Source organism: Lactuca saligna, chromosome 7 (assembly GCF_052625555.1).
Source record: "Lactuca saligna cultivar CGN05327 chromosome 7, ASM5262555v1, whole genome shotgun sequence".
NCBI classification, from domain to species: domain Eukaryota; kingdom Viridiplantae; phylum Streptophyta; class Magnoliopsida; order Asterales; family Asteraceae; genus Lactuca; species Lactuca saligna.
In genome coordinates, this window is record NC_136423.1 from 81,628,506 (window position 1) to 81,772,684 (window position 144,179).

The 144,179-nt window shown below is 40.3% G+C and overlaps 2 protein-coding genes and 1 pseudogene across 2 annotated transcripts; 1 reads left to right on the forward strand and 2 right to left on the reverse strand.

The window, feature by feature from the left end:
- Positions 1–34,163: 34,163 nt before the first annotated feature.
- Positions 34,164–91,969, reverse strand: LOC145007088 (uncharacterized; annotated as a pseudogene).
- Positions 91,970–92,634: 665 nt separating this feature from the next.
- LOC145004053 (uncharacterized) lies at positions 92,635–95,182 on the forward strand. The gene is made up of 6 exons (XM_078962953.1): positions 92,635–92,772; positions 93,446–93,551; positions 93,681–93,725; positions 94,014–94,122; positions 94,242–94,461; positions 94,809–95,182. Exons 1-6 carry the CDS (start codon positions 92,725–92,727, stop codon positions 94,980–94,982), a joined length of 702 nt encoding a protein of 233 aa, XP_078819079.1. The 5' UTR covers positions 92,635–92,724; the 3' UTR covers positions 94,983–95,182.
- A 4,969-nt stretch (positions 95,183–100,151) lies between these two features.
- On the reverse strand, positions 100,152–103,313 carry LOC145005145 (CDPK adapter, putative (DUF1423)). The gene is made up of 4 exons (XM_078964196.1): positions 102,322–103,313; positions 101,700–102,250; positions 101,140–101,203; positions 100,152–100,762 (listed from the first exon to the last, which is right to left on the reverse strand). The coding sequence occupies exons 1-4, from the start codon at positions 102,695–102,697 to the stop codon at positions 100,338–100,340; spliced, it is 1,416 nt and encodes a 471-aa protein (XP_078820322.1). The 5' UTR covers positions 102,698–103,313; the 3' UTR covers positions 100,152–100,337.
- Positions 103,314–144,179: the final 40,866 nt, after the last annotated feature.

The window sequence follows — 144,179 nt, forward strand, 5'->3', positions numbered from 1 at the left end:
CTTTAAACACCAAAGTAAGCTCAGAAAACAAAATTGATGTTGAAAATGCATCTGAGCTTGATGAGGATGACAATATGAGTGAAATTTCTGTAGAGGACACGGTTGATTGCTCAGAATTTATTAAAACCGAGCCAGAAAATCACAAGAATCTTATTTCTGAAAATTCGGTAGAGTTCGCTCGGTTGTCCCATCAAAAGTTCCCAAAATTAGTTGAGAAAGCTGTTGTGTATCAAAAGGTCAGGACTACTCCAAATCAAGTATACAAGGTAACAGGAGTAACTGAACATCAAACAGCCGAACTTGCAGCCATTGTAGACAAAGACAATGCTGATGGCTGTGATGAATACTTCTGGGAAGCTCCTATTGATAATGCAGACGAAACCATTGGTTTATCTGAACGAACTTCATGGAAGAGCAAAGGAAGATATATACCCGAACCTTTGAATAAGCCAAACAACTTCAGTGAGCCGAGCACTAGTGGTACAAAAGATACTCCTCAGAAGGATGTTCACTCACCAACAGAAACCATTCCTTCGGCTTCTTCAGCTCAAAGTAATTCCACCGCAGTTCAAATGGAACCGATCAAGGGGTCAGCAAAAACAAAAGCAAATGTTCATCATCAACCATCTCAGATGCGGAACAGGAAGATAGAAAGGAACATCAGATACCGGAAGAACCTTTCGGAAAGGAAACAATTTTGGCGTTCCCAGAATGCATACTTCACTCATCAAGACAAGAATCTAAAGTATGAAGACATTCCTGAAGAAAAGCTTGAAAGTCACAAAAACCGAAAGCCGAGGTTCGGTTCACAAAAGGACAAAAACCAAAAGCCGAGGTTCGGTTCACAAAAGGACAACAACCGAAAGCAGAAGTTCGGTTCTGAAAAGGATATCAACCAGAACCAAAGGTTCTGTTCCAAAAGTGGCTCGAACCAAACACAAAGGTTCGGTTCTGAAGACAAAAGAGTTCAAAACTCTAAGGTCGGTCCCTCTAATGATCAAAAACAAAAGGGTCACCTAAAGTCTCCTTCTAAGTCTGATTCTTTTCATTCTTCCAATTCTTCTTCATCCTCAGTTTCATATCAATCTCGTTCTAAATCTCATTCATCAACTGAGCAAAAGTGGAAGCAGAAAGTCGATAAATCCACTCCAAAGACCGAATCTAACACTACTAATCTTAACAAAATAAAAGTGTACACCATTAAAAGGAAAGATAAAACAACTCTCGTAAAAAGAACTTTTCTTGTTGATATCTCTCTCATTGCTCCTGTTTCCATGCAAAGCTCACGTGGACCCAAGAAACTTTGGGTTCCTAAATCTCTCTAAATTTTGCAGGTTATAAGTGACGAGCAGTTTGATGAAGAATGGTACATTGATAGTGGCTGCTCACGTCACATGACAGGGAGGAAAGAAGAGCTTAGGGAGTACAGATCGCTTGCAAATGGTGGCAACGTCAAGTTCGGAAACAATTCTTTCGGCACCATAAAGGGATACGGAATGATAACCAATGGGGATTTCTCAATAAGGAAGGTGGCATATGTGGAAGGACTCCAACACAACCTCATTAGTGTATCTCAACTGGTTGGAGGTACAGGTCTCAAAGTCTCATTCGATGATGAAGGTTCAGAGGTTATAGAGAAAAGGTCAAATAAAATAATTCTCAAGTCAGAGTGAAAGGGTGAAATGTTTCCCTTAAACATGAAACCCATCAAAGGAAACCCAGCTGTATGCTTATTGTCAAAAGCGCAATCCGATGAAAGCTGGTTGTGGCACCGAAGATTATCTCATCTTAACTTCAAAGATATCAATCGTCTTGTTACAGGAGGTCATGTAAGGGGCCTTCCATTACTCAAGTTCGACAGGGATCATCTATGTGCTGCATGCGAAATGGGAAAGCAGAGTCGTCAAAGTCATCCATCTATTATCAACACAAAAGTTGTTGAACCACTCGAATTAATTCATATTGATTTGTGTGGTCCTTCATCTATCGAAAGCATCGGTGGTAGCAAGTACATTCTTGTTATCGTTGATGACTTTTCTCGATTTACATGGGTGTTCTTTCTAAAGCTCAAATCTGAAGCGACTCAAAAGCTGAAAACGTTTATTACGCAAATTGAAGTACAACTCAAAAAGGTTGTTCGCAACATCCGAAGCGACAATGGTCTCGAATTCAAGAACAGGGAGTTTGAAGAGTTTCTTGCAGAGAAGGGAATTAGTCATAATTTCTCAGCTCCCTACACACCACAACAGAACGGAATAGTCGAAAGACGAAACCGATCCTTGTGTGAAGCTGCCCGAACTATGCTAAGTTTCGCTTCTTTACCTCTTTATTTTTGGGCTGATGCTATTTGTGCTGCTTGTTTTACACAGAACAGGTCATATCTCAACAAAAGGTTCGCACTCACCCCATATGAGATATTGAACAACAGGAAGCCAAATGTGAAATTTTTCCATGTGTTCGGCTCAAGGTGTTTCATCTTCAACTCCAAAGAACACCGCAACAAGTTTGATGTCAAAGCCGACGAAGGAATTTTCCTGGGTTACTCTCTCACATCCAAGGCATACAGGGTCCTAAACAAGCGTTCAAGAAAAATTGAAGAGACGTATTATGTGACCTTTGACGACAACTATGTCAAGAAGCTGCAGGCTAAAGAAAATATCACTGGGGAAATCTTTCCTCCAAATGGCATGGTTACAGTCTCGGTTGCTAATCTATTCGAGACATTTCTGGAGCTCTTTGACGAACCAGAGAATGCTTCACTTTCTGAAGCTGGTGCAGCAGATAACAAAGTTGATCACATGGAGCAGATTGTTGAAGATGCTGCAAGGAGAATGTATGAAGAAGAATCAATCTGTAACGACTCTCCTTCCAACGAAGCTCAAATCGAGGGGGAGCCAATTGCTCAAGTCGAGGGGGAGCCATGCACACAAGTCGAAGGGGAGCCATGCACACAAGTCGAGGGGGAGCCAAACGCTCAAGTCCAGGGGGAGTCAAATTCCACAACTTCAACCGAAGAGGTCTCAACACCAGCAAGCTCAGGTCCACTAGAATCACACGAACCTCATATCTTCCAAAGTACACCAACTGAGGTAGAACATGACGATGTGACACTCGGTTATGATAGCCAATCTGAACTAGAAGAAATAATCAATGCCGACTTAGACCCAACCGTTGATCCAAATTACCCTCCTCTTATCAAATGGACCAGAGATCATCCTGTCTCTCAGGTAGTTGGGGATGTATCTGAAAAGGTTCTGACCCGATCACAACTGAAGGCAAAACAGACTTCCTTATTTTCAAAGGTAGAGTTTTGCATGTTCAATTCATTCGTATCAAAAGTTGAACCAAAGACAGTTAACACTGCTCTCGACCACTCTAATTGGGTTCAAGCAATGCAAGACGAGTTGAACGAATTTGAAAGAAACAAAGTCTGGCGCCTAATTCCAACTCCTCCAGATGCTTCGGTTGTTGGTCTCAAATGGGTCTTTAGGAACAAAATGGACAAGGAAGGTAATCTTATACGGAACAAGGCTCGTCTGGTGGTCAAGGGATATTGTCAAGAGGAAGGTATGTCCAAACAAGAACCGAAGGGTAATGTAGCTTCGGGTTCTGGTAAACATGTCCTAGTTGAGAGCGAATCAGAATCAGATGAAACCATTACTGAAGCTCTTCAACGCAAGAAACGGGACAGAGAGCTTGATGAAACATTGAAGATAGCTCGTGAGGCAGAAGCCAGAGAAAGGAAAATCCGGGAGGATGAGGAGGCAATTCAAGCTAAAAAGACTCTGTTCCCAGATTGGGACAGAGACACACTCATCACTCAAGCAATTGAGTTTCCTTCTATTTATTGGTTGGAACCGATTGCATCTTTTGAGTGTGAAAACTCCAAAGACTCGCAGTTCGACATGCCCATTACGCGTAAAGCCTTCACTTTTCACTGCTTTGATGTCACTGCAAACGTCCCTCATCCGAACCCGAAGGTTGACAGGGAGCTTATCGATTTCTATCTGAAATTCGGTCAACCTCAGTACTTGACTTGGAGCGCCCAGAAAATTATAAGAGTCAAGGTACTGAAACCAACCCAGGCTGGGAAATTTGTAAACGTCAATTTCAAAATCAACAGAGGAACTGCCAACACCGAACATCTTATTTCTCTGGCAGATCTTCCCAGTCTGAACCCCCACGATTGGATCTTGCTATACAACATTCTTCTCTCCAACCAGAGAGAATATGAACCAATTCTTTCTCATCTTAAAAGAATGTTGGCTTCCTATGTCCATGAGCTAGCCACTATGGATCAGGAAATAGCAAAGGTGATGAATAAGAAACCGACTGTCAAGCCCACTTCCAAAACCGGAGATGTCCATAAAATAAAGTTGGGGCAGATTGATTCTTCCAATCTGACAGTTATGTTCATAAGGGGGGATAAGCACAAGTTTCTGTTTGCGTTGGTAGACAAGCATCTGTTCTCTACAGAGTGTCTGGAGCACATCATCAATATCATTCACCGATGCAAACAGAATACAACAGCAGATAAGAAGAACTTTACAGATATGCTTCGTTGGTATATTACCTTCAGGCATCATATTCTAGCTTTGATACCGAAAATTTTTCAAACGGTAAAGAAGCCATCTGCTTTGAAGACAGAGTGAAGATCTCTCCCCAAATTGACGCAAAGGGGGAGATTGTTGGGCTTAGAAGATTGCGTCTTTTGGGCTCGTTTGTTTATAATTCTTTGTATTACGGTTTGGGCCTGTCCAACCGTATTTCTTTTATGCTTTGTATATAAGCTTATGCTTGCATGCATATTAGGTTAAGGTTTTAGAGATCTGAAAATAGCGATACATCTAGACGACAACAGGTTTCTTTGATCATACTTGTAACCTTCCAATCCTCTACAGTTGATGTTCTTAATCGAGCTCTTCTGAGGATTTTGTTTAATCATTCGACACGTTTGATTCAATCTTGTCTTGTTCTTTTATTGTGTTCATATCGTCATTGTTTAGTTACTTGTTCAAGATCTTTTCGATCTTCATAGATTAAAAAGAAACTTTAATCTCATCACTTCCATTATAAGTATAATGAAATACAAAAGTAACTAAATGTTTTTAAAAATTCTCAATCTTAGTTACTTAGGCAAAGTGAATTGATGCAATTCCATGAAATTACACTTTGTGCCCTTGCAAAGACGTTAGTGGAGCGTGTATGGTTTACCAGCACACTAAATGGTTCTAAGCAAAGGTAGCAAAGGGTGACTCAATGTTTGTCATAGTTCGGTGGAGCGTGTGTGGTTTACCAGCACATCGAATAGGTGACTGTAACATGTGAGGGCACCATGTAAATTTGCATGGTTATTCACACCCGCTTTATGATCCTCGGCATCCCAGTCACAAACAAGAGGGGCATATCGAGATTTAAACATGCCATTGAAATGTTCAATGAATCTCAAAGGATCTAGGAGTTTTCATAGATTTAAAACTTAAATTTCTTTTTCGTTTTTTCATGGTGGAAATTAGTGAATCGTCATTCACTTACCTTCAAATGTTCTGCAATTTGGGTTACGGCATCCCTCTCCCGAGTTGTAGAATATTGTGTTGGGTCCTAGCCTTAGTATCTCATTTGGGTGATTTACTAAGGACTTAATCAATCAACTAACTTGAATTCGTTTTCTCCCGTGTTGTAGATGTCAAAGTTCGACAACTATGGTCTTCCCAAATCCCATGGAACAAGCATTCCACATGAAGATGGTATTCCACGATTCGATAGAGGAATAAGAAATCATGCTTCACTTCCTCCTCCTCCTCCAGTTGTTCTCCCTAACCCACAAGATCGAAGAATTGAAAGGTTCAATATCACTAAGGCCCTATTGGAAATGAAACATGAAGATGGTAAATTTGTGTGTGCCCACATTCTAGGAATGAAATCACACATTGATAGGTTGATTATGTTGGGTGTGTCATTTCCCGATGAGCTGGCTGTGAACTGGGTTTTGCAGTCACTCCCTGAATCATATAATGAGTTGAGTTCAAAAGAAAGTATTATATGATGGATCATGATGATAACCTCATTGACCTAACTTACATGCTCATTGCTGCTGAATCAGAAATGATTTGGCGAAGCAATGGAGCGTATTTGTTGGGAGAGTCAACCGACCATGCTTCCGAGGACATTCTAAGAGAAGCGACCTGCGTTTGCTGCCAAGAGAAAGGGCGTTGGATAGAAGTCTGCCCCAAGAGCCTGAAGATTCCAAAGATGGGAGAGTCAAAGAGTATGGTTGTGCTTCAGGTGAAAAATCCACTATCTAACTCCATTAAGTTCCTATTCATTAATTCTTAATACATGATGTGATAAGATTGCATTTGAATGTTTTGTAGGATCGGTGAAAAGAAAGGAAGCTTGATGAAAGAGCAAGATGAGTCTAATCACAAAGAAATGGATCTCGATCGCATGAACTTGAAGATTAGATTTTGAGCTTAGATAGTTATGATAGAGTTGTTAGAAATTTTCTTTTTGAAATACCTAGTTTTCAATGGATTTTGCATTGTAAGGACAAATGTTTTCCGCTGCTTTTATAAATAAAATAAATTTTCGTTTGACTTATTTATTTATTTGTTTATTCCCTTGCAATGAAATCGTTATGAAAATTGATGCTTGCATATTTCTACAACGAATGGATATGATTCTTGTTTATGTTATTTATGGAAATGTCAAGAATTTACCAAATAGGGAGAGTTTCTGATCGCCCAAATTTCAATTGGACAGAAATTTGGAATCACGCAACTTGGTTGCATGATGAATGAGAAATTTCATATTTGGAAATTAGACTAATTCGTTGACAAAGTGTCAAGTGAAAGGACTAGGAGATCAATCACACAAAGTTGTGTGTTGATCAAAGTCCACCACAAGAGTAACAAAGATATTCATCATGATTTACTAAAGGTTTAGTAAATATGATTATACTTATAAGATTAAGTGTAAGTATGAATTGATTAAAAAAGTTTAAATCAATAGCAGCACCAATAAGAAGAATCAAGTAGGTAGAAACATAAAAGTTTCTCCATTCTAAGAAGAAGGGAGAGTACCTTTTATGCTTTATGATATGTCTTAATGATTAAGAACCATATCTCAATTGATCCTCTAAGTGAGTCTTAGTACAATTGTATGTTTAAGAAGAGGAATCAAGAATTGAAGAAACGGTTAAATCAAAAGGTCAACCATACTTCGTTCCGATAACAAGTCTTAAAGTTAAGATTGTGACAATGAGTGAAAAGTATTAAGAAGGTTTATAACATTCATCAAATGTGGAAAGTTGTGATGTCTTGGATAAGACAAAGTCCAACTAGGACCAATTTATGAAGTGTTTTGATAAAAGCTACACTAACTCTTGAATATTTGTTTTGTCAAGAAATGGTTATTGACAAGAGAATCTTATATGTCAAGGAGTTAGTGGGAGTCTTAATGGTCTTGAAAGGTTTCAAGAACAAATCAAATAAACCTTATCGATCACTAGCACACGAGTTGAGGTTTACAACCTATCGTGTTGACATTATTTTGTTTCTGTGCTGTTTCCAATTGAGTTAATTATGTATGTGAGTTCTATGAGTTCTCATTTTGAACGCATAAAAGGAAAGGCACCTTGATCAATGAAAGGTACATTGATAGGAAAAGGTGAGCTGCTTAACTACTTGGAAGACGTGGTGGGCAATTGTGCTACCATAAGGCAAGAAATCAAGATTAAGAAAGTTCGGTCCATATGAGTTTGAATTTGTCGTAAACTTTGGTTTTCACAAATTCACATGGATAGGAACACATACACCGTTTAAATCTAAGTGTAATAAGATTTCCTCCTTCATGAAAATGATTATGAGGAAATGCTTTCACTAAGAAAGATTTTAAGAAGATAGTGATTGTAAAATTGCATTCTCGAATTCGATTATGGTTACGGTATCCCTTTCCATGATTTGAATTGTGAGGTTTAGCAACTACTCTTAATTGTTTAGACACACATATGAGCTATCTAAGGAAAAGGTGTATAAGTTTAAGAGGCCTTGATAAAAGATTATCAAAGCATTAAGTATTAGAAACATGAACTTAAGAAATTCAATAGGTATTGTTTTTCTGAAAGTTAAGATGTTTATGAATACATGCCGAAGCTAGTGGGAGCATAAGTGTTATGTTTTATAATAATCATCATGATAGTGGGAGCATAAATGTTATGATTGTATGATTATTAAGGCACGTATTGCAAGTTGGCAATATTAATTATAGAAAACAAGAGTTATACCTTGCAAAGTGGTAAGGGTTTTAAAGTTGTTTTGCTATAATTAAGGGAGAGAATATTATGCTTCATTTCAAATCTAAAGGCTCAGGTTGAGAAATGTTAATAAATTTAGTCAAAGGTACATAGTGTGTTCTTAAAATTTCGATTATGATTACAGCATTCCTCTTCACAATTCGAATTTTGAGAACATAGCAAATAAAACATTATGTGTCGTGTCCCATACACTTCAGGTATAGGATCGATTGCAAATGCTTTAATGTTTGACCATTCTAAAAAAAAATTCAAAATGTCTAGCGCATTTAGAGGGAAAAGGGACTAGAATCAGTTTTGACTAAAATAATTAAACAACTATCAAAGGACAATCCAAAGTTCGATGAGGATTGGTTGCTTATGAGTAGTTGGAAGCATGGTATTGAATGGACCATATCGACATTATTATGAATAGAAAAGATTCTATTAAGAATGAGTTGTCATATGGAAATTACGGAAATGTTTCCATATTGGATGGACCATATCGACATCATTACGAATAGATAAGATTCTATTAAAGAATGAGTTGTTATATGGAAAATATGGAAGTGTGTCCATATAGGGAATTGAATATTGAAAATCTATGTCTAGATTAGAAACTTTTATGCAAAAGGATGTTCAAAGGAATGTACTTTGAGTGAGAGACATCATATGTAAGGAATTGTCTTGTAACAATCTCCGATAGAGGACTTTGTAATATCATTGGCAATAGTCTTTGTGACTTTGGAGCAATGACATTACGAAAGGATCATTGCATAAAATGTTAGAATGTAGCATATTCTATAAGTAGCAATAATTTGATATTCTTTCACTTATGAAAAAGGATTTGGAGTTGTGAAATGAGAATGATTGGAAATATATTCAATTTGATCTGTTTCACAAAGTAAGAACCATAGGTAAACATTGTGTGCATGCTAGGAGCATGGGACAAGTGTAATAATTCAAGTAAGAAGTTGATTACCCGAAACGACAAATAATGAGTAATCGATATGGTGATAAATAAAAGGAGTTTTATTTATACTCAAAGGTTTGAGGCCATATGGGATTAGTATTATTCTTGTGTTTCACTTTGCATGTTTTGACTTCCTGAATAATTTAATTGGTTAAGAACAATCATATTATTCGAACGGGCCACAGTCGTTCATATGTTGGAAGTAGGTATGAATGAAGACTGTCGTGAATTGGTGTGTGGATTGTCTAAAAGAGTATTAGACATAAGCAAATGTTTGCTGCAACGTTCATGAGTGCTTATGAATATGAATTTGAGCATTGGATTAAACCCACGCTCACTTGGATCACTCCATGAATTGTATCACGAGTGATTGGTGATACGATAACATCTTATATTCTTGAAACCGAGATGTGTGAGTTGTATCTTGCTAATCGGTTGCACATTGATAATATGTAAACGCACTAGTAACTTGGTGTTATAAAACATATTGTTGTGTGTGATTCGGTGAGTGAGTGCAAGCAAGCATAGTATCAAAGTTTATCCGTTCCTTTTATCCAAAGAAGGATAAAAGTGATATCTTTGGGCCCCTTGATGATTTAGTGATGACAAACGTAAATGCTCGGCCGGGCTAGGGCTAATTTGATTTGTTCAATTAGTTAGTCTTCATAAATCGGAGATCGAGAAATAGTACAAAGAGAATGATTTGAAATCATGTCTCATAAGATATCTAGAATGGAGGAATATACGATCTCTTGTCTAAAGGACACGTGTATCTGATAGGATCAGAGTTGACAACGGCTTTGGAAAGCTACGATTGCAAATCAAGATCTGAAGTCATACGCAAAATAGTTATTAGACTTATCCAAGTGGGAGACTGTTGGATTAGTGTCTAAGTCCATAACTATTTTGGAATGTACTTGACCCGATGGTGCATGGTCCTTTTGGGTTGCCTTCACCAAAGCAACTTGATAGGATGAATTATGGAGAGAAAGGATTAAATATGATTTATTAATATATTATGAGAATAATATATTAAAGGAGAAATCATATTGTTTAATTAATATTAGTCAATAATTAATTGGTAATTAGTTTTGTGACTAAAAGAAATTAATTAAACTTAAGGGACTGGAATTGTAATTATAAGATAATTGCAATTTGGGCCATGGATTGGGTGGACGAATTCTATGGGGAAACCCATGAGAAATCGTCCAAGGCTTAAGGAAAGGGGTCCATGGGTTGCTTAGGGCTTAAGCATCCAAATTAGGGTTTCCTTGTTAGATAACCCTAATAGCCTCACTATATATAGACCCTTTAAGGACCAAAAACGTGTCTAAGCTTTGTTCTAGGGTTTCACACGTTTTTGGGCAGCCTCCATCCTCTCTCTTCTTCATCCTCTTGCTTATGGTGTTTGTGAACCATTAGAGGAGTGACATTTATGACTCTAAGCTTTCTAAAGTCAATACAAAGAGGAATTGGGATTGTTATTGCTACATAACAATCAAGGTAATATCTTAAACCTAATTATATGTTAATATCGATTTCCATATGTTAGAATTATGGTTTATAGTCTTGGATAACTTGCATGTACAATAGAGAAACCTAGATCCAAGCATTAGGGTTTATATGAGCACATAGGATGTTCTTATGACCAAAACCCATCAGTTTGAAGTGTAATAACCTAGATATCTTCCATGCAAAGATGAGGTGTCATGCAAAAGTCAACTTCTTCTTCTCCTTTTGGGCTTGGACCGAGAATTAGAGAGGAAGAGAAAAAGAATTTGGGCCTTGTATGCTTAAACCTTTTTCATGGTTATGTTAAGTGATGTTTGGTCCAAATAATCATAAATGTGAATCTTATGACCTATTAGGGCTAAATTAGGTTAATTATGGCCCAAAATGGTTCATATAATTAATTTATTTCATTCTAGGCCCAATATGGTCCAAAATATTGAAATAAATAGAAGTGGGTCCAATTAGAGCCCATTTAAGAGTTCTAAGCCCAAGGTGGTCAAATTAGAAGCTTATTGGTCCATTGGGCCCAATAAGGAAGTCCTAGTCCAAAATGGACTTAAACAAGAACTTATAGGGTTTCCAATTGCTTATTGACTACTTGAAATGCTTGCATGGTGTGTTTGATTGAAATTTTGTTGTCATAGAGTATGCATCATACATGCTCTTATGTCTTTGATTCATAATTTGACTTAAGTGTTGTAGTTACAAGGCACAAAAATTTCTAGTTATGACATCATCCCCCCGTTAGAGGGAATTTCGTCCCGAATAGGTGAGGGTACTTTTGCTTCATTTGGTCTTCGCGTTCCCACGTGAATTTTGGCCCACGCTTCGCGTTCCACCGTACTTTCACGATTGGGATGCGACTTTGTTTAGTACGCTTCACCTCCCTGTCCATGATTTCGACTGGTTCTTCAACGAACAGGAGATTCTCGTTGATTTCAATCTCGTCAAGGGGAATGACGAGAGTTTCATCTCATAGGCACTTCTTTAGATTGGAAACATGGAACACGGGGTGTACGCTGCTTAGCTCAGCGGGTAGCTGCAGTTTGTACGCCACTGGACCTATTTGGGCAACGATCTCGAAAGGTCCAATGTATCGTAGGTTCAGTTTTCCCCGTTTTCCGAAACGAATGACCCCTTTCCAAGGTGAAACTTTTAACAGCACACGATTCCCAACCTGAAATTCTAAGGGCTTTCGTCGTTTATCAACGTAGCACTTTTGTCGGTCGCGCGATGCTTGTAGTCGAGCTCTGATTTGAACTATCTTTTCTGTGGTTTCACGTATGATCTCCGGTCCTGTTAACGCCTTGTCCGATGCCAGTTTCTTTGCTAGCTGGGTGTCGCCCACCTCAGCCCAACACAATGGTGATCCACACTTACGTCCATATAGTGCTTCGAAAGGAGCGACTTTGATTCTCGAATGGTAACTGTTGTTATATGAGAATTCGACTAAGGGTAAGTGGGTATCCCAAGACTTCCAAAAGTCTATCACACATGCGCGAAGCATGTCTTCGAGCGTCGAGATGGTTCATTTGCTTTGGCCGTTCGTTTGTGGGTGATAATCGGCGCTCATGTCAAGATGGGTTCCAAGTGCTTTCTAAAGTGATTGCCAAAAACGTGAAGTGAATCTACTGTCTCTATCTGAGATGATAGACACTGGTACTCCGTGAAGTCTCACGATTTCTCGAATGTATAATCGTGTCAGTCTCTCCATCTTGTAGAATTCTTTTATTGGTAGGAAATGGGTGGATTTCATTCGTCGGTCAACTATTTCCCATGTAGTGTCTAATCTGTCCGACGTCTTGGGTAGCTTGGTCACAAAGTCCATGGAAATCCCTTCCCATTTCCACTCGAGGATCACCGGTTGCTGTAATAACCCCGAGGGCTTTTGGTACTCCACCTTTATTTTGGCGCAAGTAAGGCATTTGCTGACATAGGTGGCAATTTATGCCTTCATGTTAGGCCACCAATAATGTTGTTTAATATCCAAGTACATCTTGTCCGAACCTGGATGGATGGAGTATTGCATCTTGTGAGCTTCATTCATGACTACCTCCCTAAATCCTCCGAGTTTAGGGACCCAAATACGGTTCATGAAATAGTATACTCCGTCCTCTTTTACCTCTAGATTCTTCTCCATTCTGCGTAACGCTTCGCTTGCTCTGTTTTCTGTCTTCATGGCATCTGACTGGGCTACCCTGATCTTAGTGGTTAGGTGAGATTGGATGGTTATTGAGAGAGTTTTCGCACGACGATTATAGTACTCCTTCCGGCTCAAGGCATCAGCTACCACGTTGGCCTTGCCTGGGTGGTACTTGATTTCACACTCGTAATCATTTAATAATTCAACCCATCTTCGTTGCCTCATATTCAGCTCTTTCTGATTCAAGATGTGCTGGAGACTCTTGTGGTCTGTGAAGATGGTGCACTTCGTACCATAAAGGTAATGCCTCCAAATCTTCAGAGCAAAGACCACTGCTCCTAATTCTAGGTCATGGGTTGTATAATTCACTTCGTGTGTCTTTAGTTGGCGGGATGCGTAAGCTATCACTCTTCCACGCTGCATGAGAACGCAACCTAAACCCTGATTTGACGTGTCACAGTTGACCACGAAATCTTCCGTTCCCTCTGGTAGAGATAGTATCGGGGCACTACAGAGCGCTTGCTTCAGGGTTCGGAATGCAACTTCTTATTTGTCCGTCCATTTGAATGGTACGCCCTTTTGTGTAAGCTAGGTAAGTGGCTTGGCGATCTTAGAGAGGTTTGACCTCCTATAGTAGCCTGCTAGGCCTAAGAATTGGCGAATTTCTGTGGATGTCGTCGGGACTGCCCATCCTTCAACGGCTTTGACCTTAGAAGGATCCACATGAATTCCTTCCCGACAAACAACATGACCTAGGAAGTTCACGCTACGGAGCCAGAACTCACACTTGGAGAGTTTTGCGTATAGCTTTTCCATTCGTAGGGTTTCAAGGATTTGTCAGGGATGTTGGCCATGCTCTTCTTCGCTTCGGGAATAGACTAGAATGTCGTAAATGAAGACGATAACAAAGTTGTTGAGGAATGGTCAACAGATTCGGTTCATCAGGTCCATAAATGCGGCAGGGGCATTTGTTAGACCGAAGGGCATTACGACAAATTCATAATGTCCGTAACGAGTTCGGAAAGCGGTTTTGGGAATATCCTCTTCTCGGACCTTGAGCTGATGGTACCCGGACCGTAGATCTATCTTAGAGAAGTAACTAGCTCCTTGGAGCTGGTCAAATAGATCGTCGATTCGTGGGAGTGGATAGCGATTTTTAACAGTGAGTTTGTTTAGCTCTCTGTAATCGATGCAAATTCTAAAATATCCATCCTTCTTTTTGACAAAGAGGACCGGAGCTCCCCATGGCGAGTAGCTGGGTCGGATGAATCCCTTACCCAGGAGTTCGCTGAGTTGGCCGGACAATTCCTGCATTTCAGCAGGAGCTAGCCGGTAAGGCGATTTAGCAAGAGGGGTTGCTCCTGGAACGAGATCAATTCGGAACTCAACTTTTCTCTCTGGGGGTACTCCAGGAAGATCATCAGGAAATACGTCTGGGAATTGACGTGCTACTGGAATGTCTTGAATGTTAACCTCTTCCTTGGTTTTATCCACTATGTGAGCCAGGAACGTCAAATCGTTCTTTCGTAGATGCTTTTGTGCCTGGATGCACGAGATGAGGCGAAGGTTTGTTCTAGGTTTGTCTCCGTAAATAACTAGGGTTTCGTGATTGGGAAGGTGAAGGTGAACGGCCTTCTCGTGACACATAATTTCAGCATGGTGGGGGCTTAACCAGTCCATGCCAATAATCACATTGAAATTCCTAATGGAAACAGACATTAAGTCTATTCGAAAGACGTGTTGATTCAGGGTTAGGGTACATCCGATGTAGATTTCCCCAGTGGATTCGGTTTTCCCATTGGCCATTTCCACCTTAAAGGTTTCATTGAGCTTCTAGGGTTGTTGTTTTAACAAATGTTTAAACTTATTTCTCACAAAGCTTCGCTCTGCTCCGGTGTCAAATAAGATGCATGCATAAGTGTGGTTTAGGGAAAGGTACCGGTAACAACAGTGGGATCCTGAATCGCCTCCCCCTGACCCATGGTCAGCACCCTTCCTGTTCCTCCATTTCCGGGATTGTTGTTGTTAGGGCAATCTCGACGGAAATGCCCAGTCCTTCCACAACCATAGCAGGTGTGGCTAGGTCCTGCATTGTTGTCGCCGGTGTTGGTGTTGTTGTTATTGCGGTTGTTGTTGTTGTTGCTTCCCTGTTGTTGATTATGAGGAGGGTAAGGCCTGCAGTACCTTGCCGTGTGCCCCTTCCGATTGCAACTGGTGCACTTCATCTCCGTGCATTCTCCATTGTGATGGAGACCGCACTTGTTTCACTTGGGAAGATTACCGAAATAAGGTCTAGGAGCACTTGGAGCAGCTAAGGCTGGAGCATGTGGTGTGGATGGAACTTGCACGGTTGCAGCATTAACCACCACTATCTGCTGCTTCTTGGAAGTTTCGGAGCCTTGACGCCCCTTTCTCTTGTTGTTCTTCCCCTTCTTGCTATCATTTTCCTTCTTGGCTTCGGTCTCCACTGGCTTCTCACCCTTCTTGTTGTTGTGGTCATACAGCTTCTTGGCCAATCTCTTAGCACTGTTGAAAGTTTTGGGATTTGCAGCTATCACGTTTCCTTGGATCGGGGAGGTTAGTCCCCAGATGAATCGCTCGATATTCTTTCCTTCTGAGGTGATCATGCCAGGACATAATAGAGACAGTTCGCTAAACCTTGATATGTAGGCATCTATATCAGCATTCCGGACAGTGAGGTTCCACAACTCTTGCTCCATTTTCTGAATTTCACCACGAGGGCAGTATTCGGCCATCAGCATTTCTTTCATTTCTGTCCATGGCATGGAATTGGCTACGGGGCGTGTCATGGCTTCCACGTGTCCGTTCCACCAAGTGATCACTTGGTCAACAAAAGTGCATGCAGCAAACTTCACCTTCATCTCTTCAGGGCAATCACATATCTCGAACACCGATTCCACCTTCTCAATCCATCGTTTCAGGGTGATCACTCCTCCAGTGCCGTTAAAGGTTCGTGGTATGGCGTTTGTGAAGTCCTTGTAGGAACATGTTTTGGTGGGTCCTTGATTCATTCCATTGTTCGAACTCCCAGCCCCTTGTCCGTTGACTCCTCTGTTGTTCCCTTGGTGAATTTGTGCCATTGCTGCGGTGACCGCAGCAGATACAGCTGACTGGAATGCAGTTGAGTCAACTTCGGGTCGGGTTGGTCCAGGGTTTTCGCGAGTGGGTCGTCGAGGCATCTTTCTGCCAAGGAACAGAAAGATGTTGAGTATCTGTGCTTTTTGTGTGAGCGTGATCCTATGAGCCAGGTGTGTGGCACTAACTTAGGTACTTTCACAATTTGGCACACAATCATGGATTCGTACACATAGCAGGTTACAACATCAAAGTAAAACACATAAAAGTTTACTAATATTATCCGCATTTGATACATGAAATTTTTTTGCTCGAAAGAGCATACATAGGTGATATTAGTTCGACAGCATAACGGCTCTATGAGTAGTGTAGTCACTTAAACATAGAGTCGGGGTACATAGAATAGATCCTAATGACCTAGTAAAATAAGTCCATCCCTAATCGCGATGAGTTGTGCCCGGGGGTGGTGCTGAGGAAGTGGATGCTCCCTGAAGATGAGCCACCTGTCGTTGTGCATCCCAGAGTCGAGACTCCCACCTCACCTACCTCATATGGAACTCTCGAAGAACGTCCCGTGTCTCCTGCTCTGCACGCTCGACCCTAGTCCACAGCTGGCGTACCTGGTCGGCGGTGCTCTGAGCGAGGTCGCTGGTGTTCCATAACCATCTCACCATGACCGGAAGAGCTCGATCAGCCGGTCCTCCATCCCTCAGGCCAAAGAACTCGCGTGACATGAAGAACGGGGGTCGCTTTCCCTACTGTCTGCTCCATCTCCAAAGATCAATACCCCATGGGATGTAGGACCAGTGGGGCCCACCCGGTAAGCGGGCACCCTAATCAGGTAAGGGGGTTTGATGAATTCGGACTCCGCGTCCGAATCACCCCCTTCACTATCGTTGGGTTCCTCCTCAAAGCTTCCTTCATCTTCTTCCTCCTCCTGTTCTTCTTCTAGTTCGGCAGGCTCGCCCTCGACTCCTGCCTCCGGTTCCCCGTCAGATTCCTCCTCGGGGTCTTCCTCAGGCTCTTCTTCAGGCTCTTCGTCTAACCATCCATTATTTCCCTGGTTAGGGAAGTAAGGATCTCCGGGGTGATGGAAACCAGCCATGCCGTCTGCGAGAGTGTGTAAATATGCTAACATTATCCCTAGGATGCAACAACTATTATACAGACTAAACGGATGTTCTCTTTTTGGTGATAAAGGGGTATGTTTTTAGGTTCCCTAGCTATCACGATCTCCTCAGAACGTGTGATAGTTATACATTGGAGGGAATGTATTTGATCAGGCTACATCCACTCCTTGATATGACTAGAACAACTCTGGCTTAACCGAGATACTAGCATTATCTTGTTTGGTTCGGTATTATGTTCTTGTTCCTAATGCAATCAAGGGTGTTTTATTGTTATGTTTTACTTTTTTTGTTCAGAGTTGCGTTAGTCCCTCTTTAGGTTTATAGTTGCATATCAATGTGTGGTTAGATATGCTAGTTCACTATAAATAGAGCTCTGATACCAACCTGTCACACCGCCGAACCAGACGGCGGAAACGTCCGAGGGCTATTGTGACTTAATTGAATACCATCACAATGATTATACATGAATCATAATACCATTCATCACCATGCATTGAAATATTACAACTGATACTGTTTACATTAGGTACATTGTTTTAAACATTACAAATCCATAACATAAACCGTTCGATAATAAATTTAAGCAAAACACCACGACATCACTTCGTACTTATTCTTTGGTTTACATGTTGCCTGAGAATACAAGTATTTTGGAAAAACGTCAACATATGAAATGTTGGTGAGTTCATAAGTAATGTTGTGAAAAATGATTTCTGTGAAGTTTTAAAAACACAGAAAATTCGATATTTTCTGAAAAGAGTATTGTCTATAAAAAAAAGTGTGAAGATCCGTAAGTATGCTTGTCAATTTTTGTAAACATGTATAGTTGTTGAACTTTGTATACATCACATAAGTAAAAGTGTTGAACTCCCCGGGAAAACCCGATGTTTTCCCAATACATAAAATTACGTGTCATATTTATTGTTATACCGATACGATGATTGTTTTTTATTACCCAGGTGACATTGGATTAATTATGGGTTGTGAATTATTATAATCACGCATTAATGAAAATGACTAGTTTATAACTACCAATTACAAACGATCCTTTAGGCGTCGTCCGTACTACTCACTTAATCCAACCACCCTGACTTCTCATAGCCCCACAACCGAGGAGAAAGGAGGGTATGAAGCCCCCTTTATTTCCATAAGTTGTTCAAGGCTATCGGGAATGCGAAAGGCGCTTGGCCCGACTCGCATTCGACTTCTCGACTTCATTAGCAGTACCAATGGACCGTTGGGGCCCAATAGCACAATAGAGCTATTGAAAGTCCTTGTACATGGAATTAGGTCATAGAAGGCCCAATAACATGCAAGCGCGTTCCCTTCGGGACTAAAGATCATGTTATTGGGCTAGCAAGGCCCAACAAGCACGATTTAAAACTTTCGAGCCCAACGATTGAATCTTGACTCCTCGTAGATTTCGCGTGTTTATTGAAGTACTATTGTTTATTGATTTTTGATTTGTTATTGATTCGAGACCGAATCAATTCGTTTGTTAACGATATTGGTGTTGAAAGTGTATTTGTTATTACGTTTCGCTGGTAGTCGTGGATCTCGTATTTTGTCTTAAGGGGTTTATTTGTTTAAAAGTAAGATTTTACTTTTTCAGGACCGTTCTTTGATAAAATTTGCAGTTTTAATTCTTTATATAAAAGAATTTCCATTTTAGTCCTCAAACCATTTTTTTTTCTTGACACTTTAGTACCATAACTTATTGAAAAGACATTTTCAGCCCAAATTTACTTTGTAAACAGCTTAAGTCCTTCAAAAATGAAGTTTTCTCGGTTGGAACCCCCATTTTCGCAACTTTTACAGTTTTGGCTCAAAATGGAAAAGTTTTGCATTTTTGATCCCTTTTGAATTTGAAAAACATTTTTGACCTTTGAAATGGTTTTAATACACTTTAAATCCCATGTTTTACAGAAAGTTACATTTCCAGCCCCTCAAATTTAATAATTTTGCAAATTGGAGCTTATTGGGCCAAAAAGCCCATTTTAGCCCATTAGGTTCAAATTTTACATTTTAAGCCCCTCAAAAATGTTGATATTTAGAAAAATTGTATTAGAAACTGTTGGACCCTTTTCAACCTCCAGAAATTATAATTTGTCGTTTTGGGCCCTTAGTTTTGTATTTTTTACAATTTAAGCCCAAAAATGGGTTTTATGTCCAAATATGTTCATCCTAACCAAATGAACTATTTTTCTTGACTTGATTAGTGCAAAATGGTGTAAGTTATGTTTATTTCATCCCTCATGTTATATATCTTGGTTTTTAGGTAGTTTTTGGGTAACATATTCATCACAACACATCATATTACACACAAACATGCATCAAATCACACAAAGCATACATTTACTCATAGATCTACACATTTGCTTGTATTCTCCCCCATAACAACTCATAAAAACCGATAGAAATGGGGTATGAAGCTCACCTTGAGTTGTAGTTTTGGTTTTGAAGAAGATTGGAAGGACCTTGATGTTGTTTTCGGGCCTAACAAGCCTTCCTTTGATGATTTCGAACTTAGAGGGTTTCTAAGAGAGTGATCATGATTTTGCATGGATTAGAAAGAGATTTTTGATAAAACAAAGAACCTAGATCATAGATCCAAGCATGATCTTACCTTAGATGAAGAATTTGTGGAAATATCTTCTTGAAAAACCTTCTAAAATTCGAGAACTTGATGAAGAGTGGAGGGAGTTTCCTTGAGAGTTTTGTGAGAGAAATGTGTGTGTATGTGAGTTTGGAATCGGCCGAGAGAAAGAGAGAGAGAGAGAAGAGAGAAGAGTGATTTTTGAAGTGAGTTGCATGAAAACATTAGATGGCATGGATGTTTGAAGTGTAATAACCTAGATATCTTCCATGCAAAGATGAGGTGTCATGAAAAAGTCAACTTCTTCTTCTCCTTTTGGGCTTGGGCCGAGAATTAGAGAGGAAGAGAAAAGAATTTGGGCCTTGTATGCTTAAGCGTTTTTCATGGTTATTTTAAGTGATGTTTGGTCCAAATAATCATAAATGTGAATCTTATGACCTATTAGGGCTAAATTAGGTTAATTATGGCCCTAAATGGTTCATATAATTAATTTATTTCATTCTAGGCCTAATATGACCCAAAATACTGAAATAAATGGAAGTGGGTCCAATTAGAACCCATTTAAGAGTTCTAAGCCCAAGGTGGTCAAATTGGAAGCTTATTGGTCCATTGGGCCCAATAAGGAAGTCCTAGTCCAAAATGGACTTAAACAAGAACTTCTAGGGTTTCCAATTGCTTATTGACTACTGGAAATGCTTGCATGGTGTGTTTGATTGAAATTTTGTTGTCATAGAGTATGCATCATACATGCTCTTATGTCTTTGATTTATAATTTGACTTAAGTGTTGTAGTTACAAGGCACAAAAATTTCTAGTTGACAGCTACATTACATCTCGCATTGGAGCACGTCATAACGTACCTTTTAGAACCATGTTGCTAATAGCCTAGTAGTCATATGTAACATTACAAGTGTATAATAATTATATTTGTTATATCATATAAGGAAAATATATACTAAACTTATTCATATAAATGAAACTTTTAATAAAAATAACTATTTTTTCCGAAATTTGCAAAATAACTACATTGTCCGGAATGCATAATTTTGGAGTAGTAAAGTCTGTTCCAAAATAGCCAGCGGTTGGCAAGATATGACATATGGACCGTAAAAAGTGTATTCTAGAATGTAGGAACGTTCCATACATAGGTAGAGCTACATAGGAGCCCGAGGTATCCTGGGTCACCCCTCAGGTTTCGTCCAATAATATATACCTTTTTTTTAATTCTTTTTTTAGTTACGGTGCTACCCCTTAAAAAATTATGGGCTACCCTAAAATAATTGGACTACTCCTAACTTATAAATTCAAACACACTATAACCCAAATGTATGTTAATAGTCCAAAAATTTATGCTCATATTTAATGTCAAATTAATTAAATAAAAAATGCCCAATCCATATTTTTTTTGTTTGCTAATATTGGATGAAGGAATCAAAGAAACAGACACAACGCACATTAGAGGAATAAAAGTGTGTGCGTCGGTCTTGCTGCCTAGCCCCACCCCATTATCGACCCTAACTTTTTATTGTCGATGACTTTCTTTACTGACAATCTCCTTTCCGGAAACATTCTCTTCAACGACCCCCCCTCCCTCCTCCCTTAATATAATGAAACAAGTAAGTCTCAACTCTCAGTCCTATTATTAATTTAGGTTGTTCCAAATTTCCATTGTTTGTCTATTGTAAAAGACCTGAAATTAGCAATTATTTATCTGGTATGGCTCTAGGTTCCATGCCTTCAAGCAGGATTTGTGGTGGTCATTGAGTTACTCGATTGGCCCTATCTTATGAGATTGACACTAGCGGGATGGTTCCTATTCCTATTAGATACATGGGTACTACCACTCTAGGGAAGATGTGGGTATTGGTTCGAGAAGTTGGGTGGCAGTGGAGGGTTTCAGATGATGATATGGAGCCGATTAGACAGGTGGAGCCAGAGCATATCCCTAAGCCTGTGTTTGAGAGGCATCATAGACCTAGGCATGTCAATCTTGATCAACCGCAACTAACTCTACGCGATGTAATGTCCCATTTGAATGCAATACAGGAGGATCATTGCTAGATTATGGCTTCAATTGCTAGGGTGAGGCAGCACCTTGGGTTGGACCATCCACATTTTCCTCATGCATCTCCTGTTGTTCCACCTCCTGCTCACCTGAGGGGTGTTGGTAATGATGGTGTTGGCACCTCAGGAACATATCCTAGGGATACTGATGACGATAACGAGGAGAGCTCGAAAGACAAGGAGGACGAGTTTGAGAGAAGTGAGTAGGTGGGAGGATTGATGCGTTTGGGTTGTATTTTGATACTTATTTCTTCTTATTTTGTGGGATATTTTGATACACTTATGTATGCTTTTGATTTGTGTTGTATGTGTATGATTTCTATTTTAACATTTATCGAGCCCAAATTTAGTTAATGTCTTGGTTCAGTCAAGACTCAAGACTAAACATAGGTGATCAGGCTATATTAGGAGTAACTCAACTTTTACATACAGAACCAGGTTAGATAATATATATATATATATATATATATATATATATATATATATATATATATTGCATTCTTGATTTGTATACTTATTCAGGATTGGTGACTACTATTGTTTCGTACTTTTAGACAATCAAATATGGATTGACCAGATGAGAAGTGAGGAGGGCATGATTATTTTAGCATATAGCCGTTCTGAAATCCAGCAACCCAGGTGACCGTTCAAACTATTCACCTCTCTCGTAAACAGTTTATTAGTTGGGTAATTAATAGTAATACTTTTATTTATAGGTTTGAGGGAAAACCTAATCGAAATATATGTCCTAAGCTAGAGTCGTAATTCCTAAAAAAAAATACTAATTCGCTATAGCAAGTAGCTCTGATACCATTGTGTCACACCTCCCCCAAACATTGGCGAAAATGTCGAGTGGTGACGGTGATTACATAAATTATCCAAATCAGAGAGCACAAACCATAACTACCTTTTTATAGATCTATCTTCAAGCTAACTATCCTTCCTTGCATTGATCCTTATTCAATCCTAGGAATACATGTGGATTTGAAAATGTCAACATGATGTTGGTGAATTCACTGGTTTTTAGATAAACATATAATAAACTCTTTTTGAAAACTTTTACAAATTTTACAATGATTATGATCATTTAATTATATTCCTTATTTCCTATATTTTACTATATTATCTCTTCCAAAATTTCTTGTATCTTGTAACTTATAAGTCTTCCAATTAGGATATTCTGCTAATCCTATCCTACTATTTTTATGGGATATTTTACAATTTCTATCTTACTATCTTTGTAGGATATTTTACCGATCCTATCTTATCATTTTTATAGGATATTTTACCATTCCTATCTTATTATATTTGTAGGATATTTTATCGATCCTATCTTATCATCTTTACCAATCCTATCTTATGAACTTTATATTTTAGGATATTCTATTAATCATGACATATTTTATTTACTATTTGAACGCGTCCCTCTAGGTAGTCCGATCTCTAAGGTGATTGTAATGTATTACCATAAACCCCTATAATCGACGTTGTAGGCTACTAATTTCCCTGCATGATGCTTCATCAGATGTCGAATAGTGCTTGAACAATAAATAAAGTTATCATGTCGGGATTGTAGCTAGAAATCGCAGGTGGATGTGTCAAAACTTGTATAAATCTATACATATCTTTCTGTCTCTTGCAAGATTAACAACTACAGGTTCGGGGTAGCCAAATTTTATCAGACTAAGGATGAAAAATAATAGCTCACTAACACGTTAAACTTAGGTATTTTATCTTTTATCTTTCTTTCTTAGTGATTTCCTATAACCATCACAATATAAATCTTTTACTTTATATTCGATAATTAAAACTTATAGATCTCATAATTATCTTGTGTGTGTGTATATGTATGTATATATATATATATATATATATATATATATATATATATATATATACCCTAACTTACTCTGATATGGTGTGATGATTCACCTCAGACAGTTGAAACCCACTGATACTCTCTAATTGTAGATCCGGTAACAAACCCACGCTAATCAATTACCCAAAATAACAGCAAATTAATAACTGGGTCACGACTCACACTAAAAGTCCAAACTAGGGTAAAAGTACTTTTTACCCTTCCCTATGCTTTGCCCAAGGCCCAAGCCTAAACCAGTAATCCAAAGGCCGAACTTCCATATAAACACCCAAGGCCCAAATATGGCCCAATTTTTCAAATTGGGCCCCAAAAATCCTTTATTGGCCTAAAATCCAAAGTAGCCCAAAAGGTAAGCCTAGAAGCCAGTCTATTGGCCCAAAAAGGCCCAAACTACAATAACCCAAGAATGACCCAAACCTCAGAATCCCAAAACAGCTCTCTAGGAAGTACGCCCAACGTACTAGAGACGTACGCCCCATGTACTCGACCACGAAGCACGACGTACAACAGCATGATACACAATCCTCGCATTACGTTGAGCATACCTCGTCGTACGCCCAACGTACTAGTCAGGAGTCCAAAACCCATATTTTTCTCTTAATGCGTTAAGTCAAGATGTCCAAAACATAGATCTGGACTCTATCCAAGGTCTTAACCAATAAAGTTTCCAACTTTACTCTCAAGCACGACTTAATGGGGCTTAACACTTACAGAAATAACTAAATAAGAGCTTAATACATATGTGAACCAAAGTCCTTCATAAAGTTTCCATTTTTATGAACAAAGGACCTTATTGAAGCTTAGATCTAACATCTACTACTTTTGGAGTAGATCAAAAGCTCACTTTTTCATCAAGGGACTTAACAATGCCAAAGAACTCCATAAAATATATCCAACCACAAAGATCATCAAGGTCAAGGATTTTTACCTTTGGAAGCTTGCAAATAGAAAGATACTCCTGTATCTAGAAGCTTAAGCCACACCTCCAAATAATTCTCTTCTTCTTCTTCTTCTTCTCAAGATACCCATCAAACACATACCAAGCTTAAAATCACCAAATTGCACTAAGGGTTCAGTTCTGAGTATAAAAATGAGTGGAGACTGAAGGTATTAAGGTTTTTTGAAGAGAAAATGATCGTAAATAGGGTGTGAAGCCCTAAAATAAGGTTTACATGAATCTGGAGTACTCCCAGCGTACTCCTAGTACGCTTAGAGTATTCCTCTCAAAGATCACGATCCATCTCCTTTGTAAGCCCAGTGTACACCGAGGTACACCCAACGTACTTACCTTTACATCAGTATGCCCCACGTACTCCCTATGTATGCCATGTGTACTAGGGTTTTGCCTTAAACCTTGAAACCTTCCAAAGGCCACAACTCCTTCGTTATAAGCCCGGTTCTGATGATTCTTATATCCATGAAAAGGTTACGGGATTCTCTAAAATTCTATCAACTCATACTTGCTTTAAGATTTCCCGAACAAAAATATAATTTCCATAAAGGCCCGAGTTGACACTTTACCAAAATACCCCTTGGCTCCAAAACACAAACCGAACACTCGGATCATCTAAGCTACGTCACCCACACCCAAATGGTAAATGATTTGGGACAGGGCGTTAAAATACATGCATTGTACATGCATGTCTATAAAGAATCTATTTTTAGGATGTTTTTGGAGTAAGAAGGCCCTTTGGAAAGTTGGAATGGATGGATTTAAGGATTGAGGGTTGAATGCATTAAGTGTCCCAATCTGTAGTAGTCAAGACGTGATCATATGGTGGTCATAATGTGATAATGAGATTTATCTCGGTTATTTTGGACTGGCTTAGTCACCATATGAGGGCATGGTCATCACGATGTGGCGATGGTTTTGGGTCGCAGTTGAGTTGTTGAATCCGAAGTTTTGGATCGGCGCTAAACTTGTTGGCCATGACGTGACCATTGGATGGTCACGACGTGAGAATCAATTTTTGGTATTGTGGTTGTCGGCTTTGACTTTGAATGTTTACTTTGACCATGGTTGACTTTTGGTCAACTTATGGGTTCTATCACACCCCAAACCGAGACGGCAGAAACGTTCAGCGATGGAGGATGTCACGTACAATTTCATCACAAATGAATAATAGTAATCAAAGAAACAACAACCATTATATTGATAATATAGTGTTTACATTATATTCGAAACATAGCTTGAATGACTTCAAATGTATATAGTAAAAACTAAGACTAGAAGCTATTATGCTCCGACTTCTTGAAAACCTGTGCATGTACCTGTGTACTGGTTTCCTGAGAGTACAAGTAATTTTGAAAGTGTATCAACATTTAAGTTGGTGAGTTCATAAGCATTTTTTTTATAAAAGAAGTTCCTTGTTCATTGAAAATGTTCGTATGTTCCTCTAGAAAATCCTATATTTTCTTTATAAGTAATGATAAGTAATGTGATCATACCAGTTCCTTCTACGATCACATAGTGAAAACAAGTTACGTATAATCCATATCGGATGGACAGTTGAATGTGTTGATCTGCCCTAAGCCCACAACCAAACAAGGAACAGGAAGTAAGGCAGAATTCACACATTCCACTGTCTATCGAACCCTTATTATATATGAACCTAACGTATTCATTAGGTAATCACAGAGTTAACAATAATGGTCCTTTTAGAAGTGTAACTTGTACTGTACTAGATAAGTAGTACGTTGTAGTTGTATTTGTATGCAACCCTTATGTATGTATGCTCTTGGAATAAATGCTCCTCCATAAATGTATGTTTCTATGTTATAAAATAGTGTACTCGTAGGAAGACCCGTATCTTCCTTCTATAATCCCCCAGTGTGTACAAGTTATATAAAATCAAGATCGAATGAACCATCAAATGTAATGGGTCTGCCCTAAGCCCACAACCAAACAGGGAACAGGATCTAAGGCGGACCCACCCATTTCCAAGTCGATCATGTCTAAATTTTATATAACTCTGACGTATACACGTAGTAATTATAGATGAAATCTAACAATCCTAGATGAAATGTAGTCTTAACTACCCTAAGACTGATATGTGTGAATGTTTGTTCTTGAAAATAGTATATTATAGTATTACATTCAAGAAAATTCAATATTTTCCTTATAAAATGAGTTGTAATCTTAAGACTCAAGACCGAAATGTACAAGTCTTTTCCATACTTATAATAATATATGCAATTTTAAATAAATAAAACCCTTTTGAATATAAGAATCCCCGTAAAGTATATGTGTCGTTGTTTCCCTATGTGAGTTATTATAACCATGCAATTGACATAATAGTCCTTTTACGACGTACTTCGGGCTTTGGAATGTTTTGACATTTGTCACCCTAGACCTGTCGGTCTAGCTATTGCAAGCAGCTTAGGTGCGGGATTATCAGTCCCAATATGGATCTATACACAAGTATCTTGCTCTCCCTACAAGAGACTATTGTTATAATACAGGACTTTAACCAGTACTCTAAAGAGTACAATGAAGTAATGTCTCACAAATTTGATTCAACGAGTTTATGTGTAGTGTGAACAAAAAACCCTTTTTGTAGTATGAATGAAACCTTCCTTAGTATGTTCGTAGTGTTAACGTACCATACACTATACCTATTATAGTTTATCATATGTGTTTATAATGATGAAAGACCCTTATGTGAATGACTATTTCTGTTTCATGGAAGTAAATTAACTTGAAATTCAATCAACACATAGCTATTTATTGCTATACACTTTACTCAACATGTTACAAAGTGTTAATGAATTTGTAAACCAATTTTCTAGTTTTAAACTTTTACATTCCTGTTTTTATAAATTTTATAGAAAAATCATCAAGAGTCATAATCTAAATCCATAAACTCTACTTTGTTCATAATTTTTATTATACTTTTTAGTGGTCTCTAACCAGTGTGAAAATGTCCATCTTCACAGACTGGTTCGAAATCATTTCTGAAATGATAGGCCGTTTTGTAAAAATCGCCATAAATTGTATAAAAATTGTAGAAATGCGTTCAAGTAATCATTAGAAAGGTATAAACCTGAACTACTCATATATTGAACAGTTTTGGAAAATGTTAAGTTTAAGATGGTCAAAACCATTCGTGAATAGCCATAACTTTTCTGTTGAAAGTTGATGTTTTGGTGTTGTAACTTGTATTCTCCCCCTTAAAACTTGAAGAAAACATGAAAATGTATGGGTATAACTCACCTTTTATAATTTCTTATGGAGGAAGGTTGGAGATAAGGAGTTTCAAGTCAAGAACACTTGAAGGATGTTTGAAGATTTGAAGATCCTAAGAACAAATATGTAGATATTTATGTAAATGATCCATGATTTGTATGAAGATGTGAAGACTGTGTAGAATGTAACACCCGGTTTAGAAGATGCTCGGTAGCGACTTCAGATGCCAAGGGTATAAGCATAATATGTCGGTTCGGCCTTTATGGATTAAGATGTTAAAGAGCACTTAGATCTGTAATTGTAGCTGTTGGAATGGAGTATTAAGAACCTAATGGAAAAGTAGCATAAAAGTGGAGTACATTGGGCATACATGCAGGTGTGCACAACGTACACCACCTTCGACCAATATGCTTAGCGTAAAAAAGAGTACGCCCCGTGTACTCATCAGTTATGGGCTTGAAGTGTTTTGGGCCTCGGGATAGGCCAGGCAGTGGACTTTGGGCCTTAGTGGACCATCAGAAGTCAGATGTTTTAGGCTAGGAATATGTTTGGACTTAAGGTAAGGCCCATTAGAGGTATTGGGACCAATTTAGGAAATTGGGCCATTAGTGGGCTTGGAAAGCCTACCAAGTGTTGGGATTTTGTTTTAGGATTGGGCCTAAGTTTGGATCATACTGGGCCAGGGGTAGAATGGTCATTTTACCCCCATGCATGGATTAAGGATTATGGTATTGGGGCCAACTTGCTAACTGGGTATATTGATCGGTATTGATAGCTTAGGAAGGAGATAGAGGAGCAGTTAAGGATTTCTTTCAGGAAGCTTCTACATTCGAGGTGACTTTTCTCACCATACCAATAGGTCTAAGGCTCTAAGGCTGACCCATTTTGTGATAGTTGGTATACTTGTTATGTAGGGGTGTGTGGTATATTTATATATTGATACGTGGTAGAGATAGCCTTTACAACTAACGGTAGAGGTAGCCTTGGTGGCTAATGGTAGAGATAGCCTTTACGACTAATAGTAGAGATAGCCTTTACGGCTAATGGTAGAGCTAGCCTTTACGGCTAACGGTAGAGATAGCCTTTATGGCTAAGGGTAGAGATAGCCTTTGTGGCTAATGGTAGAGATAACTTTATAGCTAATTGATATGTGATATGTGGTAGAGGTAGCTTTTATTGCTAATTGATATGTGATATGTGGTAAAGGTAACATTTATAGCTAATTGATCTATATTATGTGGTAGAGGTAGGTTTTGTAGCTAATTGATATGTGTTATATGGTAGAGGTAGCTTTTATAGCTAATATGATATGTGGATTGTGTGGGGTATGCTCTTGAGAACTCACTAAGCATTTGACTTATGTTTTGTTTAAGGTACTTCAGATCCCAATGGCAAGGGCAAGGTGTGATGGCACGTTGTGCACTTTCTCTTAGGCGCTTTCACAGGACACTCTGTTGTTGGAACAAAAGTTGTATTTGACTTATGTTTTATAACTGGATTTCTTAATGTATGGAAATATGTTTGATGATTCAAAAATGAAAATTTATTATGAAAAATTGGGTCGTTACAAGTTGGTATTAGATCCTTGGTTTAAGGGATTCGGGCACACTCTCAGGTGTGTCAGGAGTTAAACTAAGGAAGTGGTAAAATTGTTTTCAAAAAATAAAAGGAAAAGGATTTTTAAAGAAAGAAAAAGATGAGAGTGCAACACGCGTGATCAGCCGATCCAAGTAAGTAGTTCCCCAATATGTTAGCCATGTTATACTGATATTTGAGCTTTGATCATCGTATGGAAATTGCTATTTGTATGCTTTTAAAATTGTATACGGTTAGGAGCCTATAGCCTCAGAATGATTGCTTTAGCCTTATTTCCTGTTCCTCGTATGGTTTTGGTCCTGGGGTAGAATCTTTTATTCGAAAGTCTATATGATCCTTTTCTGTGTATAATTTGCATGCATAAAGGCAACCTGTTATGATTGGTGTGATTGATGTGAGTAGAGAAAATATTAGGACGACCTGGGATTTGATGTATACGGTAGTTTGTGGGATATGGTTTAGTTTTGGTAAGAATTGGAGTTATCAGGTAGAGCATTGGGTAAAGGTACAGGTAGGTGTGGAAGGTAGTAATTGGGCCCATACTACCGAAAGCACAGGACCTGTACCTAAACCAATGTTAGATCTGACGACTTCAAGGAGGACCGGTGTGGGAAGATCCCTTATATGTAAATCCTAATCATTGTAATTTATGACATTTCAATTCAGTATGGTGGTGACACGATTTGGAGCAGACCACCGAGACTGTGGCGGAGATCACCGCCAAGTTTCGTGGGCAAACTTTATTGATTCCTCAGTATGCTACTGACGAGGATATGCATAGGACGAGGTATCATTCCATGCTGAGGGATGATATCTGGGATTTTGTGAGCATTAGAGGGTGCAAAACCCTGAATGAGATGGTAGAGAAGGCCCAGGAACGGGAAATGGAGCTGGAATTCCGCACCAAGCGGAAGTCGGAGCAAGCGCAGGCAGCAGTGGGTCAGGTTAAGAAGCCTAAGACCTCAGACACTTCTAGCATGGGTCAGCAGGGTCAGGGTCGGTGTGCCAAGTGTAGTAGGGTGCACAATGGAGCTTGTCGTATCATAGGCTCGGGATGCTACGCATGTGGCTAGCAGGGCCACTTGAGCAGGGACTGCCCCACGAAGGGCTTGATTTGTTTTCACTGAAACTAAACCGGCCATAAGCGGGTCAACTGTTCGAGGTTGCAGGGAGGGGAATGAGCGGTGGCGGCGCCTGCACCTACCACGATGAGGATTACTAATGGCCACACTACCAAGGCAGATGCTCCAACGGTGAAGAGCCGCACATTCTAGTTGACCACGGAAAAGGCTCGGGCAGCACCAGACGTTGTGGCTGGTACGCATTTATTATTCTTTGCTCTTTATTATTCGTATGATTTATGTGTACATTATGTTTGTGTGAGGATCTTTTTGGTAAATGCTATGTCGGTGCATGTCTTGTTTGATTCGGGTGCTACCCGATCGTTCGTGTCACTTGCACTTCGCAAGAAGTTTCAGGATGCATCGGTAACTCTGGACTCTTGCTCGAGGTAGAGATTGCAGATGACTGCACGGTGAGTGTCGCAAGTGTGATATTAGTTTGAGCAGCTAGAGTCATTGGCATTGTTGGGATTCAAGAAGTGCTAGCTGGTTGTCAGGAATCATGTTATTTTTGAAGGGTCATTCATGGTGATCTAGCCTTGTAGGCACCAGCCGTCAACAGGTAAAAAATTGGGATGAGGGAGGGTTTGGGGAATCCTCTAATTCTCGTGTTTCGAGTGGACTTATTTGAATCTAGGTGGGGGAGAATCATTCAGATCTTCAGGACCGAAGCAAGTGTGAAACTAGGATGTGTTTCACATCCCCATTCGGAAAGGGAAGGCGGCTTTAGGGGATGACCGAATATTGAATATTGCGGGATGGAAGTCCGAGAAACTCCCCAACATATGGATCGTGTTTTTTTGACGTCATATAGCAGTTTTTGGGGGAGGGAACCAGGTATAGTTTCGGTAAGTATTTGAGTATAGTTAGGAGGATCGACCGCATGTTTGCTCGTTGTTGAGATGTATTCAGATCGATAGATGAGTGATAGGGCTATGGTCAGTGATCATGATAGTGTGGAAAGTGTTGTAAGACTACGGGGGAGCTGTAACATTCACTAGTAGTCGGATAGTGTGTAAAGTGTTGTAAGACCATGGGGGAGTCGTAGCATTCACTAGCAGTCAGATAGTGTGGAAAGTGTTGTAGGACAACGGGGGAGCCGTAGCATTCACTAGCAGTCAGATAGTATGGAAAGTGTTGTGAGACTACAGGGGAGCCGTAACATTCACTAGCAGACGAATAGGGTGGAAAGTGTTGTAAGACTACAAGGGAGCCATAATATTCACTATCGGTCAGATAGTGTGGGAGGTGTCGTAAGACTGCGGGGGTGTCGTAGCGTTCACACATTCTTTCAGGTGATTTGGATTAGGGTAGGCTAGTTCGCAAGGTTGTAGGGGGAGCCAAAACTTAGTTAGGATCAGGACCAGAGGTGATTGACCGCTTAGTTATCCGGGGGCGGGCCTAGATGGTTATGGGAATTTAGGATGGAACCGGTAGAGACTGCTGCGCCAAGGGTTGGATCATGAGATACAAGATCATGTGGATGAGTAGTGTATGACTCGGTAGGGCTACGACTAGGTAGCCCTAATATTGGACCTCATAAGAACCTGGTGCTTGGACCGGGTGCGTGACTGATAGTTTCAAGAGAATCAGCTAAGGGTAGATATTAATCGGTCGAGTGAAGGATGACGGGAAGTCGTGGTGCATTATGAAAATGTCGATTCAAGGATCTCTAGATAAAGCAGAGTGAAAATTCCGATTTGGATAGGAACCTGAATCGAAATTCGTGTAGGATTTTGTTTCAGTAAGATGGGATGTGGGGCATCTATATGCCAAGGGCATCGAGGGCAGATTTCCAGGGTGATGAACGGGTTGGTTTGATGGTATTTTAAGCCACTGTGATGTGTCTTGGGTGGCTCTATCCGTAATAGAGAAACGACATGTTGGAATCAGGAAACGGCTGGTTGAAGGAGGTTGAGTATGATGTAAGACTGCATTTGTTCTAGTAGTGTTCACTGTTGTGTCAGATTCAGTGGAGGCAAGTCGTCACCCTATCATGATCAGAAGGATCAAAGGATTGGAGGAGTCGTGAGTAGCGGTATAGATAGGGCAATTATTTCCAGACGAGGTGTCCTTCGGGGGTTCCGGCCGTTCTTCAGGAGAGCAGCTGTGTGGCAGCCGGATGAGTTGAAGTGGTTTCAGCAATTAGGGGTCCGCGGGTGAAATTTCCTGTCATTCGGGGCATTATACTAAGTTGTTTATAGTTGAATTAAATAATATCAGGAGCTGAATAGCCAGATGGGAGATAAGTGTCATGATCTCGGCAACGATTCGATGTGGGCGGTCTGTTAGGGAGACATGCCATCTCGAGACTTCAAGTTTCCGATTGAGTAAGCGGAATTATGTTGCAAGGAATTCGTTTCACCTTCGAGTCTTAGAACACTACAGGGTTGGTCTTAGTTTCCTTGGAAAGGTTGTGGTATTCTCGGGCTTGTGGCCGTGTTGCTCAGGTAGTTTGGTATGATGGGGATACAGATGCATGATTTTGAGGATGAAATCTAATTTAAGTCAGGGAGAGTTGTAACACCTAGTTTAAAAGATGCTCGGTAGCGACTTCGGAGGCCAAGGGTATAAGCAGAATCTGTCACTTCGGCCTTTAAGATGTCGAAGACGACTTGGATCTGTAATTGTAGCTACTAGAATGGAGTATTAAGCACTTAATGGAAAAGTAGCTTAACAGAGGAGTAAGTTGGGTGTACATGCAGGTACGTGCAGCATACACCACCTTCAGCTAGTACGCTTAGCGTACAAGGGAGTACGCCCCGCCTACTCATCAGTTATGGGCTTGAAGTGTTTTGGACCTCGGGTTGGTCCAGGTATTGTATTTTGGGCCTTTGGGCCTTAGTGGACCATCAAAAGTCAGATGTTTTGGGCCAGGAATATGTTTGGGCTTAAGGTAAGGCCCATTAGAGGGATTGGGCCCAATTTAGCAAATTGAGCCATTAGTAGGCCACTAGTAGGCTTGGAAAGCCTACCTAGTGTTGGGCTTTTGTTTTGGGATTAGGCCTATGTTTGGGTATATTGATTGGTATTGATAGCTCAGGAAAGAGACAGATGATGAGATCTCACCAAAAATTGAGGTTTGAACACATTTCGCCCGATTGTTCTTTTGGTTGTAGAATTGTAAAACAAAGGTGGAAACCGCGACCCGTTGTCTATAAAGAGACAAGAACCTTGGTATAAAACGACACAATCAACCCACCAAATTGATTGATAAGTTTGAACGCCACAAGCTATGAAAACCTAATAAGTTCTAAAGTTCTCAAAGAACGAAAAAAGTTAAAAACTCACAAATTGTATTCAAAACTTGATTGATTTCAAATGGATACATAGACCCCTTTTTATACCATGGGAAGAGTACCTAAAGAGCCATGAATTAAATAAGTGTCTTTAATTTAAGGCATTTAACCCCCAAGTTTAAAACTATGAACCTAGACATGGTTTATCACAAAGTTCATGTAACCTAAGACCCTTTTATCTTTCCAACACTTATTTAGGAGACATAAAAACGAAAATTACATATTAAAATATAGAAAAAACGAAATGGGATTGATAAAGCTCTTATTGGATCTTGTGAATCACTCTTGGACTTGAATTATTGTAATCCAAGTTTGATTAGGTCCAATGGGTCTCCATGCACTTTCTTGAGTACAAAATTCTCTAATCAACCCATTCAATGCCTCCTTGAATGCTTTAGCTCGTGCCCTTGTAACCGGTCCATCTGGCATTTAAATTGGATACCTTTTTGACAGCTGTGGGTTTGCATCATTCCCCTCCTCTTGAAAAGGATTTGTCCTCAAATCAGAACCTACATCAAAAGGAGCTAGATTAGTGACATTGAAAGTTGCACTAACATTATACTCACCCGACAGGTCCAATTTGTATGCATTGTCATTAATGTGCTCTAAAACTTGGAAAGGACCGTCCCCTCTTGGAAGCAATTTTGAACGTCGTTGGGCTGGAAATCGTTCTTTTCGTATATGTAACCAAACCCAATCACCAGGTTCAAAAGTCATCTTGCGTCGCCATTTATTCGCTTGTTTTGAATTTTGCTCTGTCCTTCTTTCTATATTTAGTCTTGCTTTCTCATGTAACTGTTTCACAAATTCAGCCTTTTGTTTCCATCTAAGTTAACCTGCTCATAGGATTAAAACCGTATATAATTTCAAATGGTGACATTTTTGTAGCAGAATGAGTGGCACGATTGTATGCAAACTCAACATGTGGCAAACAGTCCTCCCATGTTTTGATGTTCTTCTTTATTAAAGCCCTCAACAAAGTGGACAATGTCCTATTCACCACTTCTGTTTGACCATCAGTTTGTGGGTGACAAGTTGTTAAAAACAAGAGTTTTGCCCCTAATTTTGCCCACAAAGTTTTCCAAAAATAACTTAAAAACTTAGAATCCCGATCTTAGACAATGGTTTTTGGCATTCCGTGCAACCTGACAATTTCTCTAAAAAAACAAATCAGCAATGTGAGATGCATCATTAGTTTTATTCCACACAATAAAGTGAGCCATTTTAGAAAACCTATCAACAATCACAAAAATAGAGTCCTTTCCACTTTTGGATCTTGGTAGAACCAACATGAAGTCCATTGAAATATCTGTTGGATTAGTGTCTAAGTCCATAACTGTTTTGGTATGTACTTGACCCGATTATGAGCATGGTCCTTTTGGGTTGCCTTCACCATAGCAATATGTAGGATGATTTAAGGAGAGAAAGGTTTAAATATGATTTATTAATATATTATGAGAATAATATATTAAAGGAGAAATCATATTGTTTAATTAATATTGGTCAAGAATTAATTAAGAATTAATTTTGTGGTTAAAAGAGATTAATTAAACTTAGGGGACTGAAGTTGTAATAATAAGATAATTATAATTGGGCTATGGATCACCTAATAATATATAGGTTGAACGAATTCTATGGGAAGCCCATTAGAAATCATCCAAGGGATATCTTTAAGGAGTCCATGGGCTGCTTAGGGCCTAAGCAGTCAGATTAGGGTTTCCTAGTTGTGAACCCTAATAGCCTACATGTATAAAAGGGACCCTTAAGCCCCAAAAACGTGAACAACACTTCCATTAGGGTTTCCAGCCGTTTTTGGTGCCTCTTTTTCTTCTCCTCTTCATCCAAGTTGCATATGGTGTTTGTGACTCCATTAGAGGTACTACACTTGTGGTACTTGCTTTCAAGAGCTAAGGAAATTCAAGGAACTAGTTGTTATTGCTATATAACAACAAAAGGTATGTATTCTAGCTTTATATATGAATTTCGAAAATTATAGTAGCATGCCAGGTTTCTTTTAGTGTTCATAAAGTTGTATAACTAATAGTGAAAACATAGATCCAATACTAGGGTTGCATGCACACATAGGATTGTTTGTATAAGACCCATCAGTGGTATCAGAGACATTGGTTTTTGTTTTCAATTAGCTTTTATTCAAATTTGTGAACTTGACATATTAGGGTTTATGGCTAATAAACCCTAAAGGCTAGGTAATTTTCGCAATTAGGGTTGCAAAACCCTTGATGGCGATTTTTGCTAGGGTTTCCCAAATCCTTTCCTTAGCCTCCAAGATTTTGAAATCTAGGGTTATCCAACCCTTGGATTTCGAAATTACCTCCTTCCCCAAGGTTAGATCCTAAATTTTAGGGATTTGGATAATCCCATATCTTGTAATTATCTTTTAATTGTTAAATATGGTAATTAAAGATCTTGAATTATCCCATCCCTTATTTTCGAGATTTAGAGAGGGATTCAAGGGATTAGGATATCTTAGATGTATAATTGGTAATTATCCCCATGATCTAGATAATCCCTTGTGATTTAATAATTTAAATTAATTGTTTAATTTATGGTAATTATTAAATCAAGAGTTTTAATATTTAAAATTTTAATTTAAATGTCTTAAATTCGAAAATTTTAAGTGAGATTAAAACCTAATTGTTTTGAAGAGTTTCAAAACTTGCCCTCAAGTTTTGGAATTTAAATTGTTGATTAAAAGTTAATTTTGAAAGTCTAAATTCCAAAACCCTGATTTTGAAAAGTTCAAATTAAACCCTTATGGTTTTATTAAATTAATTAAGTGTATAATTAAAAGAGATTTAATAAATCCATAATGATTTTGGTTAGTTAAAAGTATAATTTAAACCACCTAGTATTTTAAAAGTGTAAAATACACCCTTATACTATATATAACATTAAAAGTTTAATATTATATATGTATAACTAAAAATTCAGTCTTACCATTAGTAGGCCTCATTCACGAAGCTACTCTATAAGGGGTGTTTAAGGAAATTGCCTATAAAATGGCGATTGAATGGGTATCCACTCTTACCCACCGCACTCTTGACTAGTGGAGGGTCGTTAGCCGAACGGGTAGGATAGGACAGAAACCTTCCATTATAAGTATAATGAAGTGCAAAGTAACTAAATGCTTTTTCAAATTCCCAAATCATAGTTACTTTAGGCAAAATGTGAAGTTGTATGCTAACCCATGGAATTACACTTCGTACCCTTGTCAAATGTTAGTGGAGCGTGTGTGGTTAACCGGCACACTAATTTGGGGATGACATTGGTGGCAAAGGGTGGCTCGATGCTAATCATAGATCAATGGAGTGTGTGTGGCTGACCGGAACATTGATTAGGTGATAGTAGCATTGGGTGCACCACGTGATTCGTATGGTTATTTACACCTTGTTTGTGATCCTCGGCATCCCAGTCACGAATAGTAGGGCATAATCGAGATTAAACATGCCATTGAAGAGTTCAATGAGTCTCAAAAGATCTAGGAGTTTCAATTCATTTAAAACTTAAACTTCTTTTTCGTTTTTCATGGTGGAAATTGGTAAATCGTCATTTACCTACCTTCAAATATTCTGCAACTAGATTACGACATCCCTCTTCTAGGTTGTAGAGTATTGTGTTGGATCCTAGCTTGATGTTTCATTTGGGTGTTGCATCAAGAATTCTAATCAACTTAACTTGAATTTTCTCCCGTTTTGTAGATGTCTGAATCTTACAATGGTCTTCCCAAATCCTTTGGAACAAGCTTTCCAAATGAAGATGACGTTCCGAGATACGATCAAGGAAATGAGAGTCATGCTTCACTTCCTCCACCTCCTCCAATTATTCTCCCTGACCCACAAGTTCAAAGGCTTGAAAAGTTCAAGCTCACTCAAGCCCTTTTGGCAAGTAAACACGAAGATGGGAAACCTGTGTGTGCGCACGTCTTAGAGATGAAGTCATACATTGATAGGTTAAACATGTTGGGTGTCGAGATTTCAAGTGAGTTGGCTGTTGACTGGGTTCTTCAGTCACTTCCTGAATCATATAGTGAGTTCGTTAGAGAGTACTATATGATGGACCACGACGTGACCCTAATTGATCTCACCTATTTGCTTATAACTGCTGAATCAGCAATGATTTGGCGTGCTGGTCAAGCAAATTTGTCTAGTGAATCAAACTCCCAAACTTCAATGGACACTGGCAACATTGGAAGTCCAGAAAGAACTAAGTCTGTGATTGTCCGATGTGTTGTGCCAAAGGAGTCTATTTTCTTTTATTGCCAAGAGAAGGGGCATTGGAGACGAAGCTGCCCTAATTACCTGAGAGATCTAAGAGATGGGAGAGTCAAGACATATGGCTCTGCTTCAGGTAAAATCCATTAACTAACTCTTTTAAGTTCCTATTCTAGATTCTTAATACATGATGTGATAAGATTACATTTTGATGTTTTGTAGGATCGAAGAAAAGAAAGGAAGCTTGAGAAAAGAAGTGAGCTGAATCTGATCATGAAGAAATGGATTTCGATCGCATTACTTGAAGAATGGATTCTTGAGCTACAACTTGGAGTTAGAATAGATTGTTAACATAGTTTTTTCAGTTGAATTGCATTGTAAGGACATGTTTTTTCCGCAATAAAATAAATTTTGATTTTGTCTTATTTATTTATCCTTACAATGAAATATATGAAAAATTGATGTTCATGTACTTCTATTATTAGCAAAATGGATTTGATTCTTAATTATGGAAATGTCAAAAGTGTACCAAATAGGGAGACCTTCTCATCGCCCAAGTTTCAATTGGATAGAAACTTGGAATCATGCAATGTGTATTGTATGATGAATGGAAAACTTTCACATTTGGGAAACTTAGACTAATTCTTTGGCAAAGTGTCAGTTGAAGGACTAGGAGATCAAGTACACTAGGTTGTGCGTTGATCAAGTCCACCACAAGAGTGACAAAGATATTCGTCATGATTTACTAAAGTTTAGTAAATGTGATTATACTTATACGATTAAGTGTAATTCTGAGATTGATTGAAAGAGTTTCAATGAATAGTAGAACGAATAAAGAAGAATCAAGTAGGCAGAAAGATAAAAGTTTCTCTCTTCTAGAAAGAAGGGAGAGTACCTTTTATTGTGTTTTATGATAAGTCTTAAAGATTAAGAACCATGTCTCAATAGATCCTCTAAGTGAGTCTTAGTGCAATTGCATGTCTAAGAAGAGGAATCAAGTATTGTAGAAATGGTTAAACCAAGAAGTCAATCATACTTCGTTCCAATATCAAGTCTTAAAGTCAAGATTGTGACATTGAGTGAAAAGTTTTAAGTAGGTTTATAACACTCACAAATATGGAACTTGGAAAAGTTTTCTTATTCTTGCACATTTGAGATTAGTAAGTTGTGATGTCTTGGATAAGACAAAGACCAACTAGGACCAATTGTGTGAAGTGTTTTGCCTTGATAAATCCTTCACTAACTCTTGAATATTTGTTTATCAAGAAATGTTTCTTGAAAAGAGAATCTTATATGTCAAGAAGTCAGTGGGAGTCTTAATGGTATTGAAAAGTTTCAAGAACAAATCAAGAATAAACCTTATCGATCATCACTAGCACACGACTTGAGGTTTACAACCTATCGTGCTGACATTGTTTTGTTTCTGTGCCATTCCAATTGAGTTAATTGTGTATATGAGTTCTATGAGTTCTCATTTGAAACACACTAAAGCCTTAGTCGATGGAAAGTAAATTGATATGTAAGGACAAGTTACTAAACTACTTGGAAGACATGGTGGGCACTCGTGTTACCATAGGGCAAGATATCAAGATTAAGAAAGTTCAGTCCATATGAGTTTGGATTTGTCGCAAACCTTGGTTTTGGCAAATTCACATGGATAGGAACTCATACACCATAAAATCTAAGTGTCATAAGATTCCCTCCTTCATGAAAATGACTGTGAGGAAATGCTTTCACTAAGAGAGATTTTAAGAAGATAGCAATTGTGAAAATTGTATTCTCAAATTCGATTATGGTTACGACATCCCTTTCCATAGTTCGAATTGTGAGATTTGGCAATTAGTTTCAACATTTGGAACTTAGTAACATAACTTATGAATTGTTTAAACACACATATGAGCTATCTAAGGCAAAGGTGTATAAGGTTAAGAAGCTTAGATAAAGGCTTATCGAAGCATCTGGTATTAGAAATATGAATTTCAGAAATTCAATAGGCATTGTTTTCTGGAAGTTCATTTGTTTTCTGAATACATGTCAAAGCTAGTGGGAGCATAAATGTTATGCTCATATGATAATCATCATGATAGTGGGAGCATAAGTGTTATGCTTGTATGATTGTTATGGCGAGTATTGCAAGTTAGCAATATTAATTATAGAAAAACAAAGATTCCATTTGCAAAGTTGCATGGGTTGAAAAGTTGTTTTGCTATAATTAAGGGAGAGAATATTATACTCCGTTTCAAAATCTAAAGCTTAGATTAAGAAATTTTAATATTTTCAGTCAAAGGATACATTGTGTGTTCTTAAAATTCGATTATGATTACGGAATCTGTGACAACCGTCAAATTCTGGTCAATTCAAAGTCAAATAAAGTCAACAAGTCAAACCGGTCAGCTCAACTAACCCTTGTGTACTTGGACTTACGTTCAGTATTTACTAAACAACTCTCTATTCTAATAAGAGAACATAAATCGAAAAGTACGTACAACTAGATCTCTTTAACCTAAAAACTGTAGTACATGGCGAGCCAAACCGATAAAACAATGATGCATACTCATCGGGAGTGTGTAAGATCCTTAAACAAGGCTTAACAGAGTTTACGAACCATGCATTGCGATGCCGGACACTTACAACTGTCCCACACGGAACCTCTCTCAACCGTTTTCACTCTATCTCTCTCTATGTCAAATCTCTCCCAAATCTCTCCAAGAATGTCAAATCTCTCCCAAATCTCTCCAAGTATGTGAAATCTCTCTCAAATATCTCTCGGTAATAGAAATCTCTCCAAGAATGTCAAATCTCTCTCAAATCTCTCCAAGTGTGAGAAATCTCTCCCAAATCTCTCTCAAAAGTTTCCCGTAACTTTTGGAATCATTCGGGTCATCTTAACCGGGTCAAAAACGGCTCAAAACGGGGCGAAAACGAGAAAAATGGACATTTGGAACCGAAGGTCCTCTTAGAGACCAAGTGCAAGGAGGAGCCGAACCCTCCTGAGCCGAAGGTCCTCTCAGGACCGAACCTCGCCCAGGAGGAACCGAGCCCGAGAACAAAGAACCGAACCCGAGAGCAAGAACCGAACCCGAGAGCAAGAACCGAACCCGAGAGCAAGGAACCGAAACCGAAGGTACTGTTCACCAAGCCGAACCGAAGGTACTGTTCATCAACCGAACCGAAAGTACTGTTCACTACAGTTCGTTCAGTTCTGACCTTCTCGCCTTCTATCTCCGAACCGAGCCTCTGTTGGCTATGGGCGCGAGGACCGAGCCTCGGTTCTCGGTCACCTTACCTATTCCGCCTCTCTGTTCTCTCCTTCCCCCTCTCGGCTCCTTCCTTCCTTCTTCTTCCCTCTCGGTTCTGCCTCCCTCTCTCTCTCGGTTCAGCACCAGAAGGCCGAGCCTCGGCCAGAATTCGCATTTTTGTCACTTTTAGCCCATTTTTGATATTTTTAACATTTTAAGCCCGTTTTTCGTGATTTTAAAGCGGGATTTTCTCCAGAAATTATATTTTAACATAATAAACTCTAAATATTCATAATTTAAACATATTTTGATGAAAATCATTATTTAAATAATAAAAATCAAATGGGTGAATTATTAAAGGTGGAGTGTTGACTTTGCCTTATCCAATGTCACAAGCAACCACCCCACACCCACTCTTTGACTAACCACACCTCTCCACCTTACCTAGGTCACATCAATGTCATTTCCACTCAATTTACACTCATCCCCACGTTTTTAGAGCTGGAACAAACATCCTCTCTCCTCATTTTCTCTCATTTGCCCTCATTTCTCTAAGTATCAAACACCACTTTCTCTCAAACTTTTCCCACTCCAAACTCGAGATTCAAGGCTGATCTTCACGTGTTCTTCCACTCTTAGTAAGTATAATTCATCCTCCTTATGATTATTTCACTTCATTCTACTCAAATCATGAATATCTTACACAAACTCCATCATATTAGCGTTAGAGCTTCGAATCTTCAAGTGATTCTTCAAGTGTTCTTGGGTTGAACACTTCTCTTCTTCAACACTTACCTACTGAAATCACTCAAGGTGAGTTCATACCCCTACATTTTCATGTTTTCTCAAGTTTTCAGGGGGGGAATACAAGTTAAAACACTAAGAACATAACTAAATTTTTCTAACAGCCTTCATCAGAAAAGTTCAACTCCATTCACGGACTGTTTTGGGCATCTTAAACATTTTTGTTTTCAAAACTGTAGAAGGTGCAAATAGTTCAAGTTTTTAGCTTTAAAATGACTACTTGCACATCTCCATACGATTTTTCTACAATTTATGGTGATTTTTACAAAACTGCCTATCATTTCAAACAACAATCCGGACCAGTCTGTGATTATGGACTTTTTCACCCAAGTAAGAGGTCATTATAAATTGTGATAAAAATTATGAGCAAACTAGACACATTTTTTGAACTCTCAGAATTTACGGATCTAGTTTTCGACTTCGTATGATTTTTCTATGATTTTTCCAAAACAGGGCAGAATTGCTAAATTTTGCCAACAGCATGTAAATATCATAACACTTTGTATTATGTTGAGCAAAGTGTATAATCATAAGTTCTAATATTTGAATGTGTTTCCTTGCTAGTTTATCATTATGAACTGAAACTAAGTCATTCATATTAATATTATTTCATTCATTTAGAACACGTAAATTTGTTAATCTATGGTTTGATAAATTCACAACACTAATACATTTCCATAAAAGAGTTCATACATATTACATACATTTTAGATAAACTATAATAGGTATAGTTTATGATACATCACTCTACGCACTCATACAAGAAGGGTACATTCATACAAGAAATATTTATATTCACACACATTTCACGTAAACTTGTTACCCTATATTGTGAGACTCTCTCTCTCTCTCTCTCCCCGTACGTCCGAGTGCGGGATATAATTCCTGGTAGTTATAATCAGAATCTCCTTGAGGGAGAACGTGATACTTGTATATAGATCTATATTGGGATTGACACCCCACACCTTGCTGCTAGCTACAGTTGGACCTGCAGGTCTACGGGTGACAAATGTCATTTCATTTTTCGCGACACTGAGAACGTCGTGGCAGGTTCACATAGTCATAGTATGATTATAACGACTCACATAGGGATATAACAATCCATAAGTTTACGGGATTTTATTTTAAAAACCTAAATGAGTTTTATGTCGATTTAAAATCACCTTTTTATCTCTATGAGTACAGATATTACTGTACACTTTTGGTTTTGGTAGTTACGACTACACATCATTTGAAACCACATTTATACTTTTAAGTATGGTCAATACTTGTTATTTCTCAGTCCTCTAATTTAGGACTACGTATATACAAAGTACCGGGTCTCTATACAAAAAGGGGTACAAATACAAAATGCCGTGTCTCTATACAAAGTTATTATGATATTAAAATTATACTTCCTCTAGAATGGTTAGACTTCAACTATAGTCGCTGAGCGTATGTGTTTGAGTCATATAAGAATTTAGTCTTGATTGGCCTAGAATTGGTGGTGCCCGCCTCATCTCCTGTTCCTCGTTGGGTTGTGGACCTAGGGCAGACCCACTATATTCAACGTTTTATCTAATTTAAACCTTATATAACTTTTATACGTTGGACGATTATAGAGGAACTCTACGGGTTACTCTAGGGTTCATTAATGCATCATGTAGGAATATTTCTATTCACACTTAACTAAGAAAATATTGGATTTTCTGGAAATCAAACTACTCTTCATCTAAAATTGTTAGACTTCAACTATAGTCGCTGAGCGTATATGTTTGAGTCATATAAGAATTTAGTCTTGATTGGCCTAGAATTGGTGGTGCCCGCCTCATCTCCTGTTCCTCGTTGGGTTGTGGACCTACGGCAGACCCACTATATTCAACGTTTTATCTAATTTAAATCTTATATAACTTATATACACTGGACGATTATAGAGGAACTCTACGGGTCATTCTAGGGTTCATTAATGCATCATATAGGAATATTTCTATTCATACTTAACTAAGAAAATATTGGATTTTCTGGAAATCAAACTATATCGATTTTACTAGGAAAAGCGGTTTCTACTTCAAATAAAACTCTTATGAACTCACCAACCTTTGTGTTGACACTTTTAAAACTACTTGTATTCTCAGGAAATCAGTGAAACAGGAAAACTTCATCGCTTTGAGGATGGGACGTTAAACCATCAACAATTTATTTTGTCATCATAATGTAATTGCTTTTGAAACATATAAACATATACTTTGGTGTAACTTTTGCAATTATATATATGGTGGTTGTTTCTACTTTGAGCACTATTATACACGTTGTTGTGATACTGTACATGAAGTCCTCCACCCCCAGACGTTTCCGCCATCCTTGGTTTGGGGGTGTGACAGATTGGTATCAGAGCATTGTTTATAGTGAGCTAAGTATATCAAACCACATAAGATATACAAACTATAAATGCATTGGGACTAAGGTCTCTGATTTTAAGGTTTCAAAACCACTATACCTTTAGGAATAAATAGCTTTTGTTAAAAGTATACATACATGCATACATACTAAGGTCAGCATCATTTTAGGACGAAACAAAAGTAATGATTGTTGGATATCACAGGTAAGCCTGGGGATGTATGGTCAGTCTTGGGAGTGGCATAGCCTGATCAACTATGCTGGTCCGAGGAGTGACTAGTATATGCCCAAGAATGGTTGTGATGTGGCAACAAGTCTAAAAACTTACCAACACTACCACAATGAAATACCATAGGGGTATTTTGGCATCATTATAATTACATATGTGAGAACTAAATAGATCTTTATCAATAGGTCAATAATTGCTTAGTGGATACATTAAAATTTTATGTATCCAGGACGTCATAGACTTAGAATCTGTGGATCTTTGCTCTACTTCCTGTTCTCGTTGGATTGGGGATTTAGAGTTAGGATCGCTTATTCGAAGGACTATCCTGTCCCGAATACATATAACTAGTATGCACTAAACAATATGTTGAAGTACCTGATAAAGATCATCATATAATTAGCCAATTAGTACTTTTGCTTAGTTATTTCTTATATCCCCATTTCTCGCGAAGATATCATGGCTGGATTCCACCCACACGACGACCCGTACTACCCTAACCACGACAATACCAAATGGCTCGGAGGGGAGCCAGAGAATGATTACCCAACCCCTGTGGATGGTCACCAAGCTGAAGGCTATGCTGATGGTTCTGACTCCGACCCTGAAGTGGAGAACTTAACCCCGATGACTCTTGTTCCGAATCCCAACCCTCGACCGGCTTTCAAGGCCCGACGCCTCCTTGGGTAGAGTGCTTGGAAACCTGGAGCAAAGAACAAGACCAACATATGTCGTTTAATAGAGAACAAAATTTCTACAACATAAACGAAGGAAGCTCAGCAGATAGAATTTTTCCAATCCTAGTCCATAGAGTTGCCCGAAACGAGATTCAGGGTAGAACAACTCTCCATAGTATCGCAGAGGTTGATGCAAATGCAAGAATACATACGATCCACACCAATCGCCTTGAACACACTCGTGAATTGTATAAGAGAGACCCTGAAACCTTGCTGCGAGCACAGGCTGAAACACGAACCGAAGTTATAGAACTCTGAGTACACCAGAGGGTATACAAAAGGCACCTGCCTGATATGGAGTGGCAACTAGTTGAACTGAGGGTTCACCAAAGGGATGATCGCCGCTAGTAGTAGATGCCTTACTTCCTTTCCCTATTAACAAGGAATTTTTCTTTTCCCTATCTATGTCCTATGTGGCATCCTATATGAAACCATCTTGTACTGTAAGTACTTTTAGTTAGGCCTTGAGGCGGCCAAAACTCTCCTGCTCCGGATGTGATGTAAGACCCTCTCCAAGGTCAATTTTTCCCCAATTTGCTACATCTTAGACATCAATGACGTTCTCAGTCAGAATAATTCCGTGACACTCTTTGTTCAAATACTTCCTGATGAGTCTATCTGAAGCCCACTTTAGTCAAGTTGTTGGACTAGAGTAATTTAGCTCCGGGATCGTTCCCAATTTCTTTCAAAGGTTGAATCATGTTATTCACCAACCAATGGAACCCGGTTTGAACGAAAAACGTCATTAGATCATTCTCTGATCTTACTTCTACTCTATAGGTGGACAATCAAAATACATCTAGGTTCAATGATAGCCCTTACTAGGAATTCTAGTTCATCAAGAGGGATTAATAAGAATGTTATTTGTTATGATTTCCTCACATATACATTCCCCAGTTATATACAACGAAGACTTGGTAGACAATAGAATGTGAGATTTCTAACCTAGTTTCTTTTCCTCGTTGGGATGTGAAACTAAAGGAGAATCACACATTTTACTATCCGCCTAGTCTTGGTTATATCATAATGTGTATATGTTAAGTTTTCATGTATAATAACTTATCTTTAGTCAGAACCAAAATAATACAGAGCCAACCTTAGTCACTCACAATTTCCTTGTCTTTCGTATTACAGAGTCATGTCATCATCCGGAAATAATCAGCCGAACAATGAAGCCCCTAACCTTCATATCGACGCCGCAACATTTCAAGCCGCGGTAACAGTTGCTGTGACAGCTGTCCTTACAAACCTCCACACTAACGACGCAACCACGAATGACAAGGGAATTGAAAATTTCGATTGTTGTATCGATCTTGGAAGCCAACAAAGGACAACAGTCTCGGACATACAAAGTCGTAAAACCGAGAAGAGGAAACGAAATCGTCGAGCTCAAAAGGAGCGTCAACGATCCCAAAGACTTGCCATGCAACAGCAACAAGTGGCAACTCCTGCCCCTTCAGCAGCAGCACGACCAATTCCTCAAATCCCTGGCATCGGGACAAACCCTGCACACAAGGTTGATGGGAAAACCGGACCCCATAAAAGGAAAGTTTCGAAGTGGATGAATGAGGAGGGCACCCGTGTCCATGTAACTCTAACTAAACACCTCACTTCCACCACCAATGCTAGTGCAAGCCAGATATGTCATCAATGCGGCGAGATTGGACACCTTAGAAAGGACTGTCCAATCATAAAGAACTCTGGTGCAGACGGGAGGATACTAAGGATCACTACCGCAGGAGAAACCACTTCGGAACCGCCCGCAAATATCCGTACGTCTTTCTAACATCGACATTTAAATCCCGAATTTCTTTATATGCTAAATCTAGCATCGATTAAAGCATGCATAGTAGTAATCATGTGACATCGGGCGAGTTATTCCTCACCATAATCAAATTCTTGTACTACGAAAAGTCATCCCCATCTTTCCCCTAAATCCCTGGATTCCCATTCGAAATGCAAATTTCGGGACGAAATTCCCTTTAACGGGGGGATGATGTGACAACCGTCAAATTCTGGTCAATTCAAAGTCAAATAAAGTCAACAAGTCAAACCGGTCAGCTCAACTAACCCTTGTGTACTTGGACTTACGTTCAGTATTTACTAAACAACTCTCTATTCTAATAAGAGAACATAAATCGAAAAGTACGTACAACTAGATCTCTTTAACCTAAAAACTGTAGTACATGGCGAGCCAAACCGATAAAACAATGATGCATACTCATCGGGAGTGTGTAAGATCCTTAAACAAGGCTTAACAGAGTTTACGAACCATGCATTGCGATGCCGGACACTTACAACTATCCCACACGGAACCTCTCTTAACCGTTTTCACTCTATCTCTCTCTATGTCAAATCTCTCCCAAATCTCTCCAAGAATGTCAAATCTCTCCCAAATCTCTCCAAGTATGTGAAATCTCTCTCAAATATCTCTCGGTAATAGAAATCTCTCCAAGAATGTCAAATCTCTCTCAAATCTCTCCAAGTGTGAGAAATCTCTCCCAAATCTCTCTCAAAAGTTTCCCGTAACTTTTGGAATCATTCGGGTCATCTTAACCGGGTCAAAAACGGCTCAAAACGGGGCGAAAACGAGAAAAATGGACATTTGGAACCGAAGGTCCTCTTAGAGACCAAGTGCAAGGAGGAGCCGAACCCTCCTGAGCCGAAGGTCCTCTCAGGACCGAACCTCGCCCAGGAGGAACCGAGCCCGAGAACAAAGAACCGAACCCGAGAGCAAGAACCGAACCCGAGAGCAAGAACCGAACCCGAGAGCAAGGAACCGAAACCGAAGGTACTGTTCACCAAGCCGAACCGAAGGTACTGTTCATCAACCGAACCGAAAGTACTGTTCACTACAGTTCGTTCGGTTCTGACCTTCTCGCCTTCTATCTCCGAACCGAGCCTCTGTTGGCTATGGGCGCGAGGACCGAGCCTCGGTTCTCGGTCACCTTACCTATTCCGCCTCTCTGTTCTCTCCTTCCCCCTCTCGGCTCCTTCCTTCCTTCTTCTTCCCTCTCGGTTCTGCCTCCCTCTCTCTCTCGGTTCAGCACCAGAAGGCCGAGCCTCGGCCAGAATTCGCATTTTTGTCACTTTTAGCCCATTTTTGATATTTTTAACATTTTAAGCCCGTTTTTCGTGATTTTAAAGCGGGATTTTCTCCAGAAATTATATTTTAACATAATAAACTCTAAATATTCATAATTTAAACATATTTTGATGAAAATCATTATTTAAATAATAAAAATCAAATGGGTGAATTATTAAAGGTGGAGTGTTGACTTTGCCTTATCCAATGTCACAAGCAACCACCCCACACCCACTCTTTGACTAACCACACCTCTCCACCTTACCTAGGTCACATCAATGTCATTTCCACTCAATTTACACTCATCCCCACGTTTTTAGAGCTGGAACAAACATCCTCTCTCCTCATTTTCTCTCATTTGCCCTCATTTCTCTAAGTATCAAACACCACTTTCTCTCAAACTTTTCCCACTCCAAACTCGAGATTCAAGGCTGATCTTCACGTGTTCTTCCACTCTTAGTAAGTATAATTCATCCTCCTTATGATTATTTCACTTCATTCTACTCAAATCATGAATATCTTACACAAACTCCATCATATTAGCGTTAGAGCTTCGAATCTTCAAGTGATTCTTCAAGTGTTCTTGGGTTGAACACTTCTCTTCTTCAACACTTACCTACTGAAATCACTCAAGGTGAGTTCATACCCCTACATTTTCATGTTTTCTCAAGTTTTCAGGGGGGGAATACAAGTTAAAACACTAAGAACATAACTAAATTTTTCTAACAGCCTTCATCAGAAAAGTTCAACTCCATTCACGGACTGTTTTGGGCATCTTAAACATTTTTGTTTTCAAAACTGTAGAAGGTGCAAATAGTTCAAGTTTTTAGCTTTAAAATGACTACTTGCACATCTCCATACGATTTTTCTACAATTTATGGTGATTTTTACAAAACTGCCTATCATTTCAAACAACAATCCGGACCAGTCTGTGATTATGGACTTTTTCACCCAAGTAAGAGGTCATTATAAATTGTGATAAAAATTATGAGCAAACTAGACACATTTTGTGAACTCTCAGAATTTACGGATCTAGTTTTCGACTTCGTATGATTTTTCTATGATTTTTCCAAAACAGGGCAGAATTGCTAAATTTTGCCAACAGCATGTAAATATCATAACACTTTGTATTATGTTGAGCAAAGTGTATAATCATAAGTTCTAATATTTGAATGTGTTTCCTTGCTAGTTTATCATTATGAACTGAAACTAAGTCATTCATATTAATATTATTTCATTCATTTAGAACACGTAAATTTGTTAATCTATGGTTTGATAAATTCACAACACTAATACATTTCCATAAAAGAGTTCATACATATTACATACATTTTAGATAAACTATAATAGGTATAGTTTATGATACATCACTCTACGCACTCATACAAGAAGGGTACATTCATACAAGAAATATTTATATTCACACACATTTCACGTAAACTTGTTACCCTATATTGTGAGACTCTCTCTCTCTCTCTCTCCCCGTACGTCCGAGTGCGGGATATAATTCCTGGTAGTTATAATCAGAATCTCCTTGAGGGAGAACGTGATACTTGTATATAGATCTATATTGGGATTGACACCCCACACCTTGCTGCTAGCTACAGTTGGACCTGCAGGTCTACGGGTGACAAATGTCATTTCATTTTTCGCGACACTGAGAACGTCGTGGCAGGTTCACATAGTCATAGTATGATTATAACGACTCACATAGGGATATAACAATCCATAAGTTTACGGGATTTTATTTTAAAAACCTAAATGAGTTTTATGTCGATTTAAAATCACCTTTTTATCTCTATGAGTACAGATATTACTGTACACTTTTGGTTTTGGTAGTTACGACTACACATCATTTGAAACCACATTTATACTTTTAAGTATGGTCAATACTTGTTATTTCTCAGTCCTCTAATTTAGGACTACGTATATACAAAGTACCGGGTCTCTATACAAAAAGGGGTACAAATACAAAATGCCGTGTCTCTATACAAAGTTATTATGATATTAAAATTATACTTCCTCTAGAATGGTTAGACTTCAACTATAGTCGCTGAGCGTATGTGTTTGAGTCATATAAGAATTTAGTCTTGATTGGCCTAGAATTGGTGGTGCCCGCCTCATCTCCTGTTCCTCGTTGGGTTGTGGACCTAGGGCAGACCCACTATATTCAACGTTTTATCTAATTTAAACCTTATATAACTTTTATACGTTGGACGATTATAGAGGAACTCTACGGGTTACTCTAGGGTTCATTAATGCATCATGTAGGAATATTTCTATTCACACTTAACTAAGAAAATATTGGATTTTCTGGAAATCAAACTACTCTTCATCTAAAATTGTTAGACTTCAACTATAGTCGCTGAGCGTATATGTTTGAGTCATATAAGAATTTAGTCTTGATTGGCCTAGAATTGGTGGTGCCCGCCTCATCTCCTGTTCCTCGTTGGGTTGTGGACCTACGGCAGACCCACTATATTCAACGTTTTATCTAATTTAAATCTTATATAACTTATATACACTGGACGATTATAGAGGAACTCTACGGGTCATTCTAGGGTTCATTAATGCATCATATAGGAATATTTCTATTCATACTTAACTAAGAAAATATTGGATTTTCTGGAAATCAAACTATATCGATTTTACAAGGAAAAGCGGTTTCTACTTCAAATAAAACTCTTATGAACTCACCAACCTTTGTGTTGACACTTTTAAAACTACTTGTATTCTCAGGAAATCAGTGAAACAGGAAAACTTCATCGCTTTGAGGATGGGACGTTAAACCATCAACAATTTATTTTGTCATCATAATGTAATTGCTTTTGAAACATATAAACATATACTTTGGTGTAACTTTTGCAATTATATATATGGTGGTTGTTTCTACTTTGAGCACTATTATACACGTTGTTGTGATACTGTACATGAAGTCCTCCACCCCCAGACGTTTCCGCCATCCTTGGTTTGGGGGTGTGACAGATTGGTATCAGAGCATTGTTTATAGTGAGCTAAGTATATCAAACCACATAAGATATACAAACTATAAATGCATTGGGACTAAGGTCTCTGATTTTAAGGTTTCAAAACCACTATACCTTTAGGAATACATAGCTTTTGTTAAAAGTATACATACATGCATACATACTAAGGTCAGCATCATTTTAGGACGAAACAAAAGTAATGATTGTTGGATATCACAGGTAAGCCTGGGGATGTATGGTCAGTCTTGGGAGTGGCATAGCCTGATCAACTATGCTGGTCCGAGGAGTGACTAGTATATGCCCAAGAATGGTTGTGATGTGGCAACAAGTCTAAAAACTTACCAACACTACCACAATGAAATACCATAGGGGTATTTTGGCATCATTATAATTACATATGTGAGAACTAAATAGATCTTTATCAATAGGTCAATAATTGCTTAGTGGATACATTAAAATTTTATGTATCCAGGACGTCATAGACTTAGAATCTGTGGATCTTTGCTCTACTTCCTGTTCTCGTTGGATTGGGGATTTAGAGTTAGGATCGCTTATTCGAAGGACTATCCTGTCCCGAATACATATAACTAGTATGCACTAAACAATATGTTGAAGTACCTGATAAAGATCATCATATAATTAGCCAATTAGTACTTTTGCTTAGTTATTTCTTATATCCCCATTTCTCGCGAAGATATCATGGCTGGATTCCACCCACACGACGACCCGTACTACCCTAACCACGACAATACCAAATGGCTCGGAGGGGAGCCAGAGAATGATTACCCAACCCCTGTGGATGGTCACCAAGCTGAAGGCTATGCTGATGGTTCTGACTCCGACCCTGAAGTGGAGAACTTAACCCCGATGACTCTTGTTCCGAATCCCAACCCTCGACCGGCTTTCAAGGCCCGACGCCTCCTTGGGTAGAGTGCTTGGAAACCTGGAGCAAAGAACAAGACCAACATATGTCGTTTAATAGAGAACAAAATTTCTACAACATAAACGAAGGAAGCTCAGCAGATAGAATTTTTCCAATCCTAGTCCATAGAGTTGCCCGAAACGAGATTCAGGGTAGAACAACTCTCCATAGTATCGCAGAGGTTGATGCAAATGCAAGAATACATACGATCCACACCAATCGCCTTGAACACACTCGTGAATTGTATAAGAGAGACCCTGAAACCTTGCTGCGAGCACAGGCTGAAACACGAACCGAAGTTATAGAACTCTGAGTACACCAGAGGGTATACAAAAGGCACCTGCCTGATATGGAGTGGCAACTAGTTGAACTGAGGGTTCACCAAAGGGATGATCGCCGCTAGTAGTAGATGCCTTACTTCCTTTCCCTATTAACAAGGAATTTTTCTTTTCCCTATCTATGTCCTATGTGGCATCCTATATGAAACCATCTTGTACTGTAAGTACTTTTAGTTAGGCCTTGAGGCGGCCAAAACTCTCCTGCTCCGGATGTGATGTAAGACCCTCTCCAAGGTCAATTTTTCCCCAATTTGCTACATCTTAGACATCAATGACGTTCTCAGTCAGAATAATTCCGTGACACTCTTTGTTCAAATACTTCCTGATGAGTCTATCTGAAGCCCACTTTAGTCAAGTTGTTGGACTAGAGTAATTTAGCTCCGGGATCGTTCCCAATTTCTTTCAAAGGTTGAATCATGTTATTCACCAACCAATGGAACCCGGTTTGAACGAAAAACGTCATTAGATCATTCTCTGATCTTACTTCTACTCTATAGGTGGACAATCAAAATACATCTAGGTTCAATGATAGCCCTTACTAGGAATTCTAGTTCATCAAGAGGGATTAATAAGAATGTTATTTGTTATGATTTCCTCACATATACATTCCCCAGTTATATACAACGAAGACTTGGTAGACAATAGAATGTGAGATTTCTAACCTAGTTTCTTTTCCTCGTTGGGATGTGAAACTAAAGGAGAATCACACATTTTACTATCCGCCTAGTCTTGGTTATATCATAATGTGTATATGTTAAGTTTTCATGTATAATAACTTATCTTTAGTCAGAACCAAAATAATACAGAGCCAACCTTAGTCACTCACAATTTCCTTGTCTTTCGTATTACAGAGTCATGTCATCATCCGGAAATAATCAGCCGAACAATGAAGCCCCTAACCTTCATATCGACGCCGCAACATTTCAAGCCGCGGTAACAGTTGCTGTGACAGCTGTCCTTACAAACCTCCACACTAACGACGCAACCACGAATGACAAGGGAATTGAAAATTTCGATTGTTGTATCGATCTTGGAAGCCAACAAAGGACAACAGTCTCGGACATACAAAGTCGTAAAACCGAGAAGAGGAAACGAAATCGTCGAGCTCAAAAGGAGCGTCAACGATCCCAAAGACTTGCCATGCAACAGCAACAAGTGGCAACTCCTGCCCCTTCAGCAGCAGCACGACCAATTCCTCAAATCCCTGGCATCGGGACAAACCCTGCACACAAGGTTGATGGGAAAACCGGACCCCATAAAAGGAAAGTTTCGAAGTGGATGAATGAGGAGGGCACCCGTGTCCATGTAACTCTAACTAAACACCTCACTTCCACCACCAATGCTAGTGCAAGCCAGATATGTCATCAATGCGGCGAGATTGGACACCTTAGAAAGGACTGTCCAATCATAAAGAACTCTGGTGCAGACGGGAGGATACTAAGGATCACTACCGCAGGAGAAACCACTTCGGAACCGCCCGCAAATATCCGTACGTCTTTCTAACATCGACATTTAAATCCCGAATTTCTTTATATGCTAAATCTAGCATCGATTAAAGCATGCATAGTAGTAATCATGTGACATCGGGCGAGTTATTCCTCACCATAATCAAATTCTTGTACTACGAAAAGTCATCCCCATCTTTCCCCTAAATCCCTGGATTCCCATTCGAAATGCAAATTTCGGGACGAAATTCCCTTTAACGGGGGGATGATGTGACAACCGTCAAATTCTGGTCAATTCAAAGTCAAATAAAGTCAACAAGTCAAACCGGTCAGCTCAACTAACCCTTGTGTACTTGGACTTACGTTCAGTATTTACTAAACAACTCTCTATTCTAATAAGAGAACATAAATCGAAAAGTACGTACAACTAGATCTCTTTAACCTAAAAATTGTAGTACATGGCGAGCCAAACCGATAAAACAATGATGCATACTCATCGGGAGTGTGTAAGATCCTTAAACAAGGCTTAACAGAGTTTACGAACCATGCATTGCGATGCCGGACACTTACAACTATCCCACACGGAACCTCTCTTAACCGTTTTCACTCTATCTCTCTCTATGTCAAATCTCTCCCAAATCTCTCCAAGAATGTCAAATCTCTCCCAAATCTCTCCAAGTATGTGAAATCTCTCTCAAATATCTCTCGGTAATAGAAATCTCTCAAAGAATGTCAAATCTCTCTCAAATCTCTCCAAGTGTGAGAAATCTCTCCCAAATCTCTCTCAAAAGTTTCCCGTAACTTTTGGAATCATTCGGGTCATCTTAACCGGGTCAAAAACGGCTCAAAACGGGGCGAAAACGAGAAAAATGGACATTTGGAACCGAAGGTCCTCTTAGAGACCAAGAGCAAGGAGGAGCCGAACCCTCCTGAGCCGAAGGTCCTCTCAGGACCGAACCTCGCCCAGGAGGAACCGAACCCGAGAACAAAGAACCGAACCTGAGAGCAAGAACCGAACCCGAGAGCAAGAACCGAACCCGAGAGCAAGGAACCGAAACCGAAGGTACTGTTCACCAAGCCGAACCGAAGGTACTGTTCATCAACCGAACCGAAAGTACTATTCACTACAGTTCGTTCGGTTCTGACCTTCTCGCCTTCTATCTCCGAACCGAGCCTCTGTTGGCTATGGGCGCGAGGACCGAGCCTCGGTTCTCGGTCACCTTACCTATTCCGCCTCTCTGTTCTCTCCTTCCCCCTCTCGGCTCCTTCCTTCCTTCTTCTTCCCTCTCGGTTCTGCCTCCCTCTCTCTCTCGGTTCAGCACCAGAAGGCCGAGCCTCGGCCAGAATTCACATTTTTGTCACTTTTAGCCCATTTTTGATATTTTTAACATTTTAAGCCCGTTTTTCGTGATTTTAAAGCGGGATTTTCTCCAGAAATTATATTTTAACATAATAAACTCTAAATATTCATAATTTAAACATATTTTGATGAAAATCATTATTTAAATAATAAAAATCAAATGGGTGAATTATTAAAGGTGGAGTGTTGACTTTGCCTTATCCAATGTCACAAGCAACCACCCCACACCCACTCTTTGACTAACCACACCTCTCCACCTTACCTAGGTCACATCAATGTCATTTCCACTCAATTTACACTCATCCCCACGTTTTTAGAGCTGGAACAAACATCCTCTCTCCTCATTTTCTCTCATTTGCCCTCATTTCTCTAAGTATCAAACACCACTTTCTCTCAAACTTTTCCCACTCCAAACTCGAGATTCAAGGCTGATCTTCACGTGTTCTTCCACTCTTAGTAAGTATAATTCATCCTCCTTATGATTATTTCACTTCATTCTACTCAAATCATGAATATCTTACACAAACTCCATCATATTAGCGTTAGAGCTTCGAATCTTCAAGTGATTCTTCAAGTGTTCTTGGGTTGAACACTTCTCTTCTTCAACACTTACCTACTGAAATCACTCAAGGTGAGTTCATACCCCTACATTTTCATGTTTTCTCAAGTTTTCAGGGGGGGAATACAAGTTAAAACACTAAGAACATAACTAAATTTTTCTAACAGCCTTCATCAGAAAAGTTCAACTCCATTCACGGACTGTTTTGGGCATCTTAAACATTTTTGTTTTCAAAACTGTACAAGGTGCAAATATTTAAAGTTTTTCGCTTTAAAATGACTACTTGCACATCTCCATACGATTTTTCTACAATTTATGGTGATTTTTACAAAACTGCCTATCATTTCAAACAACAATCCGGACCAGTCTGTGATTATGGACTTTTTCACCCAAGTAAGAGGTCATTATAAATTGTGATAAAAATTATGAGCAAACTAGACACATTTTGTGAACTCTCAGAATTTACGGATCTAGTTTTCGACTTCGTATGATTTTTCTATGATTTTTCCAAAACAGGGCAGAATTGCTAAATTTTGCCAACAGCATGTAAATATCATAACACTTTGTATTATGTTGAGCAAAGTGTATAATCATAAGTTCTAATATTTGAATGTGTTTCCTTGCTAGTTTATCATTATGAACTGAAACTAAGTCATTCATATTAATATTATTTCATTCATTTAGAACACGTAAATTTGTTAATCTATGGTTTGATAAATTCACAACACTAATACATTTCCATAAAAGAGTTCATACATATTACATACATTTTAGATAAACTATAATAGGTATAGTTTATGATACATCACTCTACGCACTCGTACAAGAAGGGTACATTCATACAAGAAATATTTATATTCACACACATTTCACGTAAACTTGTTACCCTATATTGTGAGACTCTCTCTCTCTCTCCCCCCCCGTACGTCCGAGTGCGGGATATAATTCCTGGTAGTTATAATCATAATCTCCTTGAGGGAGAACGTGATACTTGTATATAGATCTATATTGGGATTGACACCCCACACCTTGCTGCTAGCTACAGTTGGACCTGCAGGTCTACGGGTGACAAATGTCATTTCATTTTTCGCGACACTGAGAACGTCGTGGCAGGTTCACATAGTCATAGTATGATTATAACGACTCACATAGGGATATAACAATCCATAAGTTTACGGGATTTTATTTTAAAAACCTAAATGAGTTTTATGTCGATTTAAAATCACCTTTTTATCTCTATGAGTACAGATATTACTGTACACTTTTGGTTTTGGTAGTTACGACTACACATCATTTGAAACCACATTTATACTTTTAAGTATGGTCAATACTTGTTATTTCTCAGTCCTCTAATTTAGGACTACGTATATACAAAGTACCGGGTCTCTATACAAAAAGGGGTACAAATACAAAATGCCGTGTCTCTATACAAAGTTATTATGATATTAAAATTATACTTCCTCTAGAATGGTTAGACTTCAACTATAGTCGCTGAGCGTATGTGTTTGAGTCATATAAGAATTTAGTCTTGATTGGCCTAGAATTGGTGGTGCCCGCCTCATCTCCTATTCCTCGTTGGGTTGTGGACCTAGGGCAGACCCACTATATTCAACGTTTTATCTAATTTAAACCTTATATAACTTTTATACGCTGGACGATTATAGAGGAACTCTACGGGTTACTCTAGGGTTCATTAATGCATCATGTAGGAATATTTCTATTCACACTTAACTAAGAAAATATTGGATTTTCTGGAAATCAAACTACTCTTCATCTAAAATTGTTAGACTTCAACTATAGTCGTTGAGCGTATATGTTTGAGTCATATAAGAATTTAGTCTTGATTGGCCTAGAATTGGTGGTGCCCGCCTCATCTCCTGTTCCTCGTTGGGTTGTGGACCTAGGGCAGACCCACTATATTCAACGTTTTATCTAATTTAAATCTTATATAACTTATATACACTGGACGATTATAGTGGAACTCTACGGGTCATTCTAGGGTTCATTAATGCATCATATAGGAATATTTCTATTCATACTTAACTAAGAAAATATTGGATTTTCTGGAAATCAAACTATATCGATTTTACAAGGAAAAGTGGTTTCTACTTCAAATAAAACTCTTATGAACTCACCAACCTTTGTGTTGACACTTTTAAAACTACTTGTATTCTCAGGAAATCAGTGAAACAGGAAAACTTCATCGCTTTGAGGATGGGACGTTAAACCGTCAACAATTTATTTTGTCATCATAATGTAATTGCTTTTGAAACATATAAACATATACTTTGGTGTAACTTTTGCAATTATATATATGGTGGTTGTTTATACTTTTAGCACTATTATACACGTTGTTGTGATACTGTACATGAAGTCCTCCACCCCCAGACGTTTCCGCCATCCTTGGTTTGGGGGTGTGACAGCATCCCTCTTCATAGTTCGAATTGTGAGAACATGACACATAAAATATTATGGCAAAAGATTGGTAAAGTATCATATCTTTATGTAAGACATTATGCATCGTGTCCCATACGCTTCGGGTATAGGATCGATTGTAAATGCTATAGTATTTTACCATTCTAAAATTTTCCAAATGTCTAGCGCATTAAAAGCGAAAAAGGACTAGAATTGGTTTTGACTGAAAGAATTTAACAACTATCAAAGGACGATCCAAAGTTCGCTGAGGATTGATCGCTTGTAAGTAGTTGGAAGTATGGTATTGGATGGACCATATCGACATTATTATGAATAGATAAGATTCTATTAAGAATGAGTTGTCATATGGCAAATGTGGAAATGTTTCCATATTGGGAGTTGGATATTGAGAGTCTATGCCTAGATTAGAAACTTTTATGCAAGAAGGATGTTCAAAGGAATGTACTTTGAATGTGAGACTTCACATCTATGGAATTGTCTTGTAACAATTTCTAAGAAAGTACTTTGTAATTTCATTAGCTACGTCTTGGTGACTTTTGTGCTATGATTTTGCAAAGGGATCGTTGCATAAAATGTTAGAATCTAGCATATTCTAGTAGTGGCAAGAACCTTGTGTTCTTACACTAATAATTCGGATTAAGGAATTGTGAAATGAGCATCATTGGAAAAGTTTTCAGGTGATCTATTTCACAAAGCATGGACCATAGGAAACAAAGTGTGCATGTTTAGAGCATGGGACAATTGTTGGTATAATTCAAGTAATGAGTTGATTATCCAAAACATTAAATGATAAATAATGAGTAATCAATATGGTGGATAAATAGAAGGGTTTTATTTACTCTCACAAGTTTGGGGCCATATAGGATTAAGTATTGTTGTTATGTTTCACTTTGCATGTTTTGACTTCCAGAATAACTAGGTTATTCAAACATCCACAGTTGGTCATACGTTGGGAGTAGGTATGAATAAAGATTGTCATGAATCTGTCTGTAGATTGTCTGAAGTGTTTAGACATGGCACAAGTTTGCTGCAGAGTTCGTGAGTGCTTTGATAAGATTAAAGTATTGGATTAAACCCACGCTCACTTGGATCACTTCACGGTTTTATCACGAGTGATTAGTGAGACGATAATATTGTATATTCTTGAAACCGAGACGTGTGAGTTGTTATTTGTTGGTCAGTTACACATTGATAATAATTAAACGCACCAGTAACTTGGTGTTATAAAACTTATTGTTGTGTGTGATTCGATCAGTAAATGCAAGCGAGCATTTGAGTCGAAGTTTATCCATTCCTTTTACCCAAAGTGGGATAAAAGCGATATATGTGGGCCTCTCGATGATTTAGTGATGACACCTAAGCGCTTGGCCAAGCCTGGACTAAGTTGATGTGTTCAATTGTAGTCTGTTATCAGTCGTCATGAATCGGAAGTCGGGAAATAGTATAGAGAGAATGATTGAAATTCATGTCTTTTGTCTATACGATATCTTGAGAATGGAGGAATATATAATCCCTTATCTAGAGGACATGCTATCTGATAAGATCAGAGTTGATAGCGGCTTTTGAAAGCTACGATTGCTGATCAGGTTCTGAAGTCATACGGAAAATAGTTATTAGACTTATCCAAGTGGGAGACTGTTGGATTAGTGTCTAAGTCCATAACTGTTTTGGTATGTACTTGACCCGATTATGAGCATGGTCCTTTTGGGTTGCCTTCACCATAGCAATATGTAGGATGATTTAAGGAGAGAAAGGTTTAAATATGATTTATTAATATATTATGAGAATAATATATTAAAGGAGAAATCATATTGTTTAATTAATATTGGTCAAGAATTAATTAAGAATTAATTTTGTGGTTAAAAGAGATTAATTAAACTTAGGGGACTGAAGTTGTAATTATAAGATAATTGTAATTGGGCTATGGATCACCTAATAATATATAGGTTGAACGAATTCTATGGGAAGCCCATTAGAAATCGTCCAAGGGATATGTTTAAGGAGTCCATGGGCTGCTTAGGGCCTAAGCAGTCAGATTAGGGTTTCCTAGTTGTAAACCCTAATAGCCTACATGTATAAAAGGGACCCTTAAGCCCCAAAAACGTGAACAACACTTCCATTAGGGTTTCCAGCCGTTTTTGGTGCCTCTTTTTCTTCTCCTCTTCATCCAAGTTGCATATGGTGTTTGTGACTCCATTAGAGGTACTACACTTGTGGTACTTGCTTTCAAGAGCTAAGGAAATTCAAGGAACTAGTTGTTATTGCTATATAACAACAAAAGGTATGTATTCTAGCTTTATATATGAATTTCGAAAATTATAGTAGCATGCCAGGTTTCTTTTTGTGTTCATAAAGTTGTATAACTAATAGTGAAAACATAGATCCAATACTAGGGTTGCATGCACACATAGGATTGTTTGTATAAGACCCATCAATATCAACCCATGGTTCACTTGGTATCGGAAGTGGAGTATATAAACCATCACTTAGAAAACCTTCCAACACCCACCTTCATTTTTGGCCAAAAGAAATGTTCCTGCAAAGTAGATAATATTTTTGCGATCCCAAAATGTCCCATAAGGCTTCCACTATGTGCTTTTCTAACCAAAAGCTCACACAAAGAAGATTTAGGAATGCAAAGTCTTGATTCTTTGAACAAAAAACCATTATGTAAGAAAAACTTTTCAAAAGAGCATTGTTCACAAGCTTGGTAAATCTGCCCAAAATCAACGTCATTGTGGTATAATTTATTGATTTGTTCAAATCCTAGAATTTTGAAATCCAGAGAAGAAAGTAGAGAGTATCTACGTTTTAAAGCATCAACCACAACATTTTCCTTACCTTTCTTGTATCGGATGACATAAAGAAATTTCTCAATGAACTCCATCCACCTAGCATGTCTTTTGTTTAATCTGTGTTATCCTTTTAGAAACTTTTAGGACTCATGATCTGAATGAATGACAAATTCTTTAGCCTACAAATAATGTTGCCATGTTTTCAATGCTCGGACCAAAGAATAAAGTTCTTTGTCATAAGTTGGGTAATTTAAAGTTGCCCCACTTAGTTTTGCACTGAAATATGCCAACGGTTTACCCTCTTGCATCAAAATTACACCAATTCCAATTCCTGATGCATCACATTCAATTTCAAATGTTTTGTCAAAATTAGGCAAAGATAACAAAGGAGCATGAGTTAAGTGAAACTTGAGTTGTTGAAAAGCATGCTCTTGTTCTTTGCCCCATTTAAACCCAATATTCTTTTTGATGATTTCTGTAAGTGGTGATGCTTAAGTACTAAAATGTTTGGCAAACCTGTGATAAAAACTTGCAAGGCCATGAAAACTTCGAACTTCACTTATACTCTTTCGAGTTGGCCAATCTTGGATGACTTTTACCTTTTTTCATCAACAACCACTCCTTGGGAGCTCATCACATACCCAAGGAAAACAACTTGGTCAGTACAAAAGGTACACTTCTTCAAGTTAGCATATAGCCTTTTTCCTAAGCACACTCAAAACACATGTTAGATGCTCAAGGTGATCTTTTGGACACTTTAAATAAATCAATATCATCGAAGTAAACAACCACAAATTTGCCAATATATTCACGCAAAACATGGTTCATTAATCTCATGAAGGTACTAGGAGCATTAGTTAGGCGAAAAGGCATTACTAACCATTCATATAAACCATGTTTTGTTTTAAAAGTTATTTTCCACTCATCACCTTCTTTCATGCGAATTTGGTGATACCCGCTTGTTAAATCAATTTTGGAAAAAAGTTTTGCTCCATACAACTCGTCAAGCATATCATCGAGTCGAGGAATGGGATGACGATACTTTACCGTAATATTGTTGATGGCACGACAATCTATGCACATTCTCCAAGAACCATCCTTCTTTGGCACCAACAAGACTGTAACGACACACGGGCTCATACTTTCTTGAACCAATCCATTTGCAGGTAACTCTTCAACTTGCCTTTGTAGCTTCTTGGTTTATTCAGGGCTTGTTCTATAGGATGGTTTGTTGGGAATAGACGCCCTAGGCATAAAGTCAATTTGGTGTTTAGTCCCACGAATTGGTGGCAATCCATTTGGAACATCTTCAGCAAACAAGTCTTCAAATTCCTGCAAGAGAGAGGCAACATTGCTTGGAAGATTTCCGACCGAAATGTTAGTGGCTATTTGAGCTTCTTTGAATAAAAGAAGCACAAAATGCATTTCTGATTTAAAAGCTTCTTTTATGTCACTTTTTTTGCCAATGCAATATATTTATTTTTCTTTTTTTCTTTCCCTCTTTTTTTTCACGTTTTCTTTGTTTTTTCCACTCTCTTTTTTTTGTTCACTTTCTTTTTTAGTTCATCTTCTTCTTTTTTCTCACTCATTTTTTTTGTTCATCATCTTTTTTTTTCTCACTCTCTATTTTTCCTTCGCTCTCTTTTTTTTGCATCTTGTTGAATTTTTACTTGATCTTGGTAAACTTGAATTGGTGACATTGGTACAAGAGTTATCGGTTTTGTTTTGTAAACAAAAGTGTATTTGTTGGTGAAACTTTCGTGACTTACGTGCCTATCATATTGCCATGGTCTACCTAGCAGCAAATAAGTAGCTTGCATAAGAACAACATCACACAACACCTCATCTTCACATCTTCCAATCCAAAATGAAACCATCGTCTGTTTTGTAACTCGCACCTCACCACTATCATTGATCCATTTGAGTTTTTATTGTTTTTGATGCTTCATCGCGGGTAGACCTAACTTTTCAACCATGGAAGTACTTGCAACGTTAGTACAACTTCCACCATCAATTATAACACTACATACCTTGCCTTGAACATAGCAATGAGTATGAAATATATTCTCCCTTTGGGCATCGTCTCCCTCCTTGGATTGAATGTTTAGAGCTCGCCTTGCAACCAGCAAATCACCTTGAACAACCACCTCTTCATCATCACTAGAATCTTTCGATGAAACGATAGAATCTAATTCACCCGTTTCAATCTCGCCATTTTCTCTAATCACCATGGTAAGCTTATTTGGGCATTGACTCGCAATATGACCTCTTCCTTAACACTTGAAACACTTTATGTCACGATTCCTAAGAGTAGAAGAATTGGTTTTTCCTTTTGAAGTTTTTATTCTTTTAGGATCAGATTTGGAATTAAAAGAAGAAGTAGGTGTGTTTTCTGATTTTTTTGAAGTACTAGCCTTCCAAGTGGGATTTTGAGACCTCTCACCTCTTTTTAATCATTTTTCGATTTTAACAGCCATATGGACCATGTCTTCAATTCCAATGTAATGATGCATTTCAACACGATCATGAATTTCAAGATTTAGGCCGTTTAAGAATCTGACCATGGTTTCCTCGGGATTCTCCTCAACATTGGCACGAACCATCATAACCTCCATTTCTTTGAAATAATCGTCAACACACTTGCTGCCTTGTTTTATGTCACACCCCAAAACCAAGAATGGCGGAAACGTTCTGGGGCGGAGGACGTCATGTAAAGTATCACAACACAGTAAATGTAAATAAGCAAACAACATCATCCATTGCATTAAATATAAAATTTTAATACAGGCGTGTTCCGTACAGTTTTAGACACCAAAAATATGATGTAAATCAAAATAGTATGATGAGTCTTGAATGCGCTCCATCTTCTCAAAAGCTAGCATCGGTACCTGTCTACTGATGACCTGAGAATACAAGTTATTTTGAAAGAGTTTATCAGCATTAAGCTGGTGAATTCATAAATATTTTAGTGTCGAGATTTGTTATCAAAGCGTTTGAACCTGTTGCAAATATGAGTTGTAAATGTATGTAAGTGTTTGTAAAAGTTTGAATCTCTCAGAAAAACCTATATTTTCTGTTAAAGTAGCCCTCTACCAAGGCTTAACTGTTTTGTATGCTCGTTTGATATAAAAGTGTGTAATTTCCCAAGTGTAACTATCATTTAACAAAATATAGTTTGTACATTAAAGTTTAAGTGAGGTTATCACCAAAATGTAATGGGTAAATTATTGTAGTACGGTAGTTTTGTTTTATATGAACTACTGCTGTACTAACTACCTTAAACCGGGTTTATATTAAGGTATCGTGTGATAAATTGCACCATACTATCGACTGGTAACATCGACAACGTATAGTCGAAAAATAAGGTATGACGTTTGGCACCTGCAGACCTATCGGTCCCACTGTAGCTAGCAGCGAGGTGTAGGATAGTCAATCCAGTATAGATCTATACGCAAACTCACGCTCTCCCTCCAAGAGACTCTGGCTACAACTCGGGTCATGTCAATTAAGACATGCTCCCATACAGTGGATCACAATTGTTAACGTATTCGTGTATATGCAATATAATGTTACTTGTTCTAGTATCGTTGTATATGTTCTCTTAGTAATAAGTATTGACTCCTGAATGAACTGACTCGTTGATCTAGAAATTGTAGTAGTATGATCCCGTGTTACCCCGATGGTAACTTACTAACGAGGTGCTGATAAGTATGAATATGGGGGTACTTTTATGTCAATACATGTATATATGATATATAACTAATATTGAAACGACCCTCGGATAGTCACCCGAAATTCCACCAGACCACATCCAAATCGAGGAAAAGGAAATAGGACAGGTGGCTTTCCTAAGCCCTTTAAACATTATTTATACAACTATACATATATGGGCATGCAAATTTATAGGTAGTAAAACAAAGTTTACAATAAAGCATTTGATAAGTAAAAGAGTTTGTAAAACATTTTGAAGTAAAACAGTTTGAACAGTGATAAAATCATTGGTTTCCTAGTTATTAATCACATGTGATTAATGCAATCACATGTGATCGAAGCAATAACTATAAGTGTTTAACGTGTATTCCCCCCCCCCCCCATAAAGTATATAAAACATTTAAAAGCATTTCAAAGGTAAAATAAGGGGTATAAACTCACTTGGAAGTTTGAAGATAGCGAGATCGAAAACCGGGCAGAGTTTCGTCTCGGGAAACGGATTTTTCTCGGGATTCTCGGGAATCTCGGGAGTAAAATCGACCCTCGGGACTTGAGCAAAAAGACCAGAGCTTCGGGTTTGAACGGGCACGGAAATCGAAGCAAGATCGTGAGAGAAAGAGAGAAAATGAACAAATTTTTCGGAAAGGCTCGCATCCCTTTTATAGGGGTGCTGAACCGCCTCCGAACGCGGGGCGTACGGGCGTACGCAGCACGTACCCGTACGTCATCGCTTACGTATTTCGGATGGAGCGGGTCGGATGGGACGGCGGGTCGGGTAGCTTCGCATAGGGCGACGTGGACGATCCGAGGCCGTGCCCTCGAGTACGCGGGGCGTACGAGGGTACGCGGCGCGTACCTCGGCCCTAGGCTGACTCCTCTTCGGATAATACCGAATTTTTAATAAAAATTATATATAAATTATTTATCAAACTTCAAAAATTCATATCTCCTTCATACGAACTCCGTTTTCGACGTTCTTTATATCCCCGCGAAGGTGAGACTACGATCTACAACTTTCGTTTAGATTCCGTTGGCAAATTCCGAAATTATTTTTATTATTTATTTATTAAAATGACGTGATTAAGGAATCTCTTTAAAAATTCATAACTTCTTTATCTGACGTCGGTTTTTGCCAGACTTTTTACCGTTGAAATACCATTGTCGAGACCTTCGATTCTCGTTTAGGTCATTCCGGCTAAATGTCGCTCGATCTCCATTTCGAGTTTTTAGCTGTCTGTTGCTAAGCTGAACTTGGAAAAATCATAACTTCAATATACGAAGTCGGATTTGGGTGTTCTCTTTACGTACGATCATGGTTTAATGAGATTTAAACATAGAAGAATTTAAATAGAAACTTTTTGGACATTTTATTATCAAAGTTAATTTTATTAACTCAAAAATGTTTATAATACTTGACCTATTAGGCCATTACAAAGAGTTGAAATATCGGGTTGTCACATCATCCCCCCGTTAGAGGGAATTTCGTCCCGAAATTCAAAGTAAGAGAACACTCGTGGATTAGGGAAATAGATGTGGGTACTTGTGTTGCATCTGATCTTCGCGTTCCCATGTGAATTCAGGTCCCCGCTTAGCGTTCCAGCGAACCTTCACGATGGGTATGCGACTTTGTTTTGTTTGCTTGACCTCTCGATCCATGATTTCTACTAGTTCTTCCACAAAATTGAGGCTCTCGTTGATCTCGATCTCGTCGAGTGGGATTACGAGAGTCTCGTCGGATAGACACTTTTTCAAGTTAGATACGTGGAATGTAGAATGTACGTTACGAAGTGCGCCTGGTAGATCGAGTTTGTAAGCTACGGGGCCGACTCTTGCAAGAATTTCGAAAGGCCCTATGTACCTCGGATTAAGCTTCCCACGCTTGCCGAAGCGTATCAAGCCCTTCCAGGGTGAGACTTTGAGAAGGACTCGGTCTCCCACCTAAAATTCCAAAGGTTTCCTTCGTTTATTTGCGTAGCTCTTCTGTCGGTCTCTAGAGGCTTGCAATCGTTCACGGATCTGAACGATCTTCTCTGTCGTTTCCCGGATGATTTCCGGACCGGTAAGAGTAATGTCGGAAGCTTGCCCCCTTGCTAGTTGGGTATCACCCACCTCAGCCCAGCACAGAGGGGATCTGCACTTTCAGCCGTAGAGGGCTTCAAATGGAGCAGCCTTGATGCTCGTGTGATAACTGTTATTATAGGAAAACTCGACAAGGGGTAAATGAGTATCCCATGCCTTCCCAAAGTCAATCACGTAGGCTCGCAACATATCTTCCAGTGTTTGGATGGTCCTCTCACTCTGTCCGTCGGTCTGAGGATGGTAGGCTGTGCTCATGTCTAGCCTTGTTCATAGGGAATGTTGTAGTGATTGCCAAAATCTTGAGGTAAACCTACTATCTCTATCGGAGATAATGGACATAGGTACACCATGTAGCCGTACGATTTCCCTAATGTATGTTCTCGTAAGTTTCTCCATATTGTCGGTTTCTTTGATAGGTAGGAAGTGTGCAGACTTGGTCAATCTATCGACGATGACCCATATGGTATCAAGTCCACCCGTTGTCTTGGGCAACTTGGTTATGAAATCCATAGTGATCCGCTCCCACTTCCATTCTGGGATCTCTGGTTGTTGCAATAAACCAGAGGGCTTCTGGTACTCGACCTTAACCTTTGCGCAAGTAAGGCATTTACTCACGAAGGTAGCAATCTCTGCTTTCATATTAGGCCACCAGTATAGCTTTTTAAGATCCAGATACATCTTATCTGAACCCGGGTGGACGGAATACCGAGTGTTGTGCGCCTCGGTCATGACCAAGTCTCGGAAACCACCGTGTTTCGATGTCCAGATCCGATCCATGAAATATAAGGCTCCGTCACCCTTGGCTTCTAAATTCTTGTCCATTCCTCTGAGGGATTCACTCGTCACATTTTCAGGTTTCATGGCTTCAAGTTGGGCCGTCTGAATTTGATTAGACAAGTGTGAATGGATGGTTATTGACAATGACTTGATTTTTCGACCAGAATATTCCTTCCGACTTAGGGCGTTTGCTACTACGTTGGCTTTACCCGGATGATAACGAATATCGCATTCGTAATCACTGAGTAGCTTGACCCACCGTCGTTGTCTCATGTTGAGCTCCTTTTGATCGAAAATGTGTTGTAAACTCTTGTGGTCGGTAAAGATAGTGCTCCTCGTTCCATACAAGTAATGTCTCCAGATCTTCAGAGCAAACACCACTGCTCCTAGTTCAAGATCGTGGGTCGTGTAGTTAACCTCGTGTGTCTTCAACTGCCTCGAGGCGTAGGCGATTACCTTACCTCGCTGCATTAGGATACATCCGAGCCCTTGATTCGATGCATCGCAATAGACTACGAAGTCTTCTATTCCTTCGGGAAGGGATAGTATTGGTGCGGTGCACAAGGCTCGTTTGAGCGTTTGGAACGCTCTTTCTTGTTTCTCTTCCCAGTCAAAGGCCACACCTTTCTGGGTTAGGGTCGTAAGAGGTTTCGCTATTCTGGAGAAGTTCTGAATGAATCTGCGGTAGTAGCCAACAAGACCTAGAAATTGACGAATTTCTGTCGGCGTCTTAGGTGTTGACCAGTTCTCAATGGCTTTAATTTTGGATGGGTCCATGTGGATTCCCTCTTCGCTTACCACGTGTCCTAAGAATTCGACTCTCCGGATCCAAAATTCACATTTCTTGAACTTCGCATAAAGCTTCTCTTTTCGTAATGTCTCTAGAACTTGTCACAGGTGATCGCCATGCTCTTTCTTACTTCGGGAGTAGATCAGGATGTCGTCGATGAAAACGATGACGAACTGATCCAAATAAGGTCGGCATACTCTATTCATCAGATCCATGAAGACTGCGGGTGCATTGGTCAATCCGAATGGCATCACCACGAACTCGTAATGTCCGTAACGAGTTCGGAAGGCTGTCTTCAACACATCCTCCTCTAGCACTCGTAACTGGTGATATCCGGATCTCAGATCAATCTTAGAAAAATAGTTCGCCCCTTGCAGTTGGTCGAATAGATCATCTATGCGAGGCAGAGGGTAACGATTCTTGACCGTCAGTTTGTTGAGTTCTCTATAGTCAATACACATACAGAATGATCCGTCTTTCTTCTTAACGAACAAGACTGGTGCTCCCCAAGGTGAGAAACTTGGTCTTATAAAGCCATTGTTGAGCAGTTCGTTAAGTTGACCAGAGAGTTCCTGCATCTCAGCTGGTGCTAAGCGGTAGGGCGACTTGGCTACTGGGGTAGCTCCTGGGACTAAGTCGATTCTGAACTCGACCTGTCGTTGCGGAGGTAACCCGGGTAGTTCTTCTGGGAAGATGTCGGGGAAGTCGCTCACTACAGGGATGTTCTTTAGTCCTTTCGTTTCGAGGCTCGTGTCGACGACGTGAGCAAGGAATGCATGGTATTCCTTACGCAGATACTTCTGTGCTTGAATACTTGATATGATGCGAAGACTTGCACCGGGTTTGTCGCCGTAGACTATAAGAGTTTCGTTAGACGGAAGGTTTAAACGGACTGCTTTCTCGTAGCACATGATGTCGGTGCGGTGAAGGCTTAACCAATCCATGCCAACGATAACGTCGAAACTCTTTATTGAGACTGGCATGAGGTCGATTGGGAATGAATGGTTATCTAGAGTTAGGGTACAACCTAAATATATGCTACTCGTACCTTCAGTTTTTCCATTAGCCATTTCTACTGTGAATAGTTCTTTGAGTGCGTGTGGTGGTTGATTAAGCATGCGAGTAAATTTATGGTTTACGAAGCTTTGCTCCGCTCCACTATCGAATAGAATGCATGCATAGGAGTCATCGAGGAGGAACGTACCAGTCACCACTGTCGGGTCGGCAACTGCCTCTCCGTGGCCTATCGCTAGTACCCTCCCTGCTCCGCTAGCATTTTTCGCCTTGGGGCAGTCCCTCTTATAGTGGCCTGCTTCGCCACATCCATAGCAGGTCGGGCTCGCGCCAGAGCCGGGGACTTGGGCGATCGGTCTCGCCGGAGATTTACAGAAACGGACTGTGTGTCCTCTCTTGTGGCAGTTAGAGCACTGCATTTCATGGCAGGGGCCATTGTGGTGGTAGTTGCATTTGTTGCACTTGGGCGAACTTCCAGCATACCCACCCACCGGAGTAGTAGTAGCAGCAGCAGGGGTTATTGCGGCATGTATTGCCACAATTTGCTGCTTTTTGGCAGCCTGTTGCCTCTTCTTTTCATCCCAGAATTTCCGCTTAGTATCAGCGGGTTTGGAGAGTTCCGGGATGGCTAGGGTGGTTGTGGTTGCAGGGGTTTTGACTCCATGGTCAATGAGTCGTTGTGCCAACCGTTTGGCACTGTCGAAGGTAGCGGGGTTTGATGCTCGGAGGCACAAGCCCCCATATGTACCTTTCGATCTTTTTCCCTTCAGTGGGAACCATATTAGGGCAGAGGGCCACCAGTTCGCTGAATCTGGCGGTGTAAGCGACAATGTTGGTGCCCTTCATGGTCAGGCTCCAAAGCTCCTGCTCTAGTTTCTGGATCTCACCCCTCGGGCAGTATTCCTCAATCATGAGGTCTTTCATCGTTTCCCAGCCTATGTCGTTGGCTACGACGAGAGTTACAGATTTAACGTGGCCGTTCCACCACGCCAGGGCCTTTCCTTCAAAGGTGCCATGCGGCGTATTTCACTTTGCTCGCAGCAGGTCATGAACAAATTTCGAAGACCGCTTCAGTCTTCTCGAACCATTGCGAGAGAGAAATGACTCCGCCGGTCCCATGAAAGGACTTCGGCTTGCAGTTGGTGAAATCCTTGTAAGAGCACTCTCTCGAGCGCACAGGGGTTTCAACCGGGATTGATTCCACAGGGGTTCCACCTCTGCTGGCATCAGAAGAGTGATACTGAGCCATGGTAGTTGCCACTGCTGCAGCTACGGCAGCATTTAGGGCTGCAGTATCGATGACCGGAGGCGGAGGAGGTAGTGGTGCAGGATTATTCCTGGGAGATTTGCGAGGAGGCATCTTTCAGCTATAAGTTTATAAAGGTAAGAAAAATGGTAAGAATCATTTTGTAAGAAACGTGAGAGTGATATATGGACTAACTAACCATAGCCCAACAGTTGAATGAGTGTTTGAAATCACAACAAGAAATATTAGTAGGAAAACACAAGTGTATAGATTTTTCCCACAATTTAGATAGATTTCAATAATACTGGTATTACTGATGTAATAAGTTCAAGAAAAATCGACCTAACAGTAGGTCTTACATCATACCATATAGAAAAGTTTGACAGTTCTTAGATTCCTAATTAGAGTACTGAAAGTTAGGAATATTTTACAGACAAGTGCTACTTAGAGCACAGATGTTAAAGGCTAATCCTTAACCCTAAAGATAATGATGTACTAGACATCATTTAACGGCGATGAATATTCCTCGGGAGAACCCTAAGGTCTCTCATTTGACGGACCACCTTTTGAAGGTGTTGTTCATGAGCACTTTGACGAGCTCGGAGTTCCATGACTTCAGCTTGAGAGGCAACCAGATGTTGCTGTAGGGTTTCATTGGCTCTCCGGGTCCGTTCCATGTCTTCTTCAAGACGGCGGATGCGGACTGTGTTGACACCTGAGTTGGCATCAATCTCCATGACCCGGTCGATGACTGCTCTACCTTGCTCGACATTACGAGTTATTCTGCGGATAATGACAGGCAGGGCTCGGTCAGCAGAGCCACCATTGCTGACATTGTAAAAGCTTCGGTCCCTAAAGTATGGTAAGGGTTGACCCTGTTCATCACTCCAACGATTCAAGTTGTTTGCCCATAAGGGAGTAGGACCTGGAAAAGCTGGTCGAGGGTTGTTGTTCGGGGGTTGACCTACGAGCGGTAGGTTGTTGACTTTAGGCTCAGAGTCTGATCCATCTGAGAAGCCTTCAGCTTGATGATCATCCAACGGAATTTGGTGTTCATTGTCAGACTCTGCGTCGAGCATTCCTATGTTGCCTTCATTTGGAAAGTACGGGTCGTCATGATGGAATCCAGCCATTTAAATCTACGCGAGAAGAGAGGTATAAAGATATAGTATGTATGTAGTTAATAACACAAAATACACCTATAGTATTTTAAGTTTAAGTTCCACTGATCTTTTTGTGGCATTGTTGGTAAGTTTTTAGACTTGTTAACACATCACAACTATTCTAGGGCATATGCTAATCACTCCTCGGACCAGCATAGTTGATCAGGCTATGCCATTCCCAGGACTGACCATACATCCCCTAGCTTACCTATGATATTTAACAATCGTAATACTCCTGTTCTTGTCGTTGTGACACTGGTTTTAGTATGAATGCAGACTAGTATACTTAATTAACTATTTTAGTATTTAAAGTATAGACTCTTGGTCAGAGTGTTTTAATCCCAAATGGGTTTATAGTTTAGTATATCTTTTATGGGTTGATATACTTGCTTCACTATAAACAATGCTCTGATACCAATCTGTCACACCCCAAAACCAAGAATGGCGGAAAAGTTCTGGGGCGGAGGACATCATGTAAAGTATCACAACACAGTAAATGTAAATAAGCAAACAACATCATCCATTGCATTAAATATAAAATTTTAATACAGGCGTGTTCCGTACAGTTTTAGACACCAAAAATATGATGTAAATCAAAATAGTATGATGAGTCTTGAATGCGCTCCATCTTCTCAAAAGCTAGCATCGGTACCTGTCTACTGATGACCTGAGAATACAAGTTATTTTGAAAGAGTTTATCAGCATTAAGCTGGTGAATTCATAAATATTTTAGTGTCGAGGTTTGTTATCAAAGCGTTTGAACCTGTTGCAAATATGAGTTGTAAATGTATGTAAGTGTTTGTAAAAGTTTGAATCTCTCAGAAAAACCTATATTTTCTGTTAAAGTAGCCCTCTACCAAGGCTTAACTGTTTTGTATGCTCGTTTGATATAAAAGTGTGTAATTTCCCAAGTGTAACTATCATTTAACAAAATATAGTTTGTACATTAAAGTTTAAGTGAGGTTATCACCAAAATGTAATGGGTAAATTATTGTAGTACGGTAGTTTTGTTTTATATGAACTACTGCTGTACTAACTACCTTAAACCGGGTTTATATTAAGGTATCGTGTGATAAATTGCACCATACTATCGACTGGTAACATCGACAACGTATAGTCGAAAAATAAGGTATGACGTTTGGCACCTGCAGACCTATCGGTCCCACTGTAGCTAGCAGCGAGGTGTAGGATAGTCAATCCAGTATAGATCTATACGCAAACTCACGCTCTCCCTCCAAGAGACTCTGGCTACAACTCGGGTCATGTCAATTAAGACATGCTCCCATACAGTGGATCACAATTGTTAACGTATTCGTGTATATGCAATATAATGTTACTTGTTTTAGTATCGTTGTATATGTTCTCTTAGTAATAAGTATTGACTCCTGAATGAACTGACTCGTTGATCTAGAAATTGTAGTAGTATGATCCCGTGTTACCCCGATGGTAACTTACTAACGAGGTGCTGATAAGTATGAATATGGGGGTACTTTTATGTCAATACATGTATATATGATATATAACTAATATTGAAACGACCCTCGGATAGTCACCCAGAATTCCACCAGACCACATCCAAATCGAGGAAAAGGAAATAGGACAGGTGGCTTTCCTAAGCCCTTTAAACATTATTTATACAGCTATACATATATGGGCATGCAAATTTATAGGTAGTAAAACAAAGTTTACAATAAAGCATTTGATAAGTAAAAGAGTTTGTAAAACATTTTGTAGTAAAACAGTTTGAACAGTGATAAAATCATTGGTTTCCTAGTTATTAATCACATGTGATTAATGCAATCACATGTGATCGAAGCAATAACTATAAGTGTTTAACGTGTATTCCCCCCCCCCCCCCATAAAGTATTTAAAACATTTAAAAGCATTTCATAGGTAAAATAAGGGGTATGAACTCAGTTGGAAGTTTGAAGATAGCGAGATCGAAAACCGGGCAGAGTTTCGTCTCGGGAAACGGATTTTTCTCGGGATTCTCGGGAATCTCGGGAGTAAAATCGACCCTCGGGACTTGAGCAAAAAGACCAGAGCTTCGGGTTTGAACGGGCACGGAAATTGAGGCAAGATCGTGAGAGAAAGAGAGAAAATGAACAAATATTTCGGAAAGGCTCGCATCCCTTTTATAGGGGTGCTGAACCGCCTCCGAACGCGGGGCGTACGGGCGTACGCAGCGCGTACCCGTACGTCATCGCTTACGTATTTCGGAAGGAGCGGGTCGGATGGGACGGCGGGTCGGGTAGCTTCGCATAAGGCGACGTGGACGATCCGAGGCCGTGCCCTCGAGTACGCGGGGCGTACGAGGGTACGCGGCGCGTACCTCGGCCCTAGGTTGACTCCTCTTCGGAAAATACCGAATTTTTAATAAAAATTATATATAAATTATTTATCAAACTTCAAAAATTCATATCTCCTTCATACGAACTCCGTTTTCGACGTTCTTTATATCCCCGCGAAGGTGAGACTACGATCTACAACTTTCGTTTAGATTCCGTTGGCAAATTCCGAAATTATTTTTATTATTTATTTATTAAAATGACGTGATTAAGGAATCTCTTTAAAAATTCATAACTTCTTTATCTGACGTCGGTTTTTGCTAGACTTTTTACCGTTGAAATACCATTGTCGAGACCTTCGATTCTCGTTTAGGTCATTCCGGCCAAATGTCGCTCGATCTCCGTTTCGAGTTTTTAGCTATCTGTTGCTAAGCTGAACTTGAAAAAATCATAACTTCAATATACGAAGTCGGATTTGGGCGTTCTTTTTACGTATGATCATGGTTTAATGAGATTTAAACATAGAAGAATTTAAATAGAAACTTTTTGGACATTTTATTATCAAAGTTAATTTTATTAACTCAAAAATGTTTACAATACTTGACCTATTAGGCCATTACAAAGAGTTGAAATATCGGGTTGTCACATTTTAAGCTTTGAAGTTTATTGTAGAGATCACGAAAGTAATGACTTGGCACAAACCGTTTCCGCATGACACTCTTCATTTAATCCCATGTCTCAATAGGCCTTCCTTCATTTCTCTGTCTGTGATGATGCTCGAGATCAAGTTCTTTGTGCTTGTGCCTCCATTCGCTCCATTCTTTCATGTACTTGGTTAAATTCATTTGTCATCAAACTTTGCATCTCATCCATCATAGCTTGAACTTGAAGGTTTGGTGGGGGGGTTTTGATCACCCATCTTATATTTTTGCTAACAAAAAAAAGTAAGTTACTTCGTCCCAACACTCACGTATTTGTCTCAAAATTAGTTCACTCAACCCTCGTGTATTCCTCGAATGGCTTTTACCCTCTTTTAGTCTTACCACACAGCCTTTTACCACTCCTTTTAACTCTTAAAGTTCTAAACAAAATAAATAAACAATTATCAAATTTAAACTTTTGGCCTTGAGGAATTCAAACTTACCAAACAACTTAAAAAATGTATCCAAAATAAAGTAACCTCAATATACGAAAAGAAAGCCAAACAAACTTGGCTTTGCTAATGATGAAACAAACAATGGCTTTTTTTTAAAAAAAAATGACTACACTTGGAATTCAAATTGACTTTATAGAAAAAAAAGGCTTTACTTGTTCCTCCTCTTTTTTTATTCCTTTTTTCATTTTTTTTTCTCTTTTTTTCTTTGTAACTTCTTTTCGTTTTTTTTTTTTTTACCTTTGATGTTTTTGAGGAAGCTAATAGCCAAATGAAAATATAAAGGAAACAAAAAGAAATGTAGAATATAGAAGTTTGACAACTTAGAAATTCAAAAGTCGCTAGTAAGAACCTTGACAACTTGTGACAAGAATCGCTACCAATATGCGTCTTAGAACTCAAGTAATCAAGAAAAAAAAAGAAAAAAATAGATATGCAACACAAAGAACTGGCTCTAATACCAAATGGTGTGATCTAACCCAAAATTGAGGTTTGAACACGTTTTCCCCGATTGTTCTTTTGGTTGCAGAATTGTAAAATAAAGGTGGAAACCGCAACCCATTGTCTATAAAGATACAAGACCCTTGGTATAAAACGCCACAATTAACCCACCAGATTGATTGATAAGTTTGAACGCCACAATCTATGAAAACCTGATAAGTTCTAAAGTTCACAAAGAACGAAAAGAGTTAAAAACTCACAAATTGTATTCAAAACTTGATTAAATTCAAATGGATACATAGACCACGTTTTTATAGCGTGGTAAGAGTACCTAAAGAGCCATGAATTAAAGAAGTGTCTTTAATTTAAGGCATTTAACCCCCAAGTTTAAAACTATGAACCTAGACATGGTTTATCACAAAGTTCATGTAACCTAAGACCCTTTTATCTTCCCAACAGTTATTTAGGAGACATAAAAATGAAAACTACATATTAAACTATAGAAAAAACGAAATGGGCTTTATAAAGCTCTTATTGGATCTTGTAAATCACTCTTGGAGTTGAATTATTGTAATCCAACTTTGATTAGGTCCAATGGGTCTCCATTCACTTTCTTGAGTACAAACTTCTCTAATCAACCCATTTAAAGCCTCCTTGAATGCTTTAGCTCATGCTCTTGTAACTGGTCCATCTGGCATTTGAATTGGATCCCTTGTTGATAATTATGGATTTGCATCAACATAGCAGCAGCTATGGATTTCTTTCAGGAAGCTTCTGCATTCAAGGTGACTTTTCTCATCATATCAATGGGTCTAAGGCACCAAGGTCGGCCCATTTTGTGATAGTTGGTATACTTTTTGTGTAGGGGTGTGTGGCATATTTATACATTGCTATGTGGTAGAGATAGCTTTTACAACTAATGGTAGAGGTAGCCTTGGTGGCTAATGGTAGAGATAGCCTTTACGGCTAATGGTAGAGATAGCCTTTACGGCTAAGGGTAGAGATAGCCTTTACGTCTAAGGGTAGAGATAGCCTTTGTGGCTAATGGTAGAGATAGCTTTATAGCTAATTGTATGTGATATATGGTAGAGGTAGCTTTTATAGCTAATTGATATGTGATATATGGTAAAGGTAGCTTTTATAGCTAATTGATATGTATTATGTGGTAGAGGTAGCTTTTATAGCTAATTGATATGTGTTATGTGGTAGAGGTAGCCTTTATAGCTAATATGATATGTGGATTGTGTGGGTTATGCTCTGGGGAACTCACTAAGCATTAGCTTACAGGTTATGGATTTGTTTCAGGTACTTTAGATCCCAAGGGCAAGGGATAGGTGTGATGGTGCGGTGTGCACTCTCTCTCAGGCGCTTTCACGGGACACTCTGATGTTGGAATAAAAGTTGTATTTGACTTATGTTTTGAAAACAATTATAACTGGAATTCTTAATGTATGGAAATATGTTTGATGATTCAAAAATGAAATTTTTCTGTGAAAAATTGGGTCATTACATAGAAGTTAAAGGAAAATACTTACCAAAAATGGAGGAATCACTCAAAAACTACCTGGAGAATTCGTGTTTTAGAAGGAGAGAGAGAGAGAGAGAGAGAGAGAGAGAGAGAAAGAGAGTGTGTGTGAGTGAAAGTTTGCTTTTGGTGAGGAGTGGAATCTTGGATGAGAAGAATGAAGATTTCTTGGGTGGATTTGATTAAAGCAAATCTTGTGGAGTCTTAGAAAGGAGTTGAAAAATGACAATGATTTGACTAGGTAGAGTATGAATAGTGACATAAAGTAGGTGTAAGGACGGCTTGTGTCATAACTTTATGGAAAAGTCAACAAGTACCTTTATGTCCTTTAGATATTATCTTGAACAAAAATATGATTTATAATTAATAAATCCTCAAGATGGGAATACAATATAAGTTTAAAGAGTCTAATATGTCAAAAATATGAATTGGGTGAAAATCCCATGTCAAAATCATCAAAAACGGACTCAAAATGTGAAATTGGTAAAAAAATCGAACTTGAGAAGCGAGAGGGTTCGTTGCTGAGAAGGCTCGCATCCGGAGGTTTCGCATCCGAAGGTTTCGCATCAGGAGGTCTCACATCTGAGAGGTTTCGCATCCGAGAGGTTTCGCATCAGGAGGTTTCGCATCCGAGAGGTTTCGCATCAAGAGGTTTCCCATCAGGAGATCTCGCATCCGAAAGGTTTCGCATCTAAGAGGTTTCGCATCAGGAGGTTTTTCATCCTAGAGGTTTCGCTTCCTGAGTGGGTTTCGTTTCTTGAGAGGATTTTTGTCACACCCCAAAACCAAGAACGGCGGAAACGTTCTGGGGCGGAGGACATCATGTATAGTATCACAACACAATATAACACTAAACAAGCAAACAACATCATCCATTGCATTAAATATATAATTTTAATACAAGCGTGTTCCGTATAGTTATAGACACCAAAAATGTAAATCAAAATAATAAGATGAGTCTTGAATGCGCTCCATCTTCTCAAAAGCTGGCATCGGTACCTGTCTACTGATGACCTGAGAATACAAGTTATTTTGAAAGAGTTTATCAGCATTAAAGCTGGTGAGTTCATAAGTATTTTAGTGTCGGTGATTGTATCAAAATGTTTGAACGTAGTTATAAACACGAGTTTGTAAACATTGGTAATATAAGTACGTGAATGTTTGTAAGTATTTGTAAAAGTTTGAATCTCTTAGAAAAACCTATATTTTCTATTAAAAGTAGCCTTCTAACAAGGCGTAACTGTTTTGTATGTTCGTTTACTATAAAAGGGTGTAATTTTCCCAAGTGTAACTATCATTCCCAAAATATAGTTTATACATTAATGTTTAAGTGAAAAGATCACTAACTATGTAAAGGGTAAATTAATGTAGTACTGTAGTGTTGTATTATAGGAACTACTGATGTACTAACTACGTTAAACCGGATTTATATTAAGGTATCATGTGATTAATTGTACCATACTATCGACTGGATAAACAACGACAAATGTAGGTCGTAAAATGAAATGACGTTTGGCACCCGCAGACCTGCAGGTCCGGCTGTAGCTAGCAGCAAGGTGTAGGATAGTCAATCCAGTATAGATCTATACGCAAACTCACGCTCTCCCTTCAAGAGACTCTGGCTACAACACGGGCCATGGCATTGAAGTCATGCTCCGATACAGATCACAATGGTTAATGTATTCATGTATATGTAATGTAATGTTACTCGTACTAGTATCGTTGTATATGTTCTCTTTCTAGTATAGTTGTATATGTTCTCCTTCTAGTATAGTTGTATATGTTCTCCTTCTAGTATAGTTGTATATGTTCTCTTTCTAGTATAGTTGTATATGTTCTCTTTCTAGTATAATTGTATATGTTCTCATAGTAATAAGTATTGACTCATGAATGAACTGACTCATTAATCTAACAATAGTATATGTATGATCCTGTGTTACCCCGATGGTAACTTACAAATGATGTAACTAGTATGTATGAACATGGAAGAACTTTTATGACTATATATGTACACATGATATATAATTAATATTGAAACGACCTTCGGACGGCTACCCGATATCCCACCAGACCACATCCAAATCAAGGAAAAGGAAATAGGGTGTGCGGCCTTCCTAAGCCTTTTAAACATTGCTTATATAACTATACATATACGGGCATGCAACTTATAATAAGTATAACAAAGTTTAAGTAAAAGTATTTGATAAGTAAAATAGTTTGTTTTAGTTTGAAGTAAAACAGCTTTGATAAACAGTTTGAATAGTAGTAAAATCATTGGTTTTGTAGTTATTAATCACATGTGATTGATGTAATAACTATAAGTATTCACCTTGTATCCCCCCCATAAAAGCATTTAAAATATTTAAAAGTATTTCAAAGGTTAATTAAAGGGGTATGAACTCACTTGTAGTGAGTGGTTCTGATGATAATGTTGGATCTGTTGCTAAGTATCAAGTGGTGACTTGAGTACACACACGAATCCTATTTAGCACATATTGATACATATATGAATATAATTAGTGTTATGAACAACTAACTATTGAATTGGGACCACTTTAGGGACTAGTAAACACTTATATTGAAGTGTTACAACCATAAATGATTGTACGAAGGGTTAAAAGGCTATACAAGAGAGTGTATGGCCTGAATACACACTATATGTGTGTGTGCGGCCATGTGTGCGGCCAGGTGTGCTGCCAGAACCGCGTGCTGCCATAAAACATGGTGCTCTTGGTGTTCTTGGTGCAAGATGTTACCTTTCCGGATGATACTTGAGAGGATTTTCGAGTCCTAGCCTTGTAAGAGTGGAAGAAATGATCAAAATGACCAAGGATAGTATATATAAGAGGGTGTGTGCGGTTGGAGGTGTGTGTGGTTGTCCTGTGTGCGGCTGGATGACCGCACACACCTGATTTGGTGTGTTTGGCCCGTTTTTCCAATGCTACACCCAAACTAACCCATCCTACGACATGTATCTTAATTATTGTAAGCTTTAAGCACTCGTTTAGACCCAAAACTTCATTATAAAATAGCAAAACAAAGCTAACTTTGATAAAAATGAAGAATGTAAACTAGAAATTTTGGGTTGTCACATCATCCCCTCCTTAGAAGGAATTTCGTCCCGGATTTAGAATTTAAGCAAATAAGTATTTACACGTAATTACGTAAAAAGATGAGGGTATTTCAGTTTCACCTAATCCTCTCGTTCCCAAGTGAATTCGGGTCCTCGCTTGGCGTTCCAACGAACCTTCACTATTAGGATATGGCTTTGTTTCGTTTGCTTGACCTCTCGGTCCATGATCTCTACTGGTTCTTCCATGAAGTTGAGGCTCTCGTTGATCTCGATCTCGTCGAGTGGGATTACAAGAGTCTCGTCGGACAGACACTTTTTCATGTTCGATACGTGGAAGGTAGAATGTATGTTACTAATTTTGTTCGGTAGATTGAGTTTGTAAGCTACCAGGCCGATTCTGGCAAAAATCTCGAAAGGCTTTATGTACCTTGGATTTAGCTTTCCACGCTTTCCAAAGCGTATCAAGCCCTTCCAGGGTGAGACCTTCAATAGAACACGGTCGCCCACCTGGAATTCCAACGGTTTTCTACGTTTACCAGCGTAGCTTTTCTGTCGGTCTCTGGAGGCTTTCAATCGTTCATGGATCTGAACGATCTTCTTTGTCGTTTCCCGTATGATCTCTGGACCTATGAGAGTGCTTTTAGGAACTCGTTCTTTAGATAACTGGGTATCACCCACCTCAGCCCAACACAGAGGGGATCTGCACTTACAGCCATAGAGGGTCTCGAAGGGAGCAGCCTTTATGCTTGTGTGATAACTGTTGTTGTAGGAAAATTCAACAAGGGGTAAATGAGTATCCCATGCTTTCACAAATTCGATCACACAGGCTCGCAACATATCTTCCAAGGTTTGAATAGTCCTCTCACTTTGTCCGTCTTTCTGCGGATGGTAGGCTGTACTCATGTCCAGCCTAGTTCCTAGGGAATTCTGTAGCGACTGCCAGAACCTAGAAGTGAACCTACTATCTCTGTCCGAGACAATGGATATGGGAACACTGTGCAGTCGTACTATCTCCCTAATGTAAGTTCTTGTAAGTTTCTCCATCTTGTCTGTTTCTTTGATCAGAAGGAAGTGTGCAGACTTACTCAATCTGTCGACGATGACCCATAAGGTATCAAGTCCACCTGTTGTCTTGGGCAACTTGGTAATGAAATCCATAGTGATCCGCTCCCACTTCCATTCCGGGATCTCCGGCTGTTGTAGGAGACCGGAGGGTTTCTGGTATTCGACCTTGACCTTTGTGCAAGTAAGGCATTTACTCATAAAGGTAGCAATCTCTGCTTTCATGTTAGGCCACCAGTATAGCTTTTTGAGATCCAAATACATCTTATATGAACCTGGGTGGACGGAATACCGAGTGTTGTGCGCCTCGGTCATGACCAAGTCTCAGAAACCACCTTGTTTCGGTGTCCAGATCCGGTCCATGAAATAATAAGCTCCGCCACCCTTAACCTCTAAGTTCTTATCCATTCCTCTCAGGGATTCACTTGCCATGTTTTCAGGTTTCAAAGCATCGAGCTGCGCAACCTTAATTTGTATGGACAAGTGTGAATGGATAGTCATAGTCAAAGATTTGACTCTTTGACCAGAATATTCTTTCCGACTTAGGGCATCAACTACTACATTGGCTTTACCCGGATGATAACGAATTTCGCATTCGTAGTCACTGAGTAACTCGACCCACCATCGTTGTCTCATGTTGAGCTCCTTCAGATCGAATATGTGTTGTAAAATCTTGTGGTCAGTAAAGATAGTGCTTTTTGTTCCATAAAAGTAATATCTCCAGATCTTCAGAGCAAATACAACTGCTCCTAGTTCGAGATTGTGGGTCGTGTAGTTGACCTCATGTGTCTTCAGCTGTCTCGAGACATAGGCGATGACTTTACCTCGCTGCATCGGAACACACCCGAGCCCTTGGTTCGATGCATCGCAATAGACTACGAAGTCTTCTATCCCTTCGGGGAGGGATAGTACTGGTGCGGTGCACAAGGATCATTTGAGCATTTGGAACGCTCTCTCCTGTTTCTCTTCCCAGTCAAAGGCCACGCCTTTCTGGGTCAGCGTTGTAAGAGGTTTTGCAATTCGGGAGAAGTTCTGTATGAACCTACGGTAGTAGCCAGCGAGACCTAGAAATTGATGAATTTATGTAGGCGTCTTCGGTGCTGACAAGTTCTCAATGGCCTTAATTTTGGATGGGTCCACGTGGATTCCTTCTTTGCGTACCATGTGTCCTAAGCATTCGACTCTTCGGATCCAAAATTCACATTTAGAGAACTTCGCATAGAGCTTCTGCGTTCGTAAAGTTCCTAGAACCTGTCGCAGGTGATCGCCATGCTCTTCCTTACTTCGGGAGTAGATCAGGATGTCATCTATGAAGACAATGACGAACTGATCCAAGTAAGGTCGGCATACTCTATTCATCATATCCATGAAAACTGCGGGCGCATTGGTCAATCCGAACGGCATCACCACGAACTCGTAGTGTCCGTAACGAGTTCGGAAGGCTGTCTTTGGAACATCCTCCTCTAGTACTCGTAATTGGTGATATCCGGATCTTAGATCAATTTTGGAAAAGTAGTTCGCCCCTTGCAGTTGGTCAAATAGATCGTCTATGCGAGGCAGAGGGTAACGATTTTTGACCGTTAGTTTGTTGAGTTCTCTGTTGTCGATACACATACGGAATGATCCGTCTTTCTTCTTAACGAACAAGACCGGTGCTCCCCAAGGCGAGACTCTTGGTCTTATAAAGCCCTTGCTGAGCAGTTCGTTAAGTTGACCAGATAGTTCTTGTATCTCTGCTGGTGCTAATCGGTAGGGCGACTTGGCTACTGGGGTAGCTCCTGGGGCTAAGTCGATTATGAACTTGACCTATCGTAGCGGAGGTAATCCTGGTAGCTCTTTTGGGAAGATGTCGGGAAATTTGCTCACTACTGGAATGTTCTTTAGCTCTTTCGTTTCGAGGCTCGTATCGACAACGTGAGCAAGGAATGCATCGTATTCTTTACGTAGATACCTCTGTGCTTGAATACTTGATATAATACGAAGACTCGCACCGGATTTGTCGGCGTAGACGATAAGAGTTTCTTTATATGGGAGGTTTAGACGGACTGCATTCTCGTAGCACATGATGCCGATGCGACGAAGACTCAACCAATCCATGCCGATGATAATGTCGAAGCTTTTAATCAAGACCAGCATAAGGTCGATTGGAAATGAATGGTTATCTAGAGTTAGGGTACATCCTAAGTATATGCTATTTGTACTTTCGGTTTTTCCATTAGCCATTTCTACTGTGAATAGTTCTTTAAGTGTGTGTGGTTGTTGTTTAAGCATGCGAGAAAATTTATGGTTCACGAAGCTTCGCTCCGCTCCACTATCGAACATAATGCATGCATAGGATTTATCGAGGAGGAACGTACCAGTCACCACTGTCGGGTCAGCAACTGCTTCCCCATGGCCTATTGCTAGTACCCTCCCTGCTCCACCAGCATTCTTTGCTTTGGGGCAGTCCCTCTTATAGTGGCCCGCCTCGCCACATCCATAACAGGTCTGGCTCACGCAGGAGCCGGGGACTTGGGTGATCGGCCTCGCCGGAGATTTACAGAAACGGACTGTGTGTCCTTTCCTGTTGCAGTTAGTGCACTGCATTTCACGACATGGGCCGTTGTGGTGGTAATTGCATTTGCTGCACTTAGGCAAATTTCCAGCATACTGTCCCACCGGAGCAGTAGCAGTAGCAGGGGTTGTTGCGGCATGCACTGCCACAATTTGCTGCTTTTTGGCAGCTCGCTGTTTCTTCTTCTCCTCCCAGAACTTCCGCTTAGTGTCAGTGGGTTTGGAGGGTTCCGGGATGGCTAGGGTTGTTGTTGTTGCAGGGGTTTTGACTCCATGGTCAATGAGTCGTTGTGCTAGTCGCTTGGCACTATCGAAGGTAGCGGGGTTTGATGATAGGACATTCCCTTGATACGGAGGCACTAGCCCCCATATGTACCTTTCGATCTTTTACCCTTCAGTGGGAACCATATTGGGGCAGAAGGCCACCAGTTCGCTAAATCTGGCGGTATATGCGACTATGTTGGAGCCCTTCATGGTTAGGCTCCAAAGTTCCTGCTCCAATTTCTGGATCTCGCCCCTCGGGCAGTATTCCTCAATCATGAGGTCTTTCATGGTTTCCCATCCCATGTCATTCGCCACTACAAGAGTTAGCGCTTTAACGTGGCCGTTCCACCACGTCAGGGCTTTTCCTTCAAAGGTGCATGCGGCATATTTGACTTTGCTCGCAGTAGGGCATGAATAGATTTCGAAGACTGATTCAGTCTTTTCGAACCATTGCGAGAGGGCAACAGCTCTTCCGGTGCCCTAGAAGGACTTCGACTTGCAGTTGGTGAAATCCTTGTAGGAGCACTCTCTTGAGCGCACAGGGATTTCAACAGGAATAAAGTCAACAGGGGTTCCACCTCTGCTGGCATCAGTAGAGTGATACTATGTCATGGCAGTTGCCACTGCTGCAGCTACGATAGCATTCAGGGTTGCATTATCGATGACCGGAGGAGGAGGTGGTGGAGGTGCAGGGTTATTCCTGGGAGATTTGCGAGGAGGCATCTTTCAGCTATAAGTTTATAAAGATAAACAAAATGGTAAGAATCAATTGTAAGAGAGGTGTGAGTGACACATGGACTAGTAACCATAGCTCAACAGTTGAATAAGTGTTTGAGATCACAACAAGGAAGATTAGTTAGGGAAAACACAAAAGTACAGATTTTTCCCACATATTAGATAACTATCTACAATACTGGTATTATCGATGTAATAAGTTTTAGGGAAAATCGACCTAAGAGTAGGTCTTACATCATACCATACAGAAAGTTTGACAGTTCCTAGATTCCTAGTTAGAGTACTTGAAAGTTAGAAATATTTTACAGGCAAGTACTACTTAGAGCACAGATACTAAAGGCTAATCCTTAACCCAAAGATAAAGATGTACTAGACATCTTCTAACGGCGATGGGAATTCCTCGGGCAAACCCTAAGGTCTCCCACTTGACGGACCACCTCTTGAAGGTGTCGTTCATGATCCCTTTGACGAACTCGAAGTTCTATGACTTCGGCTTGGGAGGCAGCCAGCTGTTGCTGCAGGGTCTCATTGGTTCTCCTGGTCCTTTCCATTTCCTCTTCGAGACGGAGAATGTGGACTGTGTTGACACTAGAATTGGCATCAATCTCCATGACTCGGTCGATGGCTACTCGATTCAAGTTGAGATTGTAAAAACTGCGGTCCCCAAAGTAACATAAGGTTTGACCCTGTTCATCGCTCTAGCGATTCAAGTTGGTTGCCCACAAAGGTGTAGGCCCTAGGAAAACTGGTCGGGGGTTGTTGTTTGGGGCTTGACCTACTAGCGGTAGGTTGTTGACTTCAGGCTCAGAGTCAGATCCATTAGAAAAGCCTTCTGCTTGATGATCATCTAAAGGGATTTGATGCTCATCATCAGACTCTGCCTCAAGCCATCCAGCATTTCCGTTGGGTGGAAAGTACGGGTCTCCGGAAATGTGGAATCCATCCATTAAATCTACGCGAGATGAGAGGTATAAGAATCTAGTGTATGAATAGCGTGTAGTAGTACAAAATACTCCTATAGTATTTTAAGTTTAATGTTATGTTCTACTGTTCTCATTGTGGTATTGTTGGTAAGATTTTAGACTTGTTGCAACCACATAACTACACTTAGGCACATGCTAGTCAACACTCGGATAATATAGTTGATCAGGCTATATCTTCCCAGTTTTGTCTATATGTCTCTAAGTCCACCTGTGTTGTTCAACAATCGTCATTCTTTTGTATTGTCCTAGTGACACTGATTTTAGTATGAATGCAGACTTCTATACTTAATTAAATATTTTATTATTTATAAGTATAAACTCTTGGTCAGAGTATTTTAATCCCAGTGTATTTATAGCTAGTATATCTTTTATGGGTTGATATACTCGATTCACTATGAACAATGCTCTGATACCAATCTGGCACACCCCAAAACCAAGAACGGTGGAAACGTTCTGGGGCGGAGGACGTCATGTATAGTATCACAACACAATATAACAGTAAACAAGCAAACAACATCATCCATTTTATTAAATATATAATTTTAATACAAGCATGTTCCGTACAGTTGTAGACACCAAAAATGTAAATCAAAATAATAAGATGAGTCTTGAATGCCCTCCATCTTCTCAAAAGTTGGCCTGGGTACCTGTCTACTGATGACCTGAGAATACAAGTTATTTTGAAAGAGTTTATCAGCATTAAAGCTGGTGAGTTCATAAGTATTTTAGTGTCGGCGGTTGTATCAAAATGTTTGAACGCATTTATAAACACGAGTTTGTGAACATTGGTAATATAAGTACGTGAATGTTTGTAAGTATTTGTAAAAGTTTGAATGTCTTAGAAAAACCTATATTTTCTATTAAAAGTAGCCTTCTACCAAGGCGTAACTGTTTTGTATGTTCATTTACTGTAAAAGTGTGTAATTTTCCCAAGTGTAACTATCATTCTCAAAATATAGTTTGTACATTAATGTTTAAGTGAAAAGATCACTAAATATGTAAAGGGTAAATTAATGTAGTACTGTAGTGTTGTATTATAGGAACTACTGCTGTACTAACTACCTTAAACCGGATTTATATTAAGGTATCATGTGATTAATTGTACCATACTATCGACTGGATAAACAACGACAAATGTAGGTCGTAAAATGAAATGACGTTTGGCACCCGCAGACCTGCAGGTCCGGCTGTAGCTAGCAGCAAGGTGTAGGATAGTCAATCCAGTATAGATCTATATGCAAACTCACGCTCTCCCTTCAAGAGACTCTGGCTACAACACGGGCCATGGCATTGAAGTCATGCTCCGATACAGATCACAATGGTTAATGTATTCATGTATATGTAATGTAATGTTACTCGTACTAGTATCGTTGTATATGTTCTCTTTCTAATATAGTTGTATATGTTCTCCTTCTAGTATAGTTGTATATGTTCTCCTTCTAGTATAGTTGTATATGTTCTCTTTCTAGTATAGTTGTATATGTTCTCTTTCTAGTATAGTTGTATATGTTCTCATAGTAATAAGTATTGACTCATGAATGAACTGACTCATTAATCTAACAATAGTATATGTATGATCCTGTGTTACCCTGATGGTAACTTACAGATGATGTAACTAGTATATATGAACATGGAAGAACTTTTATGACTATATATGTACACATGATATATAATTAATATTGAAACGACCTTCGGACGGCTACCCGATATCCCACCAGACCACATCCAAATCGAGGAAAAGGAAATAGGGTGTGCGGCCTTCCTAAGCCTTTTAAACATTGCTTATATAACTATACATATATGGGCATGCAACTTATAATAAGTATAACAAAGTTTAAGTAAAAGTATTTGATAAGTAAAATAGTTTGAAGTAAAACAGCTTTGATAAACAGTGTGAATAGTAGTAAAATCATTGGTTTTGTAGTTATTAATCACATGTGATTGATGTAATAACTATAAGTATTCAACTTGTTTCCCTCCCCCCCCCCCCCATAAAAGCATTTAAAACATTTAAAAGTATTTCAAAGGTTAATTAAAGGGGTATGAACTCACTTGTAGTGAGTGGTTCTAATGACAATGTTGGATCTGTTGCTATGTATCAAGTAGTGACTTGAGTACACACGCGAATCCTATTTAGCACATATTGATACATATATGAATATAATTAGTGTTTTGAACAACTAGGTATTGAATTGGGACCACTTTAGGGACTAGTAAACACTTATATTGAAGTGTTACAACCATAAATGATTGTACGAAGGGTTAAAAGGCTATACAAGAGAGTGTATGGCCTGAATACACACTATATGTGTTGTGTGCGGCCATGTGTGCGGCCAGGTGTGCTGCCAGCACGTGTGTGCGGCTAGGTGTGCTGCCAGAATGTGTGTGCGGCCATGTGTGCTGCCAGAAAACATGGTATTTTTGGTGTTCTTGGTGTTTTTGGTGAAAGATGTTACCTTTCCGGATGATACTTGAGAGGATTTTCGAGTCCTAGCTTTGTAATAGTGTAAGAAATGATCAAAATGACCAAGGATAGTATATATAGGAGGGTGTGTGAGGTTGGAGGTGTGTGTGGTTGGCCTATGTGTGGATGGCTGGCCGCACAAACTAGTGTGCGGTCTCACACACCTGATTTGGTGTGTTTGGCCCATTTTTCCAATGCTACACCCAAACTAACCCATCCTACGACACGTATCTCAATTATTGTAAGCTTTAAGCACTCGTTTAGACCCAAAACTTCATTATAAAGTAGCAAAACGAAGCTAACTTTGATAAAAATGAAGAATGTAAACTAGAAATTTCGGGTTGTCACAATTTTACTTCTTGAGAGGGGTTTGCTTTCAAAGTGCTGTTTTTCGCAATAACTTCCTGTTTCGATTGATTTTCAACTAATTGAAGGGCCGGGATGGCCTGGGAGTATTTAAAAAGTTGAAATAGATTTTGATAGAGATTTGGGAGAGAGAATATGTGAGAGAGATTGAAAGACACTTTGTTTGTAGTTTTTGTTAGTGTTTTGTCCCGTGGTGCTAGGTTTGTAGACCCCATTATGCCTTGTTATGAGTGTTATACGCCCCCGAAGGGTACGTAATAGTGTTTTATAGAGTCTTTACATCACTCACCCTACTTAGGGTTTAGAATTTCTGAACATATGAAGCTTCTGAGCGACACTTTGTTATTAAGATGGAGAGTTGTACACTAGTAAACATAGAGTAAGTCCTATCATACAAGTACTAGTTGAGTTGACCGATTTGAATCGTTGACTTAGTTTGACTTTGACTTGGCCAGAAATTGACGGTTGTCACATTTTAGAGTGTAGACTGAGAGGGTACTTCTTTATTGTTGTTAGGTGTCTCATTGTACTTGTCTACCTAATGTGTAAGTTGTTGGGTGTTAGCTATTATTCACGAGGTGAGTCTTTTCACTATACTTACGTGTGTGGTAGTATACCTTGACCAGTTGGGTCTTAGCTATTGATTACTACTATATGTGAACTGAGTTGTTGATAAATCCTGGGCTGCTGTAAGTCCATGGAACTGCTGATAGTCCCCAGGGTTGCTGATAACCCGTGAGGTGTACTATTAATCCACAGAGAGTGTTGTTAGCCCACTTGGAATGTTGATAGTCCGCAGGGTTGTTGATAACCTATATTGTTTATATTGTGTGTTGTATGTGATATTCAAGACTGCTGATAGTCCTAGGGTTGTTGATAACCCATAGTTTATTAATATGTTGTGTTGTATGAGATATTTTGGGGAACTCACTAAGCTTTGTGTTGGTATTAAATATTTTGAAGGTGCTTATCGGATTGCGAAGGCAGGACTGTACACACACACATTAACAAATTTATGATTTGAGACTCCACATTGTCTTCTTATTAACTTTGATTTCTGAATAATGGTTTATGAACAAATGGTTTCCTTGCATGCATTTCTTTTTTTTTTTTTAAATGGATGCTTTTATTATTCTAAAAAAGAAAAATTTAGCATGAGATTTTGGGATGTTACTACAACTTTATGAGTAAATAGCTTGCATTTCAATTTTTCAAACTCTTGTCTAACAACCAAATATTATTGTTCCATATTCATCTTGCTTATGTTGATCTCGTTTTCCTATATAGAAACTTTCAGGGTTAAATTGTATAATTCTTTTTCACTTGTTTTTGTGGAACTGAAGTTATTTTCATGGGTTTCAGGATCCAACCATTCCTAGTACTTGCATTTTGGACCTTCGTTCTTGGAAAATATAAACAAATTGGTTAGAAGAAGAACATTAAACCAAAAAGTAAAAGCATTTGATTTACCATGGAGTTAGGGCAGAATTTGAATTTTTTCATGGATTATCTTTAGTTCGTGAAGTACGTACGCGAGATGGTAACCCACAATCACAGAGATATTGAGGTTAAAATTCAACATTTTGTTTAGAAGAAGAAGAAGCATCCATGTCGATCTAGGGCACAATTGATGAGAATGAAGCATACAATAGCTTAATATCGTAGGACTTTCATTTAATAAGCCACATAGATGCCATATAATGCCATGTAAGAGCCACATAAGCAGTAACATACAATAACAGGTCGCAATAGTTTAGGTGAGCATAAACAATTTTAATGATATATTAAGTATAAAAAAAAGACCAAATATAAACAAGACAAAACTTCAAGAATGGTCCCTGTGGTTTCACAAAATCTGAAGTTTGGTCCCTAATTTACAAAAACCTCACGGATCGTCCCTATGGTTTCAAAACTTCTAACATTTGGTCATTCCGGCTTACTCCGTTACCATTTAGTTGTTAAGTAAGGGGCATTTTTTTCATTTTACTACCCAGGTATCATTTATGAGGTTTTCTATTACTTTTTTTTAAATAAATATATAAATAAAATCTAATATGCAAGTCTCTCTCTCTCTCTCTCTCTCGATAAAAAAGAAAGCCAAATCCACACCTCCCTTCTCCATTCTCTCTGTTTTAGTTGATTAGCAGAGCATTCTTATTCTGCTTCTATAATTTGTTTCACTTCCAAAGGACTAGGCAACCGAGATAACAACCTCGAATTCTTCCATAAAGTAAGACGTTTTGACTCATCAATCGCTTCACAAATACAAGTAACACACTTTCTACCCTTGGGCATCGATCACATTGCTTTAAGAACACAATTACTACAATATTTTGGATCACAAACCAAACAAGATTCTTTCATTTCCCACCTCCCTTTTCCCACACTTGTAAGAAAGTCGTCTTTTTGTTGTCTTCATCTTCTTCAATTCTTTAGAATCTGCAACGTATTCGGAGTATCCGGGCCCCACGTCTTTCCTCTCGGATCTATCGATTGTGTTGAAAATGACTACAAGAGCTCGACCTCTTCTTACTTCGTTTCCATTAGCATCAACTTGTAGGTTTTGAGAAGAACTAGGAGACCCTGAAGGGGAAGCTGAAAATGAATCATCGTTATGCAAAACATAAACTATAGATTCAAAACTCGTTGATAATCTTAGACTTTGATTTGGGGGAATCTGTCACATGTGCTCTATAAGAAACTAGCAAAGGTATGGGTTCAATTACAAGGGGGCCTCACGAGTGATGGATCGTTTTGAATCTAAAAATAATTCGGCTACAGATGCAATAGGGATAGAACGAGAATTTACTTCTAATGGTTCAACCCTTGGAACATGATAAGAAACATTAGGACCCATGTATTCCATAAAAATTTCAACCCCGATTCTTCCCAGAAGATTCCTACATAAATACAGAGTGAGAAATAGAGAGTACTCTTCGCTTTTGTTTTAAGTTCACAGACCCAAAATTCACAGAAAAAGAAGTTTGTTGAATTCGTCGGTTGTCAATGACTCGAATTTACCGGAGCTGGAGATCTACGTAGTGGGACTTGGATTTTTTTGGATCTTGAATCTGGAAATGAAACACCTGTAATCATTGGAGAAACAAAACTCAGTGGAGTTGGAGAAGCAGAACTCAGTGGAGATGGAGAAAAAAGAAAAAAAAATAATTATTTTTAGTTTTTTTATTTAAAATAATATAAAACCTTCATAAATGGTCATTCGGTATTGAAATGACAAAAATTCCTCTTACTTAACGGTAGAAAGCTGATGAAGTTAGACGGAAGGACTAAACATTGAAAGTTTTGAAACCACAGAGATGATCCGTAAGATTTTTGTAAATTAGGGACCAAACTTCAGATTTTATAAAACTACATGAACCATTTTTGAAGTTTTATCTATAAACAAAACCAACAATTATTACCTTGTTAAATCATTTTCCATATTTTTTACATGAAATCATGAATACAAATGTTTTAGAAACGGGTCATATATTGAATCCGACCCGACTCCAAGTGCCACACTCCGTACCTTGCTTATCGGGCAATTCCGGTTTCCCCAACGGATTCCATAGAGGGTTTTTGTTTTTCTGAGGTGCTTCTTTGCAAATTGAAATGGCAGAATCCCTAATTGACCTTGAAAACGTCCTCCGCTTCAAGAAGGTACTCTATACACTTGTGTATTTGCACATATGATCTGCATCGTTCTATACAGACTCAAGAAATATTGGATAGCACTACTGTTTACCTTCTGTGATTTCGTTTTCTAGTACTCTATCTTTGTTTATAATCTTTGTTAATTCTTCATAAACAATTTACACTCATAATGTAGTTCGGATCAGTGAGTGTTCCACTTGCTTTTATCTCCGAGAATTCCGATTGCTTTCTAATGATTAGAAAAATACATCAAAGGGGGAAAAAGCCCCACTTGACTTTTCAATTTATGCACAATTGCTTCACAGTTGCTACTTCCATGAACTTCTTTAAGTTCTTTCGATAACTATCTTAAAGGGATTGTATTAGAAATGCTGCATTTAGATTGAAGTTGACAAATCATTACCAATTTCAACCGGATGAATTGGAAGATTTACATCAATTGTCAAAACGTGTAGTTTGCTAAGGTGGGAAATGATCATAGGATACGATTATACCTTTTGGAATGACAAAGTAAATCCATTTATTTATAATACTTCTTCCTTATAAAACCAAATGTGCATTCTTCTCAGAGTGTAAAATAAAAGAAAATTCATAGTCTGGATATGCATATCATCATTAGTAGATTACATACTAATTATTAAAGAGGTGTGATTACAGATTAATAAATAAATATTTTCAGGATAAGATATCAGTTGAAGAAGCAAACTTTCTTATGACATGGAAGGGAAATACACTTAGACAGCTCACAGTTGGTGCAGGAGTTGGTGCTGCAATTGCATGGTCAGGTAAACACTCTAAACATATTTTCAATTTATTTTTGTGATATTTAATTTCTCCCATATTCCTTTAAATTACATTATAATATGTTTATAAGCATTTTAGCTTATAATGGTGTTACTTGTTTTTCCTCACAGCTACTGGAAATCTTCATAGGCTCTTTCGCATCAACCTTGCAGGAGGTAAGTGACCCCCCCCCCCCCCCCCCCCCCCCCCCCAGCCACCAGCAAGCAAAATAGTTTAAATATATATAAGTTTTTGTAGATTGTGAAACATATAAAAGGATACTTTTTGGTACTATGTTATGTTGATACAGCTGCTAAAAAAGATTGTTGAAATTCCTTCAAATTGAGAAAGTTTTTTTATGATGAAACTCAGTTATAGCTATATTCTGATTACAATGGAATCTTTTTATTTATCTTGTTACTATTTTCATAATATGAATTTATAATTTATTAATGATTTTCTAGGAGCTGCTGCAATTACTGCAACATGGAGATTTAGGAAGTCGGTTAATTCATGCATTGAACAAATTCTTTGCATGGATGGAAGCCGAATGCAAAAAGAGTTGGCAAATATGTGAGTTACTTGAATCATTTTCCTAAACAAATATGTTTGATAATATATAGAATATTTCTACTTCGTACTAAATCCAAAAAAAAAAAAAAATATATTGTTTTTGTTTTTCCTATGTGTAGAATGTTGAGAAGGTATCCAAATCATCCAACAACAACAAAACTTATATCCAAAAGTTTCTACTGTGAGCATGTTTTCGATGATTCAACATCGGACATGCCAAAATCAAGGTGGCGTTTACGTAATAACTTTGTTGAAAGTCCACCCCATCCCCAACAACCCGATACCCGTGAATCCTATGATCATGATGACAACATTGTTCCGAAACGCAAACCGGTTCCTGTGAGTATCTGTTTCTTTTTTACTTAATGGACTTAACAGGAACACACAGTATCTTTTTCACCTACTGCACAAAGAACAGTTTAATATTTTATAAAAGAAAAAATTTCAATGTTCATGTCTCATTGACATCAGTCACATCACTGTCATAGTCGCACCGTTTTGGAAGGATAAAAATTTGCAATTTTTGTCTTATTGACATCTGTTCCTAAACTACTGTGTTTTATTTTTTGGATGGGGTAAAAATTGTATTTTTATCCTATTGATATCGGTCAAAGTAAAATGCACGTCAATCACAGTACAAGGTTGTCATGTCATGTTTTGTCCTGACCTGTTCACAATACATACAGATGAACAATGGTTTCGTTGTGATGGAAAACCCTTTCGATTGCATATTTGGACTCCCACCAAGTGTTGAGAAAATTCGACGCCCTCTCCCCGCCACGTCAGCAAAAAAACATACCCGCAAATATAAAAGATCCCACCGCAAGCATCACACACATCACAGCAATGATGATTTGTAGTCCCTTCCAGTTGTTTGTCTTAACAGTAACGAGGTGAGAATCTGTAAGTGAGGACTCAGGTTTCAAACACAGGTGGTATAAGATCATGCTCGTGGACTTATTTATGTTTTGTTTATGAAATTATGAAAACCGAGTTTGATCATGTTGTGTATATTAATGGTGTCGAGGTTTTTAATTTTTGGACTTTTTATTCGACTTCATTTAGGAATATTTCTTTCTATTTACCTTAAAATATGGTGTTATTTCACTATATGAGTGACAATTCTGTAGGTGACCGGATACTTGGTTTATATGTATTAAAATAAGAGATCTCTTAAAATAATTGAAAATGTCGTCAAATAGAAGTAGCTGATGAAGTTTATGGTGTTCAAGTCAACTGTCACTTTTAAACAGCTTTTTCTTATTGGAAAATGGAAATTGTAGTAGCACTTGGGAATTGTTGTAGCTATAAGAAAGGATTCCCTTAAAATTTAAATATTTAAGTCAGTTTTCCTATTCCTATTGTATAATCAGAATACACTAAAATTTTTCGACTTAAGTATTGATATTTTGGTTGTCTAAAATCTAAATTAAATCGAAACTTTTGATTTTTAATAAAAAAAACCGTGTCTTTGGTTGTATTTGGTTTCGGTTTTTGGTACGACGTAATCAGCTTTTTGGCTATAGTTTTGTCTATCCTTTTGCTTGTGGTTTTTTGGTATTTTTGTTGTATAAAGCAATAAAAAATAATAAATACAGTGAGTGACTTTGAAGTGTAAAACATAAAATTATTAAATTTTGCAATATATAGTAATAAACAACGATTTGAAATTTTATATGTAACACAATTACAACTAACATCATCTCCAACCCTACATCAAAATGATATAAAAAATGGTACAAATAATATTTCATCATCAACTTTTATACACCAAAAATATATTCTTTAGCATATTCTTCTTTTTAACTCATAAATTATTAAAAAAACACCTCTCAACTTATTATTATTTTATATATTTTGTTATATCTTTTTTATGTAAACACTCATATTATTACAAAATTATAACCAAATTAATTATTTGTATATTATTATTTGGAATTGGGTGTTATTTTATCAATAATGACATTTATTAAATAAAAAATATTAAATTTTAAAATAAGTTCAAAATATTAAGATAAGTATTAAATTATTAATATCAACTTAATTATATAACATAACATTATAACTGAATAATTATTATATTTATTATATACCTATCAATTTTATTAACTAGAATAAAAAAATAGAGTAAATTACATGCATGGTCCCTATGGTTTAGGGTAATATGCACGTTTGGTCCCTAACTTACTTTTTTAACTCGGAAGGTCCTTACTGTTTGTTTTTGTTACACGTTTAGTCCCTTCTATTTGTTTTTGTTACGCGTTTGGTCCCTATCTTACCTAAAAAAAACTATTATTTGATTAGGGAAAGATGATGGGATAGGTAGGGTAAGGTGAGTGTAGTGAGGTTGGGAGTGTGTTTATTTAAATAAATTAAAAAATCAAGGGAAAAATAGTATTTTTAGGTAAGATAGGGATCAAGCGTGTAACAAAAACAAACAGTAGGGACCTTCCGAGTTAAAAAAATAAGTTAGGGACCAAACATGCAAATTACCCTAAACCATAGGGACCATTCGTGTAATTTACTCAAAAAAATATTAAAGTTGACACTAAAGTGACATATGAAAGTTTTACACCATTTTGATGTAAAGGAATAGTATAACACAAAATTTAGAGATATAGTCTTTATTTGCATTAAAATGGTGCTAAAAATGGTGTGAAGTTGAAGATGACTTTACACAAAAATGATGTAAAATATGGATTTGAGGTGGGTCGTAGATGTCCTAAGTGAACTGTTATAAAACTTAGAGTAAATTACACGAATAGTCCCTATGGTTTAGGGTAATTTGCACGTTTGGTCCCTATCTTACCTAAAAATACTATTTTGCCATTGATTTTTTAATTTATTTAAATAAACATACTCCCAACCCCACTCCACTCACCTTACCCTATCTATCCCATCATCTTTCCCTAATCAAATAATAGTCTAACAAAAACAAATAGAAGGGACCAAACACGTAACAAAAACAAACAATAAGGACTTTCCAAATTAAAAAAGTAAATTAGGGACCAAACGTACAAATTAACCCAAACCATAAGGACCATTCGTGTAATTTACTCTAAAACTTAAAAACCCTTAACAACTAATTATAAAGAATTTGATAAAGTTTTGTTCCATTTTTATACAAACAATGGACTTGAAACAAACCCCTTTTTTATAACCAAAAGACCAGATCATCATTTCCTAAAATAGTTGGATTTTTTCGACTTTTATTTATTTATTTATTTTTTTAATTTGTACATTTAAAATTGTTTCATACATATTTATTGCAAATCGTTTACGAATCACACATGGTAAACATGTTATAAATGGGTTCGTGCTCATTCATTGATTATATTTCATGACTAATGATTTATTTATGCAATAATCATGTATACTTTTTCAAAGATATATAACTTAGTTTTTAAATGCATATTCTTACGGAAAAAAAAAGATAAATAGGAAAGCATTTAATAGAAAAAATAGTCGATTTGTTGGTTGCAAAATGAGATGACTAACATTTTACACAGCAACATCCGAAAAAGAAACCCACATGGGAGCAGCAGTGTACCACTCGGGGTGGTGTTCCCGTCGGTACCATGCTTCCCGCATTGCCTTTGCTGAGTTTCCTTCATCAACACCGTGTCCTCTAATAAGGAAAAGCTTAATCCTAAAAACTATATGAATGTTATCCTCCCCTAAGTGAAATTATATAATAAAAGTTTAAGGTCCAAAACCATGAGGCAATCTCTTAAGCAATTTGAATCATGATTTGCCTCTTAACATAATGGCATTAATTTTATCCTTTTAAATATATATCTTTCTAGAACTTAACGTAGAAATGACGATTTAACTGTTGTTTTTTTTTAACTTAAAGAGATTAATGGCTAAAACATTTAATGTAGAAATGACGACTTAACTGTTATTTTCTGATGGAAACACAATTCACGACTACAAATGATTTAGGGAATAAGACTAATTAAAGTAATTAACTTTTTGGTTTGTTCACATGTAGGTAACTATCTTTTTTTTGTACACATCTAGGTAACAAACTTTTTGAAACTGTTCACATATGACAATTATGACCTGTTGTAGCAGGTTACCTCCGACTACAGTAGGTCATAATGGTTACATGTGAACACTTTCAACAACTTCGTTACCTAAATGTGTACAAAAGAAAAATAGTTACCTAAATATGAACAAAAACCAAAAGTAAGAATAAATTACACGAATGGTCCCTGTGGTTTGGGGGAATTTATGTGTTTGGTCCCTAACTTATTTTTTTAATTCGGATGGTTCCTACTGTTTTGTTTTGTTGCGTTTGGTCCATGTCTTACCGAAAAAGACTAGTGTTTCCTTATTAATTTATTTTTTTTAATTAATTTTTTATTTATGTATTTTTTTTATATGTAAAAAAACTAATAGAACTCACATATCTGTATTTCCTCACCATCCTATCTTTCATCATCATAAACTTTTATTTCTTTTCCATATTTAATGACAACAAAGTCTTCACCATCTATTCTTTTTCGGTCCTTCAACTTCAGCGAGCCAACACCACAACCCAATAAAGTGAATAGACCATGGGTTATGGTGTTTGTTCGCAAGAGTTGAAGGACCAAAAAAAAAAGGATGGTGAAGACTTCCATGTCACTAAAAATTGAAAGAAAATAGAGGTTGAAGAGGATGTGAGATGGGATGGTGACCGGAGGGACCCAAATTAAATTTCTCAAATGTGGTTTCAGATTTACGGTGATGAGATACAGATATGTGGGGTCTATTAATTTTTTTAAACATATAAAAATAGATAAATAAGAAAATTAATTAAAAAAAATAAATTAATAAGGGCATAATAGTCTTTTTAGGTAAGACAAAGACTAAGCGTGCAACAAAAATAAACAATAGAGACCATCCGAGTTAAAAAGAATAAGTTAGGGCCAAATCACAAATTCCCCTATACCATAGGGACCATTCATGTAATTTACTCTTACTTTTGGTTTTGTTCATATTTAGGTAACTATTTTTTTTGTACACATCTAGGTAACGAACTTGATGAAACTGTTCACATATAACCATTATGACCTGTTGTAGCTGGATGTAACCTGCTACAGCAGGTCATAATGGTCATATGTGAACAGTTCCAAAAAGTTTGTTACCTAGATGTGTACAAAAAAAAGATAGTTACCTATATGTAAAAAACCCAAAAAATTAATTACCTTAATAAGTTCTATTCCCAGTGATTTACAACTTTTTAAAAAGTCCGTAAAAATTATAAAAAGATCTAAAATAAGTTTTCAAAAAAAGTTTGTAAAAAACGTTTCTATAATTGTATAAAATATGTTTGTAAAAAGTTTGTATTATAATATTTTTTAATTGAAAAAAAAAATTCTTACATGTTAGGTGTTTTGCATAGCTAACCCACACAGATTTTCCACATTTAAGATGTAACATTGCACAAATTTGTCTTGGGCCGATGGGTGTACCCTCTCGTCGTCTCATTTTTTGTCTGTTACCTCATCCCCATGTCATTTTCCCATCATCATCTCAACTCTCACCAGTAGAAAATTATCACATCACTCCACTCAAAATATACAGCAATAGGTGTTGATGTACAATATCAAGAATCATGTAAAAAGAGATAGAGAAGAGAAGCAGATGCATCAAAATGATCATGCACAGGAGGATCACCACACCACCACACACCATGCCGTGGTGAAACCTCACCTCACTGTGGTGTGTGGTATTGGTACTCCTACCGACCTTAGTGTTGCTTGATAGGCTTTTAAATTTTCAATTAAGATATTGGCACCAAATTTTTCTAATTAATTTGTATCTTAATCGTTCAACAACCTTCTAATTTTTAAGATAAATTGTATTTGAATAAAAAAAATGTTCTGAAAATAAATCTAATTTTCAAGCAAACATTTTTCTTTCTTCTTTTTCTATTTGACATGACAACCTCCCCTTAATATATTTTTACTTATCACCAAGGCATATCATCATTTTCTTAAAATCAACACAGAATTTGGACAAAAGAAAGGAAACAAGCCTAAGAACCATCAATTTGGGTGTCTCTAAATCATTATCCATATTTTAATATATAACCTTTACAACCACATCCATAACTCACTACAACATTTAAGTTCACATACACAATCTCTCTTAAGTTATTTGGTTCAAAAATCTACACACCCAATGACAAAATTAAAGGATCAATCAAACCAAATCAAATCTTCTTAGTTATCCGAATGCATCCCAAAATGCTCTTTCAATACATATTTAGATGTTTTCCCAAACCCTTTACCAATCACTTGCATTGCAATTATCTTATTAAACTCGGTTTTTATCTCCTCCATTTTCTTGAAAACAGCATGGACTAAAGACGGGTCGGTTGATGGGGAACAATTGGCAAGTTTGCCCTTCTGTTTCTCAAGCTCTTTGTAAAGATCTAAAAGATGGTTTTTTTGAGCCGTGAGGGCGTTTTCGGCAATTTTATACTCGGTTTCTTGAGACTTTTTTAGTGTGGCGAGTGTTTTATTGATCTTTTTCTCGAGCTCCATGGATTCTATTCGGTAATCAAAATTTGTGAAGGAAATTTGTCGTTGTGAAGGAGCAAAATTTGAAACTTCAAATGTATCGGTTTCATATTGAGAAAGATCTCCTGAATGATGCAAAATTGAAGTTTTTATCAAAGAAAATAATATTGTGAGATCATGATGTTTTCAAGGGTATTTACGTGTTTTACATAGACCTACTCTGTTTCACTTTTTTTGGTGGGACAAAAATGTATGATTTTTTAATTTTGACGAAAAGGATAAGGAGGGTGTTTACGTCTTTTGCACAGACAAGAAATCAGAAGTGTCCTTGACCTACTTTTTTGTGTAGGATAAATTATAAAATTACACTGGACAAGCTTTCTATGGTATTCCCAACGATAAAGATAAGAAGGGTATTTATGTCTTTTGTACATACAAGAAATTGGAAGCAATAGGCTCATCGGTTTCTATTTTATTTATAAATAAAGTACATACAAGGCACCTGTGGTAACAGCTGACATGTCTTCTCGTTTCCATATATCGTCATGACTATTCCCTTCTTTAAGCTGATAACAACAAACATATACTTTCAAATAAATATTTATTTTAAAATAGAACATTATATTTTGAAAGATGTACTCAATTATAGCACTAGGTAGGTTTTTCAAAGGGTTAATCTCATAAAATACATTTAGTCATTTTTCTCTAAACAAAGTTGTAAAATGTGAGGGTCTTTCAAGAAAAACTAAAAAAGTCGAGGATTTATTTGGAAACATTTAGAAGGTTGAGGGTTTTTTTCGGAAAAGAAGACAAAGTTGAGGGTTTTTTCAGAAAAAAAGTCTTTCTCATGAAAAAAATAAAAAACAAGGTTTAATCCGGAAAAAACATAAAATATAAGGTCTTTTATGAAATTAACCTTTTTTCAATGATAACAAATATATATATGAAAAAAAAATGATAACAAAAGTAATATGCTATTTCTTGCATTTACAGATTTACCCCCAAAAAAAAAATTTGATAACAAATATATATAAAAGTAGGTTGCTATTTCTTACAAAATACCTTCGCAACAGCAGATTGAACATGATTAAACAGCTTCATAGCACTAGCTTTGGTGGATCCCCTCAAAATAATAATACAAAGATTTAATATCTTCTGAACTTTATCACAATCACAAATACTCTCACAGCTCCTAAGAAGCTTCTCAACATGTGGGACCAGGTCAGTCCTGGCATCACACCGCCTGCATGAATACTCAGCATCCAGACCGATGGTCCCACCCACGGTCCCAGCCATATAGGACCGCAGTCCACATTCAATGTGGCAAATGTGACCACAAATGAAGTCATGGCTCTGGTTCACCATGGCTTCACATTTTATGAAACTGTAGTCACTAATGGAGGAATTCACAGGTCTAGAACAAAGTATACAGCAACAATCATGGCAGAAATAAGGCTCTACACAACAGATGTCACATGGCATTGTGTAAGGGTATATTGGGTTGTTTGTTTCAAGTAGTCTTAGACTTGAGCAGTTTATGTTTCCCGCTTTACACCCTGCTGGATCGAATTGTTGATTGCTGATTGGATTTTCCATCATGATTTCTTTGTTTCCTGTATGATTTTGGTTGGGAATTTGATGTGTGAGAATTGAGTTATGATTAATTTAGATGAAATTGAGTTACCTTTGATGTTTGCAGCTTGGATTTTCCAAGTGAAGGAAGAGAAGAACGCATTGATATCGATTCCTGGAAATGTTTCCATTAAATACCTTTCAAGTGAAGCTTTGCTAGCGAAACCTTTGCCACAAGTGACACCAGAGAAACCTACTAACTTATTTTCTTTGTGAAGACGATCAGGGAGATAAAGATATCTGTCTATAAAGTGTCCTGAAACTCCAACTCTTTTTCCCACTTTCCAACCCCATTTGTCACCAGGTTGAGGGAAATCTTCAGGGGCATATGGTAAACCAATACCTGAGCTGTCGAACACCACAGCCATCTCATTTTCCTTTGATCCGGTGGTGCTTCCATCGCTTTCATGTGGAGGATCGATCTCCATAACAACTTAAAACTATTTTACTGTTAGTTTTTCTAAACGAATAGAATAGTGCTTGGGGGAAAGTGATGATTATGTATGTATGGATATACAACACCAGATGTACTTGCCTTCGAGTTGGATAAAAATCGACACCGGATGAGAAAATAAGCACTGGAAGATGCTTCACTGGTAAGGATTTCGCAAGCGATAGCAGAAACCTCGACAGAAACCCTAAAAATTCTCAAACTTGACAGATTTCACCGCGGCTAGGGTTTTACGATCACTGTAGCTTCGCAACAGCAGCGTCTTCCTTTTAGAGTCCCGGTGAGTTAGGATTGAGATGAAAGGTGACTGGAGTTTCGCGGCAAGAGGATTCGTCTCCAGAAGTTCACAATCAGTGGAGCTAGACACCAGGAGGATGCGAAAGCAGTCGCGCCGGATTTCGCAATTCGGAAGAGGGTTTGCGATGGTTCAGTGTTTGTGACGATGGATGGTGTTCATGTCACCGACCTATCATGGCGATGGTAGTGGTGGCTACAATTTCTCGGCAGTGGATGGCTGCGAAGGTGGCTGGAGGCTGGTGACACTGACGACGGTTTTGCTATGCTATTTATTGTACCCGACGATGCTTTCTATTTGGTTTGGTTAAAAATCAACCGTTTTAATTTGAAAATAAGAAAATGTTTTCGCAATATTATCCGCTAACAAAATTAAAAATGGTTTTCACAAATATAATTGTTTTGCCAAAAATTTTAAAAAGTTTTCACAAATTTATTTATTTTTGACAAAACTTAGTCCATATATTAAATGGATTAACTTAAAAAAAAGATTAAACATAAATAGAAAATAATGAATTATTATAACAAAAATATTTTTTTATCTTTTAAATTTAAACAAATAATTTAAATAAAGAAAAAAAACTAATGAACTTTAATTTTTCTGAATTTTTAAACTAAAAGGTAAATTTATTAATAAAATTGATATCCATGTATTACTACATTTATTGCAATTATTAAATTAAAATATTATGTGAAATTTAATAAAATAGAAAAACTCATAAAATAACATACGAAAAAAAATTTAATTCAAAATAACCACAAAATGATATTTTTACAAATTGATTAAGAATGTGACAAGTGGTAAAAAAACATTCATTTATTAGAGACAACTAGTTGTGAGATCCATGTATTATATGAGTTAATTAAAAAAAATATAAAGATCTAAATATTTGAGAAATTTGAATTTATAAGAATATAGAAAAATAATGAATTATTATCATAAAAATGTTTTTTATCTTTTAAATTTAAACAAATAATTTAAATAAATAAACAAAAAAACTAATGATTTTTAATTTTGAAAATTTTTAAATTAAAAGATAAGTTTATTAATGATATTGATATCCATTTATTATTACTACATTTATTGCAATTATTATATTAAAATATTATTTAAATTTAAAAAATAGAAGAACTTATAAAATGACATGTGAAAAAAAATTATTTCAAAATAATCATAAAACAACATTTGACAAATTAAATAAGAGTGCGACAACTGGAAAAAAAAACATTAATTTATTAGAGTATATGTTATTTATTTGGTCTCGATGATTTTAATTTTTTTTTATATAGTTGGTTATTTACATGTGTAAAATAACATTTATATCATTTTAAACATTTTATAGGTTATTAAAACTATTTTATTAAAAGTTAAATAAACTTTAAATAAAACCACACCACACCACACCCCAACCTAAAATCTTTTTCTTTTCCAATGTAATTCCTACACCTCAAACCATCTCCAACGACTATTAGGTATGGCAAATGTGTTGTGTTCATTTTTCTGTCAAAACTTAAACGAGTTGAGATAACTTGATCCAAATTCGATTTTGTTTAATTTTCGTGTCGTGTTAACAATTTTATTTTCGTATTGAGTTTGTGTCGGGTTCGCAAGTTTAGGATTTAAACTAGACTTTGTAAATATGTCGTGTTATGGTAGATTAAAACACTAAATAAATTGAAAGAGTATGAGTTTGAGAGACGAAAAAGGGGCATATACCATAAAAGTCCTAACATTTTGTCATTAAATTTGGGAAAACCATTTAATTTTCGGTAACTGTGGCCATTTTTATGTCGTTGAGCTATCGAATTAAGACTAATAGTCGGTTAACAAATGGTACCCTACCTCAACCGGTCACCTCTTACCTTGAAACACCCATCCATCATCTCCCTCTCCATACACGTTCAACTTTTAGAACTCAAAAAGGGTTTTCATGTATACAAACGTTTGGGAAGAGGGGTTTGAAAAGTGATTGTGAAGAATCACCATTTTCACATGAGAAATTATTACTGAGACATACTGCAAGTGCAAGGTACGTACATTCGAACATGAAATTGAAGTGTATGTAGGTTTTTTCCTCACGTCATTATCAGTAACAAGTTCTTTATTGTACATTGAGCAAATGGCCTCTGTTTCCGGTACTAATAAACACAAAGACAAACAACCTAAAACTAGTACTAAGAATGAGAAAGGAAAAGGACCTGAGAAGGTATAAGTTGAAGACTCAGACTTAGATGATGAAGTTTTTGACTTTAATTGCTTGGATTTTTCACAAGAAACCTTCAACCCACCATCCAACCTTTGTAACAACCCTTTTCTTAACTTTTTGTGTGATGAAAATATGTTAAAGAGGGGTATAGACGGGTCGGGGGATGATAATAATCAACCTAATGTAAATGAGGTTGAGCATGGACACATACCATAGGTAAATGATGAAGAAATTGGTGTAGAGTTTAGGGTCCATAATCCAAACCAACTTTAGAGCGGAATGAGACCTGAATTGGGTTAATGTTATGAGTCACATGCTTAACTTAGGTTTACATTAACAAATTATGCAGTCTGTAATGGTTATGGTATTTACTTTGAGAAAGTGATAGACTTAGGGTAATTGCTATGTGTGGCAACAATTCTAGTGATAAAAAGCCATGTCCTTTTAGGGTAACAGCTACTTGGAAGTATAATGAAAGGACTTTCCAAATTAAATCCATTGTTAAGACTCATCATTGTGCTAGGAATTACAACTTTGGTAGCTTAGTTACTTCTAACTAGTTAGCCAAGCACTACTTGCAAGATTTCATTAGGAAGCCCAAAATGACAATGAATGAGATAAAAGAAGATGTTTTAAGGAGGTTTTTAGTGAATGTATCTAAGGGGCGATGTCAAATATCGAGTTCATAGGCTAGGGATATGATATAAGGAAAGTTAGAGGAACACTATGTTAGGGTTTAGGACTATGCATATGAAATCCTCAGGTCTAATCTAGGGAGCACATGCAAGGTTGGGGTAGCTGTCAATCCTGGTGGAATAGACTATTTTAAGAGGTTATATCTATGCTTTAAGGCTTTCAAGGATGGATGGAAAAAAGGATGCAAAAAAGTGATAAGACTTGATGGATGTTTCTTGAAGGGGAAAGTAAAGGGTGTGTAGCACTCGGTTCCTGGTATGTAATTTATTTTGTTGTATTTTTCATTTTTGGCCTAGGACTCGGCGAGTTGAAGGCCCAACTGATCGAGTAGGAGTGGTATTAGACACATGACTAAAGTGATGGACTCGTCGAGTCGGCGGCCAGACTCAACGAGTAGGCTCTGACCGGAAAAAACCCTAATCTGAGGGTTTGCACCCTATTTAATCATCTCTTTCAGCCACCACTCGTCCCTAATGCTCCCAAAGGCTCTCCATAGCAAACCCTAAGTGTTTTGGTGCAAGAACTAAGGCTTTTGAGTGATTTTTGTGTGTTTTGACCTCAAGGAATAAGGAAGAGAATAGAAGGATCAAGAGGAGACTGAAGGATTCAAGTTTGGTTCATCATTTGCAGTCTTTGAAAGGTATAAAGTCTGTACCTTGCTTGCTTGATTGTTAGATCCCTTTTTGGGGAAGATTTAGGGCTTTTAAGCCATGTGAGGTGACCAACCATGATTTGCAAACATGGTTGGGGGTCAAGACTTCAGATCTAGCACTTGGGAAGAGCCACAAGGCAGATTTGGGTTACTTTTGCACCCAAGGAAGGCCCCATGCAAAAAAAGAGCCATTTTAGAGCCTTTTTGGCTCAAAAGTCTCATGCATGCACATAAAGTTCGTAACTTTACATGCTAGATCGAGCTTAGGGGATTGGATCTATCATTTGGACAAGTGTTGTACATCAGAAATCAAGGATTTAGGGTGTGGACGTTATCGACTCGGTGAATCCGTTCTTGGGACTCGACGAGTCCAAGGCTTTGAGTACCATATTTGTTGAGGGTCAAAAGAACTCAGTTGGGTGTTAGAAGGGTTGTAGCAGGACAGAAGGAGTGACCCAACGCATTGGACTTAGTTTTAGATCTGGAGTTCATGGGACTCGACGAGTGCTAGAACAAACTTGACGAGTTCAAGGAAATCTTCTTATGTTTGAAGATGAACTCGACGAGTTGTTCGTACAACTCGGCGAGTCAAGGTCAGGACTTGTTCACCAGATGAAGGCGAACTCGACGAGTTGTTCATACAAACAACTCGGCGAGTCAGATAAAGGTTCATTGATGTTCGTAAAGAAGGGGAACTCGTCGAGTCGTTGCCAAACTCGACGAGTCGAGTCATGGATAAAGATGAGTAAAGGGTAGGGACTCGATGAGTTGACGACCCAACTCGGCGAGTCGGGTCAACTGGAAGTTGACTTTGACTTGGACTTGGTTGGGGGAAAATAATCATTTTACTCTAAGAGTAGATATCAGATTCTGACTGAGTGTTTTGTGGGGATTATAGCTGGAGGATTTTCGGAGCAGCAGCAGACAGAGATTTCCTGCGCAGATTATCAACAGCTACTCGTACGAGGTGAGTTACCTTCTAGTAGGGGTGGGTCTAAGGCCAAAATGTCAGCCACCAAAGAGGAATATTTAAGAGATGATTGTCTTTCTGATAATTATCTTGGTTGGGTTATGTTCCTTGATTATGAGACTTATCGATGTGATATGTTATGTGTATAGTAGGGATCAGTTTCCCTAATAGTGGTCCTTAGGACCGAAGGGTAGATCAGTACCCGAACATGCCTGATTGTATGCTTATATCTTGATGTCGTATGCTAGTAGTAGGGGGTGGAATAGTCCCCAGTTACCAGTTGAAAGATACCGATGATGGTTATCGGTTGAAAGATACCGGTGATGATTACCGGTTGACAGATACCGATAATGGTTACCGGTTGAAAGATACCGACGATGATTACCGGTTGAAAGTTACCGATGATGTTTACCGGTTGAAAGATACCGATGATATTGTATGGTATGTGGTATGATGGGGGAACTCACTAAGATTTGTGCTTATGGTTTCTGTTTTGGTTTCAGGTACCTCTTCGTCTAAGGGGAAGGAGTCGGCGGTGTAGCATCGCATCACACACACACAAGATTCCACATTGGACTTTCTAGGATTGTACTGTGATTTTCATTATCTATGATGTCATGTTTTGGGACACAACATTATAATTTTGTAATGTGTTGCTTTATTGACAATGTTATGGTAAAATGTTTTAACAATTATTAATTCAAAAGTGAAATTTCCGGGTTTGAATTTTGGGATGTTACAAGCTGGTATCAGAGTCCTGGTTTGAGGGATTCGGACACACCCTCGGGGGTGTCTGGACTCAAAATGAGGGACTAAAAGATTTCTACAAGGAAAATGGTTTTCTAAAATCCAAATGGAAGGATTTTAAGAAAGACGAAGTGTGTGATGCATGCGACCGGCAGGGCTCAAGTTGGTTTTCCCCAAGATACCCATACTTGCTATGTTATGTTATATGGTTTTGATTCAGAAAACTGCATGCTAGAATAGGACTAAGGATCTAGGAGGATGCCTTGTGTGCGTGATATATGACTCTGAGAATTGCATGCTAGTTAGGGCTAATGATCTAGGAGGATGCCTTATATGCCTGTTGTATGGGTTGTATGCTAGGACTGTTTAGTCAGAAATAGGATGGCATGTGTAGGTTATGTGTGGTTTGGTTACCCAATGCATGAATGCTACTTGCTTTGTGCTATGGGGGTCCTGGCCATCTTCAACTAGCTAAGGAACAGATATGTAACAGTATCCGCAAGCTAGTTAAGGGGAGGTGGTAGGGACTCCTAGTGCAGTTGATGGCGGAGGGTAGGTCGTAGAGTGCCCTAGGGAAGCCTAGGATGAGGTCAGTGGAAAGGGTATCGGTAAAAGGGACTTGGTGAAGTCGAAGCAATCCTTAAGGAAAGTACGGGTAGATGTGGAAGGTAGTATGGGCCCGTACTACTGAAAGCAGAGGACCCGTACTCGAATCAAGGAGGGCCTGAATGGAATCTGGAAACTTGGAAAGTGTGTGAGACCTCTAAAAGTATATGTGACCCTAACATTTGTATGTTTATTTTCAGAATGGTGGTCATACGTCATGGAGCGGGAGGTTCAGGATCTGGGTCAGGATCGGGCTCGGGTGCAGGATCTGAGTATGTGAATGATGGGTTACGTGAGTTCATCGCGTCCGAGATCACGAGAGGTATCCTTGATGTGACGTCGGTTATCTTCAGGTCGATCAAGGAAGGGATCATTGAGCTGATGGAGGATCACCTCAGGGCATTCCGGAGTGACTTGGCTGCCAGCCAGTCAGGATCACGTACACTGTCCTTTAAGGACTTTAGAGAGAGTGGTGCGTCGGATTTCCATGGGGTGAAAGACCCTATTGCTGATAGGAGATGGATCGCAGACATCGAGTCTGCGCAGCTGATGAGCTTCTACCCGGAAGGGTCGAAGGTCCGTTTTGCCACAGGGTGTTTGAGAAACAGGGCCAGAGATTGGTGGGAGTCGGTTGGCGACTCTCTTGGAGCCTCGGCTATTGAGGCTATGACCTGGTCAGACTTTGTGACCAGATTCAGGGCGGAGTTTGCACCAGTTGTGGAGCTTCAGCAGCTGGCCCGGGAGTTCTTAAACATGAGACATACTACGGAGATTGTGACGGAGATCACCGCCAAGTTCAGGGATAGGGAATTGTTGGTGCCCTAGTATGCGGGTGATGAGGACATGAAGAGGACCTGCTACCATGACATGCTACGAGCTGACATCCGGGAGCATGTCAGTTTCTCAGCTTGCCCTACCCTGGATTCCATGATTGCCAGGGCTAAGGAGAGGGAGATTGATCTGGAGCACATACAGAAGAAGAAGGCAACAAAGGGGCTAACAATGGGGGCTTCGAGGAAGAAGCCCAAGGGATCCGATGGTAGGCCGAAAGGCCAGTCAGGGCGGGACCACTTTGGGAAATGCGGTCGGTCACACGAGAGAGCTTGTCGCACTTGGCCGGGTTCAGGCTGCTATAAGTGTGGCAAGGTTGGGCATTTTGGCAGAGATTGTACTGCCCCTACTCCTGTGATTCAGATATCATACCTGATTTGCTTTCATTGCAATCAGAAAGGCCATAAAAAGGCCAATTGCCCTAGATTCACAGCAGCAACGGCGCCGGTAGTGGCGCCGACTCCATCGATAGCACGGGTTGTGGATGGCCGGAAGGCCAAGTTGGTGGCTCTAGTGGTTCGGAGCCGAGCATTTCAGCTGATAACCGAGAAGGCACGCACTGCACCCGATGTGGTGACAAATATGATTTCCTATTTTATGCTTTTATGTTATGTCGCTGTGATTTTGATATATTATATGTCTTGCTTAGGATCGTTCCATGTGAGCGGTATCCCAGTTCAGGTGTTGTTTGATTCAAGTGCCACTCAATCATTTGTCTCTATTGCGCTTAGCAAGAAGTTTCCGGAGTCTTTGGGCATGTTGGATTGCCCTCTAGAGGTCGAGATTGCGGATGACCGGTCGGTACGAACATCAGAGGTCTACCAGGATTGTGTTTTGAGGCTGTTCGAGGAACGTTACCTGGTGGACTTGTTTCCCATACATTTGTGGGGGAACAAGGTTATTATTGGTATGGATTAGCTGAGCCCCAATGGGGCAGTGATTGACTGCGCGCAACAGTTAGTACGGATTAGGACCCCTAGTGGGGGAAAGCTGGTGGTTTAGGGCGAAAGGCCACAATGTAATGCCAGGGTTTCGGGGCTAAGCATTTTTAGACGATGTAATAGTCTAGGTCAACTATTTTAACTCTTTTTGATGTAATAAAGATGAAATATCTTAATTCTATGTGAATTATGTGTATTTGTGTGCTTATTACTTTATTATAAATATATATTTAATAAAGAATAAAAATAAGCGTCAAAACTAAAGTGTGAGATAAGTCCGATATCTTTACATAAATTTGTAGTGGTCAAAACAAGGATTCCGGGGATATAAAGAACGCCAAAATTCGAGTTATAACGAAGAAGTTATGGCTCGCTGAAGTTTTACGACAAAACCGACACGACACCGGGAGACGTAAATAGTGAATTTATGATGGAGGACTTTTTAGCCTTAGTGATCTAAACGAAATTCGTAGAATATGTTAAAATGAGAAAATCCATAAAAAGAACGCCCAAATCTGACTTCGTATGAAGAAGTTATGATTTTTCTAAGATTCGGCTTAGTAGTGCACGACCTGAAACCTGAATTTTAGTTTGAGCGGTTTTTGGCTTACGCAACCTAAATGAGAGTTGAATATCTCATTAATAGGAACTCAATGGTGAAAAGATAGACAAAAACGGAGTTCGTATGAAGGAGTTACGAATTCTTCACGGTCATTTAACAGTCGAAACGCCTCCTACTATTAAATTTGAGACCGGTCGAGAATTAGCCAACGGAGTCTAAGTGAAAGTTTTATATCTTGATTTTACCTACGTGTTGAAAAAAATAACGTCAAAAACGGAGCTCTTATGCGAGAGTTATGATTTTTCTAAGTTTGAAGGCTGATACGCGATAGGGGGTGACGTGGCACCACCGGAATTGGACACGTGGCACCACCAGAAGGCTGCCACATGCCCCAACTCGGTGAGTAGGTCCTCCTAATCGGCGAGTCCATCAGTCAACACCCCTATAAATAGAGGTGTCGGGTCTTGCCATTTCTTCACACCTCTCAAACCTTCTTTCTCTCTCTCTACACACACACACTCTCTCTCTCTAAGCTCCCTAAGCCCCCCTAAAGTCTAGGTAAACCCCCTAGCACCCGAAGGAAGCCCCAAGGCTCCCGGAGTCACGAGAAAAAAGCCTTTCGGCTCGGAAACGCTGCTCCAGCGAAGCCCGGTTTCCAAGGAAACTCGTCGAAAGTGAGTTGTACCTAACCTATCTTTAGTATAGCTTATGTTTTAATATAGTAATGTTATTAGGACCTTATAATAAGTACTTGGGCTATTATTATGGGTTATATAAGTATCATTTAACGCTTATATAATAGTAATAATATCTAGACTATTAATTAGTCGTGGTGAATATTAGACTAAACCCTAGTGGCAATGATACTAGGTTTTGCCGAAGGAAAAGTGTGTTAAGAGTAACGAAGTGTTGTCCAAGCGCTGAGTCACCACCTACTCAGGTGAGTGCATAGTTACTTTCAGCTTACACATAGATATGAAATATTTTATATAAATTACGTGTTTGTGTGCATATTATCTGAATACTTGCTATCTATGCTGGATGAACGTTTTTATACATGTTTTCAATGATTTAAACTATATATGTATTTTATATCTACGAAAATGTTGGGGTAAAACATGGTTAGATGTAATAGGTGATGTGAGATAAAATGATGAGAGGCCTCGATGTTGTTGTTGTTGATCCAGTCATCTAGCGGAGTATGGATGACGACCACGAACTCTTCTAGATAGTCCGGTGGAACGCTAGCAGGCTCGTAACCTATAGGTGTTTGTGAACGATGTGTTCACCAGTGTACTCCATGCCCCACATGGTTGCGTTTAGGACATTTATTGATAAGGAACCCCCTTAGCACTAGTGTCCATCCCGATGATGATCGTTACCTAGGTCCCTTATGATAGGTGTTTAGGGATGCAAAGTGAGGATAACGGGAACGGGTAATCGGGTTATTGTTGATTGATGAAATTAATAAACTTATTTATCGTGGGTTGAATACCCTATGTGCTCACCAGGCTCCCATGCCTGACCCACTCAGTTTTATGTATTACTGGTAGTGGCGCTCGAGCATAGTTGTGATGTGTTGGGATGAGGGATTACGGATATAGGCCTGTAGATATGAAATAATGTAGTAAGGCTTATATTGTATTGTTTATACTTATGTACTGTATCGAACATGACATCCCGAGTCTTTTAATGAAATACATTTCTAAGGAAATGCTTTTGATAACTCTTTATCATATTATTGTTTTGGGACAAATTCCGCAACTCTTTTATTAAAAGGTTACTCTGATTTTGAAATAAAGTATATACAAAACTGGTCCTTTCTGGTCGTGATTTTGGGGATGTCACAGTTGGTATCAGAGCATTAGTTTAAGCGAACTAGGAATTTGTAGGATTTCTAGACTTAAACTTAGAATGCTAAGCGATGATTGTGAGGTGTGAGCACTAGCTTATTTTAGGAACTATGCCTAAAATGCTTTTATTTGCTAAATTCTTTGTGCCTGACATGATATTATTTGTTCGGATCTATGGTCTGTTGCCAACCGGATCTGGAAACCTTATGTGTTTAGGATTCTAAACGCACGACTACGATATTAGAACCTGCATATAAACGTTTCAGAGAGATAAGGAGGATTTAAACGTCTATCCTAAATAAAGATCTAAATTCACCTTATTCGGTGTATAGATCAAGATGGCAAGGACCCATAGCGGAAACGTAAATGCAAATGGAAATAGGAACCAACCCCCTCAACCTCCAGTGATACAACAAATACCTGTTGTCGAAGAAGTGGCACCTGAGCCAATGATGATGGCCAGAGTGCAAGTGATGATCCAGATAATGATGGATCGCCAAATGGAGGAAACAATGCGTTTACTTCAATAGAACCGAGAAGAACTTATAGTACCAATTGAACAATGCGAGCTGAATGATGGGCAGTCAGAAGGACGAAAATACAACGAGACTGTTGGTCAAGCCAACCCACTAATAGTTAGGCAAAACCACCAGGATGGAGGAAATGACAGACGTGGATGCAAATACAAGGATTTCATGGCATCCAAACCACCAAGTCTGTCCGGAAGCCCGATGCTGGTGGAAGTCATGAACCGGATCTGTAACAACCCAATTTTCACGTTCAGAAATTTTGTTTTTAAAACTTTACTTAGAAAACACTAATAATTAAAACATTGTTTAATTAAACCATTTCACATTGAAAACCCAAATTTGAAATCCACAACATGCAAACAACCAAAATATCAGAGTATCAATCCCAGAATAAACTAATAACTACGGAAACAAGAGTGTGTGTGATATGCTGCTACCGCACCGGCTTCTTTCCCTTAGCTGATGAGGTACCTGAAACCAAAACTGAAAACTGTAAGCACGAAGCTTAGTGAGTTCCCCCACTGTACTACATACCATATAATCACATAACATACATAAATTGTCAGGCATATCTGGGTGCCCGACCTACCCCTTTGGTCCTCTCGACAGGATACTGCCTAGCATATCTGGGTGTTGGCCTCCCCTTCGGTCCTCTCGACCGGATACTGCCTAGCATATCTGGGTGCTGGCCTCCCCTTCGGTCCTCTCGACCGGATACTGGGGAAACTATTCCTCCCCTCTACTACTACCACATAACATGTATCACAATACCAGAATCTATCTAACATAGCTGGGTATGACTACCCCTTCGGCCCTACCGACCGGATATCTTAGGGACTATCTCCCCCTACTGTCACTAGCACATAAATACAACACAGGTAGTAGCAATTCCTTAGATGAATATCACAGAGACAATCATCTACATACAACTCCCACTGGTGGGCCGACATTGTGGCCTTAGACCCACCGCTACTGGAAGGTAACTCACCTCAAAGTAGCTGCTAATCTGATCGAAAACTGCCTATCTACTGCTGCCGCGGACGCCCTCCGGCTATAATTCCCACAAAACGATCGGTCAAACACTGCTAGATGTACTTAGGGTAAAATGACCCTTTTACCCTCGACCAAGTCGAAATCCAAGTCAAAGTCAACTTCCAGTTGATTGGACTCGCCGAGTCCTTCCCTTACTAATCCGGTCCTACTCGCCAAGTCCCTCTCCCCATTCACTGAGTCACCCTTGACTCACCACTCGGGACTATGGGACCGACTCGAGTATCGACTCGCCGAGTTGAAGAACAACTCGGCGAGCTCCAGGCAATCTTCATAGGACTCGCCGAGTTGTTCATCTAACTCGCCAAGTCTAAGACCATCTTCATAGAACTCGACGAGTTCCACTTTGGGACTCGCCGAGTTCCTCGACCCATTTCCCAAGTAGGCCAGATCCGAGACATGCAATGCTTCAAAATCATAGATCTAAGGTCCTAGAGCATGTTTACCACATAAAGTTGCAAACTTTACGTGCATGCACGACCCAATGAGCTCAAACATGCAATTCAAAGCTCTTTAAGAGGTCCTACACTCAATAGGGACCTCAATCACCTCAACCACAGAGACTTTATGCTACTTGGATGTCCTAAAGGTCCAAATACGAAGTCCTTGTAGAACATTAACCATAAACACATAGAGATTTAGGTTCTTAGGGCTTAAAACCTCTTTTTAGGGACAAGAAGGGGGTTCAATGAACTAAAGATCAAGGTAGGAACTTTTCTACCTGAATAGAAGCCCTTCATAGAGTAGATTCCGGATCTTCTTCCCTTCTTGCACTCTTCAACCTTCTCCTTCTTCTCCCAAGCTCCAAACCACCTTCACAATGCTAAAAATCACCCACAAGGACACAAAGGGGCTAGGGTTTCATTCTATAGATCTCTGGGAGTGCTAGGGGTAATGGAGGCTGGGTTAGATCGTTTAAATAGGATGCAAACACCCGGGTTAGAGTTTTAGTTCAGACAGGGTCTACTCGCTGAGTCCCACAGGCCTACTCGCCGAGTAGACAGAGCTGAACCCGTGTCTAGACCTACTTCTACTCGGCGAGTTAGTCCTTCAACTCGCTGAGTCCAAGGTTAAAATGCAATACATAAGGAGAGTTAATAATCAAGAATACATACCAGGAACCAGGTGCTACAAATCCCCCCCACTTATTTTAAACTTCGTCCTCGAAGTCTGCTGCTCGATCCTGAAACAGCTCGGGGTAATGCTCCATCATTTCTTCCACCGGCTCCCAAGTCCACTCGGACCCCTTTCAGTCCTGCCACTGCACCTTCACTAACTCCACCCTCTTGTTCCTCAGATCCTTCGACTTCCGGTCGAGGATTACGACTGGGCGCTCAATGTAATTCAGTCTGTCATCAACCTGTATATCCTCTAATGGTACCACCGCTGAATCATCCACGAGACACTTCCGCAGCTGGGAGACATGGAAGGTGCTGTGGATCTGGCTGAGCTCGGCTGGCAGATCCAGCCTATATGCCACCTTGCCCACCTGGGCTACAACCCTGAATGAACCAATGAATCTCGGGCCCAACTTGCCCCGCTTCCTGAATCGAATGACGCCTTTCCAAGGCGACACTATCAGGAGAACCATATCCTCGACCTGGAACTCCAGGTCTGATCGACGCTTGTCGGCGTAATTTTTCTGCCGACTCTGCGCAGTCTGCAGCCTGCTCCAAACCTGCTGAATCCTCTCGGTAGTCTTCAGCACCACTTCGGTGCTCCCCATAACTCTCTGACCAACCTCTCCCCAGCATATCGGGGTCCTGCACCTCCGTCCGTACAACATCTCAAATGGAGGGCGGTCGATACTCGCGTGGTAGCTGTTGTTGTATGAGAACTCAACCAAGGGAAGATAAGTATCCCAGCTACCACCAAAGTCTAGCACGCACACCCGCAACATATCCTCCAGAGTCTGGATGGTCCGCTCGCTCTGACCATCTTTCTGCGGGTGAAAGGCGGTGCTAAAATGAAAACGAGTACCCAACTCATCACGAGACCTCTTCCAAAACCTGAAAGTAAAACGCACATCCCTGTCCGAGATAACAGATATTGGCACCCCGTGCCGTGCCACAATCTCCCTAATATAGATGTCAGCCAGTTTCTCGGCCGAAATGCTCTCTTGAATCGGAATAAAATGAGCACTCTTGGTCAATCGATCCACAATGACCCAAATCGAATCTACTCCACGTGCGGTCCTGGGAAGCTTCGTGATAAAATCCATTGTGATATCTTCCCATTTCCACAACGGGATGTCCAACGGCTGCATCTTTCCATGCGGTCTCTAATGTTCGGCCTTGACCTTCCTGCAGGTCAAGCACCGCTCGACGTACCAAGCTACATCCTGCTTCATGCAGGGCCACCAATAATCTAGATGAAGATCCCTATACATCTTCGTCGCCCCTGGATGAATAGAGAATCGGGATTTATGCGCCTCCTCCATCAAGATATGGCGCACGCCTCCGCGATATGGCACCCACACCCTTCGGTGTAGTGTCAATAGCCCTCGACTATGATAATCGAAGGAGGAAACCAGACCCACCACACGCTCGCTCTTCCGATGCTCCTCCTTGATAGCCTCCTGTTGAGCCTCCCGAATCTGCTCCAATAGAGGAGTCACCACAGTCATCCTCATGAAAACATCCTTGATCGGTGCCGCCTTGTGGCTAAGCGCATCGACCACCACATTGGCCTTCCCCGGGTGGTAAAGGATCTCACAATCATAATCCTTCACCACGTCCAACCACCGACGCTACCTCATGTTTAGATTCAGCTGATCCATGAGGTACCTCAAACTCTTGTGATCCGTGTAGATGGTACACCGGACTCCATAGAGGTAATGTCACCAAATCTTGAGGGCGAAAACAACTGCCCCCAATTCCAAATCATGCGTTGGGTAGTTCGCCTCATGAGGCTTCAGCTGCCTTGAGGCATAAGCAATGACATGCCCCCTCTGCATCAATACTCCGCCCAGGCCTGAGATCACCACATCACAATAAACCACAAAATCCTGTATGCCCTCTGGTAGGGCTAAGATTGGCGCCTCGCACAATCTCTGTCTCAGCGTCTCAAACCCAGCCTGCTGCTCGGGTCCCCACCGAAAGACCACGACTTTCTTCGTCAGCTGCGTCAGGGGTACAACTATCTTGGAGAAATCCTGAATGAATCTCCGATAGTAGCCTGCTAATCCTAGGAAACTCCGAATCTCGGATGGAGACTTAGGAACCTCCCATCTCATCACGGCGTCGACCTTGGTCGGGTCGACTAGAATCCCGTTCTGGTTGACAAGGTGTCCGAGAAATTGCACCCCGCGCAACCAAAACTCACACTTGGAGAACTTGGCATACAAGATCTCCCTCCTCAGGGTCTCCAAAACCTCTCTCAGATGCCCCTAATGCTCCTCCTATGTCTTGGAATAAACCAAGATGTCGTCAATGAAAACTATCACAGACTGATCCAGCATCGTTCTGCATACGCGATTCATGAGGTCCATGAACGCGGCAGGAGCATTGGTGAGCCCAAACGACATCACCACGAACTCATAATGGCCATAGCGCGTCCGAAACGCGGTCTTCTGCGCATCCTCCTCTCTGACCCTCATCTGATGATAACCTGAACGCAAATCGATCTTGGAAAACCAAGATGCTCCCTGAAGCTGGTCAAAGAGATCATAAATCCTCGGGAGTGGGTATTGGTTCTTCACTGTTACCTTGTTCAGCTCCTGGTAATCTATACACATCCGATGCGACCCGTCCTTCTTTTGCACGAACATAATCGGGGTTCCCCAGGGTGAACTGCTCGGTCGAATGAATCCCTTGTCTAACAGCTCCTGTAGCTGCGTAGACAACTCATGCATCTCAGGAGGAGCCAACCGATACGGTGCCTTGGCTATTGGAGCCGCACCAGGAACGAGGTCAGTCCTGAACTCCGCCTGTCGCTCCGGAGGTATCCCAGGAAGCTCCTCTGGAAAAACATCTGCGAAATCTCGCACCACCGGAACCTCGCTCACCGTCACATTACCCGCCTCCTGGGTATCCATCACATACGCGACATAACCTGCGCATCCCTGCTGAAGGTATCGTCTAGCCCTCACTGCTGAACAGACTGAGGGTCCACATTGTGGCCTCTCGCCATGAATCACTAACTCTCTCCCACTTGGGGTCTTGACCCGCACTAGCTGCTGCGTGCAATCTATCACCGCCCCATTGGGGCTCAACCAATCCATGCCTATAATCACGTTGTTCCCACGCAACGGAATGGGAACCAGATCCACCAGATAACGCTCCTCAAATAACCTCAAAACACAATCCCTGAACACTGCTGATGCTTGCACCGATCGATCATCGGCAATCTCTACTTCCAATGGGCAATCCAACATGCCCGAAGTCTCAGCGAACTTCTTGCTAAGAGCAAGGGAAACAAACGATCAGGTAGCACCCGAGTCGAACAACACCTGGACTGGGATACCGTTCACATGGAACGATCCTAAAAAATATAGATACGTAAACCGAGCACATATCAATATCATAACATCATATAAATAATGAGAAGGAAAGAATCATACCCGTCACCACATCGGGTGCAGCGGGTGCCTCCTCGGCGGTCAGCTGAAATGCCCGACTCCTCACCACTAGAGCCTCTGCCTTGCCCTGCCGGCCATCCATGATCCGCAGGGTCGCTGGAGCTGGCGCCTTTACCGGCGCTGGAATTGTCAACTGAGGGTAATTGGCCTTCTTGTGCCCCTCTGGTTGCAGTTGAAGCACAACAACTCAGACGCCTGAATAACCACTGCCGGAGCAGTGCAATCTCTGCTAAAGTGCCCAGGCTTGCCGCACTTATAGCAGCCTGATGATCCCGACCTGCACGCCCCCTCGTGCGTCTTGCCGCATTTCCTGCAACGGCCTCGTCCCTGTTGGCCTTTCGGCCCCACATCTGATCCCTTGCGCTTCTTCCCCGAAGCCCCTCCTGACTGTCCCTCTTCCACCTTCCATTTCCGGATGTGCTCCAAATCTATATCCATCTCCCTCGCCCTGGAAATCATGGAGTCCAAGGTAGGGCAAGCTGAAAAACTAACGTGCTCCTGGATATCAGCCCGGAGCATATCATGGTGGCGGGTCCTCCTCATGTCCTCGTCGCCCGCGTACTGGGGCACCAACAGTGCCCTCTCCTGGAACTTGGCGGTGATCTCCGCCACAGTCTTCATCGTCTGTCTCATGTCCAAAAACTCCCTGGCCAGCTGCTGAAGCTCGACAGCTGGCGCAAACTTTGCCCTGAATCTGGTCACAAAATCTGACCAGGTCATAGCCTCAATCGCTGAGGCTTGCAACGAGTCAGCCACTGACTCCCACCAGTCTCGAGCTCGGTCTCGTAAGCACCCTGCCGCATACCTCACCTTCTACCCCTCGGGGCAGAAGCTAGTCAACTGTGCAGACTCGATGTCTGTAATCCATCGTCTGGTAGCTATGGAGTCCTTCACCCCATGAAAGTCTGGTGCACCACTACCCCGAAAGTCCTTGAAGGACAGTGTGCGAGATCCCGACTGGCCAGATGCCATGCCACTCCTGAGTGCCTGGAGGCGATCCTCCATCATATCCAATATCCCCTCCTTGATCGACCCGAAGATAATGGGGGTCGACTCAAGGATGCCTCTGGTGATCTCAGACGTGATGAACTCGTGCAGCCTCTCATCTCCTGGCTCGGAACCTGATCCCGAACCCGATCCCTCTCCTAAACTGCCAACTGCTGGCCTCGGACGTAGTACCACCATTCTGAAATACAAAGAAATAACAACTGTTAGCGATACTGATACTCCTGGAGGGATCCCACCCACTACAAGTTCCCTGGTCTTATCTTAGCCTTCCTCGGTTCGGGTACGGATCCTCTGCTTTCAGTAGTACGGGCCCATACTACCTTCCATATCTATTCGTACCTTCCCCAAAGACCGCCTCAACTCAACCAGGTCCCTTCCACAACCGCTGATCACTGTTACTCTTTATCCTAGGCTTACCCTAGGAAACCTCTGACTCCACCCAACCCAGTCCTCAGCTGCTGAAGGCCTCTCGGTGATGCCAATTAACTATTACCTGAATATAATCACATGTAATGAGGCTCGGATAATCCTTCGAGTAAGGGACTCATCTCTATAACGGTTAAGACTCAAACAAGAGATACGCAATAGAGTCAAATCCAACACTCTGAGATTATTCAACCCTGATCACATGTGACTTTAATGTATTCACCTAACAGTTAACTCCCATCACTTCAAAGCCCACATAGCACAAAGCAAACAACATTTGGACATAAGGAAAACAATCTCAAGCAACTCTATCCTCGTAGAGAAAACTGAACTAGCATACAGTGCTAAACTCGTACTATCAGGAATAACCTAAACAGGCTACCCTACTGCTGTCTACTCAACTCTAGCATGCAACCCTTTCATATACTGAAGCACATAAAGCAGGCACATAAGGCATCACTCCTAGATCCTTAGTCCTATTCTAGCATGCTGTTCTACAGAAACTGATAAACATAAATAAACTTGTATGGGTACATTGGGGAATACTTACTTGAGCTCGGCCGGTCGCGCACATCACACACCTTGTTCTTTCTTAAAACCCTTTACTTAGCCTTTTAGAAAACATTTTCTCTTTCCAAAATCTTTTAATCCCTCGATTTGAGTTCAAACACCCCCAAAGGTGTGTCCGAATCCCTCAAACCAGGGCTCTGATACCAACTTGTAACAACCCAATTTTCACGTTCAGAAATTTCATTTTTAAAACTTTACTTAGAAAACACTAATAATTAAAACATTGTTTAATTAAACCATTTCACATCGAAAACCCAAATTTGAAATCCACAACATGTAAACAACCAGAATATCAGAGTATCATTCCCAAAATAAACTCATAACTGCAGAAACAAGAGTGTGTGTGATATGCTGCTACCGTGCCGACTCTTTTCCCTTAGCTGATGAGGTACCTGAAACCAAAACTGAAAACTGTAAGCATGAAGCTTAGTGAGTTCCCCCACTGTACCACATACCATATAATCACATAACATACATAAACTGTCAGGCATATCTGGGTGCCCGACCTACCCCTTCGGTCCTCTCAACAGGATACTGCCTAGCATATCTAGGTGCTGGCCTCTCCTTCGGTCCTCTCGACCGGATACGGCCTAGCATATCTGGGTGCTGGTCTCCCTTTCGGTCCTCTCGACCGGATACTGGGGAAACTATTCCTCCCCTTTACTACCACCACATAACATGTATCACAATACCAGAATCTAACATAGCTGGGTATGACTACCCCTTCGGCCCTACCGACCGGATATTTTGGGGACTATCTCCCCCTACTGTCACTATCACATAAATACAACACAGGTAGTAGCAATTCCTTAGATGAATATCACAGAGACAATCATCTACATATAACTCCCACTGGTGGGCCGACATTGTGGCCTTAGACCCACCGCTACTGGAAGGTAACTCAACTCAACGTAGCTGCTGATCTGATCGGAAACTACCTATCTACTGCTGCTGCGGACGCCCTTCGGCTATAATTCCCACAAAACGATCAGTCAAACACTGCTAGATGTACTTGGGGTAAAATGACCCTTTTACCCTCGACCAAGTCGAAATCCAAGTCAAAGTCAACTTCCAGTTGACTGGACTCGCCGAGTCCGCGAGCAACTCGCCGAGTCCTTCCCTTACTAATCTGGTCCTACTTGCCAAGTCCCTCTCCCCATTCACTGAGTCACCCTTGACTCACTACTCGGGACTATGGGGCCGACTCGAGTACCGACTCGCCGAGTTGAAGAACAACTCAACGAGCTCCAGGCAATCTTCATAGTACTCGCCGAGTTGTTCATCCAACTCGCCGAGTCTAAGATCATCTTCATAGAACTTGCCGAGTTCCACTTTGGGACTCGCCGAATTCCTCGACCCATTTCCCAAGTAGGCCAGATCTGAGACATGCAATGCTTCAAAACCACAGATCTAAGGTCCTAGAGCATGTTTACCACATAAAGTTGCAAACTTTACGTGCATGCACAACCCAATGAGCTCAAACATGCAATTCCAAGCTCTTTAAGAGGTCCTACACTCAATAGGGACCTCAATCACCTCAACCACAGAGACTTTATGCTACTTGGATGTCCTAAAGGTCCAAATCCGAAGTCCTTGCAGAACATTAACCATAAACACATAGAGATTTAGGTTCTTAGGGCTTAAAACCTCTTTTTAGGGACAAGAAGGGGGTTCAATGAACGAAAGATCAAGGTAGGAACTTTTCTACCTGAATAGAAGCCCTTCACAGAGTAGATTCTAGATCTTCTTCCCTTCTTGCACTCTTCAACCTTCTCCTTCTTCTCCCAAGCTCCAAACCACCTTCACAATGGAGGCTGGGTTAGATCGTTTAAATAGGATGCAAACACCCGGGTTAGAGTTTTAGTTCAGACAGGGTCTACTCGCTGAGTCCCACAGGCCTACTCGCCGAGTAGACAGAGCTGAACCCGTGTGTAGACCTGCTTCTACTCAGCGAGTTAGTCCTTCAACTCGCCGAGTCCAAGGTTAAAATGCAATACATAAGGAGAGTTAATAATCAAGAATACGTACCAGGAACCAGGTACTACAGGATCTATGAAATGGTGATGATGTTTGAGAGTTGTGAGTGTAGCAACAGGCAGAAGACTGCTCTCGCGGTTCCTCTATTGAAATCTGGAGTACTAAGCTGGTGGAAGCTACTAGCTGATTCAATTCCCAAAGGTGAACCAAGCAAGATGTCGTGGGAGGATTTTCTGGTGCGGTTGAAGATGCAATACATCTCCGAGTAGGATCTTCTGGAGATCAACAACGAATTCCAGAATCTGAAGAAGGGAAGAATGAGCGTTACTGAATACACTGCAAGCTTTACTAAGAAAATGAAGCTTGTTCCTCACCTCGTCCCAACTGAACACTCCAAGGTTAACAAGTTTTCCCTCGGATTACCAGCAGACTTTGGTCCAATGGTCAAGCAAAATACCACTCTAAAAACCGCCATCCGGGCTGCTAAAAATGTGGAGACCCAAATACAAGAGAAGGGTTTGGAAAGAGAGGAGGTGGGAGAGAAAAGGAAATTTGACAGATCCTCGAGGTCCGGAAAGAAGAGTAAATTCTCAAAATCTGGTTCGAGAGGAGGAGGATCAGAAGCGAAGTGGTGTGACAAGTGCAAGAAGAAGAACCAGGGGAAATGTGATAGAGGAGTCACTTGTTTGAAGTGTGGAAAGCCTGGGCACTATGCGAATGACTGCACGTTCACTAAGAAGGTCTGTTATGAGTGCAACGAGGAGGGGCACATTTCAAAGGATTGCTCGAAGAAGAAGGAGCTAGGAAGACCCAACATACCACCGAAGCCGAAGGAAAAAGGCTTCCAGATGACACTCGAGGCTACGAAGGAGGCAGAAGACGTCGCTTCATGTACCTTTCTTGTTAATGGTTTGCCTGCACATATACTATTTGATTCTGGAGCCAACTACTCCTTTGTGTCGCATAAATTTGGTGGGAAATTAGCATTACCTATAGAAAAACTTGATAATGCCCTGATTGTAGAAGTTGCCAGTGGCAAATTCATACCTGTTAGTAATCGTATTAGGAACATCATCATCGACTTAAACGGAAACGAATTCCACAAGGAGCTAAACGGTTTCGACATAGTTTTGGGTATGGATTGGCTTAGCGCCAACGATGCTGAGATTCAATGCCAAAAGAAGATAGTAAGGGTAAACCCACTCAGAAAGGAATCATTTATGGTGTACGGGGACAAACGCATAGTGAATTCTGGAATCATCTCCCTGATGAAAGCCAGAAAATGTTTGTCCAAAGGATGTGCATCATACTTGGCATTCGTAATCGATGCTAAGAAGAAAAATAAAGAGGTGCAGAATATACTTGTTGTGTGTGATTATCCGGAAGTCTTTCCCGAAGATCTTCCCAAGTTACCACCTGATAGGCAAGTAAAGTTTCGGATAGACTTATTACCAGGTACAACATTGATAGCAAAAGCACCATACCGATTAGCACCGACGGAGATGAAGGAGCTTATGACGCAATTTCAGGAGCTGTTGGACAGCAATTTCATTCGACCTAGTTCATCACCCTGGGGAGATCCGGTATTATTTTTGAAGAAGAAGGAGGGAAGCATGAGGATGTGCATAGAATACCGAGAGCTGAATAAGGAAAAGGTGAAGAAGAAGTATCCATTTCCGAGGATTGATGACCAATTCGATCAACTGCAAGGTTCGAGCTACTTCTCAAAGATCGATCTTAGGTCAGGATATCATCAACTGAAGGTAAGAGAGCAGGATATTGAGAAGACTGCATTTAGAACGAGATATGGACACTACGATTTCTTAGTCATGTCATTCAGACTAACCAATTCTCCAGCAACGTTCATGGATTTGATGAACAGGGTTTGTAAACCATTCCTCAATAAATCCGTGATAGTGTTCGTCGAAGACATTCTGATCTACTTGAAAAGCCAGGAGGAGCACGGCAAGCATCTACAGGAAGTGTTGGAAGTGTTAAAGAAGGAGAAGCTTTACGCTAAGTTCTCCAAATGCGACTTTTGGATATGAGAAGTCCAGTTCTTAGGTCACGTGGTTAACCAAGAAGGGATAATGGTTGACCCCGCAAAGATCAAGGCTGTGATGAAGTGGGAATGTCCGAAAAGTCCCACGGAGATTCGAAGCTTTCTAGGATTAGTCAGATATTACCGACGATTTATCCAAGGCTTTTCTTCGATAGCTTCTCCATTGACAACTTTGACTCATAAAGGAGCTACATATACGTGGAGTGAGAAACACAATGAGGCATTCGAGAAGCTAAAGAAGAAGTTATGTGAAGCACCGATACTTTCTCTACCCGATGGAGTTGAAGACTTTGCGGTTTACAATGATGCATGTGGAGTCGGGTTGGGCTGTGTTATGACCTAAAGAGAAAAGGTGATAGCATACGCATGTCGACAATTAAAAGAGCACAAAAAGAACCACCTTAATCAGGATTTGGAGTTGGCAGCGGTAGTTTTCGCTCTAAAGATATAGAGGCATTACCTCTATGGCACGAAGTGAAAGCTTTTCACTGATCATAATAATCTCCAGTATCTCTTTAATCAGAAGGAGTTGAACATGAGATAGCGACGTTGGCTGGAGTTACTCAAGTACTACGACTGTGAGATACTTTACCACCCTGGTAAAGCCAATGTTGTCGTAGATTCTCTCAGTCAGAAAGTCAATATTGAAAGGAAAAGGCCAAGAGCATTAATAATTGAAGTCGTCTCGACGATTATGGAAAGCACCAGGAAAGCTCAAGAAGAAGCTTTAGAGAAGAATAACCGAAAGGAAGAACATTTGGGCAAAATGTTAGTGTTCAGTATAAACAGTTAAGGACTAAAGGTATTCGAAGATCGGATTTGGGTACCTACGACAAGAGGAATAAGAGATCTTCTGATGGAAGAAGCACACAAGACCATGTACTAAATTCATATCGGTAGCACTAAAATGTATAGGGACCTAAAACCCTACTACTGGTGGCCTACGATGAAGCTCTATGTTACGAAGTATGTGGCCGAGTGCGTGACTTGTGCAAGGGTTAAGGCACAACATCAGAAACTGTATGGGAGTTTGGAATCTTTACCTGTACCCATGGGTAAATGGGAGGACATCACCATGGATTTTGTGAGCAAACTGCCCAGGACGAAGAATGGACACAACATGATTTGGGTGGTCGTGGATCGTTTCACTAAGAGTGCACACTTCATAGTAGCCAACGAGAAGTGATCTATAGATAAGCTCGCAAATGCTTACGTGAAGGAAATTGTAAGACTTCACAGTGTACCTCTTACAATTTTATCAGATCGTGATAGTCGTTTCACGTCAAGCTTTTGGAGGAGTCTACAAGAGGGGTTGGGTACAAAGTTGTGTTTGAGTACTGCTTACCATCCGCAAACTGATGGCTAGAGCGAAAGAACGATTCAAACACTGGAATGTAACAGCCCGGAATTTCAGGTATTGCTTTAAAACTATTTTTGGGGCATTTTTGGAAGGGACTCGGCGAGTTGGAGCCAGACTCGCCGAGTAGGACCACAGATTGGGTCGCGGGTTCGCGACTGGACTCGACGAGTCCATTATGGACTCGGTGAGTCTACGCTGTTCAGCAGAAACCCTAGCCGTTTGGTTTTGGATCGTATATAACGCCCCATATGCCATCATTGTCCGTCTTTTAGCCGATTGAGAAGAACCCTAAGCGTCTGTGGACATCTAGAGCAAGATTAGAGGCTATTGGAACCTTGAAGAATTTGTTGGGCAAGAAGAGGAAGGGGTTTTGGCCAAAGGAAGATCAAGGGGATCGAGTTCTGAGGTTTGGGGACATAGAGAGTACGTTTTTCAGGTAATACTTCGGATCATTCCTGTTATTTTGATGTGTACACGGATTTAGGGTTTATGAAACCCATTTGGTGAGTAGATGGATTATTATGTTGTTACCCAAACGTTTATACCCCAGTAATAGGATGTTTAGAGGTCCAGAAAGTCCCATGATTGTGTATTTCGGGACCATACGTATTTCAGGAAGCAGTTGATCGACTGCATGGCATGGACTCGCCGAGTCCAATGAACAGACTCGGCGAGTAGCTTGAAGATTCACTGGGACTCGCCGAGTTGTTCTTCAGACTCGGCGAGTGGAGTCGGGGTGGCCCCGCGATTCTTCCATGAGGATCTCGTCGAGTCAAGGGGGATACTCGACGAGTAGAAAGGGAACATCAGGGAAAGTTGGAGAGGACGTCTCGACTCGTCGAGTCACCTTTGCACTCGACGAGTCCGGTCCAGTTGACCGTTGACCGGAGTTGACCTGCATATAATTTCTTAGGGTCAGTTGTCTCGAATGATAAGAGTACTAATAAGGGTATATGGTATTATAGGGAGTCTGCAGATCGGCGGATCGAGTGCGAGTGATTTCAAGAGTTGATAGTTTTCATTACCACGAGGTGAGTCTTCTCACTATACTATACCCGGAAGGGTTTGACTGTGTGACCGGAAGGTCGAATACGATGTATGTTATATATGCTATAAATAGAAAGGTAGTTGCTATGTATGATATGTATGTTTATACGAGCCGGAAGGCGATATGTTATGTGACAGAAAGGTCAGGTATGATATATGATATATGTGCTATGTGCGTTAGATTAAATGTATTACGTGTTGTAAATGTTATGGGCCGGAAGGCAATATGTTATGGGCCGGAAGGCAATATGTTACGGGCCGGAAGGCAATATGTTATGGGCCGGAAGGCGATTATGTTACGGGCCGGAAGGCGATGTGTTGTGGACCGGAAGGTCAGGGCCTGGAAAGGCGTATTTGTGTAAGTCGTATACTGGGGAACTCACTAAGCAATTATGCTTACAAGTTGTTATGTATGTGTTTCAGGTACTAGCGAGGACCGTGGGAAGGCGCCGACATGATGCATACACACTGCTGCTATTTGAGATCTTGGGGGTTTTATATATGTATTTGATATGAAACATGGAATAAATGCTATTGGTTGAATGAAATCACTTTATTTTAAATTAAAAATTTATTTGAAAATTTGCGTTGTTACAATTGGTATCAGAGCCTTGGTTTGAGGGATTCGGGTGTACCTTCGGGTGTAACTGAACTCAAATTGAGGATTTGAGGAAACATCTTTTAAAAATAATAAAGACATAAATTTTATAAATGGTAAGGTGGTAAACAAGAACAGAGCAGTGTGTACGATCAGCCAGCGCCCGAATGGTAAAGATCCCCAGAATACCTTACAATGTTATGTTATGCACTGAATTATGAATTGTTATGCATGCTAGAAGACTAGGTATTCATGATAGGACTAGAATGGCCTGTTTTGTGATGCCTTAGTCTAGGGAGTTTGCTTATATGAGATATTCGATAGCGTGCAGGTAGATAGTGCATACTAGAGGTTGAGTACTCACTATTCGGGGTTTGGGGAGGAAGATTTGGGACGAATACTGATACGGTGTGGTCGGTAGTATTGGGCCCGTACTACCGAAGACACCGGGTCGGTGGAAGACCCAAGTAAGAATCCCTGGATATCGGAGACTGAGTAGGGTTGCGTTATCGAGTACAATTGTACTTGATGGAGTCTCTGATAATTTTATGGTGTATTTCAGAGACATAATGGTTACCACACGTCATGGGGCGAGTTCGAGCAGTGTGAGCGACGAGGATATTCGTCAGATGATTCAGGAGGAGGTAGCTGCAGCGATCCGGGCTGAGATCCCGGAGATGTTTGGGTCTATTAAGACCACACTGATGGAGACGTTCGAGGAGCGGTACGCCGCACTGACTGAGGCTGCAGCCGCTGCCGCTACCGCAGCCGTGGCTGCTGCCAGGCCGCAAGGGGGCGATTCGTTGCTGTTCCGAGAATTCAGCAACACGAAACCCCCTGAGTTCGATGGGATGCAGGATCCGATTGCTGTGATGAGGTGGATCGCCGACATTGGGGGGTGCTTCTACACTTGCTCATGCCCGGAGCACCTGAGGGTACGGTTCGCCTTGAACCAGCTCCGTCTGGGAGCGAAGGATTGGTGGAAGTTCGTGACGGCGAACTTCACTCTGGCGGAGATTACAGCGGTGACATGGGAGAGGTTTACTGAGATGTTCAGGGACGAGTACGTTCCCCCAGTGGAGAGGGAACGATTGATTCAGGAGTTCTTGACCCTTAAGCAGGGTACTGATTCCGTTGCGGTGGTCACACGGAAGTTTCACGAGAGGGCGATGTTCTGCCCCGAGCTGGTGTCTACAGAGCAGTCACGGATGAGCCGGTATTTAGGCGTTTTGAGGAGGGATATCCGGGAGTTTGTGTCAAACTCCACCTATCGTACTTTCACTGAGCTTCAGGCGAACGCCAGGAAGCGCGAGATCGAGTTGGAGACCCAGGCCAGGGAGGAGGCCGAGTCTCGGCAGGTGGATCGGCGGCCGGCTCAGTCTCAGCCGGCAGCCAAGCGGACCAAGTCCGCTGATTCGAGGATGGGAGGTCCGAAGGGCCGCACTTGCGGAAAGTGCGGCAAGGGTCATGAGGGGGCGTGTCGAGCTGGTGGTTGCTACAAGTGTGGCAAGGAGGGACACATCGCCAGGGATTGTGCTAAGGGGTTTATGGTTTGCTTTCACTGCAACCAGACAGGCCATCAGAAGGCCGAGTGCCCGCAGCTTCGTCAGGGATCTGCACCGATTACCAGGACTACTGAGACTCGACCGGAGAAGGTCGAGGCCCCGAGGGCTCGCGGGAGAGCCTTTCAGCTGACTGCGGAGGAGGTCCGCGCTGCGCCCGATGTTGTGGCAGGTATGCTGTAATCCACGTATTTACTTTAAAGTCGAAATGTTATGCTTATGTTAATGTATGTGTAGGTACTTTTCTTGTGAACTCTATGCCTGCTCTAGTGTTATTTGATTCGGGTGCGAGTAGATCCTTTGTATCTTTAGCTTTTAGTCAGCATATCAGCATTACTCGTGAGCCGTTAAGTTGGCCTCTGAGCGTTTCTATAGCGGCCGAGAGGGTGGTTTGTGCCACGGAGGTTCTTCGGGGATGCGTACTAGAGATTTTCGGGGTTGCGTTTCCGATTGACCTAATTCCTATTGCGATGGGGAATGTCTGTGTCATCGTGGGCATGGACTGGTTGAGCCGATTCAGCGCTGTCATCGACTGCGAGCGTCAACTGGTGACTATACGAGACCCTAGTGGGGGGAGTTCTTACGGTATACGGCGAGGGTATCCGTTCGGGATCAGCTTTCTGTTCGGCCGTTAGGGCGAGGCAATGCCTACAGCAGGGATGTAAAGGTTTTGTGGCGTATGTGATGGATACGCGGGAGGCTTTTGAGAGACCGAGGACAGTGGAGGAGGTTCCAGTGGTGCGCGAGTTTCCAGATGTTTTTCCTGAGGAGTTGCCGGGAGTACCTCCTGCGAGGCAAGTAGAGTTTGGTATCGATCTGATTCCGGGGGCTGCGCCTATTGCGAAGGTGCCTTATCGTCTTGCACCTCCAGAGATGCAAGAGTTGTCCTCGCAACTCCAGGAGTTGCTGGGGAAGGGATTTATTCGGCCGAGTAGCTCGCCGTGGGGAGCACCGATTCTGTTCGTCAAGAAGAAGGATGGTTCACACCGGATGTGCATTGATTACCGGGAGTTGAACAAGGTGACGGTCAAGAACCGCTATCCGTTACCTAGGATCGATGATCTATTCGATCAGTTGCAAGGGGCATCTTGGTTTTCCAAGATCGATTTGAGATCAGGGTACCATCAGGTAAGAGTGCGGGATGAGGACGTCCAGAAGACAGCATTCAGGACGCGGTATGGGCATTACAAGTTCGTGGTGATGCCTTTCGGGCTCACCAATGCCCCGGCAGTGTTCATGGACCTCATGAACAGGGTATGCAGGCCGATGCTGGATCGGTCTGTGATTGTATTTATCGACGACATCCTAGTGTATTCGCGAACTAGAGAGCAGCATGAGGGACATTTGAGGGAGGTCCTTGAGGTATTGAGGTCGGAGAAGCTATATGCAAAATTCTCCAAATGTGACTTCTGGTTGCGGGAGGTCCAATTTCTTGGACATGTTGTTAATCAGGCAGGGATATTGGTCGATCCGGCCAAGGTGGAAGCAATGATGAGTTGGGAGGCACCGAAGTCACCTTCCGAGATCAGGAGTTTCCTTGGGTTGGCGGGGTACTATCGGAGGTTTATTATGGACTTCTCCAAGATCGCGGTACCGCTCACCAGATTGACCCGGAAGGGTGTTGTATTCACATGGGGACCCGAGCAACAGACTTCCTTCGAGACACTTCGTCAGAGGCTGTGCGAATCCCCGGTATTAGCTCTCCCGGAGGGGATGGAAGATTTTGTTGTATATTGCGACGCATCGATTTCGGGACTAGGTGCAGTGTTGATGCAGAGAGGCCATGTGATAGCTTATGCATCGAGGCAATTAAAGCCTCACGAGGCGAGATATCCCACACATGACTTAGAGTTGGGGGCAGTAGTGTTCGCTCTCAAGATTTGGCGTCACTACCTGTACGGGGTTCGTTGTACTATATACACGGACCATAAGAGCTTGAAGTATTTGATGGATCAACCCAACCTAAATATGCGTCAGAGGAGATGGTTGGACGTGGTTAAGGATTATGACTGTGAGATCCTATACCACCCAGGCAAGGCTAACGTGGTAGCCGATGCATTGAGTCGTAGGGCGGAGAGCACTCCATTGCGAGACGTATGTCTGAGACTGACGGTGATGTCTCCAGTATTAGATGCTATTCGTGGGGCACAGGCCGAGGTTGTGAGATCCGAGATGCAGAAGAAAGAGCGGGTCGTTGGGTTAATTTCAGAGTTCGTTAAGGATGGACGAGGACTTCTGACGTTTCAGGGTCGGATTTGGGTACCATTCGTGGGCGGTATGCGTGCTGCTTTGATGGAGGAGGCTCATAGATCGAAATTCTCGATCCATCCCGGTGCTACGAAGATGTATTTGGACTTGAGGAAGGAATATTGGTGGCCTTGTATGAAGAGAGACGTCGCATGGTTCGTTGAGAGGTGTTTGACCTGCCGTAGGGTTAAGGCCGAGCACCAGAGACCGCATGGTAAGTTGCAGCCCTTGGAGATTCCTGAGTGGAAGTGGGAACAGATTACTATGGATTTCATTACCAAATTGCCGAGAACTGCCAGGGGAGTCGATGCAATTTGGGTGATTGTGGATAGATTGACGAAGAGTGCACATTTCCTTGCCATTAGTGAGAGTTCATCAGCGGAGAAGTTGGCGGAGTTATACGTGAGAGAGGTAGTATCTCGGCATGGAGTGCCGATCTCGATTGTTTCAGACCGTGATGTACGCTTCACTTCCAGGTTCTGGAAGAAATTCCATGAGGAGCTGGGTACTAAACTGCATTTTAGTACCGCATACCATCCCCAGACAGACGGTCAGAGCGAGCGGACGATTCAGACATTGGAAGACATGCTTAGAGCGTGTGTGCTACACTTCGGGGGTAGCTGGGATGCGCATTTACCCTTGGCTGAGTTTTCCTACAACAACAGCCATCATTCGAGCATTGGTATGCCACCTTTTGAGTTGTTGTATGGTAGGAGGTGTCGGACTCCCATTTGTTGGGGAGAGGTGGGACAGAGAGTGATGGGCATTACAGAGATCGTACTCCAGACGACAGAGCAGATTCAGCAGGTTAGGCAGAGGTTATTGACCGCCCAGAGCCGACAGAAGAGTTATGCGGACAGACGTCGGTCCGAGCTGGAATTCCAGGTTGGCGACTTCGTTCTCCTGAAGGTTTCTCCTTGGAAGGGAGTGATCCGGTTCAGAAAGAGGGGCAAGTTGGGGCCCCGGTTCATAGGTCCATTTCGTGTAATTGCAAGGGTAGGTCGGGTAGCTTATCGGTTGGAGTTGCCAGCAGAGTTGGGACAGATTCACAATACCTTTCACGTATCACAGTTGAGGAAGTGTATAGCCGATGAATCGGCAGTGGTTCCGTTAGAGGATATTCAGGTGGATGCGAGCCTGAACTACGCCGAGAGACCGGTAGCTATCAGGGATCGGAAGATCAAGGTTCTGCGGAACAAGGAAGTACCTCTGGTGTTGGTTCAGTGGCAACATCGGAAAGGATTGGAGATGACTTGGGAGCCGGAGCGTGAGATGCGGGAGCAACATCCGGAGTTATTCGCAGAGTGAGACTTCGAGGGCGAAGTCTAGTTCTAGTGGGGGAGAGTTGTAACAGCCCGGAATTTCAGGTATTGCTTTAAAACTATTTTTGGGGCATTTTTGGAAGGGACTCGGCGAGTTGGAGCCAGACTCGCCGAGTAGGACCACAGACTGGGTCGCGGGTTCGCGACTGGACTCGACGAGTCCATTATGGACTCGGTGAGTCTACGCTGTTCAGCAGAAACCCTAGCCGTTTGGTTTTGGATCGTATATAACGCCCCATATGCCGTCATTGTCCGTCTTTTAGCCGATTGAGAAGAACCCTAAGCGTCTGTGGACATCTAGAGCAAGATTAGAGGCTATTGGAACCTTGAAGAATTTGTTGGGCAAGAAGAGGAAGGGGTTTTGGCCAAAGGAAGATCAAGGGGATCGAGTTCTGAGGTTTGGGGACACAGAGAGTACGTTTTTCAGGTAATACTTCGGATCATTCCTGTTATTTTGATGTGTACACGGATTTAGGGTTTATGAAACCCATTTGGTGAGTAGATGGATTATTATGTTGTTACCCAAACGTTTATACCCCAGTAATAGGATGTTTAGAGGTCCAGAAAGTCCCATGATTGTGTATTTCGGGACCATACGTATTTCAGGAAGCAGTTGATCGACTGCATGGCATGGACTCGCCGAGTCCAATGAACAGACTCGGCGAGTAGCTTGAAGATTCACTGGGACTCGTCGAGTTGTTCTTCAGACTCGGCGAGTGGAGTCGGGGTGGCCCCGCGATTCTTCCACGAGGATCTCGTCGAGTCAAGGGGGATACTCGACGAGTAGAAAGGGAACATCAGGGAAAGTTGGAGAGGACGTCTCGACTCGTCGAGTCACCTTTGCACTCGACGAGTCCGGTCCAGTTGACCGTTGACCGGAGTTGACCTGCATATAATTTCTTAGGGTCAGTTGTCTCGAATGATAAGAGTATTAATAAGGGTATATGGTATTATAGGGAGTCTGCAGATCGGCGGATCGAGTGCGAGTGATTTCAAGAGTTGATAGTTTTCATTACCACGAGGTGAGTCTTCTCACTATACTATACCCGGAAGGGTTTGACTGTGTGACCGGAAGGTCGAATACGATGTATGTTATATATGCTATAAATAGAAAGGTAGTTGCTATGTATGATATGTATGTTTATACGGGCCGGAAGGCGATATGTTATGTGACAGAAAGGTCAGGTATGATATATGATATATGTGCTATGTGCGTTAGATTAAATGTATTACGTGTTGTAAATGTTATGGGCCGGAAGGCAATATGTTATGGGCCGGAAGGCAATATGTTACGGGCCGGAAGGCAATATGTTATGGGCCGGAAGGCGATTATGTTACGGGCCGGAAGGCGATGTGTTGTGGACCGGAAGGTCAGGGCCTGGAAAGGCGTATTTGTGTAAGTCGTATACTGGGGAACTCACTAAGCAATTATGCTTACAAGTTGTTATGTATGTGTTTCAGGTACTAGCGAGGACCGTGGGAAGGCGCCGACATGATGCATACACACTGCTGCTATTTGAGATCTTGGGGGTTTTATATATGTATTTGATATGAAACATGGAATAAATGCTATTGGTTGAATGAAATCACTTTATTTTAAATTAAAAATTTATTTGAAAATTTGCGTTGTTACATGGAAGCTATGTTGAGAGCATGTACCCTTGAGTTCCAAGGGAATTGGGACGAGCACTTACCTATGGTAGAATTTTCCTACAACAACAGTTTCCACTCGAGCATCAAGATGGCACCCTACCAAGCTTGGTACGGACAGAAGTGTCGTACGCCATCTTGTTGGCTTGAAGCCGGAGAGAAGTAGTTTATGGGCTCCGAGATAGTCCATGAGACTGTTGAGAAACTAAAGGTGATTAGGGAAAGCATGTTAGCAGCTCAGGATCATCAGAAGAGCTATGTTGACAAGAAAAGACGACTGGTGAACTTCGAAGTTGGGGATTCAGTTTTGCTTAAAGTCTCATCATGGAAGGGACTTATAAGATTGGGGAAACGAGGAAAGTTGAGTCCAAGGTTTGTTGGACCGTTCAAAGTTCTTCAGAAGGTTGGGAACCAAGCTTACAAACTGGAATTGCCTGAAGAGCTCGATCGTATTCATAACACCTTCCATGTGTGTTATTTAAGGAAGTTAACGGGAGAACTTCGCGACATAATTCCAATCTTGGAGTTAAGAATGGATGAGAATAAGAGGTTAATCGAAGAGCCTGAGGCAATTATTGACCATAAGACGAAGAAGTTATGATGCAAGATGGTCGACTTAGTGCTAGTCCGATGGAAACATTCAAATGGTTCAAATCTCACTTGGGAAACAGAGAGTGACATAATGATTCGCTATCCACAGCTGTTTGCTGATGCATGATTCCGGGACGGAATCATCCTAAGGGGGAGAGAATTGTAATGCCCGTGTTTCGGGGCTAAGCATTTTTAGACGGTGTAATAGTCTAGGTCAACTATTTTAACTATTTTTCATGTAATAAAGATGAAATATTTTAATTATATGTGAATTATGTGTATTTGTGTGCTTATTACTTTATTATAAATATATATTTAATAAAGAATACAAATAAGTGTCAAAACTAAAGTGTGAGATAAGTCCGATATCTTTACATAAAGTTTTATTGGTCGAAACAAGGATTCCGGGGATATAAAGAACGCCAAAATCCGAGTTATAACGAAGAAGTTATGGCCCACCGAAGTTTTACAGCAAAACCGACACGACACTAGGAGACGTAAATAGTGAATTTACGATGGATGACTTTTTAGCCTTAGTGATCTAAATGACATTCTTAGAATATGTTAAACCGAGAAAATCCATAAAAAGAACGCCCAAATCTGACTTCGTATGAAGAGGTTATGATTTTTCTAAGATCCGGCTTAGCAGTGCACGACCCAAAACCCGAATTTTAGTTCGAGCGGTTTTTGGCTTATGCAACCTAAATGAGAGTTGAAGATCTCATTAATAGGAGCTCAACAGTAAGAAGAAAGATGAAAACAGAGTCCGTATGAAGGAGTTACGAATTCTTCGCGGTTATTTAACAGTCTAAACGTCTCCTACTGTTAAATTTGAGATCGGTAGTCGACGGAGTCTAAATGAAAGTTGTAGATCTTGATTTTACCTACGCGTTGAAAAAAAAGAACGTCGAAAACAGAGCTCGCATGCGACAATTATGATTTTTTTAAGTTTGAAGGCTAATATGTCATAGGGGGTGGCGTGGCACCACCAGAAATGGACACGTGGCACCACCAGAAGGCTGCCACATGCCCCAACTTGGCGAGTAGGTCCTCCTACTCGACGATTCCATCACTCAGCACCCCCATAAATAGAGGTGTCGTATCTTGCCATTTCTTCACACCTCTCAAACCTTCTTTCTCTCTCTACACACTTTGTCTAAGCTCCCTAAGCCCCCCTAAAGACTAGGTACACTCCCTAGCACCCGAAGGAAGCCCTAAGGTTCCTGGAGTCCCGATAAAAGAGCCTTTCGGCTCAGAAACGCTGCTCCAGCACAGCCCACTTTCCAAGGAAACCCGCTGTAAGTGAGCTGTACCTTAGCTATCTTTAGTATAGCTTATGTTTTAATATAGTAATGTTATTAGGACCGTATAATAAGTACTTGGGCTATTATTATGGGTTATATAAATATCATTTAATGCTTATATAATAGTAATAATAGCTAGACTATTAATTAGTCGCGGTGAATATTAGACTAAACCATAGTGGCAATGATATTAGGTTTTGCCGAAGGAAAAGTGTGTTAAGAGTAATGAAGTGTTGTCCAAGCACCGAGTCACCAGCTACTCAGGTGAGTGCATAGTTACTTTCAGCTTACACATAGATATGAAGTATTTTATATAAATTACGTGCTATATGTGCATATTATCTGAATACTTGCTATCTATACTGGATGAACGTTTTTATACATGTTTTCAATGATTTAAACTGTATATGTATTTTATATCTACGAAAATGTTGGGGTAAAAAATGGGTAGATGTAATAGGTGATGTGTGATAAAATGATGAGAGGCCTCGATGTTGTTGTTGATCCAGTCATCTAGCGGAGTATGAATGACGACCACAGACTCTTCTAGACAGTCCAGTGGAACTCTAGCAGGCTCGCAACCTATATGGGTTTGTGAACGATGTGTTCATCGGTGTACTCCATCCCCCACATGGTTTCCTTTAGGACATTTATTGTTGAGGAACCCCCTTAGTAGTAGTGTCCATCCCGATGATGATCCTTTGGCTAAGTCCCTTATGATAGGTGTTTAGGGATGTAAGGTGAGGATAACGTGAACGGGTAATCGGGTTATTGTTGATTGATGAAATTAATAAACTTATTTATTGTGGGTTGAAACCCTATGTGCTCACCAGGCTCCCAAGCTTGACCCACGCAGTTTTATGTATTACAGGTAGTGGTGCTCGAGCATAGTTGTGACGTGTTGGGATAAGGGATTACGGATATAGGCCTGTAGATATGAAATAATGTAGTAAGACTTATATTGTATTGTTTATACTTATGTGCTGTATCGAACATGACATCCGGAGTCTTTTAATGAAATACATTTCTAAGGAAATGCTTTTGATAAATCTTTATCATATTATTGTTTTGGGACAAATTCCGCAACTCTTTTATTAAAAGGTTACTCTGATTTTGAAATAAAGTATAAACAAAACCGGTCTTTTCTGGCCGTGATTTTTGGGATGTCACACACAGCGAGGACCAGATTTATGTTCGGCAGCGAGGGCTAGGCGCTACCTCTTGTGAAGGTGCTTGAAGATTAAAGATCGTCATTGCGAGCATGTGTTTCAGGTCGGCGACTTCACACACAGCGAGGACCAGATTTATGTTCTGGCCGTGATTTTTGGGATGTCACACAAATCGTGTTTTAGTCGACAGGGCAGATGCAGCAGGTTAATCAGAGGTTAAAGATCGTCTAGAGTTGACAGGAAGGTTATGCGGACAGACGCCGTTGCGAGCATGTGTTTCAGGTCGGCGACTTCGTACTTCTGACGGTCTCTCTTTGGATAGGGGTGATTTGATTCAGGAAGAGGGGCAAGTTGGGGCCCCGATATGTTGGGCCTTTTCGTGAAGGTGCGAAGGTAGGAAGGGTGGCCTACCGTTTGGAGCTGCCAACGGAGTTGGGATGGATCCATGACACTTTTTATGTGTCGGAATTGGAAAGGTGTAGAGCCGATAAGTCAGCAGTGGTTCCACTAGAGAACAATTAGGTGGATGCGAGCATGTGTTACGCTGGGAGACCAGTGGCCGTCAGGGATCGGAAGATCAAGGTTCTGAGGAACAAGGAGGTACCTCTGGTATTGGTTCAGTGGCAGCCTCGGAAGAGATCGGTAGTGACTAGGGAAGCCGGAACGTGAGATACGGGAGCAGCATCCGGAACTATTTTCAGAGTGAGACTTCAAGGGCGAAGTCTGATTCTAGTGGGGGAGAATTGTAACAGCCCGAAATCTCAAAGTATTGTTAAATCACATTTTAGGGTGTCTTAAAGGGGGGACTCAGCGATTTGGAGCCTGACTCGCCGAGTAGGATCGCAGATCTGGTCGCGGGTTCGCGACTGGACTCGACGAGTCCAGTATGGACTCGGTGAGTCGACGTTGTTCGGCGGAAAACCCTAGCCGTTCAGTTTGGGACGTATATAAGGGATCTTATGCCGTCATTGTTCGCCTTTTGGCCGACTGAGAAGGATCCTAAATCGGTTGTGGGCATCCAGAACAAGGATTGAAGATCATTGGTGATTTGAGGAAGTTATTGTCCAAGAAGGAGAAGGTTTTGGCTAATGGGACAGCAAGGGAATCACGTTTTGAGGCTTGGGGACACTGAGAGTGCATGATTCAGGTAACCTTTCGGATTATTTTCTGTTATGTGAATGTGTGCACGGATTTAGGGTTTGTGAAACCCATTTGGAGATTAGATGGATTGTTGTGTTGTTATCCAACGTTTATAACCCTGTATTAGGACCCTTAGAGGTCCAGAAGGTCCCATGTTTGTATATTCGGGAAAATATGTATCTCAGGAAGCAGTTTGGTCGACTGCATGGCGTGGACTCGCCGAGTCGGATGATCAGACTCGGCGAGTAGCTTGAAGATTCACTGGGACTCGCCGAGTTGTTCTTCAGACTCGGCGAGTGGAGTCGGGGTGGCCCCGCGATTCTTCCAGAAGTAACTCGTCGAGTCAAAGAGGATACTCGACGAGTAGAAGGGGAATCTTAGAGGATTGAAGGACGACCAGACTCGCCGAGTCGCCAGGGAACTCGCCGAGTCCAGTCGAGTTGACAGTGGACTGTTGACCAGAGTTGACCGGTGTGATTTCTTAGGGTCAGTTAACGTGGAAGATAGAAGTATTAATAAGAGATATATGATGTTACAGGGAGCTTGTAGCTCGGAGGATCAAGTGCAAGGGATTTCAGGAGTTGCTATCTTCCAGTGTCCGCGAGGTGAGTCTTCTCACTATACTGTACCCGGAAGGGTTTGATTGTGTGACCGGAAGGTCGAACATGTTATGCGTTATGTATTTATACTATAAATGGAAGTTAGTTGCTACGCGTGATATGCATGTTTATATGGGCCGGAAGGCAAAGTGTTATGTGACAGAAAGGTCAGGTATGATATGTGATATATGTGCTTTAAGTGTTAGAGTAAATGTATTATGTGCTGTGTATGTTTCGGGCCGGAAGGCAGGTTGATATATGATATATGTGCTTTATGTGTTAGAGTAAATGTATTATGTGTTATATATGTTTATGGGCCGGAAGGCAATTATCTTATGGGCCGGAAGGCAATTATCTTATGGGCCGGAAGGCAATTATCTTATGGGCCGGAAGGCAAATATCTTATGGGCCGGAAGGCGATTATCTCATGGGCCGGAAGGCTTTGTGCAGTGGACCGAAAGGTCAGGGCCTGGAAAGGCGTATGTGCGTAAGGTGTATATTGGGGAACTCACTAAGCTTCGTGCTTACAGTGTTGTATGTATGTTGTTTCAGGTTCTTCAGTAACGCGGGATGGCACCGGCTCGATTGTACACACCAAAGAAAGAGTTGAATTCTGGAGGATCCTGGTTTTCTTCTAAGTGAAAATGGAACTATGTTTTTGTAATTCAAATGTGTATGAGATTTTAAACAAGTGTTTTAATAGTAATTTGATTAAATAAAAATGAAAATTTTACCTTGAAATTCACGGTGTTACAAATTGGTATCAGAGCCTTGGTTTGAGGGATTCGGACGCGCCTACGGGTAAATCTGGACTCAAACCGAGGAAGTAAGAGAAAGTTTTCAAATAAATAGTTTTCTAAAAAGCGAATAAGAGTTCAAAGAGAAAGCAAGAAAGAGCAGTGTGTACAATCAGCCAGAGCCAGACGGTGATTTCCCAAAATACCCTTACTTTTGAATTATGAAATATTTATTATGCACTTATGAGATATTATTGCATGTTAGAGACAGGCTAGGTATTTCATATCTTAGGACTAGAATGGCCTGATTTGTGATGCCTTAGCCTAGGGTTTGTTGTTATATGTGCGTTATGCTTTTGAATATGTGATGAAAGAGAGTATCCAGTTAGAACGCGCAAGGGGTAGAGCTACGGAGTTCAGTGGTACTCCGAGGACGAGCCGAGAAGGTGGAGTTATCATAAAGAGGGAGTCCTATGTATACTTTGATGCTCGAATGCTGCTTGCTTTGTGCTTTGTGGAACTCTCGATGATGGGAGTTAGCTACTAAGTGAGTATGACGATATTCAGGAGGTAGATGACTGGCATCATTAGGAGCTCTTCAGCAGCTGATAGCAAAGAAGTGGGAGGACGACGGAAGAGACTAGGGAGTAAACCTAGCCGGATAAGTGCGATGAAAGAGTAGAGGGTTTCGCTGGGGAGCGAGCACGTGCGATGGGATTGGTGAAAGAGCAGGTCGAGCAGCTACTTAGGAGCTCTGGGATGGTCCGTGTGGAAAGTATGGGTAGATGTGGCAGGTAGTATGGGCCCGTACTACTGAAAGCAGAGGACCCATACTTGATACAGGGAGTATTCTAGAGGTCCTAAGGAACAGATTGAGGAGTGATGTTATGGTTCGAATACCATACATCGGAGCGGATTGCGGAGTGATGTTATGGTCCGGGTACCATACATCGGGACAGATTGAGGATGGATGTTGTGGTTCGAGCACCATACATCGGAGCGGATTACAGAGTAATGTTATGGTTCGAGTACCATACATCGGAGCAGATTGAAGAGTGATGTTATGGTTCGAGTACCATACATCGGAGCAGATTAAGGAGTGATGTTATGGTTCGAGTACCATACGTCGGAACAGATTGAGGAGTGATACTATGGTTCGGGAACCATACACTGGAGCAGATTGAGAAGGGATGTCATGGGATGAGTACCATGGTTCGTAATGAATGATGCTTGTGGTTATCTTGTTATCGGGTCATGATTGATGAGGTAGAGATCGGGCACGATGGGTCCTAGGCCTGCAGACCATGATTGAGTGTGGAGAGGCGTCCTTCGAGAGGAAAGGCGAGTGCCTATCAGAGTATTTTGGTAAGAAGTTAAAGGGAGAGGAAAATTTCGATCTGAGTTAAGCAATCAGTCGATAAGGGAGAGGTCACCTTCTAGGTGGGTATTGCTATTTACGTTGTGTGCAAGATACGAAAGGCCTGACGTTGCAGTTTTGAATTTTGGGGGTGCACCCTGCAAGTCGTTATCGGTGATGATTTTCCCCAGAGTATCAGGAAGCATGTGTGCCGCGAGGCAGTGATTTATCGTGAGCAGACAGTCAGTGGGGACTGAGGTAGTCGAGGACCACACTACACACAATTGGGAATATTGGGATGTGTTGTAGTGGTAGCAGTGGGGAGTTCAGTCGAGTTTTGCAGTGCAGAGAGTTTTCGTCTATGTTGAGAGTGGGTCCCTGTCCTTGGGACAATTTCCGGTGTTGGAACATTGGTTGATGAGTTGAGGCTAGAGGAACGACGATTCTGCGGTGCAGTCTACGAGCCAGGGATGTTATTGGGCAGTTGAGATGCTTAGTATTGGATTGGTATGAGATTTGGAACGATTAGAGACAGTCGTGATGAGGAGTTCTTAAGGGTTCATCAGAGGTTCAGAGTATAGGGGTCGATTGATTCCCTTAAGGGGGAATTATCGGGCGTTGCGTAGCACTTCCTCGGAGCAGGTGCGATTTCGATGGTGGAAAAAAATAGTTGTGGGTTGAGTGTGTGCTAATTGGTGATGGTTCGAACCCTAGTGGGGGAGAACCGGGTGCAGTATGTAAGAAAGCAAGGATTTGTCAAGAGTGGTGATAAGTGAAGTATAGAGATATGCCGTAAGAAACCATGAGACCAGAGGTGTCGGTGATCGAGGAAGAGGGTCGGAGCGAATTAATGCGGGAAGTACTCGAGGAGGAGAACGAATGTATCCATGACAGGTGTTTGGTGTCGTTACGAGTAGATAAAGAATGTTTGGGTCGGTATGCGCATCCTTGTTTGGATTTTGAGCGTCGGAAGAAGGGTTTCGGAGAATTATCAGCATATTTCGTAGCGTCAACGTTTCCTCGTTTTCCAATCGAGAAATTATATACACCGAAGTTGTGATGTGGAAAAATGTAGATCTATTTATGGGATTCCGAGGAGATGTATTATTGTATCTACATGATGCTTGGGGCAGGATCTTGTGATGTTCGGTTGAGGTATTCTGAGATATCCGGGTATGACATCTTTATTTCGGAGTTATTCGTGAATCCTGAATTGAATCGACGTGTGGCATATCAAGTATCTGCGGATCTCGTGGGAGCCTTCGAGCATGGGCATGCAGGGGGATTATTTGAGAGAGCGAATTTTCGCAAAATGGGCGGTTGTTATGTTGATTGTCTACATAGTCTGTGATGGGTATTCGAGTCGCAGTACTCACAAGACAGAGGGCGTTGTGATACTGCGGGGAGCCGAAGTACCCACTATTCTGAAGGTGTTGTGATACTGTGTGGAGTCGCAGTACTCACTAAATGGCAAGAGAATTTTGATATTGGAATATTTTCGAGCAGTGTATGAAGTGGAAGAGTTTCGAGTTTGGGTAGCCCCGGTATTGAGTCTTTGGAGCTTGGATATTGGGTCAGGGGCGAGATAGGGGTCTCCGTCTCTGTCGGGGGATGAGGTGAGATATGCAAGGAATACGCGCAGCAGAAATCAGAGATTAGAGTGAGACGATCCTCGGTTGGATTGTGTTTTCTCGCATGAGGAAAAGAGGATTTTGTGACTTACGTGTCACTGGGTCGGGATAGTGGTCACGGGGAGAAAGTTAGTGGGATATTTGGATCGTGATATGGGTGACCGTTGGGGGGCTCAGTCGTGGAGCCAAAAGCTGATTCAGTACTTAGTCTTGAGGAGGAATATGGGGAAAGGAGTTTATCATGATGACATCGGAGGACACTTTAGAGAGAGTAAGCGATCCAAGCACTCGAAGGCATGCTTCGAGCATGTGCATTAGATTTCGAAGGAAGCCGCGGTACGTAATTATCCTTGGTTGAGTTGCCTCATATCAACAGCCATCATTAGTGCATTAGTATGCCGCCCTTTTGAGCTGTTGCATAGGAGGTGGTGTCGGATCCACATTTGCTGAGGAGAGGTAACGCATGGACCCGAGAATCCCTGCGAGCAGATCCAGAACGGGTGCGATATATGGAATAGTGACAAGGTCGTCAAGCGGATTTCCCTAGGTAAGGGAAGAGAAAGGTATGTTGGGGGCTAGTGCAG

Coding starts and splice junctions, on each gene's coding strand:
- LOC145004053 (XM_078962953.1), top strand. CDS start 92,725: ATGGCAGAATCCCTAATTGACCTTGAAAACGTCCTCCGCTTCAAGAAG. Junction 92,773..93,445: donor ACGTCCTCCGCTTCAAGAAG/GTACTCTATACA, acceptor AAATATTTTCAG/GATAAGATATCAGTTGAAGA. Junction 94,462..94,808: donor CGAAACGCAAACCGGTTCCT/GTGAGTATCTGT, acceptor CAATACATACAG/ATGAACAATGGTTTCGTTGT.
- LOC145005145 (XM_078964196.1), bottom strand. CDS start 102,697: ATGGAGATCGATCCTCCACATGAAAGCGATGGAAGCACCACCGGATCA. Junction 101,204..101,699: donor TTCAATCTGCTGTTGCGAAG/GTATTTTGTAAG, acceptor TGTTGTTATCAG/CTTAAAGAAGGGAATAGTCA. Junction 100,763..101,139: donor CATGTCAGCTGTTACCACAG/GTGCCTTGTATG, acceptor TGCATCATTCAG/GAGATCTTTCTCAATATGAA.